We start from the raw sequence: 121896 nt of genomic DNA, 5'->3' as shown, positions 1-121896 counted from the left end.
ATGAGTATTTTATAATAACCCGTTTAATTATTGCTTTTGCTTAATCAAATAATAAAAAAATAGTATAGAATATTTTTGCCATTTTCTAACATTCACGTAAAACAATATAGAAGAATATTAAATTTAGAATTTTAGAAATCTCATCTCATTGAAAATTTTGAATAAGGTGGCATGTGTTTAACCATTTTCATTCTATTATATTCTCAGGGCTGAAAATAATTTATAATAAGAATAATTTTGCCTCAATTTTGTAAATTGAGAAGGATTAAAAACTACAAAATCCAATTACAAAAATTGCTGTTGAATATTATTACCTCTATATAAGAAAAAACAATTTAAATTTTAATAGTAAGAGTTTATTTGATAGAATTCTCTTATGTTCTTGTCAACTGTTCTTTTTACAAAAAAGACTCTTTGAAAAGTATAAGTGACTTTCAAAGTTTACATCAAATTTGGGATAACTACTCAACGAGGTTTCTCACATCATTTTATGTCATACAGTATCTGATGGTTTGTACATTGTAAGGTACGATTACACAATATTAACATTTGGGAGCTTTATCTTAGGATCAACCTAAGACCTACTGTTGCTACTAGGGCGTTACAGAAGTTCCTTAGTCCATATTCACTCTAATTCATTCATAATTACTCACAGTGATAGTCACAATACTCTGCATTTTTCTTTTTTTTTTATAATATCATGTTGTTCTAGGAACGTGAAATTCGAAGTTCTTGTTTCAAAATCAGGCCCTGGCACTACAATGGACATTTCTACTTTTAGTATTGGTACCTGGATAATCCAATGTAGCTTGGCCCATTGCTATATTAGCACTCGAGCATTTCTAGGACATATTTTTTTTATGAAATGCATATTATCTTAAAATCCGTTGCTGAAGTGCAACAAAAGTCTGCATCGTAGAAAGTAAATGTTCAAAATACTTGTTTATCTATTAGAAAAAAAAATTCGGAGATGTACAATATATGTTTAAGACACAGTGAATTTGTGGGAAAATGGTCTGCTTAGCGCTATTTGAAAAGGATCCTTCGGAAGGCGCGTCGGAAGTCTTTGTTAAAGATGGTGTAGATGACTGGGTTGAAAGCTGAATTCATATAACCGAGCCAGAAGGCGATGGCAAAGGCCGTATCAGGTATCTTGCACCTATCGCAGGTTGGAATCAGGATGTAGAGGAAGAAGAAGGGTAACCAGCACGCGATAAAGCAACCCATTATAAGTCCGAGAATCAGAGTGGCTCGCTTTTCCTTCTTTCGTGCTAGACGACGCTTCTCCTTCTCGGGATCGCGCTTCTTTTCACCCTTGGTGATGACTGGTTCTAGCTCTGTGGCATTTTGGACGGCACTAACATCCGTCCGGAGTGGATATCGTCGCCCAAAGATGGGATGGAAGATGCGGAACTTGGATGGTTTAACGGAAGAGCATCGACTGGCTACACCAGAGTCAGAACTTGATGGATCAAACTCGCTGACCATGTCACTGTCAACGCCAACGGAAAAAGCGCGGCAGCGCATCGGAGCTGTAGATTGTAGGGCAATGGCACTCATACCATTGGTTGTATGTCGTAAAACAGGAAGTACTTGAAGGTGAATGGTGGAAGGCTCTTTAAGCGTATTCGTGTCACCTAATTGATTCTCAGCGTCAGCATTGCTCGTCTCCTTGTTGGATGATTCCGAGGCGAGGTCGCATGTAACCACGGGTATTTGGTTGGTGGATGATTCAGTAGTGGGCTGATGAGATTCGATTGTGGCAATTAGATGTGGGGAAGAACATTCAGGCACTGTTGGCATTGGACGTGAGTTATAGGTGACTGAAGATATAAAGTTGGTCGTCTGCGTAAGAAGATATTTCAATTAAATGCTAATCTGAAAATTCCTCAACTCATATTGAATATACTTGTTCATCAGAATTTCGAGACGGCTTCTTGATTCCACGTCGCGCTCGCCTCTTGGCCGCATAGTAGATCCTGATGTACACGAACACCATTATACAGCTGGGGATGTAGAAGGAGCCAAGAGCTGAATACAGGACATAGCCAACATCTTGACTCAGCTGAAATGTATCAAAGTGAAAAGAGGGAGAAAATATTAATATTTTAATTTATTAACTTTTTTTTTCATTCTTGTCTCAACATTCATGCTTTAATTTCATGGGAGTTCTGCACTAAAGTCTCTCAATGCTTCCTAGGTGATACATATAATATTTGCAAAATATTGTAAAATGCTCAACGGGTATTCCCCTTTCTGTGAGGATGAAAAGCACAGGAATTATATGAGCCAGAATGCAACAATATTAGAATTCGTTTGAATATTCATGAAGTGGCTGTTTTGCAAAACCGCACACAGAAAAGCTGAATTAACTTATATGCATAGAATAAATTGTTTTGATTCCCCATAAATAAAATCTTCAATGCATTTTTATTCATTTGCGGAAGTCAAAAAAATAAATAAAATGAAATTTTGGATTTAATCCCAATTATAAATAAAATAGACCAAATCCAGGCTTATCGTCAAAATAAAAAATAGGAGTAGTAGTATATCGCATGTAATTTGTAGGATTTTTTTAAATACAAAACCTATAAATTATTATCACTGCTAAAATTTTTTTTCCACAAGAGCAGGGGTGAAATGATAACTCTTCGTAGAATTATCGGTACTATCGAATCGATAGTACCGATAATACTGTATCTGTTAGATTTAGCGAATGATGCATTTTAAAACATTATTAAGCCATTTACTGTACCATTATTCTTAAAAGAATGTGACTGTTGATAAATATTTAATTTAGCTACAAAAGTGCAATCATTTAAATTCATCAGAATTGACAACGAAAAAATCTTCCACCCACTGAGGACAACTTAACATATCTTCGCGTTTCAAACGATTTCTGAGAACTGATGTCATCCTGTTTCTCTGTTGGTTCGTTCGTTCATCTGTCTGCCTTTACCACACCTAGAGCTCAAATGGTTCGAGATAAAGACTTGGGGTCTTTGGGAGGTTACAGACTTTTGGGGACCTCCCATAATTCGACCTTTGGGCCATGAACATGCCCCCACAGTTCCCACTCCCCGGTCTTTCTCTTCCCTTCCAAAACCATATGTTTTGGGATTGCTCGAAAATGCAATGTGCGATTTTTCCATTTTTGGATTGTTTTAGTAGTTTTAGTGGTTGCCTAGGTAAGCATTTCATCCACATACGAAATACCGTTAAATTATTCCTAATAAGGATTTTGCAAAGTCAAATGTTAAAAAGGGCTTCAAAGAGAGAGCGTATTTCTCAACTTAATGGTACCATGTCTGGGTTCGTTGGAAATGTCTTGGATTTCCTGAACCGGTTTTAAACGGTTTATGAACCGGTAATGAGCCAATTCATAACTAATAACTAAAATTTTAATACCAAATTCAATTATATTACTCCTAAGGTATATATATTGGAAAATATTTTGGGTAATTTGTAAATCAGTTCAAATCAGTCGTAAGCCGATAAATGAGCCGGTTATGATCGAAAAAATTTTGTTCGAAAATCGATTTTATTACTATTTAAACCATTTTGGAGGTCTTTGACTGATATAACAATCGATTTAAATGGATTGTAAACCAATAAGCGGTAAATGATGTGAAAGTGCTTTTGAAGTATAGCATCTAAGTCACAAGGTTAAGCACTTCGTAAAGTCTGGGATGCTTTGTCACCCCTTTTTTAACATAATTTTTGTAATATAAACTTCAAGGAAATGTGTAATAAGAAATTGTGTAATATAAATTTTGAGTAATGGTAAACTGAGTAATACGACAGCACAGTGTAGTCTGGGCTCTTACTTAAATAAAAAAATATGCAATAGCACAGATGAGATTTGTTGATATTGTCTGGAAGATTAATAGCAAAATATTCACATCACAAAAAAAATTCAACAAAAAAAATAACACAAAAGATTAAATAATAAAAAATACACAACTAACACTTTTTAACATTTATATATCTGTATCTAATATCTCTCTAATAATCTATATATAATATCTATCCGACGAAGTTCTATGTAGTTATAGTTCTTTCAATATTCGCCATAGAATTTGTTTCATTGAAAATTAAATTATTTCGAATTTTTGCCAAAGCTTTATACCCTTGATGTTGATCTTCTTTAGTGAATCAATAAAAGACATTTTACAATATGAAAATTAGTATTTCGACTGCTTACACTACACTCTACCACGTTAACCCTTTAAGAATGAGAGAGTCAAAAATTGGAGGTCAGAAAAAATCACTTTTTCTGAATTCTAGGAGCAAAACATAACTTTAGAAGGCCGTAGGAAGAAAATTTGAGACACCCGTCACCGGTATCCTAATCGTCCTGAAAGGCTTAATGTTTATCTAAGACTTTTTCATCAATTTTAAATTGTTTTTTTTTTATCCCAAAAAAGGAGGTCAAAAATGAGGTTTTTCCAATTTTGCAAAAAATTGGCCCAAGCTTTTTCGATGATTTTTGGATATGTTTTAGAGCTAGTCCAGCAGCACATTTCGCCCAAACATACCTATGACCGGAAAATTCGCCATTTTGAATAATTGAAGGTTTTGTAGGGCTCATTTTTCAACCGATTTGGTTTAATTTGGATTTTTTGGAAAGGTATTGAAAAAAATTACCGCAAATGGGACTGTGGATGCTGACGTCCAACACAGGGTAAATGTTGGTTGGATGAAGTGGCGGTCAGCTAGTGGAGTCCTGTGTGATAGGAAGATGCCAAAATCGCTCAAGGGGCTAGTTTATAAAACTGTGGTGCGTCCGGCCATGCTTTACGGTGCTGAATGGCGTGGATCCCAAAAGGTTCACGACAACCGCCTGCATGTAGCAGAAATGCGAATGCTAAGGTGGTCTCTGGGATTGACTCTCAAAGACAGAGTCAAGAATGATGCCATCAGAGACAGTCTCGGAGTTCAGCACATCGCGGAAAAAGCAAGAGAAAGGCGACTGAGGTGGTATGGCCACATCATGCGTCGTGACGACCACGATATGATCCGGCGCACCATTAACATGGAAGAGAAGAAACGAGGGCCAGGAAGGCCTCCGACGACGTGGATTTCTACAATCCGAGATGACATGAGGCGTAGTGGCCTCGTAATTGCTGCGACGCAGGAGCGCGCCACTTGGCGTCTTCGAAGTAGGAGGGCCGACCCCCGGTAAGGGGAAATAACGGCAGTTAAGTAAGTAACTTAAGTAGGAAAGGTATTGAAATTTCGAACCCGGCTGCATCGATTTTCATCGGTAATGAACCGGTTAAGTACCGATTTTTGAATAATTTTACATCCCCAATAATTAATATTTCCTAAAAAATTGTTTTTTCAGTTTTTCTCAAAATTGGCCCAAGCTTTTTCAGTAATTTTTGAATATGTTTTAGGGCTGGTCCAGGCGAACATTTCGCCCAAACATGCCTATGACCGGAAAATACGCCATTTTGAATTATAGAAAGGTCAAAGGTCAACCACTTGGAAGGCTCATTTTTCAACCGCTCTGGATAAATTAGGATTTTTGGAAAGGTATTGCAATTTCGAACCCGGCTGCATCGATCTTCATCGGTAATGAACCGGTTAAGTATCGATTTTTTGATTTTCAAATGCTTTTGTGATATATGAATTAATTTGATCTGTAGTAGATCAGTGATACTAAAAGATTACGCAGAAAAACTAATTCACGATGAGCTCTATCTCGTAAGTTCGAGCATTTCGCAAAGCTGGGACGCTTTGCCATCTCTTTTTTTTTTTATTTTACATAATCCTTCCTCAAATCCCTTGAAACTTTGCAACTTTAATAAGGTTCATGAAGGCTATCTATAACAAAAATTTCAAGCTGCAGTCTCTTTCATTTTAGAAAATAGTGTGTATTGAAATTTTCGTTTTGACAAATTTGCCTCAGTCTCCCCTATATCAATTACATTTTGCAATGTTTTTTGTTATACTGCAATATAAACATAGTTTTATTTATAATTCATTTTTATGCCAGGGACACCTTCTAGAACGATCAAGAACCCATCAATTCCTTTGGACTTTAACGCGATGTGAGTGGTTGATTTTTCGAACCACTCAACTTTACTTAAATATTGAAGTTCAGTGACCGGAAACTTGAGTGCCAAGACGTCCATTCACCGAATTATTCCTCACCAACGAATTCAATTTTTGCCAGACAAACACCCACAAGTTCGTTGATGAACTCCCCATCACATGTGCTAGGAATGTTGGTAGAGACAATCCGATATCTGGAGGGAAATGTGTGTTAAGATACTGGTCCTCAAAGAAGAAACCTGTCAATTAGACCTTCTCTACTACTTGATCTTTTCATGCTCTCAATGTGCAAGTCAACCCTGACCTATGCACTTGAAACATAATTTATCGTCACTGCGCCTGAGAGAGAGAGAGAGAGAGAAAGTCAGGTGAAAGCGCTTGTTCCTTGTCAAACTAAAAATATCTCTTATTCTCTCTTTGACGTCTTTTCTGCAGAAATTGGGGGAATTCTCTCGATTTCAGTTGATTAAATTAGAGATTAAAGAACATCCTGAAAAGAGATTTTTGGGAGGGTGAAATGTGGGGTTTTTGGAGTGAAATGTGGAAAAATCGATGGTCTCGCAGAAGAGCAAAGTGCGATGATTCATCACCCGAGGGAATAATGGAATAATGTTACAACATTCCCATCTTGCTCCACACTAAACTAATGGGGCGTCAGGGTGCACTTGAGACTCCACCAAGAGTTCCACAATAAAGGGGAGAAGTGAATACCATGTTTTCTCGAACTTCAACTTGCGTCCTATATATTTTTTTAAAATTAATTATCTCAGCGTTCTCACCTTTCCCACCCCTGTGTGCCCTTCCCTTTATTACATCACGTGAGAACACGAGATTTTCATGAATTGGAAATGTAATCCATCCAATTTTTCAATTTCTTATCCATTGGATTCTATTGGCTCATATTGACAATTTTCCCCGTACACACATTTAATTATCCACAACTGAGAGTCCCATTGCGTCAGTGCCTTTATATCCAATATCTCCCGTAGGCTGTGGGTTGACGAGGGCCCCGCTTCTCAATAACTCAATCCTCGCCTTGTGACGAAATCAACATCGAAATATTGAGGTAAAGTGGTTTTCTAAAATACATAAAGTCATTTATTATTACTTAGATTGGCGACTGTGGATTTTGCTGGAGACTCTGAAAAAAGAATGTTGATGTTGTATGCTTCAGAGCCGCACGAGTTTCCCAAAGCCAAATAGCGAAATCTCGAGAAAAAGATTTTTTTCTCCAGTGTATCTGGCTGGAACAATAATCTTTTTATCGTCAACCCATTCCAAAGAACTTCAATTCCTGCTTCTACCTTGCGTGGAGAATGTTAGAGAAAAAAAACGTGACACCACAATAAAATATGAATATATTACTGACGGAGCTGTTAAATTATTATCAACGACGCTTTACCCTTTTCATTATATGTATATATATAATGAATTTTTATAGAGTCGACTCCCCGTAAAGGTGAATAGCAATCTTTTGAATAAATTTCCCTGACTTTCCTTTCTCACCATGGAAGTCAAGCGAAAAGTGATATTGAACAACATAGAATCACGCGTGACGCTATTGATATAATGTATAATGTTCAAATTATGTTGAAATAATTATAGACGGAATATAGTCCTCCTTTTAGGTCTGAAAGGAATTTTTACCGATTTATCGGTTTATAACCGATTCAAGTCTATTCCTTCTTAACTTTACAATTTAGTACATTAAATTACGTACAATTGACATAATAAAATATCAAATAAATAATAATCATCGATAACACTGTGCGACACGTTGTGGGTGTCTTTGACGAGAGTGCCAAAACTTGCTAGAGGGTCATTTAAGGACCTCAAATTTGCAATCCGTTTGTACGGGTCACGTCTAGATTTTTTAAAATATGCATATTTAGTTTTTTGACGTTTTATAAAATTCAAAAATTCATATCTCCGGTTCTAATTATCCGGTGGTAGTCACATAAAGCTAAAATGATGCGTAATTTCATCATCTATATCTCTTGAGAACACATCAAGAACTTACGATGAAAATAAAGTATATTTTTTTAAGATTATTTGAAAAATTGCACCCAAAATTGTGCATTTTTCTGTGTTTTTTCCATCTTCTAATAATTCTCCCACTTAGATAGAACATTTTATATGCCAACTACTATACCTAAAAATGTGTGAATTTAATATTCTTTCATATCTTTTTAGTTTGAATTTTCTATCTTAATTTGTTTATTCACAATAATTTATTAAAAATAAAGTACATTAAAATCTCTTATTATATATATGTAATTATAATAGTATCTTTGTCTAACCTACTGAAGAGCATTCTCTTTTGCACTCTTACTTACACATTTCATATAAAAAGAAGTGAAATGAAAGAAAAGAGACGTATATAGAAATAGAGAGAGAAAAATAGCTGTTATGAGTGCCAAAAAACTATTCTTCTCTCTTTGTTTCTATATACGTCTCTTTTTTCCATTTCGCCTCTTTTTATATGAAATGTGTAAGTGAGAGTGCAAAAGAGAATGCTCTTTAGTAGGTTAGACAAAAATACCAAATAATTATATATAATAAGAGATTTTATTTTTATAATAATGCATTTTATTTTCAATAAATTATTGTGAATAAACGAATTAGGATAGAAAATTTAAACCAAAAGAAAATGAAAGAATATTAAATTCTCTAACTTTTAGGCATAGTTATTTGACATATAAAATGCTCTATTAAAGTGGGAAAATTACTAGAAGATGGAAAAAACACAGAAAAATGCACCATTTTAGGTGCCATTTTTCAAAAAATCTTTAAAAAATATACTGCATTTTCATCGTAGATGCTTGATATGTTCACAAGAGTTATAGAGGATGAAATTACGCGTCAGTTTAGCTTTATGTGACTACCACCGGATAATTAGAACCGGAGATATGAATTTTTGAATTTTATAAAACATCAAAAAACTAAATATGCATATTTAAAAAAATCTAGACGTGACCCGGACAAACGGATTGCAGATTTGAGGTCCTTAAATGATCCTCTAACAAGTTTTGGCACTCTCGTAAAAGACACCCACAAAAATGTAAATTTTGTCGCACCGTGTAATTTACGACTGCACTGTTTAAGTGAATTATTGGAACTTATTCAAACTTGTACAGGAATTAAAGACCTTTCAATTGAGACTATACTTGTTTCAATCGGTTGAGAACTACCTCTGTTAGAATTATTTATCGGTTGACCTTGAAAAACACTTTCAAGATGTGTTCTGTCTAGATGAAATGTTGTGGTCTAAATCAGTAATGGCCTCTACACACTAGAGAAACCTATATCTGCATTGAAAAAAGTTGCTTACATTTTTGTAGAAAATGCAGACAAATATGGACATAATTTTTTTCTAGTATGTGGATGCCTTTGACCCACTCGTCCAAAAATTAAAGGTCACAAAAATAACTTTTTATGATTTTTCTGAAGAAAATATAACTTTAGATGGCCGCAGGGCATTTGAGACTCCGGCGACCTAATCGCCTTAAAGGGTTAATCCTTGTTATTTTGGCTAAACTGTAATATTATTTTTGGCCTCTGTCATGTTTTCAACTATTTCTATTTTTAAATAATTTTAAAGGTCTCTCGAAAAACTTTTCATCGGAGTGTCTATTCCATTATTCCTTTTACTAGTTTCTAGCAATTCGAGAAAGTTTACTTCCCAATCGATTGGGAAAAAATACGGATTCGTTTAAAACTCTTTGAACTCATCAAAAGTCTGAATTGAATTCAACCGATACGGGGGATTATCCAAGTTGGGAAAACCGACACATTTTTTGCCAGAATCTATACAATCCAACTTTAAATATTCTAACAGAACAGGAAATGGAATTAATTACAGAATCTTTAAAATCAAATGGGATTACACAATACAATTATCGTTAAATCAGAGAAAGCAGTAGATGTCTATACGGCCATTCAGTTACAAACAGCTGAGTGGCAATCCATGGGAATCCATTTAGGTTTATACGGAAAAGTTTTAAATTCTCTATGTTTAAGAATAAATAATATCATAAATTAATAGAATAATAGTAATAAAAATTACAAAATAAATTAAAACAAAGGAAATTTCTTATATATCTCACCCAATTTGAGCAAGTATGAGTTCATCTGAAAATATTTGAAATTTCTTATTTTAACTCAGAACCATTTGTTAATTAATTACTCGTTATGAAAAAATCTAATAACTCTTCTTTTAAAAATACATAATTTTTGTTCTATTTTAGTTAGGCATTACTTAAAAAAAATTAAATAGGTTAAAATAACTATAAGACAATAAAGATTACGATTGAAAAAATATACTGTAGCTAAACCTCATGAACATAAAGTTTAAAGTATTAAGTTAAACATTGCGAAATTTACTAAAGAGTGATGTAGCAAATAAGTCAGAAGTTCTCAAGTATTCTAGATCTTGTCACCACTTCATTTCACAGAATTCTTAAACTTATGTGTTCCAGTACCTCGTACATATTTGTAAGAAGATAAGGTTTAAGTAAAATTCCGAAGAATTCTAGATCTAAGAGATATACAGATTGATAAACAGTCTGATGTAAATTTTGTCAAGGTCGTCAAGGTTTATGATTCAAAAAATTATACTAAAATATAATTGGGTTTTGTATATGATGAAAAACAAACTTTAGAATGTATAAAATCTCACTGAGAAGCTTTTCAACTCAACTTGGTGACGAGTAAGTCTGATTCAAGATTCGGTGTTATAAGAGGTTGATGGAAGTAAGAAAGTATGGAAAATCGCATGAAGTGGTTGAGGAATAACTTCTATAGACCCATGATAAACGTGTACAAAATAGCTGAATTTCAATGAAGGAGTAAATGAAATTTAATGATTGATGGCAAATTGAACATGAGATATTGAGTTGCCAGGTGCCATGAAATTGGTCAATGATGAAGTTTTCTCTTTGGGGGTGCGTTGCCTTAGATTTTCTTGCTTTTCTTCCCCAATTCTTTATACTTCTTGGAGCTTTCAATGGTGAAAGTGAGGACACAACGAGCAAGGGAAAAGTGGATTGATCCCAAACTCTAAATTCACTCTTTTGACGTAAACACGGTTGGGAGAAAAAATGAAAGAGGGACACTATAGAAAAGGTGTCTGTAAAATTGTGTAGTCGTAAAAAAGAAGGGTAAAAAGATGTCATCGTTCCTACACGTGGGTTTTGAAATATAGCTGTAAAAATTGAAAACAAATAATAAGCTCTTTACGAAAATTTTATTGCCTTTTTATTGAACAGAGTACCAAGCACTTTGTGTGCCTTTTACTTCCTCAGAAACTCAATTGCCATGAAGACTCAAAATCTGCAGATTTATTTATTATACTCAATTGAGAGACAAAGGCTTTTGCAAAATTAAAGTAATTTAATGATTTTGTCTTTTTTTTGGGTTTTTCGAACTCAAAATGTGAGAAATAAAAATAAAAGGGACAGATAATCCTAACCGGCTTATGTAGGTGAGATTCTTAACGTGACCTAACTCGGAGTGCATGCAAATTCGATTTAGAGCTGAAAGTGTGAGTCGCCATTCAGTTATCTTGAATCAAATTCGTGAAATTATACAAATTTTGTATTTAAACCAAAATATCAAGGATTGGGATGAACTGGCACAAAAGTGATATATAGGTGAAATGTAGACCAGAATGTACTCTATAATTTTCCTATAGAACATGATCTCATCGATTACTCAGAAGCCAAGATAAGCGAGGTTTTTTGTTTCTTAACTTGTTTTTTTCATCCAGAGTACCCCATGTAGTCATTTGTTGAACTTCAACTATATCAAAGAATTGTTGTATTTTGCGGGACTCACCATTTAAACCCCTATTTTAAGTGTCTTGGTGGAGTAGAGGCAGTCAAATTGGCATCTGAGTGATTTCAAAGCGTTATTATGGGAAAAATCAATTTTTTCACAATTAAACGGCAAAATCGGAGTGATAGCGTAATCTGAAAGGAAAATGATGTATGGACGAAATATAGAGACAAATGTGCTCTACAATTATGTTGAAGTAATCATCAAAATCGGTTCAGCGACAGTCGAGATAATTGAGGTTATGTGATATTGAAATTGGTTTTTCGACTTTGGCGCCCCTGGTGTTGGTCCCACGAAGTTCAAATGTTTTAGGAAGTTGTAGCATTTGCTGAGATCTTTCGTTTAAGCCCTCATTCATCAAAATCGGTCACATAGAACCGGAGATATGATTTTTTGAATTTCGTGAACTTTGACCCCTCATATCTCCGGTTCTATTGAAACCACAGCGCACATACGCACCATTTTGGAAACGTCCTAGACTGGACTATAACATACTAAAATTTCATTAACTTGCACAATGCCGTTTTTGAGAAAAGTGACTTTGAGTTTCGATGAATTTTGACGCTATCACAGCGCCACCTGTGGTGACTTTTTGAACTTTCATCTGAAAGTGCTCATTGAGACGAAACCAAAAACGTAAAATTTAGGTCGCTATGTTAGTTAGAACCGGAGATAGAGGCCGGTCAATGTTCGAACTTTGACCCCTTATAGCTCGGGTCAGGGGTTATGGATCGACTTAAGGTTTTTTTTGTTTGATAGGTATAATCAACGGCTACAACATACTAAAATTTCAGCCCGATGCACAATGGAATTTTTGAGTTATTTAACTTATAAGATTTAAAAATTTTCTTTTTAATAATAGCGCCCCTAGCGGTGGTTTTATGAACTTGCGATGTTAGAAAGGGAAGTGGCATTTCACGAGAGCTTTCCAAAAAGCCCTCACTTTTTAAATTCTGACAATTAGGACCGGAGTTATGGCCATTTTAAGAAATTTTTTTTGGACCCTTATAGCTCGGGTCAGGGGGTCGGGGGACCTTAAGTTTGGTATTGATGGAAAGCTCTAAGGCCCAGCTATAACATACTAAAATTTGAGCCCGCTCGATGCCATAGGGGCGGAGCTATTGAGAAAACAAAAAAGGGGGGTCTTCAAAATGGCGGAAGGAGGGGTGGGGGGTGGGGGGTCAATGCACCAAGTTGCAATTTTCACCCGATATATAACCTTTGCCGAAAACCGCAAGTCGATATCTTTTTTAGTTTAGGAGCTATTAAGCTCCAAAGAGCGGCCGGCCGGGAACGTAAATTAGCCACATATATATTCGTGATCAGGAAGTGCTGAAACACATTTTGGCCAAGTTTGAGCTCGATCGGACGACATGAAATTTTGTTAGGATTATAGTAGGTGAGATTGTTTAGAATCTCACCTAATTGTATTTACTTTTAGAACATCTCAGATTGGTAACATTACCTTTACGTATATCGCGATTCTTCCTATCGTTCCCTTGGTTTTTTCTAAAGGGCTTATTTTTCATGCAATTTACTTAAATTTGGATTGTTTTGCAAGATCTTGAAATTTCTAACCCGACTACATTGGACTTAATCGGTCATAAGTCGGTAAATACCCGTAGTTGTCTTATCTTTTTATGCTTTTAAAAAATATTTTTTTATTTGGTTTAAAGCTTGCGACATGGCTAGAGGCCAAACAGTAAGAGATATCGATTTCTAGTCTTCGAGGACCCCCTCCCAAAGCTAATATTACCTAACACAGACTTTTTCCCCTTTTTATCCCCACCCTTTCCTTCCCCAGCAAAACCATGTTTCTTGTTTATTTCGAAAACAGATCCTTGAAGTTTTTTTTTCATTGTGAGAATTTTACGATTTCTTTTTTTTTCATTTTCAAATAATGTACTGAAGCTAATTAATGTGAATACTTAGACACCTTAGATGCCTATGTTGTTCGAAAACAAATTAGATATCGTATTTTCGAATATCAAAGTTTAACTAGTTTGGAGGGCCTATTTTTCAATCGATTTGCTTCAATTTGGTTTTTGTTGAAAAATATTGAAATATCCAAATCAGATAAATCGTACTAAATGGGCAATGAATCAGTAATATACCCGTAAATGCTAAATAATTTTAAAATATGCTGTTCTTAAGCAATTTCTTATTTCGGAATAATTTTTTAAATTCATGAATAAATTTTCGCGTGAGTTCGAACACTCCGCCAAGCTTATATGCTTTACCATCTAATTTCTTATATATTTGCACTAATAAGTAAAAATGAAAATAATTTATATTTAGCGAGCGTTAAGACGTGATTTTGATAACGACTGCCCGCGGCAATAGATATTTTTTCTTTTTATTCTTTTTCCAATCATTTGTTACATAAAACAAGTTCGAAAATATGTATTTTGTGTCCTCAGTGTTTCTAGTAGGGGGAAGTGGGGCAGCTCAAAATCAAGTTTTTTTCTCTTATTTTAAAATGGAATTGATCCTCGCGTATGTATTTTAGCTTAACAATTGGTTTGTAAATCTAGGTCACATCATTGTATGGTCCAACTCCATTTTAAAATAGAGGAAAAATCCCTATTTTAAAGCTGCCCACTTCCCCATACAAATGGGTTAAATTACTCGCAACATAAAATCAGAAACCAAAAACTTAGAAGCAGAAAGAATTTCTAAATTTAAAACTTAAAGATACTATTTATTTATTACCACTTCATCTCTAAAAATTGTTGTGCTTCGGAAAACACATGATAGACCGTAAGAAGTCGATTTTGCACAAATGAGAATATCGTTCATCTAATAAGAAATTGTTTGGTTACATTTCGCAGCGGTCCGTAAATATTGATCAGATACATCAGATATGTAAACTGTTTATCAATATATAATCTAAATTTAATTTTAAATTTCCATTTATTATCGAACATTTCAATTTAAAATATCTTAGCCTGAAAATTAATTTTAAATAAAATCAGAGGTCACAGAAAATCTTCCACTCAATATCGCTCGATTCTTGGTTACTGGATGGAAAATTCTCTCAAGTCATGGCATGTAATTTATACTTAAGACAGGTAAAAGCTATATTCTCACCACGTATACCCATTTTGACACCTTTAGAGAAATATATGAAGTTTTGGGGTTTTCCAAATAAGAAAAACTCTTTGTCTCTTATACAGCAATATTTCACAATTTTCGGATGACACTCATCAATTATAATACTCATTGTGGATTGTTATTGTAATTCATTATTCATGAAATGTAATTTATTATTTGTCTGTAATGACTAGAGTGACAAAATAATTAAAATTCTCATCGTGAAAAATATTACTGTAATCCTTTGACTTGTCATTCTTCACTTCATTAAATTCTACTATGAAACTTTTGTTCCCCAATTTGCTGTTTCTGTTAATCTTCTTACATAAGCGCATAAACGTTACAGTTGACGAACTAATTTTAGATATTATATATACATACATACATACATACATACATGTATATATATATATATATATATATATATATATATATATATATATATATATATATATACATATATATATATACAAGAAAAACTCAAAGACACAATTTTTTGTGTAAATAAATCTTCAAGCTTCATAAAGTTTTAAATTATTTATATGTAAAACCTACAAGATTTACATAAAATTTATCATGTCAAAACTCGTACAATTTTCATATTATTCAAGAATGATTTGTTTGAGTTTCTAAATACTTTAAATATCATACATATTAGCACTCGCTAATGTAAATAAATGTTAACCAAATTTAGTATAAAAGAATAAATTCTAAAATTTAGAGAAAGTGTAAATTGTCCGAAAATAATTAATTGATTCCGACTAATTGGTGTAAACATAAATTTAAATGATACATCCCTGATTCAATGTGCATTTTCAGTTAGACTGAATACTTTTTATGCTATTTCAATTCCATTTCAAATTCTATGTGACTACCAAAGAGGAACATTTCGCGGTAGCATTCTGTAAACAGTGGATGATGGGTGCAGACAAACATACCATCATGTGAATGAGAAACACATGGGGGTTAATTTCACTCAGGCCACAGATTCAATTGAAATTGGAAATGCTGTCCAGCCTCTATCGAAATATTCCTTGTTGATTCATGCCAATGCTTTCCACTGGAACAATATGGCTCTAATCGAGCCTGTAGTGTTTATGGTAAACAAAAGTGGCTCCGACAATTGAAATATAATTACAGTGAAGAGTTAGTACATCCAGAATGTATTTTGCTTGTTGCTTCTCATCTTTGCTGAATGACACCATTGTTTAACAGCATCACTGCAAAGGAAAATTGCATAGCAAACAACCCAAAATTGCTCCCACATTACTCCGAAGATGGGAGACCAAACTATACAAACACTAACATTTAACAATTAGACTCTGCTCAAGAGATGCTTCTTTGATAATACACAAAACCATTAATTGGCATCGATCAACAAAATATTAAACATTCAATATGCTACACAATTGTTCTGTCTTAAATGCGCATATGTTCTTCCAAGCCAAAATTACGCACAAACTGCTTTATGAGTATTTAGTATCCTATTTGTTTGAAATCTTCTTAAACTAACTCAAATACACAATCATGTGTAAGAGAACCAGTAAACGATAAAATATGCTAAATAAGTTTATGTGGAATTTAAAAGAAATTTTTCATATCGTATTTATCCGAGGGGCACATAAATCCAGTCCCTAAAATGTCATAAGTCGTACTGTTAAGAAAAATCTATGGATTTCGAGGAATTTTGTGAAGTGCGATCATGAATTTGTGAGATATTTTTTGCTACATTGTTTTGTATGATAAAAATATAAAGGGGTGATAAAGCATACCATTCCTATATCTTGCGAAATGCTCGAACTCGTCATTTAGTGTTAACCAGTTTATATCCGATTTTAATTAAGTCATAAATCACTCAAAAGATCACCTAAACCATCTGAGGATTAATACAATTAATTTTCGAACAAAAATTACTTATCGGTTCATAACCGATTAGGTTATTTATAACTTGTCAAAAATTTCAATACCTTTCCAACGAGTCGAATAAGTCGATTTGTTTTTAATCAAAGGCACTTAATCAAAAATTAATTTTCCAAATTTCGATGGAAAAATTGGCCTTTGACCTTTTATAATTCAAAAGGACTAATTTTCTGGTCATAGATATATTTTTGCGAAATGTTCATCTGGACTACCTCTTAACCATATTCGAAAATCGTTAAAAAAGCTTGGGCCAATTTAAGAATGACAAAACAAACATGGTTTTAGAGGAATTGGAGGGTGAATAAGGGAAAGAGAAAAAAAGACCGTCGAAGATAATGTCCACTTAACAAACTTATAAGTTCAAGTAAAAATATAATTTCATGAATCGGTACTTAACCAATTCATTACCGATGAAGACTGGTGTAGCCGGAATCGAAATTTAAATACCTTTCCAAAAAATCCAATTTTAACCAAGTCGCTTAAAAAATGAGAGCCCTCCAATGTGATAGGCCTTTGATCTTCAATAATTCAAAATGGCTAATTTCCGAGAATAGGTATTTTTGGACGAAATGTTCGCCTGGACCTGGACTACCTCTAAAACATGTCCGAAAATTATTGAAAAAGTTTGGCCAATTTTGAAAAAAAAAACTAAAAAAAAACATGGTTTTGGAGGGGAAGAAAAAAAAGCGTATGGAGATATTTATTGCACAGAGGACAGTTTGTCCTATTTGATTATTTATATAAATTTAATTGAATTGAATTTGAATTGAATTGAATATTGTTTTTTATTGAGAGTCATCGAAGACCGGAAGTTGATGGTTTTTACCATTTAAGCTCTAGGGCGGTGACAAGTTGAAAAAAGTTGATTATAACTGCTTTATCTTTGAGTTCGAGCAGTAAAAAGCGTCGATTCCTATTTTAGCTTCTTTTCGTCCTTAAATGGTTGAAGTAGTTTACATCACTGACTGCAAAAACCATATCCCGGAAATATGATGAAATATTGCCAATTTTCTTCAATGATCTTCCGTTCACAGCAATTTCAGTTCATCGGTTGGGCCATTCAATTTCTACAGCAAATTCCTGCTCAATGAATCCAAAATGATGATGATAAGGATGCCGAAGAATGAAGAAATCTAACAAATATTCTCTTTTCAATATTGAAAGAACTCCATTGTGCATTGTTCTCAATCAATCCACATATCTATTGAAAAATGTTCCCTCTCATCTTCTAGAACGAGCAACAATTGCAGTTTTCTACTTAAAAAGTAATTTCCCCAGAAATTCCCAATTTGAGGAATATATCCCATGAGAATGTATGAGCTTCGAGTTAATCTACAGAATAGATATTCTAATTGAGAGGGTATCTAGCTCGGGGAATCTTCATGGGGATCTGGAGCCAAAGGGGTTCTATTTCCCAGTACAACTATTTTAGATAAAATTTACATAACCGTCCCCTTCTATCGGGTATCATGAGGACTTTCACCAGCAGAGGTCGATTGAGGGCGGAAAAACTGGAAAAATTAAATCACATAAAATCAAAATGACATTCATACATTCTGAGGGCAATAACGCATAAAATGTGAACCATGGAGGGGTTTCTTTCTTGGTAATGTGCATTGCATATGGATAAAGGGTACAGGAATGGGTATGAAGGATAGTGAAAAGAAATTGAATTTCGATTTTGTATCCACAACGGAATTTTCACAATAAGGAGAAACCAAATGGCATGAGATGATTTTGAGACGATGTTGCTTCTGGCGAAACAATTCCAACCAGAATCGTTCATAATGTGCATGTGAGTGAACCCGAATGGTTGTGAATATTTTCTTGGGTTTGGGTTAGGTATGTCGGGTATTTTATGTACAAAAGGCCATGACCCTATAGAGCACCAAACGTGAAATCATTTCATCTTTTTTGCAATGTGTTCACTTAACCCAAGCTTCCATATACCAGCAGATGGAATCCATAGGCTTTAAGAGAGGCGATGGAAATGTGACTAATCTTTTCGTGATACAAGGACTTCTTGAAGGATTATCTGTTAGGATTTTCATGCTTATTCTCTTGCAATTAGCTTATGGATTATTTTAACAAACACTGCGGATGTTTAAATGCTTTCAGTAAAATATCCATAGAATCCATAGAATATTGTCGCACATTAAAAAGAAAAATTTTTATTGCCGGAAAATTTATAGAATACAGACTAGAGAATTTTGTACTTCAATATTTATTTAGCACTATTCGATATTTTCTATACATGTATTTAAAAATTGAAAATAAGTTATTTTAGATTATTAAGCTGCGATTTTTTCATTAGAAACCTGATTTTTAAGTAAACTTACATGTAATAACAACCGTATCTTATGAAAAGATCTTGTTGTATTTTCAACTTTGGAAGATTTTCAATCAATGTGGTAATGTACACTTTACTTCACTTTGTATAAGTATACTTAAGTTTCGACCTTGAAGAATAATCAGAAGTAGTTATTTAAAGCAATTGTTATTATATATAGACAAAAATCTCATTAATTGCAATCAAAAATAACGAAAAGTATTTTTTGCGATTATTTTCTTTATGAAGTTAATTCTCAAGTCTATATCAGTACTCGAAAAAATACCCTTTATTCCTAAACTCAAAGGAAACAATGTACACATTTCACTTTTTCTCAACTTCTCATCATCTTGGATTCCACATGATAAGAGATATTAACATCTGTGATCAGAAAAATTGACATGTTTATAATGCAAAGTAGGTCAACTACTTAGGTGGGCGTAAACTCGACTGCACCAGTCCTAATTGATAGTGAATCGGTAAAGTATTTAGGGTAAGTGTTCCAAATTTCGGCATAGTTGGATATAAGCATCGAAGTCCTAAGTTTGAAATGCAATATTTTTAATTCATATTGATATTTTTTGTTACTTCCTTTTCGTGAAGGTTGTGTGGAACCTTGAAAACTAGTTTATCATCTTTATTTTCTTTAAATCACGCCCTAAAATATTGAAAAATTAATAATAATATGGACATTGCTTTAGGTAGTATTCCGGCCACTTTGAGTGAAATACCGGCCACCTTTTTTCTGACTATACCTTTTGTGACGCAACGGATAGAAAATTTCAAAACGTCAAACGGAACGAGTTTAATATTTAGTTTAATACGTTTATATGACCCACAAGCCCTGAGATCTTTCGTGTAATTTGTCCTGAAGACCTGAAGAGTAGCATCTCAAATTTACACGCAGATTCCCGTAGTAATTTTCCCTTCCTGAACTCTTCCAAAGCCTTTTCCACATCATCTTTTTCATAGAAGCGATGGTTTTTTTTTACTCTGGACATTGTGGAACGCAGAAATTGAAAAAACAAAAACACAAAATGAAAATTAGGAAAGCAAAAGATGTTGCCTGAATAGGCTACACTACCTCACCGGAGAGACGCTCACAAAGTATATACTTTTTTACTCGAAATACAGGATCCAGCTGGGAAATGTCACCCGAAATTTAAAGATTTATTCAGTATTAACATAAACAGAAACAATCTTTAATGAAATCTAATCAATTTTCATGAAAAACACCGAAGGAAAACCTTTTGCACTTCACCACAAATCGTAAGACTGCTAGAAACACAATCGATCTGTCACATTTTTTGTAAGACTCTTTCCACACTGAGTTTTTATAACGCAATTTAAATTCAAATTATACCTAAAATTTAACGGTCTTTGTGTTAATACATCCTAAAATTAATAAATATTTAAAAGCAAAATGAATTCATTAACTATTCGAAGATAACATACATAATTTTAATTAATTAATTTGCATGGCCGAAATTACACTCAAAGTGGCCGAAATTAGAAGCTGGGCGTAATTTGACACACTGCCCCTATAATAGGTTTAATTTCAATATACTGGTTTTTGTAGATTTTTGGTCTTCTGACCAGCTTACACGCTAATCTGTAAAAGATATCGACTTCCGATCTTCGATGATCCCTCTTAAAGTAAGGTTATATAGAAACTCAAATCAAAATGAAATTCCTTACTCAATCTCCCTGAAATACATCAATGTCCTGTTTAATATTTTATCTACACATCCCGTCAAATCATTGCTCTACCTGCCGATTTTACTCTGAGGTTTTTTGAATTTTAACGGTATATTCTAGTACATTCAGAGAAAATCTGCAGATTCTCGGCAGAATTTCTCCCTAGAAAATCTGCATAACCTCCATTACTTCACAAAAATATTGTTGATTTATGAAGAAACTGTAGAAGTTATAAAGAAAATTGTATGCTCTGCTTAACAAGCATTACCGAGTACACATTTTAGATAAGTAAAAAAACTGCGAGCAAAAATACTAATTTCTTAAAAATCGCCAATCGAATGATACAAAAACACGAAATTTTGGTCGACACTCTGTTTAAAGTTTTCACTTCACTTTTCTCTACTTGTAACACGGCGTCGCAGAATTCTTTATTTTATATAAACACCGTGATATCACTAAGAATAACTCTATAGAATTTTGCAAACTTCAGTGAAAAATTTTTCCATCTCTTCTGACACATCTTGTCTGGAAAGTCTGGAATGTAAAAAAATCTACAGAATATCTACAGAAATTCGTCTAGAGATTCGTCAGAAAATCTGCCGAAATATTCTGACGAATTTTGTCCCAAGCCCAAATAAAATTCGTAAGAATATCTACAGAATTTATCTGCAGATATTCTGTAGAGGTGTAGATTTTCTCTACAGAAATCTTAAAGATATCTGCAGATATTATTTGACGGGATCCGTGTAACTATGACCGGTTAAATCACCATCTTGCATTTTTTAAACCCTAAAGTGATCCACTTTGGAGGTTTTATTTTAACTAATTTAAGTAAATTTACGTTTGTTTGGAAGGTCTTCAAATTCGAAATCCGACTGAATTAGTCTCTCAATTTGCAGCAATTGTCCACATATTAAATTTTTCACAACAAATATGTATTACGACTATGTTAAAGTTAATGGTAAGTGACTCTCAAAATACCCTCTTCTTGATTAATTTTTAGTTTTGAGATAGTTTTATGATAATTTAAGGTAAAGTGCCCTATGTCGCCCACTTAAGGTTGAGTTTTATGAAAAACTTATGTAAAAGGACATCTAATTTTATTTTTTAGATCGGATTTTTACCCTAAGTTGTAGTATAGATCGCTGTCTATTTAGTTGTTAACTTCATTTGGAGATAAAATAATTTTATTTTTATAATACTAGCAAGCCGAATTGAGGAACATGGCTTTAAAATCTTTAAAATGTCACACCTTCACTTGTAAGACAAATAATTTATATTTTAATCAATAATGAAAACGAAATTCTTGCACAATCAGTTAGATAAAATCGTCAACTTGCGCTTACACTCAAAATTTTACATCTAATGCAATCTGTAAAGGTAAAATAAATCAAATAACTCCTTGTGAAAAAATGTCGAGCATATTATATTAACAATATCTGAATATGCTGGAAAATGGCTAATATACTGATTAAGGTGAATTTGCATACTCCGACTTTTAATGATTGTTTTATTGTTTTGTTTAATTTCATTTATATTCTCAGTAATTTGTGTTATTTATATAATACTTGACCTAATACTGATAAAAAAAACTCGCTTAATATTATTGCAAAATTATGTAAATTTAATAAATAACTCCACCGGCCGACTTGAAGAACCCTTAGTGGCCGACTTGTGCTTGTGGAACGGCCGACTAGAGGGTACTTTACCTTATTTACTAATTTAAATCGATATTAAAATGATATGTTTCTAAAAAATTTGCGAAACGAACATTTAGGGTGAAAGGAACGTCTATTGACACTTTAAGAACTTGTGTCAGCACCTACTAACACACTACTCTGTACCATTTGGGATACGAAATTTGAACATCTCTGTTTATAGTAAAAGGAATATTACTGAAAAAACGTTATATTACTTATATTTTACTAGATACATTAAATAATTTTCAACATTTTGGCAAAAGTGTCAATAGGGGTTCCCTGTCGAACAGACGTTCCTCCGACCTTACGTAGAACTGTTTCTTGTGACTTCAAGCACCTTGAAAAGCGTGGGACGCTTATACCCGAACCTGTATATCTAAAGCTTATACGATGTAAGTATAAGTTCAATCATAGATAATTGACTGACTCACAACATTACAGTAGTTGTGATTAAGCAAAAATCATAACTAATATTTTATTATATATTGTATTGCATGGAATTTTAACTTACACTTTTCTTTTTTTCACTTTCCTTTCGTCATTTGAACCAAATGTTAAATATTCCATAAAGGTGTCCTTTTCACCCTCGAAAGACTACAGACATGACATTGAACCTGACTACACCTTATGTGCTTTATTTATGAGATAATGAAATTGATCTTATAATCATAAAGAGATTTCCTTACAAAATAACAATGGGCGGAAAATCCGAAAAGAAGAGACAAATTACCGAGAAAAAAGGGAGACAAAGAAAGAGCAATGCTATATATTATGTTATAGAACTGCGTGTTCCTGTGCGATTATCATTAAAGTTTCCATGTAATACAGATTGTAATTATGGCAAATTATGTTATTTAATTTATGATGAAGGACCCTAAACGACCACCACACATATGCTGCTCGTTTTCCCACCCTATCCTTTTAATAACAATCTCGCAGATTTGAACCGGATACAGCTGGAGAATATATGGCAAATACCATTAATAGGCAATTGCTGGAGATTATGTTGCCCTATAATTCAATTCCTTCTTGAGGAAAAGTGGTTCATTATCCCTATTCGACCATCGCCCGTAGAATCGCATTAAAAATACTTTATACCTTCTACGTTTTCCTGATATTTAATATGATATATGTCATATAGGAAAGAAGTACTGTGAATGTGAACAACCATGGAGAGAAAGACAACTTTCACTATGCACGAGAATTATGCACGCATCTAAAATAAACCTTCCAAATAGGAACTTGTATATAAAGTTTCTCATTAACTTCTGTGAGACCTTCATTTTTAATTTTCCCACTTCTTGTTGCGCCCTAATTAATGTGGGTATTCATTAAATTACACTGACCCTCACAGAATTTATTCATAGTGACTCACAAGGGGATCCTTTAGGATTATATTTATATATGATACATATTAAAGTGCCTGGGATTTTAGTTATAACATATGAAGCTTTTGATCCTCACCAGATTGCCAGTATAACAATTGCATAAAGCTCTTAGTTCAGAAAAGTTTCAGGAAAGTTATATACAGTATGTATAGTTTATTTAAATAGAAATGTATTTTGAATTCTCCTGCGCGGATTAATATGTATATGAAAGGTTTATAAATTCTGAACGTTATAATGCAAAATACAAAGAGGTGATGACACCGAACTTCGACATCTTATGAGGAATTATTGCTTCAAAATTGCCTTTAATCTTTTAAAATACAAAACTTTGACACTTTATTTAGAATTTAGACAATATTGTTATATGAAAATACATTGCCAAAGAGGCTATATGTATGTATACCCTCATAGAAGAAAGAGAAAAGAAAACAAAGTGGATATATCTACTTACAGAAGTTTAGGATCCTGTTATGAAGCCGTCAAATTCGATTAGGAAATCTCTGTGGATTTTATTGCTCATAAAAGTTCATAACAGAACGGAAAAGCAATGCGATACTTTTATTTCAAATCATGTTTTCCAAAGCAGAGTTTGCCAAAGTATCAATATCAATTTGAATATCATGGCAAAAGATATTGAGAATATGTTGAAGAGTAGGTTTACCATTGAATTTTTTAATTTATATTTGGCATCTTACACACACAACTTAACTCTCGGCTTGTGAAGTTTATTTTATTTTATTTTGTAAAAGAAAAACTACAAAGGAATAAAAATTTCTGGAAAGCTCGAATTCAATGAGAAGATACGTGGTGCAGGAAAATTAAAATCGATTTTGAATAATATTCCTGTTTCGATTTTTAACCACTACTAATAACATATGTTGGACAAATTTTGAAATTGTGAAGTGTTGAATTTTTAATCGTGTATTTCTGTTTGTCTGCTTTTTGATTTGTCTGTTACTGGACCTATGGGTTATACCGTAAGAGACTTCTAATTTTGGTCATCTCCAAAAGCAGATTGTGAACGGAAAAATAGACCTTTCTTGACTTTTTCTCTTTAATTCTTCACGACGTTTCGAGGATGGATGTCCTCTTCATCAGGTCTACAAAACATTTTAACAATTTTTAGAATTTGGTAATTTTTTTACATTTCATCTTTTTCATTCTTACTTCGAATGTGGAGGAAAAATCACGTACAGGTGGGAAATTTTGCTGCTGCAATGCACTTGAACTTTTTTACAAATCTTCACTTTGAAGTTCACCATCCAATGGACTGACACCGAATTACTCATCCTCTGAGATCAGCTCTCATCACAGCTCTGGAACTCATCATCTATTGTGGTGTTGGTGTGCTGTTGTCTCGTTTTAACTCGTTGCAAAAGAGAAGTGTAAATTGTGTTGATCCCTTCAGTGTCGCTTCTCTTGTTGACAGTATGCGATCGTTTTATTTGGATATGAAGCATCTCTAAGTATTCTAGTTTTTTGTTGTGTTCGCATCTGTCCACGATTTCGACCGAGTCAAACAAAAACTGGTGTTTCATTTTTCGTGCGAAATAATATACCGCGCGACTTAGCCTTGCGGATTATAGAAGAATATTGGGATGCAAACAGAATCACCACAACCATAGATAAAAGGCTGTTTCTTGAAGTCCTAAAATTTTGCCTGGAGACAAGCTTCTTCACATACGGTGACCAGCACTTCTCACAGATCGATGGTATGCCGATGGGAGGACCACTGTCACCAATAATAGCAGATATTGTCATGGATTACACAATAGGCAAAATTCTCGAGAAAGTTCCCGCAAGAATCGTCTGTCTGACCAAATATGTAGACGACATTTTCTGTTTGGTGCCGCACGACAAGGTCACGGACATTCTCTCACACTTCAATGGATACCATCCCAAACTGCAATTCACGGTTGAAATGGAAAAAGAAGGAGGACTCCCTTATCTGGACACCTATGTCATAAGAAAACCCTCAAGCCTTGCAACAATGTGGTATAAAAAACCAATTGCATCAGACAGAATGCTTAACTTTCATTCTCAACATCCTCTGAGGCAAAAAGTGGGCACAGCAATTGGATTTATGAAGAGAATCGATAAGCTCACCACAACAAACAGGGAAAACATGAAAGAGATTGCCATCTCAAAACTAAGAGTCAATGGATTTCCGCCAAAACTTATCAATGCCCTATGGAACAAGCACATTGGACAACCAGCATCAGCAACTCACAACATATCCCACAGCTCACCCACCAATACAGAAGTCATCTATAAATCGATCACATACATTCCAAAACTCAGTGATACGATCAAAAGAATATTGTGCGCCGAAACACAAACTATAAAAATTGCATTCAAGTGCGCCCATACAAATTCGGAATTATACACGAATTTGAAAACAAAGATTGACCCATTATTGGAAAGCGGAGTGGTATATTCCATCCCGTGCGAGTGCGAAAGAGTATATGTAGGTAAAACCATGCAGAGACTGAAGGACAGAATGAATCAACACAAGAGGAGCATCACCCAATACGATCCTAACCAAGAGGAAAAGAGTGACGCTACAGCCCTGGTGACTCATGCACGAAAAATGAAACACCAGTTTTTGTTTGACTCGGTCGAAATCGTGGACAGATGCGAACACAACAAAAAACTAGAATACTTAGAGATGCTTCATATCCAAATAAAACGATCGCATACTGTCAACAAGAGAAGCGACACTGAAGGGATCAACACAATTTACACTTCTCTTTTGCAACGAGTTAAAACGAGACAACAGCACACCAACACCACAATAGATGATGAGTTCCAGAGCTGTGATGAGAGCTGATCTCAGAGGATGAGTAATTCGGTGTCAGTCCATTGGATGGTGAACTTCAAAGTGAAGATTTGTAAAAAAGTTCAAGTGCATTGCAGCAGCAAAATTTCCCACCTGTACGTGATTTTTCCTCCACATTCGAAGTAAGAATGAAAAAGATGAAATGTAAAAAAATTACCAAATTCTAAAAATTGTTAAAATGTTTTGTAGACCTGATGAAGAGGACATCCATCCTCGAAACGTCGTGAAGAATTAAAGAGAAAAAGTCAAGAAAGGTCTATTTTTCCGTTCACAATCTGCTACAACCTATTAGACCGAAAATTCCTCCAAAATCTCCAAAAGGTTCAAAAGTAACATTATCTAAAGAGGTTTCTACCTTGCCTATCCCACAACTATTCTTGCATCACATCCATGCAAAATTTGTTTTTATTGTATTGAAAACGGATTCAAAGATTTCTTTAAATTTTCGACTATAACCGAGGTTTTGGAAATTCGTGCTGGTAGCACGTCTGGTAGTGGTGACCCAACAAGGATTCTCTTGTTAAGGATGTGTATCCTTCACAGGGCTAACCCTAGGGACAAGGCACATTGTGTACTCAATCAATCTTTAGGGATTCAAAATAACGGCAAGGTCTTTAGCCGCGGAACAGATATTCGTCTTACACGATATATATTTGGATATGTGTCAAACCAAACTGAAAAATTTGCTGAGTTAAATTATTGAAGTATTTGTAAGTTATTTATGTTTCTTGAATAAATGAAAGCTTTCCGGCTTAGCATTCAATCTGGCTTCAAAGATTACATGTATTAGGTGAGATTCTTAATAATCTCACCTACTATAATCCTAAGAAAATTTCATGTCGTCCGATCGAGCTCAAACTTGGCCAAAATGTGTTTCAGCACTTCCTGATCACGAATATATTTATATGTGGCTAATTTACGTTCCCGGTCGGCCGGCCGGCCGCTCTTTGGAGCTTAATACAGTAGACTCTCGCAAATTCGGCTCTTTTAAGATCGGGCTACTTTTTAATTCGGGCAGCGGTTACATTTGAAAAAAGTTTGTTGTCATTTTTCAAGTTTGATTATGATTATCAAATGAATCAAATATGCTCAAATTTAGCATGGTTTGTCTTAGTTTTGATGTGATTTTGCATTATTGAGGGATTTTCATGCAATTTACGCAGTGTGTAAAACTCAATATCTGTATGCACATGAATAAAAAATCGTTGCATTTCAAAAAATTTGTCGCCCGAATTTCTGTCTAATTCGGCTGACATTTCGGTCCCATATGCCCGAATTTGAGAGAGTCTACTGAAGCTCCTAAACTAAAAAAGATATCGACTTGCAGTTTTCGGCAAAGGTTATATATCGGCTGAAAATTGCAACTTGGTGCATTGACCCCCCAACCCCACCCCTCCTTCCGCCATTTTGAATACCCCCATTTTTTTTGTTTTCTTAATGGCTCCGCCGCTATGGCATCGATCGGGCTCAAATTTTAGTATGTTGTAGCTGGGCCTTAGGGCTTTCGATCAATACCAAACTTAAGGTCCCCCGACCCCCCTGATCCGAGCTATAAGGGTCCAAAAAACAATTCTTAAAATGGCCATAAGTTCGAATATTGACCGGCCTCTATCTCCGGTTCTAATTAACATATTGACCTAAATTTTGGCTTTCTGGTTTTGTCTCGATGAACACTTTCAGATGGAATTACAAAAAGTCACCACAGGTGGCGCTGCGATAGCGTCAAAATTCATCGAAATTCAAACTCATTTTCTCAAAAATTCATTTGTGCAAGTTAAGTATTGTAGTCCAGTCTAGGACGTTTCCAAAATGGTGCGTAAGTGCGCTGTGGTTTCAATAGATCCGGAGATATGAGGGGTCAAAGTTCACAAAATTCAAAAAATCATATCTCCGGTTCTATTTGACCGATTTTGATGAGTGAGGGCTTAAACGAAAGATCTCACCAAATGCTACAACTTTCTAGAACATTTGAACTTCGTGGGACCAACACCAGGGGCGCTACAGTCGAAAAACCAATTTAAATATCACATAACCTCAATTATCCCGACACGTGCTTAACAGATTTTGATAATTACTTCGACATAATTGTAGAGGACATTTGTCTCTATATTTCGTCCATACATCATTTTTCGATCAGATAATGCGATCTGTCCGATTTTGCCGTTTAAGTGTGAAAAAAATAATTTTTCCCATAATAAAGCTTTAAAATCACTCAGATGCCAATTTGACTGCCTCTACTCACCAGGGCACTTAAAATAGGGTTTTAAATGGAAAGTCTTACAAAATACAACAATTCTTTGATATAGTTGAAGTTCACCAAATGAACACTTGGGGCGATCTGGTCGAAAAAACGAGTTGAGAAACAAGAAACCGCGCTTATATCGGCTTCTGAGTAATCGATGAGATCATGTTCTATGCAAAAATTATAGAGGACTTTCTCGTCTACATTTCACCCATATATCACTTTTCTGTCAGTTCATCCAAATCCTTGATATTTTGGTTTTAATACAAAATTTGTATAATTTCACGAATTTGATTCAAGATAACTGAATGGCGCCCCCAACTTCAGCTCTAAATCGAATTTGCATACATTCCGAGTTAGCTCATGTTAAGAATCTCACCTACATAAGCCGGTTAGGATTATCTGTCCTTTTCCTAAAAAGTTAAAACAACTCTATGGTAGAGTTGAATTAACTCTACGAACATCGATGTAAGGGCGTTTCAACTAGGAAAAAATTTTTTTGGCACTATTCTCACGGTGCTGTATTTGATGAGACAAGAAAGTTTTTCTTCTACGACCATATGATCAGACGCTGTTTAGAGGTGGCTGAACGACCCTCTCTGTAGAACAAATTTCTGATTTTACCGGATTTTACACTACAGAGAGGGTCGTTCAGCCACCTCTAAACAGCGTCTGATCATATGGTCGTAGAAGAAAAAAATTCTTCTTGTTTCATCATGTAGAGCACCCTCAGAATAGTGCCAAAAAAAATTTTTCCTAGTTGAAACGCCCTAATATACAACTTTAGATGACCGTAGGAAAAATTTCATTTTTGGGTCACCAGTGACCCAATCGTCCTTAAAGGTTTAAGTAAACACTATCTCCAGAAGATTTTTTTTAAATTTTCATACCTACCTCCGTCTACCCCTTCAAAATCATGTATTTACTGCTCGAATTCTTAAAAATTATGTCACGCTGTTTGTTCCTTTATCTTTTGCATTATTGCTTGTTTTTCAATGTCAAAGGTTAAAAAGGCTCTAGAGAGCGTATTTCTCAACCGAATGGTATCAAATTTGGGCTCGTTGGAAAGGTCTTGGATTATTTTTTAACTGATCTGATTCCAAACGGTTATGAATCGGTAATAAGCCGATTTATAACAGATAACTTATTATTCCCCATATATCAATTCTATTACTTTCAAAACTATTTTGGGGGATCTTTTGAGTGATATATGAATCCGTTCAAATCGGTCAAGAACCTGTAAACGGTAAATGATGCGAAAACACTTTTAAAGTACAGCATTTATGTCACGAGTTCGAGCAGTTCGCAAAGTCTGTGACACTTTGTTACCCCTTTAAGTACACGTCTCAATCAATCAATGTTTTAAATTAAAGTAGTTAATTTCTATTCTTGTTTGTTTTTTTGATTTGCTAGAAGTTCTCCAAAAATTATTGCCAAAACTATTTACAAAACATTCACATTTTTATATAAACCAGATCCTTTTACTATATTTATGTGTTTCATATCCGCAGAAATGTATCCATATCATTTTCCTGGTATATCCTTCATTCCTTTCATCAGTCTGAAATTTAATTCATTCTCTTTGAGGGATGCTTTCATAATTTTCTCTCTTGGCATTTTCATGTCCCACCAAGTGATAATATTCAAAGGGGACGATGATTAAAGATAAAAGATGCAAATAGTGGTTAACATAATTGTGTGCCACTGGGAGAAAATTATCTCTTGTTTGAAATACTTTATTCTACAATTCTAATAATTTGACTCTTCCTATTTGTGGGGAGGAATAGTACTTTTTTATGCGGTGTTGAAAATTCCTTCCCAGTTCTATTAAGAAAAAAATGTTGTGTATGCGTTCTTACGGAAACATTTGGGGGAGGATGAGAGATAAGCGAATAAAAATTCTTTGACATACTCTCACTTTGGAGCTTTTGAGGGTGGTTTTGATGGTGAAGAAGGGTGTTTGAGTAAGAAAAAAAAAGAGATTTGGATGGAGGAGAAAATGTGCCAGTGTTACATAAATTGTTGAAGCTTGAGAAGGAGGGTGGGAATGGTTTTGAATTGAACCTACGAAATGTGGAATTTATATAATAAAAAGGTAAAATTCTCATTTAGAAGGGGTGGTGGTGGCTAATACGAATTCTCAACAAATAAAAATTTATTTCATCATTCTACTCATTTCCCTTAACATTTCATCTTCTCCCTGGTAAGCTGAATGTGAGAGGTGAATATTTAATAGGTTCGCCTTTGGATTTAGGGTCTGCTATACAGCGAGGCGGAGATTTTTGTGGAAATTAAGATAGAGTGGTAGGAAAAAGCAAAAAAAAAAAGTTGAAAAACAAATTAATTTTACTCTTTCTTCCACCACTCCAATGTTAAAATTTTAGCTCAATTGAAATTCGTTCAAGTCAAATTTATAGATGTTGAAGACTTTTTTCTCGTGGGTTTTCCTCACTTCTGGGTTTCTTTATTTTTTTTTTGCACCCAATATTTACATGATGGAAAAGTACTTCTTTTATTGCCTCAATAAATTGTTATATGACTTTGAGCAGTAAATTGCGTCATGGAAAAGTTTCTTGTATCACTTTAAGCTTGGGAATTTGCAAAAGATGATGCAAATTTCTCTCCCTACCGATTCTTAAGACAGCTTTCCTGTCCCCATCCATCCCAAAAATTCATCGACCCCGGAGTCTGAGAAGGGCAAATCCTCCCCACAAACAAATTGAACATTAAGCTTGTGCAACGCTTCATTTCAAATCAAAATGAACAATCCCTCCAACGTCGGAGACGGTGAGCTTTTTGATGAGGGTTGCGCAAAGCATGTCAGAAACCCCCAATGTACGAAATAAAGTTTCAGTGGAAATTTGCGGTTCCCCATCAAATAGCATTAGATATCACTATTTGATGTTAGTTAAACATCAAAGATTCCATAAGCTGTGCGTGGAAGAAACAGTGAGTTCAAGTGAATTGTGACGTGGTTTTGGGAATGACAACCACAAAACGCAGAAATCACAATGTACACCCTTAAATTGTTACCACACGGTTAGGTCACATGCGGTTTCTCCAATTTCATCCGCCACTCTGCAAATTTCACCTGTCTGCGTCACACACACTGTTATTCGAATTTGAAGAAGAAAATAATGGTTTACATTATTTACATCTCACATTGCCCTCTTGACTTACCATTACAGGGTCAAAGTCAATAATTTGAGAATACCGCAATATAATCCCATTTCACAGTTCGATGTATTTGTTACAAAAACAATTTAGATTAAGTGTAGGAAAACAGACAAAGCACAAAAGGGGGTATGTTCAGAGATTGAAATGGTTTTACAATCTATGAAATCCAAGACAATATTAACAATAAACAAGGATAAAAAGAGTCTGCTTATGAAGTTCTAATTATAGGATAGATTTATTGCCTTAGAGAGAGGATTACAATTCTGAATCACTTCCAAACGATTATGAACCGGTATTATTTTTAGCACAAAAATATTGCTAAATGAAATATTACTTATGTGGTTGCTTGAAGTGAAGTTCAACGTTGTCAGATCGGACGTAAAATTAGTAGGAGCTCAATTTGAATTTCATTATAAATTTTGATCAAATAAGACTAACTTTTCTGGTCCTCTGACTAGAGAAATGATCAAAAATAAATCATAAAATAGCAACAGCTTCCGTTCTAGTTGTCTTACATACATCATCAATTTATCTAATTCAAGGTCTTATCTCTTCAGAACTCCAAAACAAATGTGCAACAACTGCTAGGAGCAATAAAATCGAAAAATCCATTTTCTTAGATTTTTTCAAATATTTCGATTTTCATTAGACCATTTAATTTAATTTAATTTCATATGCTCTAGCAGAAATTTAAACCTTTTTAACAAAAAAATCCTATGTATAAACCTAAATCGGTGTATCGTAAGTAAAAAAGTACACAATTGTACTGCTCCACAATTCATTGAAAAACCGATCTGCAGATCTTCTGTAGATTGTGTCAATATGCCGCATTTAACTTTAATTTAAATTCCAAGTTAAAACCACTTATTCACCCTCTGCGGTAGATGTGATTTTTTCATTGCAAATCCAGTTTAAGTGCACATATATAAAGCTCCACTAAGCTTTTGGTAATTAAGCTTCTTTACAGTTAACCACTGAGCGCTTGCAACTCGAAATACGTGCAAATTTAATTAAGAGAAATTTGAGGGTAACCATCAGAGGAAATCCGCAAAAGTTCCATGATAATTTCCGAGATTTTCCCAATGACTAGAAGCGAAACATTTTAACTAAAAATTATTTCCTGTATTTCGATTTATTGTGAACAGTTTGACGAATTTTTAAGTTGTACTCGCAGTACCATTTTTCGAATCCGCTCAATAATCTCTTAAACAGATCAAAAATAATACTATTACTATATGAAAAGTAATTCGAGAGATAAAATGCAAGCCTGGGGTGATATAATAACTTATTTTCGATAGTATCGACTGGCGATTCTGAAAAATTTAAACAATAGTTGCACTTTTTGTATAGCTTATATAGATATCTACAATGCATGACAAGTCGAGATTTACTTAATCTAACAAGTTTTATCGATACAATCGATTCGATAGTATCGAAAAGTTATCATTCTACCCCTGGTTTAAAACGGATTCCGAACAATTTTTGAAAAATTTTAGATAACTAAAAGTTTTGTGATAAGAAATTATTATTGTAGCAGAACTATGACGCCTAGAAGGTTAGACTAAGAACCCCATCCTTACGAAGACTCTTCCAAGCCAATGATTATCAATCAATATTCAATTAGGGTGGTGGCTCTGAGGAGTGCTGTAATGGTTAACTTTTAACCACACTATATTGCTAGTCTCCACTGCTAGATGGACTGCTGAGTGTAAGAAAGACTATCCCGCAGACAATAACAGACACAAACCTAGATAGGTTCATGATAGTTGAGATTACATTCAGACAACCTCAGTGCATTCGAGATTCATATTAAAATTTAATTTAATTTAGCTGATATTTTTTAATATAAAGAGTTACAGTAGACTCTCGCAAATTCGGCTCTTTTAAAATCGGGCTACTTTTTAATTCGGGCAGCGGTTACATTTGAAAAAAGTTTGTTCTCATTTTACTGCTCGAACTCAAAGAGAGAGCAGTTATATAATCGACTTTTTTTCAACTTTGCACTGTTCTGGAGCTTAAACGGTAAGAGATATCGACTTCCGGTCTTCGGTGACCTTTCCTCAAATGACATTATCTCGTGCCCAACCTCTTTATTTTTAGTAACGGTAATAGCTCTGTTTTAAAAATTAATGATAAAAATTGTTTCTCGCATTTTTTTAGTCTTTTGACCTATATAAAATTCAAACGGCAAGAGATATCGACTTCCGGTCTTCGGTGACCTTTCCTAAAATGACATTATCTCGTACCCAACCTCTTTATTTTTCCCCCCTCCCCTTTCATACGTTCCCTATCCCTCAAAAATAGGTCAAAAATGAGGTTTTTCCAATTTTGCAAAAAATTGGCCCAAGCTTTTTCAATGATTTTTGGATATGTCTTACGGTGTTATCACACTAGAAAATTTCACATTGAAAAGTTGCTCATTAAAACTACTAGAACCACTCGAAATCGCTGATTTAGTCAGGACACATTGCTAGAATAGCTCAATGTCACGATGGCACACGGGTTGTCAGATGAGTGTTTTTGTTTTTGAAGCATTTCAGTCGTTTGAGTGAAAATGTGTGATTTTAGTGACGAAGGGGAAGTTATCCTCCTGTACACTGCTTTTGTGTCGTGCAAAAGGACCCGCCAAGCGAAAAGAAGGAGGGTGTGGGCGAGAGATTGGCTTTTAACGCGACCTTCACATGGTTTCGTTGAAAATCTTTATGACAACATCGCAAGTGGAGATTTTTTTAGAGACAATGATTTTTTCCGGATGACTTCGGAGGAATTTGAAGAGCATCTTCAAATCGTAGGGCCTTATCTACAAAAGAAGGCGATTTGTGACTCAATTTGTCGCAAACGGATTGAAAACCATCAGATCGGTTGCCTCTATTTTTGTATTCTCGACATATTTGTAGTCCCAAATGACGGATTCTTGATGTATAGCCTCAATCAATTCCGCCACCATCTCATTTGACCACGAAATCCTAGAAGTTTATGAACGAATATAAAATGTAGATCGAACACATTTTTGTTTAGCTTTTTCTTACTTATCCTCTTCACCGATCTTTTTCAATGCCTTTTGTCCTTTCTCCATCTTGTGCGCGATAAATAGTAGGTATTAGCAGTACTTTTTATTACAATTTAATCACGAATAAATTGGTGAGAAAATTGTGGCGCAGAAACTACCCGAATGACTGCAATAAAGTAGTACCAGATGCAAATGTAATGAGCAAATTTTGCTCATTATTTGCTCATTAGTTATCAATCGTATTTATGCTATTTTAATCTATTTAAACCAATTTTTGTTACTCGAGTCTACTTTTTTATCACTAAATGAATCGATTTCTAAAAGTTCTTGAAGAAAATTGCACAATAGGGCATATATCAGCAACAATTGATGTGAATCACATGAAAATTTTCATGTGAAATTCTCTAGTGTGATACCACGTAGAGCTAGTCCTGGCGAACATTTCGTCCAAACATATTTATGACCAGAAAATTCGCCATTTTGAATTATTGAAGGTCAAAGTTCAATCACTTTGGAGGATCCGTTTTTCAACCGATTTGGTTAAATTTGGATTTTTTGGAAAGATATTGAAATTTTGAAACCGACTGCATCGGTCATAATTGGTAATGAACCGGTTAAGTACCGATTTTTGAATAATTTTACATCCCATATTATTAACATTCCCGAAAAACAAAGTTTTTCCAATTTTACAAAAAATTGGCCAAAACTTCTTCAATGATTTTCGGATATGTTTTAGAGCTAGTCCAGGTGAACATTTCGCCCAAACATACCTATGACCGGAAAATTCGCCATTTTGAATTATTGAATGTCAAAAATCAACTACTTTGTAGGGCCCATTGGTTAACCGATTATATAACCAATTTGGTTAAATTTGAGTTTTTTGGAAAGATATTGTAATTTCGAACCCGTCTGCATCGGTCTTCATCGGTAAAGAATCGGTTAATAACAGATTTGGTTAAATTTGGATTTTTTGGAAAGGTATTGTAATTTCGAACCCGGCTGCATCGGTCTTTACCGGTTAAGTACCGATTTTTGAATAATTTTACATCCCCAATAATTAAAATTCCCTAAAAATAATGCTTTTCCGGTTTTTCTCAAAATTGGCCCAAGCTTTTTCAAAGATTTTTGTATATGTTTTAGAGCTGGTCCAGGCGAATATTTCCCCCAAACATACCTATGACCGGAAAATTCGCCATTTGGAATTATTGAAGGTCAAAGGCCAACCACTTTGGAAGGCTCATTTTTCTTTTTGCTTAAATTTTGATTTTTTAGAAAAGTATTGCAAATTAGAACCCGGTTGCATCTATCTTCATCGGTAATGAATGGATTAAGAACCGATTTTTTGATTTTCAAATGCTCTTGTGATTTATGAATCAATTTAATCTCTAGTAGATCAGTGATTCCAAAAGATTATGCAAAAAGCTAATTCACAGTGAACTCTATCTCGTGAGTTCGAGCATTCTGCAAAGCTGGGACGCTTTGCCATCTCTTTTTAATTCGGCTGACATTTCGGTCCCATATGCCCGAATTTGAGAGAGTCTACTGTATTTAGTCATTTTTTAACGTTTGTTTTGCGGATATTTTTTTCTCTACATGATATAATGTCTTTAAAAGTCAGTACATGATTTAATTTTACACATATTCTTACACATAATTTCTTCCAAGATTGTTTAAACAGAATATCAGATTTTCTAAGCATATCCCTCTTTTTGTCTTATACTTGTATTCAATCCATTTATTATATTAAACATTTGAAGACATTTAATTTATTTTTATTTTATCTTTAATATTTCAAAGTCAAATAATTGTTCTCAAATTCAAGTATATTTGGAGTATATTATTTTCCTTTCAGAATATTTTACAGTTTTATTCTATGCTTTCAACTAAATTTAAGAGCCATGAAATGCAGTAGGGATTTGCATACAATTAAGATTATTCAGCTCCATTGTTTAGTACTTGTTGTTTGGTTTTCATAAAATCCTTGGAGGATTGTAAAGTTGTGTTTCTTTCGAGAGATCTATAATATTAAGCTCATAGAAGAAACTATATACTCTAGAGTAGAGTAAAATTGGTTAGAGATTATAGATATTTTGAGATGGAGATGGAAAATTTATGGTAACAATGTCCCCCTTGTAGAGATTGGTACAACCTTTCTCATGGGAAAATCCTCCCGTTTGTCCTTTCAAGTATCCCTAAAAGTAACGCCTTCCACATGTTCGTAGTTGATACCCATGGTAAATTGTGGAAGACTTGGGTTCATTGTGGAGAAAGAGAACTCTCAATTTATACAATTACACTTGTAAGTGGTACTTAAAGTTCATTTTCTGCACTGTGTGGCTGATTAGGGATGGGGAATGTGTGGAGAGAGAGCTTTCGAAGCTCAGGGACTTTCTAGCGAAATTATCTTGAAGTGTAATTTATATAATTGCTTACGTGTCACCTATGTAACTATATGACCTCTGTGGCCACCGTCAAACATTTTCAATTGTTCCGCCCCTTGGGAAAAACTATACACCATGGGGCGGATAGGATGAGAATTTTGTGGCCATTGTTAGACATGGTGTGAATAACACTCGACTTTTGGGCAGTTAAATGTGCCTATCACTCCCCATAAATCTATAACGCTCTTGTAAGATACAATACCCTGACTCTGGGTAACTCTCAGTGGGAGTTCTCAAAAAATCACACACGCACAATATTTCTCCATCATCCCCATTAGATCAATTTATTTTATTGCCTGACTCGCTACAAAAGTACAGTAAGAACTCACCTGACATTGGGGCAGGTTTCGACCTTCCGGACGTTTTGCCTTCCAGCCAAGAAGAGGCGGGATGCAGATAACACCTGACATGATCCACACGGAGGCGATCATCACAGCCGCCCGGGCTGGGGTGCGGGTTTTAAGGTACTCAACAGCCTTCGTTATACTCCAGTACCTTCAAATTACAAAAACTTACATGAGGAAAAACAATTGCTGTCTCATGCGGTGCTACCTATATTTTATTTAAATATAAATCATTTGAAATAGCTAGAGTCAAAATAAACAAATTGACGAAAAAGAAAATAATTATTTGAATGAATTCGTTAAATTTTAGGGTTTCATGGTTTTGATAAAGCAATCCTACTAGAACAGAGTTCCATATAAGGGAAAGTGGCTTGCCTTTGAATGCGGCAGCCTTCGAATGCTTCAATTTTTCTCTTATATCCCAAAGCTAAAATTCCATTTTGTTAATCGAAGTTAATAGAAAATAGTTAATAGTATTAACTATAGTTTACAAAATAGAATTTTCGCATTGAGAAATAAGAGAAAAATTACAACATACAAAGGCTGTCGTATTCAAAAGCAGACCACTTTTCCCTACTAGTCGTCTACACACTAGAGAAATTTATGTCCAAATTTAGCTCTCATGACATGCCACTTTCCTTTCTAACATCGGAAGTTCGTATAACGAGATAATTCGTATAAGGAGATTTTTAATTTTTTTTGTTTTCTCACCCCCCCAGCCCTCCTTCCGCCATTTTGAATACTCCCCTTTTTTCTCAATAGCTCTGCCCCTATGGCATCGATCGGGCTCACAATTTAGTATGTTATAGCTGGGCCTTAGAGCTTTCGATCAATACCAACCTTAAGGTCCCCCGACCCCCATGACCCGAGCTAAAAGGGTCCAAAAAAAATTTCTGAACATGCCCATAACTCTGATTCTAATTGTCAGAATTTAAAAAGTGAGAGCGTTTTGGAAAGCTCTCGTAAAATGCCACTTTCCTTTCTAACATCGGAAGTTCGTAGAATCACCGCCACAGGAGATTTTTAAATTTTCTAAGTTAAATAATTTAAAAGCTGCATCGTGCTTTGGGCTAAAATTTTAGTATGTTTTAGCCGCACATTGTATCTATCAAACAAAAAAAAAACTTAAGTCGCTCTAAAACCCATGACCTGCGCTATAAGGGGTCATAGTTCGAAAATTGACCGGCCTCTATCTCCGGTTCTAATTAACATTTTGATTTGCATTTTTTTATTTGTGCGTCTCAATTAAGGCTTTCAGATGACAAAACTTCAGGTTCAAAACTTCCCCACAGGTGGCGCTGCAATATCGTAAAAATTCAAACTCATTTTCCTCAAAAACGGTATTGCGAAATTTTTGTCAAATTTTAGAGTCTTGTAGTCTAGGCTAACTAGGCTTGTGGTTATAATAAAACCGGAGATGTGAGGAGTCAAAGTTCACGAAATTCAAAAATCATATCTCCAGTGCTATTTGACAGATTTGAACAAGTTAAAGCGAAAATTAATGGACTTGCAAAGCGCTACAATTTTCTAGCATATTTGAACTTCGCAGAACCACCGCTAAGGGCGCCACAGTAGGGAAACCAGTTTTCGTAACACATAACCTCAATTATCTTGACATGTGCTTAACCGATTTCGATGATTACTTCGGCATAATTGTACAGGACATTTATATCCTTTATATCTATATTTCGTCCAAACACCATTTTTTGCTCAGACAATACCATCTGTCGGATTTTGTCGCTTTAGTGTGATAAAATTAATTTTTTCCATAATAATGTTTTGAAACTACTCAGTTGTGAATTTGACTGCTTCTACTAGACCAAGAAACTTAAAATAGGGTTTTAAATACAACAATTCTTTGATACAGTTGAAGTTCATCAAATGGACACTTGGGGTGCTTTGGTCGAAAAAAATGATTCAGAAACAAACAACGTTGATTATCTCGCCTTCTGATTAATCGATGATATCAAGTTCTACGGCAAAATTATAGAGGAGATTCTGATCTACATTTCACCCATATATCACTTTTCTGTCACTCCATCTGAATCCTTGATATTTTGGTTTAAACTGTTTAAATACAAAATTTATTTAATTTCACGAATTTGATTCAAGATAACTGAATGGCGTTCCCCAAATTCAGTATAAATAGAATTAGCATGCATTCCGAGTTAGCTCACGTTAAGAATCTCACCTACAATAAGCTGATCTATGCTTATCAGTAGCTTTGAAACTTTAGACTCATGCTTTCGGGATCTCAGTGTAAGAAAACGACCATATCGTACATGAAATTGATTTCAAGTTTACAAATTTAATTAGTCTGAATCATCTGAACCATTTTAATAAATCGATAAACTTGAATTTGAACTTAAGAAACAGTTTAATTTTCAGTTTGTTACCACTTCTCAAAAAGTTAAATTCAATTAAAATGTTTGTTTATGGGAAAAGAACAATATTCGTACAGAATGAAATATCGTCAACTAACAGTGAAAATATTAACACTGCAACTAAATTAAATAAAATTTGTGAACTATCTTCGAACATTTAATGAATTTGGTTTTCTTTTACATGATTACCTTTTTCAGAACATCATTAACAGTTTGGAATATCCGTTGATTAGGTGAGATTCTTAACAATCTCACCTACTATAATCCTAACAAAATTTCATGTCCTCCGATCGACCTCAAACTTGGCCAAAATGTGTTTCAGCACTTCCTGATCACGAATATATGGGGGGCTAAGTTACGTTCCCGGCCGGCCGGCCGGCCGGCCGCTCTTTGGAGCTTAATAGCTCCTAAACTAAAAAAGATATCGACTTGAGGTTTTCGGCAAAGGTTATATATCGCATGAAAATTGCAACTTGGTGCATTGACCCCCCACCCCCCACCCCTCCTTCCGCCATTTTGAAGACCTCCATTTTTTTGTTTTCTTAATGACTACGCCGCTATGGCATCGATCGGGCTCAAATTTTGGTATGTTATAGCCGGGCCTTAGAGCTCTCGATCAATACCAAACTTAAGGTCCCCTGACCCCCCTGACCCGAGCTATAAGGGTTCAAAATTTTTTTTTTAAAATGGCTATAACTCCGGTTCTAATTGTCAGAATTTAAAAAGTAAGGGCTTTTTGGAAAGCTCTCATAAAATGCCACTTCCCCTTCTAACATCACAACTTCATAAAACCACCACTAGGGGCTCTATTTTTAAAAAGAAGATTTTTTTTAATTTTCTAAGTTAAATAACTCAGAAATTCCTTTATGAATCGGGCTGAAATTTTAGTATGTTGTAGCCGCTGATTATACCTATCAAACAAAAAAATACTTAAGTCGATCCATAACCTCTAACCCGAGCTATAAGGAGTCAAAGTTCGAATATTGACCGGCCTCTATCTCCGGTTCTAATTAAGATATCGACCATAATTTTGACTTTTTGGTTTCGTCTCGACTTTTCAATCAAATTCAGGATCTTGCATGGGAGCGCCTTGGGATCGAACTCGAACATCTTCCTGAAGTGGCGGAGGACCGACAGGCGTGGGCTGTTAACCTTGGTGTCATGGGCCCGCGACCCCAATAGGGATAAGCGGTTGAAAATGAATGAAAAATGAATGAATGAATGGTTTCGTCTCGATGAGCACTTTCAGATGGAAGTCCAAAAAGTCACCACAGGTGGCGCTGCGATAGCGTCAAAATTCATCAAAATTCAAACTCTTTTTTCTCAAAAATTCCTTTGTGGAAGTTAATGAAATTTTAGAGTTTTGTAGTCCGGTCTAGGACGTTTCCAAAATGGTGCAAATGTGCGCTGTGGTTAAAACAGAACTGGAGATATGGTTCTGTTTTACTGTTCTATGTGACCGATTTTGATGGATATGGGCTTAAACGAAAGATCTCACCAAATGCTACAACTTTCTAGAACACTTGAACTTCGTGGGACCAACACCAGGGGCGCCACAGTCGAAAAACCAATTTCAATATCACATAACCTCAATTATCTCGACTATCGCTGAGCCGATTTTGATGATTACTTCGACATAATTGTAAAGGACATTTGTGTCTACATTTCGTCCATACATCATTTCTCGATCAGATAATGCAATCTGCCCGATTTTGCCGTTTAAGTGTGAAAAATTTGATTTTTCCCATAATAACGCTTTGAAATCACTCAGATGCCAATTTGACTGCCTCTACTTCACCAAGACACTTAAAATAGGTTTTTAAATGAAAAGTCTCACAAAATACAACAATTCTTTGAAATAGTTGAAGTTCATCAAATGAACACTTGGGGCGCTCTGGTCGAAAAAACGAGTTCAGAAACAAAAAACCGTGCTTATCTCGGTTTCTGATTAATCGATGAGATCATGTTCTACGGCAAAATTATAGAGGACTTTGTGGTCTATGTTTCACCCATCTATCACTTTTCTGCCAGTCCATCCAAATCCTTTATATTTTGGTTTTAATACAAAATTTGTAAAATTTCACGAATTTGATTCAATATAACTGAATGGCGTCCCCCAACTTCAGCTCTAAATCGAATTTGCATACATTCCGAGTTAGCTCACATTAAGAATCTCACCTACATAAGCCGGTTAGGATTATCTGTCCCTTTTCAGTATAATTAGAATTAAAATGTTTTTTTTTTTGTCAGGGAAAATTTGGCGTTGGAAGATTATATTAACCAAAATAAAAGCAATCGACCAGGTGCCCCAAATCAAAAAGATAATTCTTCAATTAGTACATCTATTCATATATCTTTGCAGGAACTTCATTTAGAGCATCTTGTATGAATCTGCGGATTCTTGGAATTTACAAAATAGTCTTAGAAGATGAGTTATGTAAGACCTCAAAAGAGTAGAGGATCCAATTATTCCATTGACTACAATTTTTTTTCTAATTTTGTTCAATAAATTCTTTGGTATGATCTTTCTTTTTAGGGCAAAACTTTGCGGCACTTTAAGTTCAATATGCCATAATTTATTATCAAAGTCTTTAATATTAAATGTATTAGAGCAGTTTGCTTCAATTGACACAGTACAAACCCAATTCAAGCTCTGACATAATTTATCACACAATTACAATTAATTTTCTATTCTATAATAAAAGGGTTCATAACACAAACTAATATTTGTTGGATTAAAAATTCAATCACTGTACTGGGTTTCATACAAAGCCACTTTATTTATGAGAGTCCTTTCACCAAATGACCAAATAATAATAAATCCAATAGAAATATAATTAACATGGGTAAAATGTATAGTAATTTTGATTTCAATGGGATCCCCATCCTAATCAATATTGTGGTACCTCGTCTGTGAACTTTGGCGAATTATTTTATGACTAAGCGAGGAAATTGGATAAATTCCAAACTCCTAATTTTCGAAATATCAGCATCTCATTAACTACAAACTTTATCCGGCTTGTGTTATCATAAAGTTTGCGGAAATTGTAAAACAAAAAGCATACCTGTCCAGGGATATGAGGCATAAGTTCATGATGCTGGCGGTACAGAGGAGGACATCCATTGCTGAATGGATGTCACACCACCAGGCACCGAAGATCCAGTACCCCATTAGTTCATTGGCCAGCGAGAAAGGCATGATTACTAGTCCAAGGAAGAAGTCTGCCACCGCTAAGGAAGCAATGAACCAGTTTTGGATACCTTTGAGGGATTTCTCAGTGGCAATGGCTATTATGACCAGCATGTTGCCCACCACAATAATCACCATGAGAATTGTAACCACAATGGAGGCAATGACGATGTGAGTTAGACTGTACTTATTGGGAAAGACAGCCTGGTAGACTGTGGTATTTTGGCTGATGTTGGAACTGGTGGTGGAGAGGGCCGCAAACAGGATTGTCGATGACGATGAATTGCTGACCATTGACAGGAAATCATCCGCCACGGTCAGATTCACCATCTGATGGAGCTGTGTCTCCATTATCACCTTTATACACCACACTACACACTTCAAGAACGTCGATGAAAAATGTACTCGTGTCTGATTGATTGCACCTACGACTGTCCACACATACGCCAATATGTGCTGGACATTGGCTCAAAAGCCCACATTTTCTATCGTTTCGCATTACATTCCTCCGCACTGGAATCATGTATTGTCCACACATTGTTTACAATCATCATAAATGCTCGTTCTTTTTGTTATCGTTCAACCACTGCCAGATTTTTGTTTTGCCACTCCCTTAGGACAACGCTTGATCGCTCAGGCTTGCCACCTCACACACGAATTACCTGGAAATACACAATAAAAAAATAAGCTCAGGAGATAGAAAAATACTATAAAAGCACCAATTTCAATGGTATTGAAAATGATAAAGGTATTTTTTTGCCAGTGTCGATTCATTACAAAACGAAATTAATTGGAAATGTTATTGTATTATTTCTATATGTAATTTTGGGTAGATTTGAAATATTTTATGAGACGCTTTCAACACACTCGGTACAAACCCCCCAAAAAAAAATAAAATTGCGAGAGCAAAATATTTGTGGAGCAATATTGAACAATATTTGTTAAAGAATGTGCCTCTACGATGTGCCTGAATATGACCTTATGTATGTACCTATTTTTTCCATATTTAAAATTGGATCATCCTAAATTGTGTATAATTTTGGAAAATTTTATCTTTTTAATACATTATGTTTATATGTATGCATATATAAACAATTCCAAATAGTTCTAAAACTTTTATGGCCAATTTGTTATAAAATTTAAGTGAATACTTAAATTTACGCACAGTGTAATAACTCCGGCAAAATAATTGATACAAAAAAATACATCCAATTAAGGTAAAAATAGACTTTTTCAAAAGCAAAATTGGATTTAGTAAAAATAAAAATCACAAATAATATAATGCTGCCACAATATCCCATAGAACAACTAGGTTTTTTTGACATACATTATTATTCTTTTCTTATAACAAGTATATGGTTGTCAGGTACCATTCCCCGTGGGTTCTGGTGCACGGAAGCTTTCTGGATGGATGGAATTCAACCACCTCCAGCACCAGAAAAATTAGTTAGGTCAGTTGGTCAGTTAACTTAGAGATTTAGACTCGAGACACTTGCATCATAGTACTCTCGCCCATATGATCCAATGAGTACCATTATTTGATTTTATACTGATATAGAAAAATTAAGTTTGAGTTGTTTGAATGCGAAAAGTAATTATTGTAGGGGAAAGTGGCTTGCCTTTGAATGTGGAAGCCTTTGAATACGTCAATTTTTCACTTATTTCCCAAAGCTAAAATTCCATTTTGTTAATTGAAGTTAATAAAAAATAGTTAATAGTATTAACTATTGTTCACAAAATATAACTTTTTCCTTTGAAAAATAAGAAAAAAATTGAAACATTCAAAGGCTACCGCATTCAAAGGCAGACCACTTTCCCCTACTGAAAATTTAGGTCTTAATCTTTTAAAATTGCATTTTAATCCAATTTATTTATAATTTTTATTCTCTTTTCAATAAAATTATACTTATCCTCTGAGGTGCCACTGTAACATTATAATTTAATTTTATTACAGCTTCCAGCTATTGCTGATCTGTATTCGTTTGAATTTTTAATTTGATTCCATGAGTAAGAACATATGTTGTAAATATTTATAGAATTTGTCTTAAATATATATATTTTTTAAATTATATATTTATATAATATTTTGGTAATTGCTTTTATTAGTTATAAATGATTATAAAAATATTGAGTTGTCTTTTTTGTTTCTTCTTAGATATTCCAGACAATTTTACAAGAATAATATAGTTTTCAGAATTTGTTAATAATTTTTAAATCAATTCCATATGCAAAATTTAACAAATGTAGTTCTTTTCACATCAAAAATCGACATCAATTAAGAAAATTTGAAAATAATTTTATTTTATTTTAGGCCCCTGGTACCGATGATGAGAATTTAACAGAGTTTTCCCAATGAGATCCACTGCAATAAGTCGGCGGCAGCCATATTACAGGTTCATTTTAGATGAAATATTTGAATTAAAATCAAATTAAAATTGATTTGTTGACTCTTTAACTCGCATTCAAAGTTTCTCGACAACATTCTTACTAAACAAAAGTAATTGTGTATATACCATTACTGTCTATCAAAGAGCCATAATTAACTCAGAAGATTATTCAAATATTTTGTGAAATTTTTCAACATCAATCACCAAAAATGCCGAAAAACAACTGCGGGCTTTCATCAGTTCCATTTTGCTTGAAATTCCGGATATTTATGTTTATTTCACCAAATTTAAGAACACTTTTTTTGCCTGGGTAAAACCCCCCGCAATTCACGCAAGAGGCAAATTTATTGATCAACAAACTGTACACTAATAAAAACGTCATCAATTTCCATATCATCCGTACCGTAAAAAAAAACATCTCATTTCGTACAGGATTTTTTTTCGGCTAAATATCCAGGCTCTCATGTGGCAATTAAGTGCTATTCACATACACTAAAATAAAAAATTTCAATTACCATTCATTATCCCAATTATCTGTAAATTTTATCAGTAATTTTCATGGGAAGGGGAACAACACTGGCAAATTGGAAAATTGCCAAATAATGGAACTAATAACTATTTTGGAAAAATTACATTGATTGGATGGGTACACAGAGAAAAATTTTGAGTTAAGTAAGAGTTTCTAAAATTAATCCTATTAAGAGTAAGTAAAAAATACCCTGTTTTGACTTATTTTTAGAAAGTTTTTTCTAATACTCCTACATTTACCTCAAATAGGGTAAAATGTAGAAATATGCAGTCCTAATTATTAGTACAGTTGAGATTGAAGTTAGAATATTTCAGGGTTGAATTTGGGTCTGGTCGTCTTTTACCTCTTTATTAGTAACAATTACTCATTTTAACCTTCTGCTAGGATTAAAAATAGTGCAAGAGGGTTAATTTAAGTATATTTAATGGATTAAATTTAGAAATATCAGTGGGTTGATTATAGAATAATTCGGAGTTAAATCTAGAATGTTCCATCTAGAATATCAAGAGATTGATTTAAGTAACATTTATGATTAAACGGTGAATTTTAGGTACTTTTCGGGGTTGATTTTAGAAACTTTTAGGATTGATTATAATTTTATCAGGCCAGGTTTAATTTTAGTAACAGGAGGGTTAATTTTAGTAACTCGTAGGAATGATTTCAGAACACATTGACGGTAAATTTTTAGTAACCTTTGGGGTTAATTTTAGAAACTTTCAGGATTAATTTTAGTAACATTCAGGATTGATTTTAGAATATCGAGGGAGGGGATCAATTTTAGTAACCTTTGGGGTTAATTTTAGTAACTTTCAGGATTAATTTTAGAATATCAAGGGGATCAATTTTAGTTACCTGTGGGTTAATTTTAGTAACTTTCAGAATTAATTTTAGAATATCATGGGGATCAATTTTAGTAACCTTTGGGGTTAATTTTAGAAACTTTCAGGATTAATTTTAGTAACATTCAGGATTGATTTTAGAATATCGAGGGAGGGGATCAATTTTAGTAACCTTTGGGGTTAATCTTAGTAACTTTCAGGATTAATTTTGGTAACATTCAGGATTGATTTTAGAATATCGAGGGGATCAATTTTAGTAACCTGTGGGGTTAATCTTAGTAACTTTCAGGATTAATTTTAGTAGTATTCAGATTTAATTTTAGAATATCATGGGGATCAATTTTAGTAACCTTTGGGGTTAATTTTAGAAACTTTCAGGATTAATTTTAGTAACATTCAGGATTGATTTTAGAATATCGAGGGAGGGGATCAATTTTAGTAACCTTTGGGGTTAATCTTAGTAACTTTTAGGATTAATTTTAGTAACATCCAGGATTGATTTTAGAATATCGAGGGAATCAATTTTAGTAACCTGCGGGTTAATTTTAGTAACTTTTGGGATTAATTTTAGTAGCATTCAGGATTGATTTTAGAATATCGAGGGGATCAATTTTAGTACCCTGCGGGTTAATTTCAGTATCTTTCTGGATTAATTATAGTGACTTTTAGGATTGATTTTAGAATATCGAGGGGATCAATTTTAGTAACCTGGGGGATAAATTTTAGTAAACGGAGGGGGCTTAGTTTTAGGAAGTTTGAAGTCTATAGTGCACAATTTATCGACCGTTGATTTCAAAACACTGATCTTTAGTTGAGTTATATTTTTTAGTACGCGTCATGGAATGTTGTCTTAATTATTTTAATATTTTTGACAAAGTTTATTTATTAGTTGTGGTGATAAATTGTGATCCATAATGAAGAGAGCGAGGACAATGGCAAAGAAAGTGGAAGCCGAGCAATTTCAATACTGAAAGTCGTTGATAATTAAAAGAATAACATGGACTATATTGCGACCCAAGTGTCAAATTTGGAACCAAATATGGACTATAGCGAGACTCTACTGTAAGTGTTTTCACTGTTTAAACTATTTTTTCAGTGAAATTGAAACGCAATTTTGATAAATGATCAGTGATCAGGTCCAGTGAAATTTGCTTGATTTTTCAGTGAAATAAGCAAATTTACAAAAGAAAACAGTTCAGTGCATTTTGGAATGTCAAAAATCTTTACATTATTTCCTGTTTTTCTTAAAATTCTCAAGGTTTTGGCAATCTGAGTGATCTTGAAGAACTTGTAGGGCTGCGTATAGAAATCCTTGTGAAGACCCAGTAGATGTGCTTCACTCCGGGAAAAGAAAATTGCTGTGATGTCAAATCAACGGTCTTATTAATATAACTGATACTCTAAAATAAACCGCCACAATATAATTAACCCTGTAACGGGTAAGACCGCCTCCAGGAGGTCTTCACAAAAATCACATTTAAAGCTACAATAAAGGTTTTATTTATTTAAAAGTGCTATAGAGACCACGGTAATAGTCTTATAAACATCTCTTGAAAGTTTGAACTCATTTTGACTCTTCGTTTTGTTGCTATTCCCAGTTTTGTGTGACATGTCAGAGAAAAAGCAACAAAAAATATTTGTGCAAAAAAACTTACTTCCAATTTCAAGAAAAATACCGATTTAATGTTATCTGACTAAAATAAACTTATTTTTTACTGAAAGATATGTCATTCTACTTTGTATATTTTATTTTAAAAAAATTGAAAAAAGTAAAAATGTGAAATTTAGAAGCAAAAAGAGTATCAAAAAATGTTTATATTTTCTCACCTAGCGCCTAAACTAAAAAAGATAATGAAGAATGGATAGTTTTTTCGACTTTATTGGATCATAATTATCATAGAAAATATTGTTTTAGAACTTTTTTTTCGCATAGTAAAGAAAACAACGTTAGAGGGTTAAATCTAAATGTAAACCCAGATAACAAAAAAAATCTTAGTCGTCGCTATAACAATAATAATTTTATTCTAAATAACCCTTTTGAAACTAAAATTGCCCACCCCATTATTCTAAAATCAATCTTCAAACTTCCTAAACTTAAGCCCCCTCCGTTTACTAAAATTTATCCCCCAGGTTACTAAAATTGATCCCCTCGATATTCTAAAATCAATCCTGAATGTTACTAAAATTAATCCTGAAAGTTTCTAAAATTAACCCCAAAGGTTACTAAAATTGATCCCCTCGATATTCTAAAATCAATCCTGAATGTTACTGAAATTAATCCTGAAAGTTTCTAAAATTAACCCCAAAGGTTACTAAAATTGATCCCCTCGATATTCTAAAATCAATCCTGAATGTTACTAAAATTAATCCTGAAAATTACTAAGATTAACCCCAAAGGTTACTAAAATTGATCCCCTCGATATTCTAAAATCAATCCTGAATGTTACTGAAATTAATCCTGAAAGTTTCTAAAATTAACCCCAAAGGTTACTAAAATTGATCCCCTCGATATTCTAAAATCAATCCTGAATGTTACTAAAATTAATCCTGAAAATTACTAAGATTAACCCCAAAGGTTACTAAAATTGATCCCCTCGATATTCTAAAATCAATCCTGAATGTTACTGAAATTAATCCTGAAAGTTTCTAAAATTAACCCCAAAGGTTACTAAAATTGATCCCCTCGATATTCTAAAATCAATCCTGAATGTTACTAAAATTAATCCTGAAAATTACTAAGATTAACCCCAAAGGTTACTAAAATTGATCCCCTCGATATTCTAAAATCAATCCTGAATGTTACTGAAATTAATCCTGAAAGTTTCTAAAATTAACCCCAAAGGTTACTAAAATTGATCCCCTCGATATTCTAAAATCAATCCTGATGTTACTAAAATTAATCCTGAAAGTTAAAAGCGAGACTCTCTCTCTCTCTCTCCTTTTTATGTTTTTGGCTGTCAGACTCAATCAGGTCCATATAGCCAATAAGCGAGACTCTACTTTAGCACTTTTTCTGCTGACAGCGGCAAAATTCACCACACTGAAGATTTTCTAAAAATTGGAGTGGTAAACTGTCAATTTCCGCGCGTATTTTACACGTATATCTGGTATGTAGAAAACTAAATAATTCAAATAAAACTTATAAGTGAAGGGAAAACAAGTATTTATGATACATTCTAAAACACTCAGATTGGGTTCCAAAATACACTCGGCTCTTCGTTATCCGGCACTTCGTTATCCGGGTTACAGCTGCCAAACGCTGGCGGTTGATGTATTCAAAACGATTTTTTACGAAGCATGCATTTTGTCCAGAGTGAATTAATGTGTTATTTTCATTATATCAAAGTTTTTGACACACAATCGTGCTACAAAACGAAACAAAAGCGCATTGCAAAGAAAATTCTGTTGTTTTTCGACAGAAAACAAATTCCTGCAGCAGGAAATATAAAAAACGTTGACCAGATTCAAAAAACCAAAATGTCATTTTGTCCCCACGTCAGCCGGATAACGAAGAGTCGAGTGTACACAGTTGTCCTAAATGTATCACAATACCCTATAACCATCCCAACAAATGGAAACTCCAACGTAAATAAGCCCAAGTAAAACATATTTTTAGACAAGAGAAAATTAAAAGATTCTTTTATTTTGAAAAAGGAAATCGGAATAGAATTTTGGTCAAGGGGTAGATAACTGTGCCGCTTATGGTTCATTCGAGTGCCGATATTTTGTATAAAAATTTGCCGATTTCGCTCGGATTTGTCGATCTCGTGCCGGTATGGAGATTCGGCAGAAGTCCCGCAGAAATTCAGCGACACGGATTTATACGAACCACACAGTTTAAACAAACAAACGTTATAATTCATAAGAGCGAACTGACGTTTAAATCTGCCGAGTCTTCGCTTAAATCGCGAGAATCTGCCGATTTTTGCTACGTAACATGCCGATCTGTCGATTTCTGTCCAAATTGTGCCTATCTGTCAATAATTAGCTCCAGATTGGGCAATTTTGCCGATCGCCGCTCACGGTTCACTTCGAGAGCCACTTATTCACCTCTTGATTTTGAGTTTCTTGTGAATTGCCTACATCAAAAAGCATCGTAGAATTACAATAGTTGTGATTATGAAAGAATTACACTTAAATAGAGTTGCCTGATTTATATGCTCAAACATGGGCACATAGGATTTGGTAGGATGGGCATGGGTAGGATTTACAAATTTTCCACCCACCCACAAAACCAGCTTCATCCGAGCCAAGATTTTTCCACAAATATAATCTATGATGAATCCTCTATGTGCCTATAATAGTAGATTTTCCGAAAAGTGAGATTAATTGTGAAAAATTGTATAAAAGGGACAGATAATTCTAACCGGCTTATGTATAGGTGAGATTCTTAACGTGAGTTAACTCGGAATGTTTACAAATTTGATTTAGAGCTGTAGTTGGGGACGCCATTCAGTGATCTTGAATCAAATTCGTGAAATTCTACAAATTTTGTATTAAATCAAAATATCAAGGATTTGGATGAACTGACAGAAAAGTGATATATGGGTGAAATGTAGACCAGAATGTTCTCTATAATTTTCCCATAGAACTTGATCTCATCGATTACTCAGAAGCCGAGATAATCAAAGTTGTTTGTCTCTGAACTCGTTTTATCGACCACAGCGCCCCAAGTGTTCATTTGATGAACTTCAACTATATGAAAACTTGTTGTATTTTGTGATACTTTCCATTTAAAACCCTATTTGCAGTGTCTTGGTCGAGTAGAAGCAGTCAAATTGGCATCTGAGTGATTTTAAAGCGTTATTACGGAAAACATCCATTTTTTCACACTAAAACGAAAAAATCGGAAAGATGGCATTGTCTGATCAAAAAATAATGTCTGCACAAAGTATAGATATAAATGTTCTCTACAACTCTGCCGAAGTAATCGTCAGGATTAGTTAAGCAAGTGCAGAGATAATTGAGGTTATGGATATTGAAATTAGTTTTTTGACTGTGGCGCCTCTGGTGTTGGTTTCACGAAGTTCAAATGTTCTAGAAAGCTGTAGCATTTTGTTAGATCTTTCATTTGCGCCCTCACCCGTCAAAATCGGTCAAATAAAACCGGAGATATGATTTTTTTGAATTTCGTGAACTTTGACCCCTCATATCTCCGGTTCTATTGAAACCACAGCGAACCCACGCTGCTTTTTGTAAACTTCATAGCCTAGACTAAAACACCCTAAAATTTCATTAACTTGCACAATGCCGTTTTTGAGAAAAATGAGTTTGAATTTTGATGAATTTTGACGCTATCGCAGCGCCACCTGTGATGATTTTTTGAACTTCCATCTGAAAGTGCTCATTGAGGCGAACACACATACCAAAATTTTTGACAATAGGTTAATTAGAATCGGAGATATAGGCCGGTCAATTTTCGAACTTTGACCCCTTATAGCTGGGGTCAGGGGTTATGGATCGACTTAAGTATTTTTTGTTTGAAAGGTATGATCTGCGGCTACAACATACTAAAATTTCAGATCGATGCACAAAGTAATTTTTGAGTTATTTAATTTAGAAAATTGAAAATTTTTCTTATCAATATTAGCGCCCCTATCGGTGGTTTTATGAACTTGCGATGTTAGAAGGGGAAGTAGCATTTCACGAGAGCTTTCCAAAACGCCCTTACTTTTTAAATTCTGACAATTAGAACCGGAGTTATGGCCATTTGAAGAATTTTTTTTTGGACCCTTATAGTTCGGGTCAGGGGGATCAGGGGATCTTAAGTTTGGTATTGATCGAATGCCCTAAGGCCCGGCTATAACATACTAAAATTTGAGCCCGATCGATGCCATAGCGGCGGAGGTATTGAGAAAACAAAAAAAGGAGTCTTCAAAATGGCGGAAGGAGGGGTGGGGGGTGGGGGTCTATGCACCACGTTGCAATTTTCAGCCGATATGTAACCTTTGGCGAAATCCGCAAGTCGATATCTTTTTTAGTTTAGGAGCTATTAAGCTCCAAAGAGCGTCCGGCCGACCGGCCGGGAACGTAACTTAGCCACCCATATATTCGTTATCAGGAAGTGGCGAAACATATTTTGGCCAAGTTTGAGCGCGATCGGACGACATGAAATTTTGTTAGGATTATAGTAGGTGAGATTGTTAAGAATCTCACCTAATATTAAACTCTTTACGTATCAGATGAAGATAAAATTTCTGAAATTTAATTTACAGTCGAGTTCCTTACATTTGAACGGACGACGGTTAAATTCAAAGTGCAAAATTTGAGGTTATGTGAAGAAACCTTTGCGTGGAGTCTGAATTAGAACCGTTTTTCTCTAGTGTTTCCTCAATATTATCGTATTACATTAACTTCCGCAACGAATTGCATTTATTTCACAATAAATTACATTTATATACACTCTAAATTTATTTTTCTTAATATGGAAAATGAACTATACATGAATTCTGTTACGTAATTGAAAATATTGTTCAAATTTGAGGAGTGGGAAATGTCATGTACAAATGTTCAAATTTGAGGAACTTTATTGTAATTTAAAATGTAAAATACGCGCGAAAATTGTAAGTGTCATATTTCACTTTTTACAAAATCTTCAGTGTGGTCAGTTTTGCAGATGTCAATAGAAAGAGTGCCGAGTTTTTTTTTCGATTTGAGCTACCTGTTCAGTGAATTTGAAAGATTTTTATAATGAGAGTGAAGTTTGGACGAAGATATAAGTAATCGAAGGTAAGTAATCAGGTCTTAAGCGTGAGAAACATCCATGACAAACTTTCCACACGCTTGATCTGCGTATTTCGCAATTGGAATTTGACCCCTCTCAAAGCCCACCACGCGTCATAAGACGCGACAAAAAAATGTTTAGGTACTGTTTGAATTAGGATTTACTGCATTTCTTTGCATTTATCTTCAGAAAACTAAGTGCCCTAAAAGAATTAAAAAAATAAATAAAAGCTGAATTATCATAGTTAATGTGAGTTTGCTGACACTACCCGTGAGGAACTATTGGACTTTGTTGCGTGCAACATTTTCTCCGGGCGTAATCGGTGGTATTTTCCTGTCGAGGAGACAAGATAGCAGAATGCAGCAGGAATGAGAGGGACAAAAGAGGGAGCTGATGGGAAGAAATAGGCAACTCAGCCTCTTCCACCACGGACCTTCCAGGAGAGAACATCTCCGCCCGTGATCTGCTCCACCATCAGCCACCACCAGCATGAGCCACACAATGTCCCACGCTCCCCTGTGCCATCCGATGACGACACTCCATCGACGCCGGTTGAGTGAGTGGGACTTAAGGAGAGGTTGCGGCTACGCTGGACGTCCAGGAGCTCTTGAGCATTGGAGTACTTTTGTCGCCTCGACAGAAAAACATCACCGATAGACTCACTCAGAGAAAATGTTTCATACGCAACAGCTTTAGTGGAGGGTTAATAAGTGTTTTTATGTGGCTCACTGATATCGGAAAATCCATCTCAATTCACACGGAAAAAATGAAACCTCTCCCTCATGGTCTTATATGTTTTTAAATTTTACCCATGTTAAAATGACATTACTCTTTTTTTTTCGTTCGAAAAAAAATCCTGGCCGGAGATACATGGCGCCAAAGATGGACTCTCACGCTTTATTCATCAATTGCGATTTTTGCCAAATATTTTAAAATGCTCTATCTCGAGAACGGGTTCGGTTTTCTTCTTACTCTTTTTTCTAAAATAGCTTCTAATTCTTAGCTTCTATTCTAAGCTCAATCGGATCTTTTTCAATCAGTCGAAAAATTTTGTTGACAATTTTCACGTTTAATTATGAAGCTAATTTGCTCAGATTCACTGTAGTTCTTCCTATTAGGTGAGATTCTTAACAATCTCACCTACTATAATCCTAACAAGATTTCATGTCGTCCGATCGACCTCAAACTTGGCCAAAATGTGTTTCAGCACTTCCTGATCACGAATATATATGTGGCTAATTTACGTTCCCGGCCGGCCGCTCTTTGGAGCTTAATAGCTCCTAAACTAAAAAAGATATCGACTTGCGGTTTTCAGCAAAGGTTATACATCGGGTGAAAATTGCAACTTGGTGCATAGACCCCCCACCCCCCACCCCTCCTTCCGCCATTTTGAATACCCCCCTTTTTTGTTTTCTCAATAGCTCAGCCCCTATGACATCGATCGGGCTCCAATTTTAGTATATTATAGCTGGGCCTTAGGGCTTTCCATCAATACCAAACTTAAGGTCCCCCGACCCCCCTAACCCGAGCTCTAAGGGTCCAAAAAAAAATTCTTCAAATGGCCATAACTCCAGTTCTAATTGTCAGATTTTAAAAAGTGAGGGCTTTTTGGAAAGCTCTCGTGAAATGCCACTTCCCCTTCTAACGTCACAAGTTCATAAAACCACCGCTAGGGTCGCTATTTTTTAAAAGGAGATTTTTCAATTTTCTAAATTAAATAACTCAAAAATTCCATTGTGCATCGGGCTGAAATTTTAGTATGTTATAGCCCTTGATTATACCTATCAAACAAAAAAATACTTAAGTCGATCCATAACACCTGACCCGAGCTATAAGGGGTCAAAGTTCGAACATTGACCGGCCTGTATCTCCGGTTCTAACTAACATAGCGACCTAAATTTTACTTTTTTGGTTTCGTCTCGATGAGCACTTTCAGATGGAGTTCCAAAAATTCACCACAGGTGGCACTGCGATAGCGTCAAAATTCATCGAAATTCAAAGTCACTTTTCTCAAAAACGGCATTGTGCAAGTTAATGAAATTTTAGTATGTTGTAGTCCAGTTTAGGACGTTTCCAAAATGGTGCAAATGCGCGCTGTGGTTTCAATTGAACCGGAGATATGAGGGGTCAAAGTTCACGAAATTCAAAAAATCATATCTCTGGTTTTATTTGACCGATTTTGACGGGTGAGGGCGCAAATGAAAGATCTAACAAAATGCTACAGCTTTCTAGAACATTTGAACTTCGTGAAACCAACACCAGAGGCGCCAGTCAAAAAACTAATTTCAATATCCATAACCTCAATTATCTCTGCACTTGCTTAACTAATCCTGACGATTACTTCGGCAGAGTTGTAGAGAACATTTATATCTATACTTTGTGCAGATATTATTTTTTGATCAGACAATGCCATCTTTCCGATTTTGTCGTTTTAATGTGAAAAAATGGATGTTTTCCGTAATAACGCTTTGAAACCACTCAGATGGCAATTTGACTGCTTCTACTCGACCAAGACACTGCAAATAGGGTTTTAAATGGAAAGTCTCACAAAATACAAGTTTTCATATAGTTGAAGTTCATCAAATGAACACTTGGGGCGCTGTGGTCGATAAAACGAGTTCAGAGACAAACAACTTTGATTATCTCGGCTTCTGAGTAATCGATGAGATCAAGTTCTATGGGAAAATTATAGAGAACATTCTGGTCTACATTTCACCCATATATCACTTTTCTGTCAGTTCATCCAAATCCTTGATATTTTGATTTAATACAAAATTTGTAGAATTTCACGAATTTGATTCAAGATCACTGAATGGCGTCCCCAACTACAGCTCTAAATCAAATTTGTAAACATTCCGAGTTAACTCACGTTAAGAATCTCATCTACATAAGTCGGTTAGGATTATCTGTCCCTTTTTATCTAAATTGGAAATGAGTTTTTTTGCACAAATATTTTTTGTTGCTTTTTCTCGAACCTGTCACACAAAACTGGGAATAGCAACCAAACGAAGAGTCAAAATGAGTTCAAACTTTCAAGAGATGTTTATAAGACTATTACCAAGGACACTATAGCACTTTTAAAGAATTAAAACCTTTATTGTCGCTGTTAATGTGATTTTTGTGAAGACCACCTGGAGGCGGTCTTACCCGTTAGAGGGTTAATGTTACTGACCAACAGCAAAAAATGAAAATTTTTGAGAATGGGGATTTTAAGATAAAAATAATTTTAATTTTTTTTCAAAAAAAATAAAAAGACCGTTACAAAAAACTTGAGCAGATAATGCAAAATCGAGTGTATCGTCTTGAAGAGAATAAAATTACTTTTCAATTAGAAAAAAGAGTAAGAAGAAATCTGAACCCGTTCTCGAGATAGTGCATTTTAAAATATTTGGCAAAAATCGCAATTGATGAATAAAGCGTGAGGCTCCATCTTTGGCGCCATGTATCTCCGGCCAGGAATTTTTTTCGGACGAAAAAAATAGGGTATATTATTTAATCGTGTATTATAACATATCGTCGGTTCCGAAGAAGACTATTGTAAGTCTAAAATGTAAACTCTTCAGGAGAGAGGTTTAAAGTTTGACAGCTAAAATTTATTTTTATTAATTTAATAATAATGCATATAATAATAATGCATATATTTAAATCACAAAAGTAGGGTCACCCCTCTTACAATTGTGATTAAAGAACATATAGAAAGTAATGCAAAATATAATTCAGAATAAAGAAAAAAGAAAAGAATCTTAATAAGAAAAAGAAACAAAAGGAAAAAAAGATGAGTAGATAAATTTCACTGGAATTAATATATTTTTAGCTTTTGAAACTATTGTATCACACTTACGCATTGAATATCTTCTGGTTAACGCTACTCTTAAGTTATTTACAGTAAAATTGTGGGCTAAAAACTCGATAATCGGGCAGGCTGATTTTCAGTTTTTTTCTTGTAACTTTGCCAGAAATATCTTGATCAATATAGAATTTTGTGGGGATGTAGACCTAAGGTTTCTGCATCCAATGATACCATCTTTTTATACTACTGTAAGTAGACTTACAATAGTCTTCTTCGGAACCGACGATATGTAAAATTCAAAAACATCTAAGACCATGAACACGCGATTTGCAATTTCCTCGGTCGTCTTGAGATGGATCGGCCCAATTGAGTAATTCAGTAGATTTTTTTGTAATGAAGAAGTTTCAGCCAGGCTATATATTTTGAATTTTGTAAATAAACTATTTTTCTGTTTGACTTCGAGCTGAATAGTTAATAATAATAATCATAATAATAATGCTGGCACAACATTCCATGAAGGAACTAGGCCTTCCCAAAAGGGGATTTCTAGACATGCATTATTATTTTTTCCTTATACGGAATAAGGTTGTCAGTCCCATGCCCGTGGAATCAAGTACAGTGAAGCTCACTGGATGCAATCCGAACACCTTTAACGCCAGAAAAATTCCTGGTGACCTAAAGGAGATTCGAACCCGGGACACTTGCATCATAGAGCGAGTGCTCTACCACTTGACCCATTGAGTGCCCCAAGAGTTATATTTTAAATTATTTAATATTTTTCAATCTACCTCCTAATCCTGATATATGTTTGCATGAATTAGATTTCCAGAAACTGTATCCTCATACAGCTGCCACTTCCTTTATTGAAAAAAAAAAGGAAAATTACCACGGAAAAATTTCTGGAAAATTACAAAGACGATTTGAAAGATTCAAAATGTCTAAAGCTTTTGGAGAAAGTTAAAGCGGAGGACTTACCTGAAGGTAAGTTCATTTTCCCCTCCCCCCCCTAAAACCATGTTTTTTTTGGGATTGCACGAAGACACGCTGTGTGATTTTCTTTCCATTTTTGGATTTGTCTTAAGAGATTATTCAGGAGGACATTTCGGCTTGTACGAAAATATCGTTTAATCATTTCTAATAACGGTTTTTCAAAGTCAAATGATAAAAAGGCTCCAGGAAGCGTATTTTCGTCCGAATGGTATCATGTTTAAGTTCGTTGGAAAGATCGTGAAGTTTTCGTTTTCAATAAAACTGAAGCAGTTTTAATTGCTTTTGAATCGAAAATGAACCGGTTTGTAATGGATAACCATTTTTTATCCAAAATTCAATGTTATTACTGCTGAGGTGTATTTTGAACAAGTTTTGAGAGATTTATAAACTTGTTCAAATCTGTTGTGAACCGGTATGCAATCGATATGTGATATATGAAAAATTAATGTGAATATAAACTAGGACTGAGGCAAAAGTCATTAATTTAACTTTTTCCAAAGAAGTTCGGATCTTTCCAAAGATTTTGTGAACACGTAGAGCTCATTTGACAAAGAATAGTCAGATTTATGTTCATATATTATATTTACTGTAGGGGAGACTTGGGTAAAAAGTAACAAAACGGATATTTCATTCTTTACAAGCTATCTGAATGCCCTAGAAATTTCTAATTATGGCAATTTTTTAGGAAATTTACCGCTCTACAACTTTGTTAAAGTCATTTTCCTCTATTTTGTAAGAAAATACATTTATCGAGCCGTTTTCTAAAAGGTAATTTTGTGACCATTCTCAAAAATGCTGGGGCAAATAGTATTAGGCTAAAGCTGACAACGGCTTCGTATTCAAGGGATACAAATCATTTAGAAAATATTTACCAGTTGCATCAATTTTGGAAAATAGGTAGGTAAAAATTGATATCTTCTGTAAGGAAAACAGGGCTAAAAATTTGAATATAAAGTAACTTACGACATTAACGACATAACTTACTTAAGTAACTGACGATATTTAAGAAGGTATATCGAGGCTATATATGGAAAAAATTTTAAGCCGGTATCTTTTTTATCTTGGAAGATATTGAATTTTGACATTTTCGATTTGTGACTTTTTGCCCCAGTGTCCCTATTTTTTTTTAAATCTTTGCCTCTATTTTTTAGTATATTTAGTATATTTAACCATTCTTTGAATTAGTTTATCAATATTTTCAATCTTATATCTTCATTTCCTTAATCTTATATCTATATTTATCTCAAATCAATCTCTTAAATTAATATTCATTTTAATGTAACTTTCAGATATCCGAGATTTTTCCATTTTTCAAATACTGCATGGAATTTTAAAGCCGGATATTGGGAAGGTAAATGGTAGAATGGTCAAGCATACTATTAAGGACAGTCAGGAAGGACTTATGCTGGAAACCAGGGACATGTCTGAGTTAAAGAAAAAACTTGACAAGAGATATGAGGCAGCGGCTGCGAATAAAAATTCTGTCCAGCCTTTCATCATCATTGAAAATAAATCAATGAAAAAGGCCTCAATATATCATGACGGAAAGTTTGTAACTTTCTTGCAAAATTCTTTTTTGACATCAAAGACGAAAAAACTAATGCACAAGTCAAATCATTGTGTAAAAAATTAAATGCCTAACAAATAAAGTTCCCAAGAAAAAACGACTAGAACTTACTTGACTTACTCTAATGCTTAAGAGTCACTGCAGGGTAGCATGACAAAAACTTCATATACTGCGACAATAAAGGTTTTATTTATTTAAAAGTGCTATAGTGCCCTCGGTAATAGTCTTACTAACATCTTCTGAAGGTTTGAATTTATTTTGACTCTTCGTTGAGTTGCTACCCCAATTTTGTGTGACAGGTCAGAGGAAAAGTAGGATTTTTTTTTGGAAAAAAAAATTTCTAGTTTCAAGAAAATCACTCACTTAAAGTAATCTGACTAAAGTAAAATTATTTTTTACTCAAAGGTATGTCGTTCTACTTTGTAAATTTTAATGAAAAACTTGAAAAGAAAATTAAAATGTTAATTTGGGAAGTGAAAAGGGTTTCAATTTTTTTTTGTATTTTCGCACCTGGCGCATAAATTAACCCTTTAAGGACGATTGGGTCACCCGTGACCCATAGAAAAAATAAGTTATCCTGACTACCTAAAGTAATTTCTTTCTAATGTTTGTGGGTAATCGCAAAGTAGAAGGTTAAAGGAATCTAGGATGTTTTTTTGCAAATCTCTAACTATTTGCTATATAGTAAATATTTAAGCTCAGAATTGACGAATTTTCAAATGACCGCCCTGATAAATGATTTTTACTATTTTTTTTTATATTTCCAATTTTTTTAAGCAAACCTCTTTCGGGAATAGAAAGTACAATAAACATACATAAAGTTTCTCAATAGAATAAAAATTTTCATTCATTGATATTGTCAAAAAAAATATTTAAAATTTTGGGCTATTTTTGTTCCTATCGCTCGTAGGTGCAAAAAATACACAGAATCAGACTCTGTTGGACTTTCCAAAGTTAGATGTAAGACGTTTCACAAATTTTGTTAATCAGTTTAATTTTTATTGTTGTTTTTTGGTCCGCAAAAAGTATCTCGTCCTAAAAGGGTTAAAAGAGGTAATGAAGAATGGATGGTGTTTTTTTGAATTTATTGGATCATAATTATCCTAGAAAAAAATATCTTACTACTTTTTTTGCATATTTAAAAATTGGACGTAATAAGGTTAATTTACTCTTTCGTTATAATTTTGATTAACTGTTAGGTTTTGCAATATTTTGTTTATTTTTTGATCTTTTATTTTTTAAATTCTCAAAGTTACTAAAATTAACCCGGAAGTTTACTAGAATTGATTCTCTCGATATTCTTAAATCAATTTTGAAATTAATTAAATAATAACAAGTTATATTAAATAAATTAATATAAATAAATTAAACCATAACAATAAATTTAATAATGTAAATTATGAAAAAATAATTAAATAAATAAATAAATAAAAATTAATTGAATTAATAAATTAAATAAACAGTAAATGAAAATAATATATAATAATAAATTAAAATTAATTCCGAAAGGTACTAAAATGGACTCCCAGGTTACTAAAATTTACAAATGACATCTTCGATGTTACTAAAATTGATCCCCTTGATATTCTATAATCAATCCTGAATGTTACTAAAATTAATCCTAAAAAGTTACTAAAATTGACCCCACAGGTTACTAAAATTGATCCCCTCGATATTCTGAAATCAATCCTGAATGTTACTAAAATTAATCCTGAAAATTACTAAGATTAACCCTAAAGGTTACTAAAATTGATCCCCTCGATATTCTAAAATCAATCCTGAATGTTACTAAAATTAATCCTGAAAGTTACTAAGATTAACCCCAAAGGTTACCAAAATTGATCCCCTCGATATTCTAAAATCAATCCTGAATGTTACTAATATTAATCCTGAAAGTTACTATGATTAACCCCAAAGGTTACTAAAATTGATCCCCTCGATATTCTAAAATCAATCCTGAATGTTACTAAAATTGATCCTGAAAGTTACTAAGATTAACCCCAAAGGTTACTAAAATTGATCCCCTCGATATTCTAAAATCAATCCTGAATGTTACTAAAATTAATCCTGAAAGTTACTAAGATTAACCCCAAAGGTTACTAAAATTGATCCCCTCGATATTCTAAAATCAATCCTGAATGTTACTAAAATTAATCCTGAAAGTTACTAAAATTGACCCCACAAGTTACTAAAATTAATCCCCTCGATATTCTAAAATCAATCCTGAATGTTACTAAAATTAATCCTGAAAGTTACTAAAATTGACCCCACAGTTTACTAAAATTGATCCCCTCGATATTCTAAAATCAATCCTGAATGTTACTAAAATTAATCCTGAAAGTTACTAAGATTAACCCCAAAGGTTACTAAAATTGATCCCCTCGATATTCTAAAATCAATCCTGAATGTTACTAAAATTAATCCAGAAAGTTACTAAGATTAACCCTAAAGGTTACTAAAATTGATCCCCTCGATATTCTAAAATCAATCCTGAATGTTACTAAAATTAATCCTGAAAGTTACTAAGATTAACCCCAAAGGTTACTAAAATTGATTCCCTCGATATTCTAAAATCAATCCTGAATGTTACTAAAATTAATCCTGAAAGTTACTAAGATTAACCCCAAAGGTTACTAAAATTGATCCCCTCGATATTCTAAAATCAATCCTGAATGTTACTAAAATTAATCCAGAAAGTTACTAAAATTAACCCCAAAGGTTACTAAAATTGATCCCCTCAATATTCTAAAATCAATCCTGAATGTTACTAAAATTAATCCTGAAAATTACTAAGATTAACCCCAAAGGTTACTAAAATTGATCCCCTCGATATTCTAAAATCAATCCTGAATGTCACTAAAATTAATCCTGAAATTTACTAATATTAACCCCCTGGATTACTAAAATGTACCCTTTGGATATTCTGAAAGCAATCATGATAGTTACTAATATTAATCCTACAGTTACTAAAATTAATCCTCTTGATATTCTAGAAATAATCCTATTTTAAACTATTATTAATCCGTAATATTCTAAAATTATATAAAGATTTTTAGAAATTTTTGACCCACCAATTACTTAAATTAATCCTACAAACTTTTAGTAATTTACCCTAAAATTAAGAAATCAAATTACTTGGAGCAAAATTTACCCTGATTTTAGTATGATTTTAGTAAAAATTTCTTAATTTTAGTCACTTATTTTTCTCTGTGTACATTTTAATAATTCTAAAAGCTCTTTAATCGATCAAATGACCCAAAAAGGTAAGTCAAGGTGTTCTGAAGAAGATTTCCAGGAAGACTTTAGGCCTTTAAGGCAAATTCTTCACCACTGTATTTTCTATTTTCTGATACAATTTGTTTTATTTATTTACATAATGACTAAAAATGGCACAGGAGGGAAAATTGTTTGGTATACGAAAATCTCAATATCAAACGTAAATATTGACAAAGTCTGACTTGAGGAAGTATTTATAATTTTTTTTCTGATGTAAAATTTTGCCTCTTTCAGCATCATAAGTCAGGACTTTTTTTTTCTCTCACATATAAGCTTCCATGGCTGAAGGTTGATTTTTGCGCTATAAATTTTAATTTTAATACACCCTAAATTGGTGAAACTCTCTCCACATTGTTTCTGCACAGAGAAAGTCACTTTATCTCGAACACCCACTCATGTAAAAGTGGAAAAGGCTGTGACGGCAAAAAAGAAGACTTGGGTGCAAATTAGTCTTTCGCTGCACGTATAATTACAACGTAGGATGCAAGTGAGAAGTCGACGAAGGTAGACCGTATAAAAAAGAGACCCGAAGAACGAGGTAAATAGTCGTAAATCGCAAGTGGAACGCCTTCTTTCTATAATTGCAACCATTTTATTGCTCTAACTCAATGAGAAAGCAATTGTGTAATCCATCGATTTCATACTATCCTTTTGTTTCTTATTTAAGAGGACAAGATAAAATAATATAAGATTTTGCCAGGGGTCAGTTTTCCATTTCGGATTACCGATGAATCCAGGCCACAATTGGGCCCCTTATGCTTCCCCACTCCTATTCTATCTTATCCCCCGATACGGATAGTCGCTCCATATCACAGCTCTGTGGGCAACCAGTGCCGCTACTATATCACAGCATCCCTTCTAGGTGTGTGTTTGGGAGCAGTGACAGTGAATATTTGTATCGACTGAAGTACCACTTTTATGTCGAATCTCGTTCTCGTACCAGTCTCTATTGTTTTTAGGCGGTTCACTTTTTTGCCAATATGCTGCACCATTGACATAACTATTCATTCATTCACTGAACGAATTCAAAGCCGATATGACATGAGAAATCTTTTTCTGCTGCTGCTCAGCTTTGAACCCGAGACCTCACAGTCATTGAGCCACTACTCTTTCCATTGACCTATTTGAGGCTCTTAAGAGGACAAAGCAATATCGAAAATTAGGGATTACGGAAAAACTTGCTCCATTTCCGATATTTTTGAACCTTGTACTATCAACTTGAACTTCATTTTTTTTTTGAAAATCTTAGGGTTCAATAAAATAACATTACTGTGATGTCAAGAATCTTCTTCAAATGGCCATGTTATATTTTATTGCTCGAATTTGGCAGATAAACAGAATAAATTAATCCCTAATGCCCCTTGAGAGGTCATATTTTAATGGTTTTGAAAATCTGAAGTTTCGAATTATCTGAGAATCTTTACAATATCAGCTTTCGTAGTCCGACGTGAAGTCTGACCTCGTCAGATAGGGCCTAAATTTTGGAATTACATATATTGACACTCATAGATCACGAATATCATATGCGCCAAAAATCGATTTCCGTGGACGTCCCGTCAGTTGTATAATAACTTCTAAAGAGAGAACAGAGAGAGACGTCAACAAGCGATTTTTCAAAAAGACCCCCCAGACCTCCGTGACCACAGCTATAAGGGGTAAAAAAATTCATTTCCAAATGGGCATATCTCCGGTTCCAACTGACAGAATTTGAAAAAAATTATTGTTTTAGAGAGCTCTCATGTAATACTCCAACTATTTTGATACCCCATTTTTGTTCGATGGCGCCTATTCGTGCGGTGGTTGGTGAGTGGTGGAGGGAAAATTAGAGGCATGTTAACGATCCTAGGGTTGACTTATGGGGATCCCACTTATGTCCCAAGTCGATATCTCTTACTGTTTGGCCTCTAGAGTTGGCTACAGCCGGACAAACAGCGTGACGACATTTCTCAGAAATGGTCAGAAACGCGTAGAATTATTCTGAAACGTAGTCCGCGTCGAGTGGAAGGTGGACATTTTGGGGAGTGAAAAAATCAAGGGATTAAAACGGGGAGTGCGAGAAATAAAAAATTATAATCCTTCATGTTTCAAACTTGATTAAAACTGTTTCACACTAAGTAAACTTGAGGTGAGAACTATCCCTTCAATCTCTAAAAGTGCATTAAGATGAAAGCCATAGAACCTGTTACATTTTCAACTCAATTTTCAACGGTACAGTAAATATTTCACAAACAATTTGTATCTTTTGTTGGAACAAAATTGGCCGAGGACTTGAAAGTTGGATTCAGGAGCCTGGTTATTTTGGCCCGACAAAGATTGCTCACTGTTAAGGATAGATTTGTTTACCTATTCACCGCTCAGGACCAATTGATTTTCTGCTGAGAGCGCACCATCGAGAGGCAAATTACCTGTCTGCCTAATGTCTGATGCACTTCGAAAGGTATGTTCATTACTACGCTTTAAAGATGCACTGCAAATGCTTCACCCCCCAATCAGAGGGCTAATAACCCTAGAGAAAAGGCACATAGTGCTTTCAATCAGTCTTTTGGGATTCATAATAACAGCAGAGACTCTAGCCACCGAACTGATTCGCTTTACATATCTGATTAAGAAACAATTTTAGGATTTTCACAGGGGTTTTCTAAATAGTTTATGGACTCTAAATTCACTCTTATCAAACATCCAGATCCGAAAAAATTCAAAACTTTGAATAGTCAAACTCGCTTACAGATTTTCAAAATATTTCAATTTTAAATTCAAAATGTTTATGTTTACACTGTATACTATTTTTCTGTCTTGATAGTGCTTATGATATGTTAAAAATGTAGATTATGATAAAATTGTCAGACATCTGATTAAATTTGCTTGACAGTCTTGCTCCCTGCTCTCTGTTATTGACTGACCTAGCCTCAATGAAATGTAGAATTAATTGGCCCTGAATAGATTGGCCCTGAAGATTAGAATCAACCCTAAAACGACCATTGACATTGGGAAAGATCAAAAATGAGATGAAAATAATTTCAATTTAATGATACTGCCAGAGATTCTTTCATCAGAAATTCATAAAAATTTAAATATTTGTTTTAGAAAGAAAAAAATAGAAAAGACCTTGAATTACGGATCAGTGTAAACCGTTTTCAATTACTTTTGAATTTGAATATTATTCACAAAAACATGTGGTGCAAAAGGCACTCAAAATGGAAAATTCAATATTATGCCTTGTGTCTTATAGTTCCTAGTATAAACATTTAGTTCTCGTGCTTAAACATTACGCGAAGTCTTTTGCATTTCACAACCACTTTGACACTCACATTGTTATAACTTGTAGTGCAATTTATAGTTGTTTAATTTACTTTCAGTGCTCAATTTACTTCCATTTTTCACTAGAGAAGGAGTAGAATATGCCTCGTGGCGGTATATCAAATGAAATTCACTCGTTTATCATAAAAATTCATGCTGTTCTCCCGTGCAAAATTCCATTTAGCAGTGTTTCTTTATATAATGGTCCCAAGGTATAGCAAAAGAGGAAAAAAAAACTTCTGCGTGCTGCTAATCGATTTTGCAAATTGCATCTTCTGGTATGGAATTATGAAGAGTTAAATGTTCTCAGGGGTGATGTTCCCAAGCAAACACCTTGGGGTTTATCACCTTAAGACCTTTCCCGCGCATTCAGCTGCACTTCTGAGATATTTTTAGAAGAAAAGCTCTACAGTGATGCTTCCTGAGACGAGAAAATACAGCTTATATTCGTAAGAAGAGTAATATCGTTGAATTAATGCAAGTTCTTAACGATTAAATAAGCAAAGAGTTCAAAATCATAAAAAATAATCCAAATTTTCTTGTTTCTAAATTGAATTTTAAAAGCTCGAACAAACTTCTCTGGGCTATCTTGAAATCTATGCTAGAAAGCCCAAAATAATAGCAATTATAAAACAATTTTTAAAGATACAGCAGAAATATTCATTAGGCCTGTGTGTACTAAACAAATTTCTCTCTTCTGCAGGGCTTTCCCTTGTGAAACATTTGGAAACTTTTGTCTGTTGGTATGGAATGCTTCTGCACAACTCTTAAGAAAATTATTCAAAATATACCCAACATCAAAGTGGTGTTAACTTAAGCAAAAGATTTGGTGAATGAAATTTGCATGATGTAAAAAATTCCTACAAAACTTCTAAAGCAATTTCTATACGAGGAGCCCCTTAATACTATACCTTTCGAAATATTGTACATTGTATGTTAGAAGCAACACAGCTTTTAATTCTCCAAAAAAGAAAAACGAAAGAAAAAAAGAAATTGATTTTTTTCAGAAGCAAAATAACTGAAGTGGCTCTCGTCATATCAATATTAATAATCATTAAATGGCTATACCATTTTTTCCAATTTCTTAATAAAACAAACTTCCATTTCTGAATCTTCACAAAGTCCTTGTGCTTTATTTCGACATTCTATAGTCACACAAAGACGGACTTAAGACTTTAAAAGCACAAGTCAAAGACAGAAACAACGCTTTATAAGTAATCTTCTCAGAGAAACACGAGATCAAATATGAAGTTATTCATTCCAGATGTACAAAGCGGACCAACGCGCAACTGATTCCCTTGTTCATTCCCCGAACACCTCAATATACTTCTCTATGGAGACTCTAAGGAACTTTGAACTTTCCAGTGATATCACGTGTAGAGATGAAAGGCAAATCCAAGTGCATTTTTATTAAGATGGAGCACATATAAAAAGTTTAAATCATTGATGTTCTACGATAAAAAGCTTTTTCCTCTCAATTTTTCAGTCGTCAATTTACCTTTCAACTTTACTCGAATATAGGGGAGATCGAAGTTTCTGATGTTCGTTAGAGGGAAATGGGGCAGTCTTGAACTTAGGTTTTTCCTCCTATTTTTAAATGGAATTGAGCCTTATCCTGATGTAATTTATCTTCGTATGCTCAGCTAAATTTATAATAAGTTCCACTCATCTCAAAATTGGAGAATAACCCCAATTTCAAAGCTGCCCCAATTCATAGGTGCCCCACTTCCCCCTACTACCTCTACCTACACAAAAGATAAAGAGACTACATTATTGAGATGCTTCTGTATTAAATAAAAGCAAGGCGTAAACAGTACGCACAGTGAAGCAGTAAGTGATATAAAGTTTCATAGTTATTATTAGGTTAGATTCTTAACAATCTCACCTACTATAATCCTAACAAAATCTCATGTCCTCCGATCGGCCCCAAACCTTGCCAAAATGTGTTTCGCGACTTGCTGATCCCTCATATATGAGTGGCTAAGTTACGTTCCCGGCTGCCCGGCCGGACGCTATCTGGAGCTTAATATAGCTTCCAAACTAAGAAAATAAATCGACTTGCGGTTTTCGTCAAAGGTTATATATCGGATAAAAATTGCAACTTGGCGCATTGACCCCTCACCCCCCACCCCTCCTTCCGCCATTTTGAATACCCCAATTTTTTTGTTTTCTCAATAGCTCCGCCCCTATGGCATCGATCGGGCTCAAATTTTGGTATGTTATAGCTGGGCCTTTGGGGCTTTCGATCAATACCAAACTTAAGGTCCCCCGACCCCTTGACCTGAGCTATAATGGCCCAAAAAAATTCTTAAATTGGTCATAACTCCGGTTCTAATTGCCAGAATTTAAAAAGTGGGGGCTTTTTGGAAAGCTCTCGTGAAATGACACTTCCTCTTCTAACATCGCAAGTTCATAAAACTACCGCTAGGGGCGCTATTTTTAAAAAGAAGGTTTTTCAATTTTTTAAGTTAAATAACTCAAAAATTCCATAGTGCATCAGACTGAAATTTTAGTATGTTATAACCGCTAATTATACCTATCAAACAAGCAAATACTTAAGTTGATCGATAACCCCTGATCCGAGCTATAAGGGGTCAAAGTGCGAAAATTGACCGGCCTCTAACTCCGGTTTTAAAAAGAAATGTATAAATTTAACGAATTTGATTCAAGATAATTGAATGGCGTCACCCAACTTCAGCTCTAAATCGAATTTGCATACATTCCGAGATAACTCATGTTAAGAATCTCACATAAGCCGGTTAGGATTATTTGTCCCTTTTATTTTTTATAAGCTACCCGAGCATCTCCAAAATTTCTAATTAGCATAGTTTTATAGGAAATTTACCGCTCTACAACTGGCTGATACTATTTGCTGGGGCAAATAGTATCAGTTACAAGATATTATCACATTTTGATTCGCTTTATTACGGGATTCCGTAAATTTAAGTAAAATACCTAGATTACATATTTTTATAGGAAATATATTCATCTACACCTTTGTGAAACACCGTTTTCTCTATCTGAGCGAGAAAAGCGCATTTTAAGCTATTTTAGAAAAAAAAACACACAAAAGACTGCAAATCGTTTGATCAATGCAAACAACAAGCGGCGAAAGATAGCATTGACGTTTCTTTTTACCGTGGAACATCAGAAATTGTTTCGGTTTTTGTTACTTTTTGCTCCATAGCTTTTGTTACTTTTTACCCCAAGTGGTCGTTTTTAATAAAAGGATTTCTGGAGAAAAGAACTTTTGTGAAATTCTAAAATAGATAGCGGATTCGTATTCAAAGAATATCCAGATAATTTGGGAAATATTCATCGGTGCATCAAATTTAGTATAAATATCTAATAATTGATATCTTCTGCACCGAAAATATTTGAAAAATAGGGCTAAAAATTTCGATATTTTTTATTTTCTAAATTCCTTGTTCAAATTCTAAGAAATTTACTACATTGAAGAAGACCTATGGAGGCTATCTATGGAAAAAATTTTAAGCCGCTATCTTATTTATCTTGGAAGATATTGAATTTTAAAATTTTCGATTTGTGACTTTTTGCCCCAGTCTCCCCTATGCAATAAAATCAATAGCCAAGATAATAACAGTAAATCTGATGGCATACGGAAACAATTTACGATTTTTATATAAAAATCTAGCCAGAAAAAAAGTGTCTCGATTTCCTTGCACTCCCCAAGCCCCCATAAAACAAATTTGTGGGAGGAAAAAAGTCATGCTCATATGTTGACAAAAGCAAGGAATATATGAAAGTTTAATGGTGTTTTATGGAGAGGATGTAGGAGTTCGAAGGAAAAAAAGTTGGTTAGCAAGTCGCTTATTTGTCTTGTGACACCAAATGTGGAGAAAGCAAAGGGATTATTATTACTTTTAAAGTAGGGGTCTCGGGTATTGTTTCCATTTAATTATAAATTAGATACATCTCAGCCATGGAAAAGATCGCACAAGGAGATGTCTTTTCAAAAGACGACCAATTTGATTGTGATAGTCTCATATAAATTCAATTAATTCACCATGGGGTACAGAGGTATAACACAAACAAGGCGCACACGAGGCCCTAAAAGGCACACCCAAGTCATACGCATTCCCATATAACTTTTTGGCACGGGAGTGAATGACAAAGTGTGAGAACAACCCCTTAATCCTCTGTGCCGTCATCAAGTGAACACGGAACGGGTATTCCAAATTGAATCGAGACGAGACAATTACCTGTCAACACAAATTTTATTACACATTTTCCTCTATGCTCCCCACTGTGTCATACACACTCTCGTATGTTTTCCCAGCCCGGTACAATGGAAATGATATAAAGATGCCGTTTGTGGCTTCTGCTCCCAAACCTTTGCGGAATTCTCTCCACATCGCTGACGTAAGTCTGTGCTCAGCAGGTGAAGTTCAGGCATTTGGTTATACTCTGGCAACACACGGGCACCAGGACCTTTTTGGCTTCTCACGAAAAAGTGATTCGAGGGGCTCACCACTGGGAAGAAGCACTTATATTGTAGTTTGCCGTAAACGAATGTCAATATTTGATTTATAAGGTGAAAGATGACAAAAGTCAAGAGCTAGATTTCCCCAAATGTACTGAGAGAAATCCATATCCTAAACCAGTTGTAGGATAGTTTGAAAAATTTAATACAAAACACTCATTTTTATGCTAAAAACAAGCTTTTATCATAAATAAAACACCATAAATCCGTAACCATATACCTTAGACACACTTAGGACTTAAGCAGAAATACGACTTAATTAATGATGTCACATTGTTTGTCCGTCTCATCCGTGCCCATTTAAGCCAAACGGTTCGAAATAACGATAAGGTGTTCGGGCGATCCCCCTTTGTGTCAACTAAAGAACCAGAGTCACTTATTTTAAGACGTTCTGTATACGAATCGTGATATTTGCTTTTCATTTTACTGTTCGAACTCCACAGAAGAGCAGTATGTATCGCTCTTTGGAAATTAACTCAGTTTTCAAGATTTTGAGATTTTAGATCAGTAAATATTTACACAGAATTAAATCTTTCACTCTGTTTCCTAAAAAATGGCATGAGTTGACCTCATGTAATTTCCAAGGAACGGTAGAATCACCCTTCTACCTCTCCTCTACCTTCTTATCTGTGGTCGTATTTTCGTAGAATTTTGGAAATGTGAAGTTTCAAGTTTTTTGACATCACGCTGATTATCCGCGCGTTCGGCCATCCAATCACCTGCAATTCAATCACGCTAAAATCCCAAATGGGCCAAAATCCTAAAAGCCAAAATCCCGGATTCTTAAAAGTTCCATAGATACTCCCACGGTTGCACCCGCACTTGATGGAGGCAAAGGGATATTTTCTGTGTCTTGGTAAATTATTCTACACATTATCCTCTATATAATTATAACATGCACTTTCTTAATTTCGACCGTTGAGGTTCAAAGTCATGATCACTGAGGCTGTCGGGTTCCCCATGTACTAAATTTCGGACTCCGAAAGTATGTTTTGTGCTATATTGAGTATCTGTGTGTGTGTTCTTTCCCACCGTCACAGGGAGAGAGGTAATTGTACTGACCCTGGTGGGGGCAGTCGGGGACAGAGCTTGATAGTGAGTGGATGTTTTAAGTTTTTTCCTCCCGTCAGGAGGGCGAAGGTGAAATGTCAGTGGGGTGCTGAGGAGGCTCCTTGTGGTCCAGGAGGACTTTGTCTTGCTGATGGCGCCCACCGTCTGTCTCCCACGGAGGGAGGGAGACGTTTCTTTACCGGTTCAGCGGGCAACGAAGTCCAGAAGACCCGAGAAGAAAATCCATCTACCGGTCGGAGGGGTTTTATAATGGGAGGTTCCGGCTCGCCTCCGGACATCTTCACCGAAAGATCTCCGGGTTATAGACTTGAATGTTGCGTCAGTGGAGAGAATGCAGATCAGCGGAGTTATCATTCTCCCATCTTCCGGCTCCTTAGATCTCAAGGCTCATGCAGAAGAGAGACCCTACGCTTATGCCATCGGATATCATCGAGGATTCAGGATCAACAAAACCTTGAGTATCATTTACCCCATTACTTGTCAACTCCTTTTATATATTGTAACTTTGAATTAAAGTATTAACATTTATATGGGCCATAGATCGATAGTTTTCCCTAAGTGATATTTAATTTGGATCGGAAGGTTTTAATGGGGTCTAATGTAATAAAGAACAAAGTGAACATAGGATCTGAGTATTGTCATTCTTTCGGTCCTTTCGGTGGTGCATTGGAGATAATCGGGTGGATGGGACTGTGAAGGAAAGGAGTGAGTTAAAGATTCTGCCCATCATTTCTAGAGCCGATTAGGAGAATTCAGCATCGGTGAAACGGGATAAATAAGCAATTTTTTTATAAACCTAAAACACACTTTACATAATTTCATCCCTTTCAGGATTTTGAACATTCGGGATTTTGGCCTTTAGGATTTTAGCTCTCGGAATTTTGACCGAGACCCGTTTTAGAGATTACCCATGCGAACATTTCGTCCTTACCGTCAAATCGGTTGTACACCGGTAATAAACCAGTTATGAACAGGTAAGTAATTTTTTGTCCGAAAATCAATTTTATTACACTTTAAACTTTTTGGCCAAGTGATTTATGAATCATCTTAAATCGATTGAAAACCAATTAATGGTAAATGATTTTTAAGGTACAGCATCTAAATTCGAGCACTTCGCAAAACATTGAATTGGAACGCTTTGCCACCCCTCTTAAATATGTTATTTGGATTAGGTGGATATTTTATTTAACACAAAATCATTGTCTTAAATTCAGATAAATCTTGGATTTCTGAATATCATAATTTTAAACACAACCTTGCTTGGCATAATTTTGCATGATTTTTTTTAGTATTTAAAAACTTTAAAACTTTAGTACTTCGATTTAAGAATTTTTATATTAAATATGAAGGTAATAAATGAATAAATGGAAAACGATATGACTGAAATTTGATACAAATATTTAGCCCCTCGAGGCTAGATCTTTCTTAAGAAGCTAAAAATAAGTAGAAAACTTATTTCATTTTGTTGGTTTTTAATGTGGGCAGTTAGAAATTGATTATTTTTGTGAAATTCTAGTTATACGTAAATTCTTAAAATGGAAATGGGAAAAAATATAAACACGTCCATGAAACAGGAAAACACTTCTTCGCAATATTTTGCCAAAATATGAACACATCTGGATGAAAATCAATAAGTGACTCTCAATAAATGGCTTATTATACAAGATTTCACTATTTCAAGTTCGACTTGAATACTACATACTATACATACCGACTACATACTAAAGAAGTTTATATCCGTATTTGACATCATTAAAAAAATTTTTTAGAGATTTTCCTGTGCAAGTGTAAGCATACTTTAATATTCCAAATATTGACGAAAAATTTCAATAGTGTATAGAGGTCATAAGCGTTAAATAAATTTTTGCAAAGATTGTAATGGTACTCAAATAACAATGGTACTAGTAATTTGAAATTCATCCAAATGTGTTCGTCGAACTGAATTTTGTGGAAGAATGCTTGGCTATTGCTATCAAAATTTATGTGTTCCATTAGTAGGAAAACACTGAAAAATGAAATTGGGATGAAAGGAGGCATAAATTCTGTACCTTACTTAACTGTGATATAAAATATTGAATGTTCGTAACAATACACTCAAAAAAATCCACATTAAAATAAATTTAAAGTTGATGTTTTTAAATAAAATTAATGATTAAAGGGAAAGAAATGCAGTTGACCTCAGAAATTTCATTACAATTGAAATTATTCAAAAGTCCTAAAACATTTGGAGATAAGATGGAGTAATTTGGAATAATATTTAATTTGGAACTTTGAGATTTCCTAACAGTTTAATATGACAAAAGGTAAAACAACGAAGTACTTTCGAATGTAAATTCTTGTATTTTTTCGTGGTTTTATTTTTCTCTTTCATCATCTGAAAGAGTGAAGAAATTTGAAAATTCCAAAATGGACATGAATTCGAATTATCCAATCTTACCCTAATTCTTTAATAACACAATAAAGAGAATGCGACATAATATTTAGTGAGTCTTACCCTGGTGGCCCGTAGGCTTCTAAAACTACGAAATCCAATTATACCATCTTGTTAATCCAATCATGAAAACGAAATCCTAAAAAAAACAAGTAAGGGGAAATGGGGCACCTTTGAATTAAGCAGCTTTAAAATTGATCGTATTTTTAAATGAATCTGAATTTTATGCCCTAGACAAACTTACGTATTAAGCTGAGAGACGGTTTAACGTAATTATAATCAAAATATAATGATCAGATTATATTTCCATCAGATTCTGACTAAGTCGTCTCACGGCTTAGTTAGTGGGAAACTGATGGGAATTTAGTCAAATCAATGTTTTGATTACGTTAAGCCGTCTCTGGGTTTGTCCAGCATATACATAATATTATTGGGTATAACTGAAGGTAACAACTTTTGTTTCTGTGTGACATCCTGCTGGTAATGATCTTCCTAGCCAACAAAAATTGACAGATCTCTGAGAAAAGCTGCGAAAACACAATTTAGTCGAGTGAGTGTTGAAATTGTCTAAAAATGACCTTTGTAAAAACAAGAAAATAAAAGAAAATGTTGCGAAATAAATTTTGATGCCCTTTCAGCCACTGAAGAAGATCCATACTGGGACCGAAAGCTCTGGGTAAGACAAAAAAAAGTGTTTTCCTCTTAAGGTGACAACTTTTCCCACAGGCGAACACCGGATACACTCCCTATATCAACTTTTGTTCCAATCCCGAAGGTTATTGGTTTCAAAAAAGAATTTATAGGACACAAGAAAGATTTTACAAGATCAACTCATGTTCCCATTTCTTCTTTTAAAACCAAGCTCGGCTTGAGTCTCGACCACTCTCTATGTATAATCCAAATCACACACCGACACGTACAAACTGGGGACTAGTTCCGCTTCTGGGAAAAAGTGGGACCAGAGCCCCTACGCTTTTGCCCATACCCTTCTATTTCGATATATTCGTTTAACAACTATATTGTTTGAATTATGAAATTATAATGAAATTTAACGTAAATATAAAAATGAGCGAATAAATGAAAGACACTTCAAGGATTTCCCAGACTTTTAAATTTGATGATGTCCAAGAAGCTAATAATTGTACATGAATTTAATCTTTGTCCAGTGAAATAACCATATCAATTTTTAGATGGAAATTAGTTCACTGAGAGAAATGTTAATTTTACCCTACAGTATTGATCCAAAATCGGTGTAAATATTACCATTTTTAGGTGTATTAGGGGTTAAAAGTACCCTTTTTCATGTTAATTTTACTCTTAATAAGGTGTAAAATTAACATTAAAAAATATTGATATATTTTTACACCTAAAAAGTGTTAAATTTCTGAGGAAAAATGTTAATCGCACCCTCTTTTTTTCTCAGTGCTCGATCACACATGCAGACAAGTAATTTCCACTGCGCAAAGCATATAGGTTACAAAACTATAGGGGAAAGTAGTACTCTCCCTTCGAACGTTCATGCCTTCGTATAATATGAATTTTCTTTAATTTTTTGTAAGAGACTTACACAAAATTATCACTTAATTATCATTAATTAATAATAAGCTAACTAGTATTTAATAAAAATGTGTAAGTCTCTTAGAAAAAATAAAAGAAAATTCAGATTATTCGAAGCCATGAACGTTCGAAGGGAGAGTACTTTCTCCTACAGAGTTGGTTAACCCTTTAAAGACGAGTGGGACACCGGTGTCCCAAATAGGAAATACAAATTTTTTGGTTAAAGTAAGAAATTTTGTTCTCCAAATAGTCAGAAAAAATGGTTTTTGTTTTTAGTAAACCTGTGTCCCACTCGTCCATAAAGTGTTAACACATGTCGTTAAATTTGTAGTCAATTAACTTGTTGAGAATTCAAGTACGATATAAAAAGAGTTCGGAAGTTTTATTTATTTATCTTCGGGCAGAGGCTGTGTATTTTTATTACGTTATATCACGGTGAAAATTTTCTAGATATTTAGATCTTTGCACTGGCCGGGACTTCGAACTCTCAATGTGAGTCAAGTTGGGGATCTATCCACTCAAGCTCAAGAGCCAACGGTCTTGCCACTGAGGTTCCCGTCGGAAGTTGTCAAAGGGAAACAAAAATTGATCACTTTAGGTAGTATGTCAACCAACTTGGTGACCAAAGTGTTGGTCGGAAGAAGGCTTGGCGCCAGGACTAACCAACCTTTTGGCTTTTTTCCATTATGAGTTGTCTCCTTTGTATCACCAAATTGTCTCTTTATTAGCTTTTAAAGAATAACGAAATCCACGCCGTCGGTTATGTACAAAGGTTGCCCGTATTGTTACGAAGTACGATATTTTTTGACTTGCTAATTTTTAAATAAATTTTTATTTTCAAACAAAGAGCGGTGTCAATGAATGCTTGTGAAGACTAATCAAAATATCTGCAATGTGATTTGCCACATCTACAATATAAATCCATGTACCTTTTGCAGAATACTTTCTCAGCCCTTTATAGAATTTGTGTGTATTTTTCCCAGTGTATCTTTTGCCAACAACAGGAAAATCCATCTTTGATCCACCCCTCCGGGGCACATGTGAATACACCCAAGTCGTCAAGTGTTGAGTGGTGTGGGTCGGAAAAAAGAAGTCCGAGTGAATAGATGAAACATAAATATTGGATTTATGCCAAAATACGCGCATTCTCCACTTTAGAGACTCTAATTTCCTCCTTTTCCCAAGCACCGACAGCTCCACCAATATGACCCATAAATCCCCAACGGTTGCACTGTCCTTCAGTGCAAAAAGTCAAGTTCAAATGCGAAAAGACCCATAAGGTTCAGTCACATGAATGACAGTAATCCAAAGGAACTAATTATCCGCTTGTGGATAAATAATTATCCGGTTTTGGGTTTTTGGTGGCACAATAAGAATAGGTAAATGGGGAAGTTGGATATTTCCGCATTCAATTGTTCACCAGTCGTGTAATCAATATTCCATGTAGCAACTTATATATATATAGATTATATGCAAATTCCCTCTATTGATTCTCGACACTTTTGGCTGAGGCTTTCCAAAAGTCGCAGAATCAATTTAATCGGTGATCTGTTGGTGAACAGCTCACGTCTAATTTGCTTAATTTCACTGAAGCAAAAGTTGTCTGTTTTGTTAACTTTTCACGCGTCAAACGAAGGGAAAATATGATGGGCAATTTTTGGGGGGAGTGTTCCACCTCCCATCTCCACTCTGACTCAATAACCTGGCCAGAAATATCTAAATTTTTATCAAGTAAATTATTCAATCACTACCGCATGAAATTCTCAAGAACAAAAAAATACAAAAGCATAGAGAAGACTTCTCTGTACTTACGCATGATGCTCATATTCAGGGGGACCACCAGCTCACGTGAAACGACATTTACGTGGATTAAAAGAAAAGCACATTGTATCTCATATATGCCTGAGATCACGTCTTTCCAGTCCCGTCACCTCGCGATTTTCCTCCGTTTGAAGCACTGGATTTGAGAAACCGGGGGGAAGGGTTGTGATCGTGGTCTGTATGCAAACTCGCCTGTGACACATTCGAAACGTAACTAAATGGTGAAAACGCTCGAAGGAAAAGTCGCGTGAGAAAAGTGAGCACAAGACTTTTCTCTGTATTGGTGGATGGAAAATTGTTCTCTCTTCTACCAGCCCAGAACCCCAGAGTCATTTCCAATCCAACGTGTTCAACTACACAAGCAACGTGCACTTGAATCTCTCTCTAGCTCTCCCACCAAATCCATCCGAGAGAGTAATATGCATATATATATTTTTACTGAACAATATTTGGGAAAATACCTACTGGCCTATATATGTTTGTACTACGGCATGAGATGGTACAATTTGCCGATACATGCGCACAAAATCCACCCCCCAAAGTCACAATATATTCTCCCTCTCTGTTATGTAGTCTGTTCTCTCTTGGCGGAAAAGCTCCCCTCGAACTTTACCACCCATCAAACAGTCGAGAGGGTGATAAAAGTGACGTCGGAAGAATGTCGTATAGGACCAAAACATCACTGAGAAAAAATATATATGTATGTCGAAAGATTTTGCGAATTGAGCAAATTAAGTTAGCAAGAAAACCCGCAGCAGTGACTACGAATTCATTAATATCGTCATTTCAGCCTCAATTTTGCCAATAAAGATGAAGATAAATAAAGATTTGGTAATCCACAGTGAATATTTCAAAATAAAAGTGTCAATTTATTCCGGATATAAAGCCAATGAAGAGCATATTGTAACTTATTGGAGTATGAGATTTGTTCCAATCAAATTTCTAAAACTTCTATATATTTTATTTTAGTACCGAAACTTCAAATCCGTGAATTGGTTTCCAAAATCTCAATTTCGGAAATTTCGTTCTTCATGTATTTTGTCCACAAATTTTGATTACATTCCATTAAATCTTTGAAAATAATTAGGAAGGGTTGGGGCGGTTTCAGAAAGCGAAATTACCGAAGACGTTAGTCGATCATTTATAGTTCAGATCAGGGCAAAGAATAAAGAGTAATTGCAACCTATAATCGGAAATTACCTGTCTTTTTTACATATTTTAAATTTCATTAAAACTGCAAATGGAAAATGAAAAAAATAACACATTTTTCTCTCTAACGCTTCTTAAACCAAAGACTAAAATTATTCTTTTGTGAAAAGTCTTAAATTTCTGAACTAGTTTGTATAAGCTAATCTACAATCGGTTGTTCAATTCTAATTTAAAAAATATTATAAATAACTTTGACAAAATAATAGTTTCAAAATGGCTGATTAACTACTTGAAATTGATTACAAACCCGTTTTTTGCCAGAAAATTGGGGCAGAATGTGAAAAGTTGCAATTAATTCATCAACAACATAGTATTTTCGTTTCTAAAAGAAACCGATCTTTAACATAAGACATAGTCTAATTTTACTGTAAAAAAATTAGAATTAAATTAGATTAATGGTAAAGCACGTCTTCCCTTAGAAATATGCGATAAGATATCGGATATCTCTGTAACCCCAAACCGATGTAACTCCACTTTCCCCTAATTGCTTTTCTTTTGCTTTTTACACATTTCAGACATTTTAGACCCAGCACTGGGACAAGTTTTAACAACCTTCATAAAAAAATCGTTTAAGCTTGTCTTATGAAAGCTACTGTTCCTGATTTGAATCTCAACAAATTTCTGATGACATAAATGAATATCGAATATAATTATCGAATCACAATAAATGAATATCGTCATGATGAAAATATTTTGCTTCAATCAAGAAAAATATTTCCTTGATACGAAAAATTTTATAAGTTTTTAACAGAATTTTTATTGATGTTTATTTCTTTTTAATTTTATTACCTTTTTCTATCATTCTAAATATAATCACGAAGACCTTTCATTTCCTTTAGCAATGGCAAGTTTTAGGTGAGTTTATGAGATATGAATTGTCCCCGTGGATTTCATTTCTAAATTTTTAATTTCCTAATTAATAATTTATACAAAGTATTTATGACAACGGTTGCACAGCATTCCATAATGAAATTCCGAATCCATAAAACATAATCTTAAAGAGAAAAATTACTGATGGGGCATATCTTTTTCTTGCTTAGAAAATTTATTTGATGGTATGAAATTTTTTTTGCGTATGGAACAACTGTTTTTAACACTAAAATACAGTTTTAAATTTCTGATTCCCATATAAACAAATTTAATTATAAACTTCAATTTTCACATTTCTTAGGACCGGGTATTGTGTTTGTAAAGTCGATATCGTATATGAAAAGCAGCAAATGTTTTTTTTTTTTTTTTGAAATAAAAAAAAAATCTTGGAGATAATAAATTATCGCTTGATGCAGTGCCTAGAGGCAGCTTGACTTGGATGTATTGCTTCCCGAATATGACAAAAACATCCTAAATGTCACCATCATTGAAACTGTTTATGTATGTTTAAAGGATACCAATCTCCCATCGATCACAAAATGTGTCAGTTTCTTTATTGTCATGAATTGCTTTGACTAGATGCTTTCTATCCTAAAAATTTTCTATCCCAGACGACATTCAAATTTATTGCGAATATTTCCCAAAAAGTATAATTTATGCAACAAGTTTTCAATAGCTTTGAAATTTTACCTCTCTTTTTTCTTGTTGTACTTTGGGTTGTTTGTGTGCCAGAATGGTATCCTTAATCCTCAATATTTATACCCTAAGAAAATTTCTACCCTTCGTCAATGTCCAGAAGATATTCTTCTTCTCCTTGAAAATTCAATTTTAGAGGTGCTATGAATGGAAAATTCTGGTTTGTTCCGATTGCAGCTAAAAGTTAGGCGATTGCTCTTTCAAATAGTTTGAACTATTGATTTTTGGTTCTATTATCATTTTGTCGTCGAATTAATGACGTGAATCGCATAAGTAGCTCAATATGAGACTTTTTTTTATGCAAATGCTCTCATTCAACGCATATGGTATCATATATAGCCGAAGGGAGCAAAGAGTAGATATATGTAATATGGGAATAGTAGAAGCACCAGAAGAGATGTTTAAATGGTAATTTCCATCTCTGACCCACTTTGCACTATTGTATGTCGCATTTTTCATACCCGGACTGCGAAGAATTTCAAGCAATTGTTCGCAATTTTTTGTGAACCACCCTCATAATTGATTCACCAGCTTCCATGTCTCACACAAGAAGCTCTTGGCAAAAGACAATGGCTTTGAAAGTATTAGGTAAAATTTTCAATAATCACACCTCACGATATTTCTTAGACTTGGATTAGACTCAAACTTTAACAAATTTAGTCGATTCTCACTGAGTACTGATTGCGATAATAGCAATATGGATTTAGAAATTTCCGACAGGCTTATTACCCTATTTGCAGAAATTCGTAAAAATTATAGCTAAGGGTGTTTATTATCAAAAAGAAAATTTTCCAATTTTCTAACAATAAGTTGAATAAACCAAGCTATTGTAAGCATAAATTGGACTGAAATAAAAGCTGAACTTTATTGGTCCCAGTCAAAATCCTGAAAGCCAAAATCCCGAATCCTTTAAAAGTGTCATAGCTACTCTCTCGATTGCATCGGCGCTTGCTAGAGGCAAGGGGAAATTTTCTGTGTCTTGGGAAATTATTCTACACATTATCCTCCATTATAATCCATTTTAGGATCTGAACATTCGGAATTTTGGCCCTATTGGGATTTTGGCTGCCTCCGGAACCTATCCAAAAAAACTTCAGATCCTCGATTCCTCCTAACTCGAGATATGAAATCTCAAAGTTGAAAAGTTGACTGACCTGTATCTCAAATTCTTATAACATTCATTTATTCATTTTCAATTGATTGTCCCAATCGAAATTGCGGGCCCAGGGCATCCAGATTAGTACCCTACGCCTATCGATCGTCTGCCATTTCAGGCAGATGCTAACGGTCGATCACAAGGTACTCCAAGGCAAGATCGTGAATTAAATTCACCCACCTTGTTCTAGGTCTGCACCGAGGTTCTGGTTACATCACAATCACTTGTATAACTTTTCTGGGGAATCTTTTCTAATTAACACTTTGACCTAAAGTCACTAAAGCCAGCTTTTATATCGTATAAATGCAATTCCACTTAACTGATTTCGATCATTTCTACGAAAATTATAGAGATTATTTATGTTTATTTATAGCTCATATCATTTTGTGTTCAGATTGGGGTAAGATGGGATAATTTTTAATGATCTCCATTTTAGAATGTTGAGATTTTCTCACTGCTTCAGATGGTCAAAGAGAAAAGGAAAGTCACGAAGCAGTGCAAGACTTTACATTCGAGAATACTCCTTCGTTGTTTTTTCCTTTTCCCATATAAAACTGTTTGGAAATCTCAAAGATCCAAATTAGACATGATTCCAAATTACCCCATCTTACCCTACTTTAGAACAAAAAAAAATATCCCTGCTAGGAATACTTAGACCTTTTTTTACCAGAAGCTAGAATCCATATTATCCTTGGAATCACTCGAAATATTCTGATAGAATCTCAAACGGAATTAATTGCAAAATTATTAATATCAAATAGAATAAACACAGATTAATATTATTTAAAAAAAATAACGTGTTGAATCATGAAAGGAATTGCACATTTAAAATACTTTGGAATCACATGGCTATTCCACGTTAATACCGATTCAAATTTTCGACATTGGTTACCCCATTTATTAGATAGAACCTAATTTACCCAAATTTCCAACTTTAAAATCCTTATATTCCAACTTTAATAGTATTTTTTATTATCCAAAATATAATTTTTAATAGCATCTTGAATCTTAAACTTCTAAGCAATACATTCTAAAAAATATATATAATTACTTGTAAAATCTATTATAAGATTTTGAGAAAAAAATGTAATTATATGAACTTGTAAAACAATCCAATTTTTTCGCGGTATAACTTGCATTGAATACATATTTATTGTTTGATTAGAAATTATATTTCATGCAAAATTTATGTAAATCGCAATGCAATAATAGATTCCGGGTGTTGTGTTTGTGTTCGCATGATTCCTTCCGGTATTTTGGTAATGTGTATCAACTCCTAATAAATCGATTGTCATGGTTTCTTCCACAGATTGCAGAGGATATTCAGTCGAATGTTTCGTGTATGGCTAATCTTATTATTGTAGTTCTGTTATATTATATAATATCATAAAAACATTAATCCTTGTTCTAAAAAGTCGACAGGGCATTGTACTAGTCAATTCACAACACAATTCTACTCATATTGAGAAGATTTTTTTACGTACTCCCAAAATGGGGAATTAAAATACTTAAAAAAAACTCAAGGAAATAAAGAATAGGGAAATGCATCTTGAAAAATCATTTTTTTTCTCGTGGTTTTTCTGAGTCGTCCCATATTAAAATCTCATTTGCCACAATTTGTTCTGGATTTAGCACTCGTTTTCGAATTTTTCCTACCACAGCGCCGATGGAATTTGCAGCATCTTCCGTGATGTGGCAGCTCAAGAGGCATCTCCTCGAGGCGTGCCTTAAAAAATAATGTGAGTGGCATGAGACGTGTTTAAATTCTAATGCCCAAAATCAACCCTGTCCATTTCTCCTCGCGAAACGTGACTCATCATCCAGAAAAAATTCAAAAATGCGACAAAATAAAAGGTGGCGTAAGTTTGAAATTCTTGCTTGAGCCTGATCTTAATAAATTTTAAGCAGTCTACTAAACTTGAAAAAATATGACTATAAGCCACTATCTTATACCGCAAACATCCTGCTTTTCTCTATTATAACATTAGATAGTCACAACGACTCAAAATGTACAAAGTACATGACATTTTACATTAGAAATATCCAACAAAAGAGCGTAGTAACAATCCACATTAAAAAAAACTGCTCTCTCTTGGAGTTCGAACAGTTAAAAAAATGTTAATTTTTTGCTCGAAATTAATAGAGAGAGCATTATTCTAGATACAATTTCCAGATTATTCAAAAATTCTCACTTTCACTTCTGGACACACATCAAACCTTTTCTAAAAGAACAAGTTCTTGTTATTCGTCCGTCCATTCGTCTAGGGGAAAGTGCCCATTCTTTCAACGGTCCCAAGCTTTATAATGACTCAATTTTTTCTAAGTTTTTCAATAAATATGACTCATCGCACCCATATTTTAAAAAGTAGGGGAAAGTGTCCTGTTTTTAAAATATATTCCAGAGTCACATTTATTCAGAAATATAGGAAAAATTTAGTCATTATAAAGCTTGGAACCGTGCAAAGCATGGGCACTTTCCCCTACTCTGAACAGAATTAAAGAACAAATGGTTAGGGATAGCGACTTGTCACCATCAGAACCCCCAACAAAAGCTGACGAGCCGACCTTTACATAATTAAAATTACGTTGTTTTTTCCCTAACCCTTTCCCTTTCCATCCAAGGCAATGATTGTAAACTTTATTTCGAAAACGTGTCGCGTTGCCCTTTTTAATTTTTTTGAAAGGTTAAGCCAGATTAAATTCATTATTTATGAGTTTTCAAAATGCTCTTATAAAATTTAATAGTAATACCTAAAGTATTTTCTTAATTAAATAAATAAGTCACTAATAAAGAAAGATTATTATAATGAAAAGCTAGAGGAAAATTTAGAATTATACCTATTTTGTACCGTTTAGAGAGTAAGAAACTTGAAAATCTATTCTAATAGAAAAGGCAAAATAATGAAAAAGGTCATACTAGTTACATTTTATTACAGAGGGAGGTAAGGAGAAAAAGAAAAAAGACGTCTAGAGATAACGTTTTTGTATTGGGGGTCATCGAAGGCCGGAAATTAATATCTCTTCTAGCAGTAAAATAAATGTACTTTAGTCAGATTACTTTAAATCTGGATATTTCTTGAACTTGAAAATAAATATAATGTTCTTAATTTCATGCTTTCTAGGTTTAAACCGATTCCCTAAAAAAGCTATACAAGCCATTATGGGGAGTCGTCGACATTCGGGCAGACCTAGAACAAGGTGGCTGAGTCAAATTCAGAATCTTGCCTGGGAACGCCTTGGGATTGATCGTGAACACCTTCCTAGAGTAGCTGAGAATCGACAGGCGTGGGCTGCTAAACCAGATGACTTAAGCCCGAGACCCCATTAGAGATAAGCGGTTGAAAATGATGATGATAGGCTTAAACAATTTTACACAATCTGCGATTCTACTCTTAATAATATAAAGGAAATTAGAACTGCCGTACTCAAATCGAAGATCGAAGGGTCTACAATTTAACCCACTATTAGGAAAATGTCCATTAAGAAATTTTTACTATGAAACTAAATAGCCCCTCAGCTTTCGTGTTTTGAACTAAAAATACCGAAATTTCACTATCAAACGCAGAAGTAAATATTTATCCAAGCGGGAAACGAACTTGTTGAATTTTCTCATGAAAAGGTGCGAGGGAAAATGTTATGGCATTCAGTAAGTAGATTTATAATTGGAAAATGTATGGGGAAATATGCATTTTATTAACAAACAGAAAATTGCTATGGCGCCAAAACCCATGGCAATTGATTCTATAGGTATTGTTAATTTTGATGGGTGGTTTAGTGGGCACAAAAAAAATAGCGGATAATTAACCTCGGTGTCGTGCTGCAAATATGCAAATTAAATCCAACAACGTTTCCACCCAAAATGCAAATTGCAGCGGGATTTAAAATTTCAACAAAGTTTCACAAAGTGGCATAGGTACTTGTTGATTATTATAGAGTTTTAGTACTTGAAATTACAGATATATGTATATAGTGGCACCGGAAGTTAACGTAAATACCTATTTTCATAACAACAACACTCTCTTTCTCATTTTGTTGAAAACTTAAACTCTGAAAGTGCACAAATAGTAATTGTGCGGCTGAAAGTTGAGCAAAAACTTTTGAAAATTTTCCTACAATTTCCATTGGGAAAAGAACCATAGTACTTAAAGTGAAAGGTAAGATGTTTACTTCACGATTTCGTGCTCATATATCGTTGAAGCAAACACCAAAATTCACCCTTAGAAGGTGTCACAATAAAATACTTTGAAGGCTAAAGGCGAAAATTAATCTTGAAAATTTATAACAGTCAACCCGGAGTGTCAATAAATTGAAATTTATTGCACTCTGCACAATACTCGTTTTCCCGACTCTTTTCTCCCGGGGTCAACACACTGTGGAAAGCATTGGGTGGTATGAGAAGAATATTTCCAATGGAAGGGGGTTAAGAACTAATAATAGAAAGCACGATAGTTTGCAACTACAAGTTACCAAAATAGACATTACACAATTTTTAGTTGGAAAGAAAATCCATCATAAACAGTGCATTTTGGTGTTTAGTCAGAACCAAATAATTAGCATATAATTAAATATTTATAGCACTTCAAGTTCTTGAAAATCCGTCGCTCATTCATATTCATGATGTTTTAGCAAACACGCATATTTCAAAGTGCTTTAATTTTTGTATACAATGTTGGTTATTTTTTGCATACTTCAAACAAATCAGCTAAATATACACAAACAAAAATTAGCAAAAACAGATATGTACAATTAGATAAAGACTGAAATTAATTAACAAATTAATCTTTACTAAGATTTCAACAAAATAGTCAAGCTTTTTCTTCAAATGAAAAATTTGGAAATTTGAGATTGCAAAACGACGGAGTTTTGCGAATTGTTCGACATGACAGTGCTCTACGTGAATTAGATTTAAACTGGTTTATAAATTTTCAAAAAACACCCAAATATCAATATATGTTTTTAGTTATATTGAGATTTTTTTACCATATCCTTTTTAGAAAGAATTTGCAAAGCCCATCGCAGACCGCCCAGAAGCCCTATCACGCAATATGGATGCTTCATTCGTGCTCTCGATTTTTCCGTTCTACAATGGGGGTCATTTTACTACGTTTTACATTAGGGTAAGGGCTCATAATTTAGACCAGTCTACTTATAATCATCGATGTTCCAAGTTTGAAGTGCGATATTTTCAATACTAATTGACTTTTTTTGTTACTCTCTTTTCAGAAGGATTGTTTAGAAACTTGGCAAGCTATTTATCATCTCATTTTTACTAAAATTAGTTTTAATACGATTAAAAATGAATTGATATGTAGAGGTGAATTTGACTCTTATTTTGGACAACTTGGTTATTAATTTGGACAGCTAATCCGCCTCAAGAGGATGCCCATTGTTCTTCATTTCATGAACCAATCTTACCAAGTCCTCTTCCTGCTCATGTAAGGGAAAGGTAGAATGTCACATGAAGCCCAGAAACTTTCCATATCATTCATTAAAGTGAGTTGACTTCGATACTCCAAGTACGTGCGGATTCGCTCATTCACTAGCCTTTTCGGGAGCCTTTCAAGGCATTTCTCGCTACATCTCTTTCGTAAAGATGATGCTTCTTTGTTTCTCCAGGCATTTGTCCAACCTAGTCATCACAAAAGCTAAGAGTTCACGAAATTTCGTGAGACAAACACCTGTCCAAAATAAGGAGTATCACCTTACTGGTAAATGTCTTAAAAAATTTCCCTTTTTTCACACGAAAAATCTAATTTACAAGGCAAATCTCACTTCAGATCAAATCAACAAGTCACTACTTATATGAATCAACACAATATTCAATGAATTTTCAATAATATCACTCAAAAAAAAAAGCGAAAAAATATTGTTAGTGCATCACCACAGCTAAATAACACTGAAGTAAACACGAAGTTCTGTCATATTTCTCGTAAGCAATTGCTCACACTGAATTTTCAACAAAGCAATTTCAACTCAAATCATATTCAAAATTTAACGTATTTAGTGTTAAAATCTTCCAAAAAGAACAAATATTTAGATAAAATTCATTATTCATCAAATATTGGAATAAAAATCCATCATTTTAATCAATTTAGTTTTAGTGTCCAATTTTATCCTCAAAGTGTCCAAAATAAGAAACTGGACAAAATTATAAGCCTTTCCCCTATATGAAATGTGAAAATGTCCCCTTTCTAGACTTTCAGTTTTTCCACTGGTCTTAGAACTGCGAGAGTCGAATCAAGGATCACATCGCCAAAGAGTTTACTTACCAAGTGGATAAGTACGGCCCACGAGTTCTCGAGAATCCGCATTTAGCTAAACTTCTTTACAATATCAACTTCTATAGTTCAAGATAACATATACTTTCGAGCGGCATGATTGTTTAATGGTTTCTTCAACGGTTTTGTTCAGTTCACATGGTTCATACTCATTACAATTTGTCGAATGTGACGAGACTCAATTCTTCTATATACCATCTATATTTGAGAACTATTGCAAGTAAAAATTGCCACTTTTCAGCAAATTTGTACCAAATCCTTATCAGATAGCGTGGTACTACTTTTGTAAGTACCGTACGTCCCGTCCGTTTTCTTAATGAATTGACAAATAAATTTTTTTTTAACAACTCATTCTCTTCGTAATGACTTTTTTTTAATACTTCCAGTGGGGATCTCAGTTGCGCAATAGACAAGACCATTGTCTTTTGGGCGGTGAGATCTCTGACTCGACTCTTACAGTTGTGAGTTCTAGTCCTTACCGGTGCCAAGAATTTAATGTCTTGAAAAAGATATTTTCACAGCGATAAATCATAATAAAATACCCCGCTTTTGCCCATAAAACTCCAGGAACACGGAAAAAGCATTCACTATACGGAGAAGACGCTCCTGGGCGATCTACGATCAATAGATTCTTCTAACATGCGCACATTGTAATAATTAAAATTGAAAAACAAATAGTGTCTCGATACGATTAATAATAAATATTTGCTATCTTATGGTCTATATCAATCATAAGTTCCAGTTATTTAGTACATAAAATTTTCCTACTCTTGCTTGTTCTGATTAAAAAAAAACAGAGATTCAACAAATATAAGGTAAAGTGCCCTCAAGTCGACCGGTTCCTCAATTCGACCGGTAGAGTTATATATTCAATTTATTTACATTTGCACTAATATTTGGCGTATCAACATTAATAAGTCAATTATTCCATAAATAAATACGAATCAGTGACAATTTTATAGAAATTCACCATCAAATATTCAAATATTGACCACCGGCTGAGTCGAGGAACAGGTCAACTCGGGGGCACTTTACCTTATTTAAGTATATATCACAAATTTAGGCAAATAATGTTAAAATACTTTTGTAGTACATCAATTAAGTACAGCAATTGTAGTACAGCAATTTAGAGAACCTCCACAAAATCGACTTTTAGAAAATGATTAGAAAATCACATTTCTTTCGAGATAGAGGAAAATAGTCTTCTGGAATGTTGTAGAGCAGTAAATTTCCTATAAGAACATAATTATTATAAAACGTTTAAATTTCTCTCAGAGCTCGTGAAAGAATTAAATATGCGTTTTTACAAGTTTTTCCCCAGTCTCCCCTATAGCCTATTTTTTGAATACTTACTAGAATTCATAGTGGAACTCAATCTAAATACATCGATAAATTCATCAGAATGTCACGTTACATATATTTAAGACTTATTTCTCACTTTAATTAGTTTAAATTTTACACACGGCAATATCTTTAATTTATAATAAAATTAATGTTCAACTCTAGTAAATATTTATATTCTTTTTATTTGTAAACCGACACCCCCCTGACTTACAGGTTGAGTCCTAATTGTGGCATTTCAGTGTATACTGAAAAAGATACCATGGGAAGATTTACAAGCAAAAAAGTCCCGTCCAATGTAAAATTTTCAAATAATGTAAATGATATCAAAAGGAAAGGTACATGTTGGTGTGTGGTAGAAGTTTTGGAGAGGCAAAAAAGCGGGAAAATCCTCCACAGTGGCTTCTTCAAAAAAAAAACTTCAAATAAAATACAATTTTTATTACCTGGTGAAAAACAAACAGAGAGACATATAGATATTCGCGAGGGAAAATACCCAAGAAATTTTTCTTCACTTTTTCAACACTTTTTGTTTTGTTTCCGACTTTTGCTGTTGTAAAACTCCACACACTCGACAGAACACGAAAGTTTTTCTGTGAAAGTCGGATGTAAATTAGACTTCTTTCACCCTCAAGCATAATGGATGCCATTGTAACGAAAGAATTTAAAAACTTGAAATTTTTACTTCACTTTAGTCTTTAGAGAAGAGCCTCAATGGATGGGTGAATTCTTTTCCGACAATCACTTTTAGTAGAATAGATGGGGAACGCTCCGTAGGATTTAGATCCTTGCAATTGTTGAAAGCTGCCGCATGAATAAAGGTAAGAAAAGGTAAATAATTTTTTTCTCCCCACCAAAACTCTATATACATCTTCTATACACAACTTTTTTGTGACTCTTTTTATTTTTTGAGCAAATTAGTAGAAAAAAGGGTCTTCTTATGGGTATTACTTTCTTTCACATAAAATGAGACCCTTTTTCCAATCCTTTCCACATTACATTATACCATATGGGTTGAAGCGGTTGAAGCCATCTACGTAAAGCATACAACAAGGTAAACGCATTATTGAAGGTTTTTTTTTTGTGAATAAAAATCCTCTACTGCATCATTCATCTTTTATGCAGAATGTGGTCCAGTGAATTTTAATGGAAGTTATACGAAGCTACTGTCGCAATGATTTGAATTTCTAAAATTTCTTTTTCCCATGCTTGTTTAAATATTTTATAATTCGCTACATTAATCGTTTGTAGCAAAAATAGTAGAGGAAGACTTCAAAACTTCACGCGCTCATCAGCAATATTTTGGCATTAAATTCCTTAATTAATCTGACAAATCTAACCTATGATGACAATATAATTTGACAGCTCATCCTTAAGCCATACTTTTCTTTAAAAAAAATTGGACCGCTGCGAAATTGATAACGTGAATCACGTACAAAGGTATAAACTTGGCTGAACCTTCGAACAAATCACTACTGAATTTTCATTCGTAAGAGATTTTTTTTCCATATTGGGAGAATCTATTCAGTTTGTGTAATCAGAAAAAAAAAATCAAAAAAATTTTGTGCATAATTTTGATTGCAAAGTATCAAAGACGGTTTAACAGTAATTCTAATCAAAATAATGATTAGACTACAGTAACATCAGGTTCTCACTAAGGCGCTATAAAGCTTAAGCTGTAAGTCTGTCTAGGGCATTACCCTAACTCATAATTAATTTATAATAATTTTATAATTTTATATATAATTATATATAATAAAAATAAATTATAATAATAATAAAAAAGGCCTTTAAGGGGCTATTCCATAAAAAAATATTAAAAAAAGAATAGTTCGGTATTTAAATTTCATTCTACTTCTTGGTTACGCACTATATTTGCATAATGAGAGTCTCATTCATAATGTTATTTCGTTATGGACTGAAATTATTTTAAAAAACTGAAAAAACATGATTTTGGAGATAATGGAGAGGAAAAGGGAAAAAAGACAATCCGAAGTAATAGGTCCACTTATAGGGGGGTCATTGAAGACCGGAAGCCGGGAACATATTTAACGCCAAGTAAAAAACACCGAAAAAAATTATTCAAAATTCATAGGTGTGTTTGGACGAAATGTTCGCCTGAACTACCACCAAAACATATCTAAAAATAGTTGGGCCAATTTTGAGAAAAACTGAAAAAGCATGGTCTTTATGAGATAGAGGGGGATAGGGGAAATAGGAAAATAGACCGTCCACGATAACGTTCACATATGGGAGGGGGGGGTCATCGAAGATTGAAGGTCAATATCTCTTACCATTTGACCTCTAACTCGGGAACTTAAGGACAAGTAAAAAAATAATTTCCGAAATAAATATGCAAAAAATGGTACTTGACCGATTCATTACCGATGAAGACCGATGTCGAAATTTCAATACTTTTACAAAAAATCTAAATTTAACCAAATCGATTTAAAAAATGGGCCCTCCAAATTGGTTGACCTTTGACTTTCAACAATTCAAAATGGCGAATTTTCCAGTCATAGGTATGTTTCGACTAAATCTTCGCCTGGACTAACTCTAAAACATATCCGAAAATCATTGAAAACCCTTTCGGAAATTTTGCAAAAAAACCGAAAAACCCTGGTTTTATAGAGGATGAAATGGAGTGGAGGGAAAAAAACGTCTGGAGATATTGTTTTTTTATTGGGGGTCAACGAAGACCGGAAGTTGATATCTTTGACCGTTTAAACTCTAAGATGGGGACAAGTTGGGAAAAAGCAGATTATATAACTGCACTCTTTTTGAGTTCGATGAGCAGTAAAATGGAGAAACTTTTGTAGGAACGTTTTAATATCGTATCTCTGAAAAGTTTGTTGAAGATACAAAGAAAGAGGAGAGAAAAGCTAACCTAATTCACATAAGCCCGCAATCTAGAGGTGAGCAGTTGAAAATTATTAAATTAAATGGTACTACAACTTCAGGTGTACACAATGATGATTCCCAGGATCACCTTGGTGCAAATGGATATAATCCATTCTTTAACATACCTCTACAAACAACAGACAGTAGATATGCAAAACCACTTCAAAACGCGATGAGTCAATAAACTCCAATATTTAATCTATATTTTATTTGTGCATGGAAATCTAATAAGGGAAATGACAATTGCACCGGGTAGAGATAAGATCAAAACGGGAGGTCTGTGTAAAATATACCCCTAATTCAACAAGGTTCTACACAGGAGGGAATGTGTTGCGAATTTTAATCACCTCCGTAAAGCATGATAAGAGATATATACTATCAGGCACGCAATCGAGGGGCGATAAGATAGCATAAACACGCGCGATAAGGAGCTTATGAATGCGATTAGAGAGAATTTATTCAAATTGTTTCCAGCGATAATCATTGATAATGTTCTAGAGCATTCTACTTTCCATTCCAAGGGAAACACTTCAATATTTTTCCCTTTGAATTCAATTTCTGTTGGAGAGAATTTAGAAAGAATTTTCCTAAAAAGTTCCTCTCTAAAGCGTGCAGCACAAGCTTTGGAAAAGACGGTAAGATGTCCGTATGAAATGTTTTTCTTTGATGAATACACGAAAAGAAAATACATGAATAATAGGAAAAATTTAATTAATTCATAATACACGATGAAAAGTACATCCATTGAGATTTAACTATTCAGAAACATTACAATGGTACTTTATGCAATTTTACTTTACCAACACCGAACGGTTTTTTCCGCCTTTCTTGTTTGAAAAGTAAAAAAAAAAAACGAAACATTATTTTATTATTTAAAGCTTTTCTTACAAGTAGAATTATGTTACACTTGCAGTTTATTATCAATTGTTATAAAAAGAATTTTCAGATTTCAGCGTTAATTTTTTTTATTATCCTTGTAAGTCCGCCAAAAGCATTACACATTCCATTTTAAATTACGCAATAAAATGCATCTTCTGGGGAACCATAAAATGGCATGACAAACCCTCAGGAAAATTATAATATAATGCAGAAACGCAGCAATTTGGTCATTATACATTCATAGAATAGCGAGTTGTAGCAAAATGAGAAATTGCTTTTAAAAATATCAACTTGTTAACCGCCAATCTATTGATGAATTTTCATATTTGCACGCAAAAGCGATATTGCACAGTCATGGCACCAATTTATTCCCACAATATTATGCAAAAGTATTTTGCCGGCTTTCCTTCCATGAATATTGTCAGTTGGAAAAGGAGTAGAAGTTTCCTCACCACAAAATTTTGTCTTACGATATTGGAAATATTTGGAACACATTTCGCCACAATTTCTTTTTCTTGAATGACTTTTTTTTGTTTCTACTGTTTTTCTAACTAAAAGAAATTGAAAACACTTTCAGAAAAGTGCTTGTTCGCGACATCAGTTGTGTGATAAAAAAAAGTCAAATATGAAGCGCTGCTCACGAAGTTTTTTCTATCTTTATCCTTCTGTATCGGTAGCTTCCATCAGCGTTAACTGATGCTAATGTCCTTTAAAGAATTTTATTGAAGTAGAGTTATAAAATTTTAAATATTCCTTACATCCAAATATTCAAGATGAAGATATTGTAAGTACCTAAGCATTGGAAAAAATAAAAAATCAAATTTAACCTTTTGCAAAGGATAGATCAAATTAACATGTTCTATTATGCTGAATGTGCATTCAGAGTTCGGAATTTGATCCATCCTTTGCAAAAGGATCAAATTTCAAGTGCCAAGTAATTAAAAATGAAAAATTTTCATTACTCTGAAAGATTTTTTTGAAAAATTTATTTATTTTTCCAGACGACGACGGCGCTTAATATAAATGAGTTACAAAGCGTCCCATAATTTCCGAAATCCTCGAACATGTGACTTAAATCATATAGCTCGAAAATACTTTCACATCATTTACGTTTACCGCTTCACGACAAATTTGAAACGATTCATAAATCCCCAAAAATAACCAGATTATAATGAAATTGCTTTTTTGTGACAAAAACCACTTATCGGTTTATAACCAGTTTATTATTATCAATGAATAGCTAATTATTATTATTATTAATCGTACCAATGTGTTGTATTATAAGGTAATCATTTTTATAATGTCAATTCTCGTATTGGAAGAATCTGCGAAGTCATTGTAAACCGCCCAGGAGTCCCTTCCCATGGTATGGATTGTAGATACTTCTTCCATATTCCCGGAGTTGATGGGCAAAGGCGGTGCAACACATTACGTTATTAACATGTGAAATTTGTCTAAATAAGACATTCAAATCTTTGCACCAGGCGGGACTAGAACTCACAATAACTGTGAGTCAAGCCGGGGATAGATCCGCCCACGGGCCAACGATCTTGCCTATTGCGCCACTGAGATCCCCCATAGCCAGTTGGAACCAGTTCATACTTCTTAGCAATTCCAAGATCTTTCAACGAGCCCAAAACATTACCCCATCCGGTTGAAAAACACATACAGTGCTGTCTCTCTATATATGCACGCTCTCTATATGCACAGCTTTTGTGTCGGTTGCATTCAAAATCAATTTGTTTACATTTTGATAAAGTAATAAAGACAATTATTTTCTTGGTAACTAATTTTTCTTGTTTTTAATTTTCTTAATTTTATTTTTTCTGTCTCATATTATATTTAAAATAACACGGGACATTCTAGAACAATAAAAAAATGATAATTTATTAAAAGAAAGAAAAAAACCGTTGGGAATTTCAAAAAAAGTTGTGCATATTCAGAGAGAGGACTGTCAAAAAAAGTACCCAAACTGTGCATATAGCGAGACAGCACTGTACATAAAACCTTTGACCTTGAAAAACCGTTTTTAGGGATAATTTAAAGGTATTTTAGAGGACTAAATGTCGGCCCAGATAACCTCTAAAACATATCTAAAAATGAAAAAATCGTATGGTGCATTTTCGAGCAATCCCAAAGAAAACTTGGTTTTGGAGAAAACTGGGATAGTATGGGTAGGCAATTGGAGAACATATTAATGGCCCTTAGATCGACTTATGGTGGGTCCCCGAAGATTACAAGTCCTTATCTCTAACCGTTTAGCTGGCGGCAGACGGACGGACAAACAGATACACGTACAAGCAGCGTGACGTCATTTTTCATAAATCGCTTGAAACGCGTAGTTATGTTGAGAAAAGTGATTCCCGAGCGGAAAAAAGTGGAAACTTGGGGGGGGGACGAAAATTTCTTTGATTATTATATATACTGCTCTTTCTGTGGAGTTTGGGAAGATAATGCAGATGTATTATGTAGTTGCAGCTCTTCCGGTGTTCGCCAGAGAATTCGATTCTTTTCAAAAAAAAGACTTCAATTTTTACCATTAAAATTGTGGTAAAAATTCGAAGTCTTTCTTTTTAAACAGAAACGAATTCTCTGGCGAACACCGGAAGAGCTGCAACTACATAGAACTGGCCAGATACACATTGGAAAGAGATGTATTATGGGCCCAAAAATTAAATTTTGTAAATGTACAAAACTTTGAGGACCAATGGGTCATCAAACTATAAGAAAATAATATCCTATTCACACTTCATAAGTCAAAAATTAAATTTGGTTTCATGACCTCTACACACTACAGAAATTTAACAATTAATATTCAACGGGAAATCTCTGTAAAAGGTCCATAAAGAACAAGAACAAAATCTAATTAATTACATGATAACGAAACATCTGCAAAATTGGACATTACTTTCGTAAGCAGGATGCTTATCCCTTAAGTAAAAAAAAAATTAACATTACACTATGAAAAATTGCTCTTTTGTGATTTATTTTGCTTTAAAAGCTTTGAAAGAATCGATTCAATTTGAACATTTTCGGGTAAAGTCCCTGAAATTTTGATTGGATGAGAGTAATCTTCGTCAATACATCTAAGAGATTTCTTCAAATAAATTCCCCAAATCTGTTGAGAAAATTCTCAAAGGTTATAGGTATTTATGTAGGGGAAAAAACTGGTGATACTGATGGAAAAGTGGGAGGGAAATTTGTGTATATTGAAAAGGAATTTCTCAGAAAGAGAAATAGAATGTTTCAATTGTTGATGGAGTGAATTTGCCAATAGTCACCATATCAATTTACCTTAAAACATTATCCACGAATTTAAATGATCTCACTTTATACACAATTTAACTTAATCCATTCCATTCACCGTCACATTGTTCTTTGCTGAAGTTCTTACTACAATACATTTTCAAGTTCTGGTGCAAAATTTTAAGGTAAACAGTTCATTTGTATGGAGAAGTGTTTCTGATGGTAGTCTTAAGACCTACCGACGCGTTTTCTTTACTTTTTCCACTATTTGGCTGGACTTTAATTAAGAAAGTCACACTAATGGGTATTTACCTTGAAACTTTACTCATTCAATTAACATTAAACCACGAGTTTTATGGGAATATCTCTTGCTACTGTGCCTTACGGCTTTAGAGCACCAGAAGAGACTGAACTTAGAAGCTCCACAGAATACTCCACCGAAGCTCTCCTGGGCTGAGGATATCGCCCAATATGGACGATAAAAATGGTGGAATGACTCAATGGTGGTATGTCCTATATATCACACAATTGTTAGTAAATACAGCATGTATATTATTAGATATTGAGTGGCTTGAATAGTGGTAATGGCATTATTTACGGAGTGCACGGCACAAACTGAAGACTGGTTTGATTTACAGCAAAGTGTTCTGCCCACAACATGGTGTTTGCACATGAAATCTGTCTCACACTGTTTCTGCTGGCTGACCTGAAAACCGAAAAGTATTAAGTGTAAATTTATATGACGGAACATACGTGAATAGAAAATGTATGAGAATATGTTGTAGATTTACAGTGAGACCAACAATCAATTTGCATAAACTGACAGTTTGTAGTTGGGTGGTGTACAACCACCTACCATCCATGTGATCCACGCATTATCATATTAATAATAACACCGTGATTTTGCTATCGGAACAACTTATCATTATTAATTTTCTAACTCATGCAATTTGAGCCTCATATGGCGTTGAAATTTATATATTGCGACTCTACATTCAATATTTCACATATTTCAATGCACCACCCCTCTCGTTCATCCCCATCTTCTATGGGTGAGAGAACACAACTATTCTATGCTATAAACTTCTTGAGAATATGTGAGAGTTCTTAAAGAAGAGGTTCATGAAATATTTTATAAAAGTACTCTCAAAGACACTGTCAAATAAATTTTACACAACTTCCTGCAGTATTTCTCTAACAAAGAAGAAGGCAATTGATTTTACTCGATTTTACAGTTCTTCCGTTTGCCAATTGTTATAAACAATCTCGTCGATTGCATCACCGAGTATTGTATAAACGTTTTAGTAATTTTTCTTAAAATTAATGACACATGTTGAAAACAGCTCATCGAAGAAGAGGTTTTTAAGGACATTTTTGTGATTTATTGGCACTATTCTCTGACTTTTTCCTGTTTGAACTCTACAAAATAGTGTATAACAACCATTGGTTATATACATTCTATTTAAGATAAAAATAGAACTAGGGGAAATGCTTGTAAAACGGAGTGCATATAAGCACCATTCCACAATGTCCTAAGTTTGAAGTGCAATATCTTTTCAATACAAATTCAAATTTCTTGTTACTCCCTTTTCAGAAGTGTTGTTTGGAATCTTCACAAGCAATTTAGTCTTTGTTTTTTTCTAAAATTATCTTGATACTTTAAAATTGAATAGGCATAAATTTGACTGTAATATTGGACACTTTGATGGTAATTTTGGACATCTAACCTCCCTCAATACGATGCCTATTGATGTTCATTTCAAGAATTAACTTACCAAGTTTCCCTTTCTGTTTAAAAGAAGAAACCGTAGGATTTTAAAAAGAGCCCGGGAACTTTTCATATAATTCTTTAAAGTCAGTTGACTTCAGTATTTCAGTATTACCCTGCTTCTCCGGGATACTCTTAAGGCTTTTTGCTCTGTATCTCGTTCCTGAAGCATATAAACAACCTAGTCATCATAAAAATTAAAAATTTACAAAATTTCAAGAAAAAAAAACATGTCCAAAATAACAAGAATCACCTCATTCACTGTTGCACCTAGAGAGCGTGTTTCATATCCGAATGGTATCATATTTGAGTTCGTAGGAAAGATCTTGGAATTTCTGGTTCCAATAGGTTCTGAAGAAGCGATTCATAACCGATAACTAATTTTTATTTAAAATTCAATCATGTTGGCAGAAGCGTGCTAAGGAAGGCCGAGCTTAGTCTATCGGCTAAATTATCAGTTTTTAAACTTATGTTGTGTTGTGTTGTGATTTATAAATCGATTCAAATCAGTTATGAACAGGTTATGAACCAATAAGTAATTTTTGTCCGAAAATCAATTTTATTACTCTCAAAACTATTTAATGGGATCTTTTGAGTAATTTATGAAACAGATAAAATCGGTTGAGAAGCCATAAACGGTAAATGATACAAAGATATTTTTAAGAAAGGCAGAGTTAGAGCACTCCATAAAGCCTCGGACGCTTTGTTTATCCCAAATTCGATTATATTACTCCTAAGTTATGTTGAGAAATGTTTTGAGTGATTTCATTAATCGGTTAAAATTGGTTGGGAACAGATAAAAATTATACCAAAGTACTTTTGAGGTATACCATCCACATCACGAGTTCGAGGACTTCGCAAAGCCTAGGACGCCTAGGACGTGTTGTCACCCTCTTTTTTTCACAAATAAAAAATCTCTTAGCAGGTGAGTATGCCTAATTGGCCGAAGAATTTAAATAAAAAATTAAAATATGATCTGTTGCAGTTTCGTACAAAAATCTAGAATTATTTATATAATTTCCGGACACAATTTGGCTATGTAAAATGAGATAGTGGTTAACTTAGTCAATACTATAAATGAGCAAAATTTCAATATAGTTAGGATACGTTATGTTTTGATAAATTGCATTCTCAAACTCAATTTTTTATCCTGCAAAGATAACTTTACAAGAAGATTCCTAAATAAATTGTGTGAAACATGATAGCTGATTTAGCTCTTTAAAACTTAGAACAGAATAAAATATCTGCTCATCCAATTATGATGACAAAGTTTTATAGCGTTTGTTTCTTTTTTTTCTGATCTTATTCTTAACTTTAGAACTGTTTTTCGCAAAACACTTTGAGTTTTCAAAAAACATTAGAGTTTTTCTTGTATTTTAAAAGTTCTTCCTCTGGATGGAAAATGAAATATCGCATAATGCAATTGTAAGCAATGAACTGGGATGGTCTTAAACAGAAAGGAAGCATTAAATAGAATGTCAGTGAAAAATGCTGTCTTAAGAGCATGTCTAGGGGAAGTATGATATTGAAGAGAAAAATGCGGAAACTTTCTCTAATAATTTAAAATGGTTCAAGAAAATAAATTTAGCTGAAAAAGTTGTTCTACCATGCCGTCGACCCTGTGCCTGGAAATTTCACTCTCAACCATCACACTTTATTAGTTTTCTAGCATGTGCCTCTTTTTCTCCTAGATGTACGCGAAGTTTATGGTATGAATTGAATTATCTGAGAGTGTGGAAGGTGACAAACTGCATTTGCCAGTGTGAAATGTGTAAATTCACTGTCTCAAGACACTTAATTTAACTTTTGTTACATGAAGAAAATGGCTTTGATACTTTCACATGCGAGAGATAAATTCGGCAAATTGAGAAAAGTTGCTTCTCATACCATTTTCTTCTCAAAGTACCACCAAGATTGGAACCCCCATGATGGTGAGGAAAAGGGAGCAAATTGGATAACTTATATTTAACACTTTAGGACGCAAAGTTGCCTTCTTGAGTGAGTGAGAAAGAAAAAGCACTTCATTGAATTATTACATGTGAATGACGGTGAATGAGTAAAAGATTGTCTTACGTTACTTCAAACTAAGGATTTTATATCCATAAATTCAAGCTGAGCATTTTTCCACGCCAGTGAAACAATAATTTTACATCGTCATGATGTGGTTTGAGGAGAAATAGTACATGTATTTGAAATTCCATATTAATATTTGCACAAAATTTAATTGTGACGTACCAAAAATATATTTACTCAACACGAAATAATTGAATAAATTCTAGTTGTTCAGCATGACACAACGATAAGTTGAGATGATGAAGGTTAAAGCAATTTTGTAGCAGACCCTATGTAAATTTTCTAAGTATGTTGACTTTTCAGAAGTTTGGCACAAGAATTTGTTGCGATTGTTGAAAAACATTCATTCAAAATGAGACTTAAAAGATTTTAAGAACAAAGGATTTGAAAGTCTTCATAAAATTCTCAAACCTAAGAGTTTTTCCGATCTAATAAGTTACATAAAATAAAAAAATTAATGTTAAAATGATAAGATATTTTAATTGATCGTAACCCATTCCTTACCATGGTATAATACATCATACGCAATGGTGATTTTTATTTATTCTTGAGTAATTGATATTCTAATTGCTGTCGGGAATGGATTTTTAGTTACTTTGGTGCTTCAGTTACATGGAAAATTAGCACTACAGAGATTATAAATACATTTTGTTGTCCTTTTCTCACTTCGCGGAAAGTCATGCAAAATGTTTGTCCAAAATTTTCGGACGGAAAATTTGACATCCTGTCGAATTTGTTAAAATTAACCTCCAGCATCTTTTCTGATTTGAATTCTGGTTGCCAATTTGTTTTCTTGGATAGTTACTCTATTTGAATGAATTTTGTAATGAATTAATGTACAGAAATAAAATTCAGTGATCGTTGAGTCGCGTGTTTGACAACAGCTCCCCGCACTCCCATAATAGGTAAAAATTTCTTCCTTAGGAAAAAAATCATCTATTAATCTTTTCAAAATATGAACATTCTATCTCAAGTATTTCAAGTAAATTGACTGAATGGGTTAATGCCGATTTATGAGAGGGGTCCTCAAATAATTTCAGATTGACTTTATAAGAATTAGTTCTACGACAAAAATTACATTCCTAGTACATCTTTCTCTTTACAATTTTAATTCAGTAATTAATCCCTCCAAAACGTCTTTTACTAAGTTTTCTTTCTTCTTCTTTTTAGTTCTTACGTTTTATCTAATTGAATCAAACCATTCTAGAATATTAAACTTTTTTAATTTTGATTAAAAACGATGACAAAGATGACAAATAGGTAAGCGTTTCAAGTTTTTCTCTATTTATGTTTATCAGTTCATAACCGATCTGAACTAGTTTACGAATTAGAAATTGCTTTAATAATGAAAGTTTGATACGTCGAACATGAACCTCATTAAAATTTCTTATTGCTTCATTACCAATCCGTGACACATTGGAAATAATTTCAACTTTTCCAGATTAATTAAGGGGTTACTCAAATTTGGAATACCGACACATTTTTTCGTTCGAATTTATAGAATCCACGGAATCACTCGTAAGATTCTAATAGAATCTGAAATGATATTCCTTCAAGAATCACTGGAATCAAAGCCAAAGGGAATTACATATTCATTCTTAATCAATATTCCGCGATGGATAATGATATGATAAGCCATAGTACATTACAGATTTCTATGGATTTTTTTTTAAATTATCCAATTCCACATTTTGAACTATAAAACAATTGTGAAATGTCTCATTCGAAAAGAAATACGATATCTCCCGTGGCGGATACAAGGTAAAAGACCCAGTCAGAAAATACGAATATTGCGAAAATCGAGTGGAAATTCTGATAAAAAAGTTTTTTTTTACATGTTTAAAATCAAAGATTTAATTAAGGCTGTTCCTTGAAGAAAATGGCGAAAAATTTTGATCAACTATGAACCGATAATGTTGTTTCTAGAGTTTCAATAACTTTCTTTCAAAAATTCAATTCTAACCCCATTTTGATTATTTTGAGGCCTGACGTGGAAAGCTTTCTAGCTAGATATTTCCTAAACCTGTTCCATAGCGACATTGTAGGTAGATCTTCCTATTGTTCAAGAATTATCTTGATAGACATCGGGGATTGACAGAATCACAGAATGGAATAATTAAGAATCACAGAATACCGAATTGAATTTATTAAGAGAATCACACATTTGGAGTCATTAGAATCACATTTGAATCCCATGGAATAAACGGAATATGGACACAAATTTTCGATTTTGAGTAACCCCTTGAGATTAATCAGGTTTTCAACGAACGCAAACTTGACTTCATCGGTTGAGAAAATCGCTCTCTAGAGAATTTTTAAACTTAAACCTTGTAAAACCTTTACTTGAAATGATTCTACTATATTTTCAATTTTATTTCTACTTTATTAGGGATTATCTCTACAATTCGAACAATAAATATTATTACATAATACTGTAAGTATTATACCATATCAAGAAAAATGTTTGTTTTCTAATAACATATCGCCAATTAATCATAACGAAATAGGATATAATCTGCATGATCAACTCAATTACTTTGAAAAGTCAACTTTCCAGATACAGTAGACTCTCTCTCAATCGGGCATTTGGGGCAAAATGTCATCCGGTTTATCGATAGATTTGGGCGTCAAAGCCTTTGTAAATTCCACAAAAAGCGCTCAATTATAAAGAATCACGAAAAAATAGGAAGAACAAAAGCCAATTTGAGCGAATTTGCTTCATAATTAAACGTGAAAATTGTCAACAAAATTTTTCACCAGATTGAAAAAGATCCGATTTAGTGAGAGTTTACTGTATTCCAGATTTGAAAGAATTTTTTTAACGCGAGAAACACTTGCCGTAATTTTCCAAAGATGATACACTCATAAATTTTAGTTGTATTGGTTTATTTGATTACAACCTGAAATTTGATAATCTTTCACCAAACCTTCAATAACATTGCATTTTGTTTAACTTTAAAGAATTTACCAACATCTTATAGCAAATTCACTGCGAAATATTATTATACAGACTTTCGTGGTGTAAATAAAAATCCTCTGAATGAGAAATACTAGTTTAATTTTACACATCCAGAATTATATTTTTAGTTTGAAAATTTAGGATAATGCTATGTCATAATTTGCTGATATCTCACTTAAATTTATGGTATATTTGGCAAAGTGTTACCGCATAAAGTTATATGTTCCCAGATACTTATCCCAAAAACTAACTTATGAATTACTCATGCTCTCTCCATGCAATTCATTGCGAATACTATGGATATAAATTGTTAATTTACAGTTGCATAATCTCAAACTAAGACATTATGTATATACGACATATTTTATGTAATACATTACAAAGTGTAGATTATAGGGTTTGTTAAAATTATTCCTTAATAATTAATACATCCTTGATCAATCAATTTATCTTAAAGTGTGTATAGGGGGAGGTAGGGCTATTTTGAGCTATGGAGCTACATTGAAATACGATTTTTTTCGCATGGGCTAATGTAATTTAGATGGACAAAACAATTTTGGATATAAATCAAATTAGGTAGGGTTCAATTTCCCTTAGAAGAATGCGAAGAAATCACATATCAATGGAGCACCACTGCTCAAAGTAGCCCCACCTCTATTACGAGTATATAGCTATTACACAATTCTGAACAATGCAAATTAGAATCAGAAAATTGGTCTGGTTCTACAATTTTTCTTTATTCTGTCGATCATTCGATCCGGAGTGAAATCTTTGTCAGGAACTTGGTGGGGAAAAGTTCACAAAGCGAAAATTATTTCTATGATTTATTTTTTTAAATTTAAAACTAAGTTGATGAGGTACGGTCCAATATGGTATATAACAAGTGGTGAACGGAAAAGACCTGTCTTGTCTCTTGCAATTTTTATTTTAAACGACGTTTCGGGAATCTATGTCCCCTTCATCAGGTATAAAATAATGGGGAAGAAACACGTAAGCTTTAAGTTAGTACACTGCTTACACTGGGATCTATGGACAAGACAGGGTCGGGAACTCATCTCCATGCAATAGATAGACACAGAAAGCCATAGATCCCAGTGTAAGCAGTGTACGAACTTAAACCTTACGTGTTTCTTCCCCATTATTTTATACCTAATGAAGGGGACATAGATTCCCGAAACGTCGTTCAAAATAAAAATTGCAAGAGACAAGACAGGTCTTTTCCGTTCACCACTTGTTTAAAACTAACTAAGTTTAGTTAGTTTGTCTTGGGTTATTGGCTATATTTAAATATACATTACATTTCCCATATATTAGTTTATTATCCCAAAATTTCATATTTTCAAAGGTCAGGTCTGGTGCCAATACGTATCGATATATCTGTATTAGAAAATAATCATTTTTACAATGTTATATCCCGTGTTGGAAGAATCTGCTAAGCCGGTCTAGGCCGCACAAGAGAGCTATCTTCAAGCTAAGATTATAGATGCTGATGAGTATAAGATATTTAAGATTTGCAACCCCTTTAACTTTGAGAATAATTAACTTTCAGGTATAATATTCACAGAAAAGGTAGAGAGTGTCAAGGGGTACCAGAAAAGCGAAAAAACGAATGTCAAGACTTATTCGACTTATATTCTGACAAGTCGAATACCCTCTTTGGTGTCGATTTCAAAAGTCAAACACCATTGCAGAAACAAATGTTTCTGCAATGGGCTTTGACTTCTATTGTATGCAACATAGTAAAAAGAGAAAAAAAATTATAATTTGAATGCATTAACTTAAAAAATTCTAGCACCAGATAAGTAGGCACTCGCTCAATTGGCTGTTTTTCAATCGGGCACAAAATTTTGTTGAAAATTTTCACATTCAATTTTAAAGCAAATTTGTTCAAATATCGCTGTAGTTCCCCTTGTTTTATCGCGATTCTTTATATTTGAGCACTTTTTGTGGAATGTACAATGATTTTGAAGCCCAAATCTCTCGATAATTTAGATGACATTTTGCCCCATATGCCCGATTGAGCGAGAGTCTACTGTAGAAGTAACAGTCCCGTTAAAAGTTCTTTATACAGTACGAAAACCGAAAAAAATTAAACCCCTAAAAATTTTAAACATCGTCAAAAATATGTAAAACTTAAGATTTAAACAACTTTTGTTAAGAACCTGAAATAATTTTTAACAAGTGAAATAGTAACTAAAACAATTAATAACTTAAAATATTGCAGATAATACTCAAATGCGTTGACTCTATTGGAGTCGTACTGTATATATTTATATTTTTACATTTTGCTATAAACAACAAATGAAGCTAAAGAAAAATTCTTGTAGTTATTCCCCAAACACTCCCGGTTCAATATTAATTCCTTCCTAAATTAATTGTGCGTGAGAAATGCGAACAGAAGAAGCGAGATAATAGATTAACTTGAGCTTTACGTGACACTTTGGGATCCCTTTCACATCGTGCTTTCCCTCAATTTCCCGTAAATATTTGAGAAATGTGTCCAATTTTCGTGCAACATTGCGGTCAATTTGCGCCAAATGGACAAAATGGCTATCATTTCACGGATGGAATTTGGCATTATTCCCACAGAGCTCCATTCCCATTATTTTCCACTTCTCTATTCCATGAATGAATTGACCACCTGAACAACAGGTGACTCCATACAATCCCTTGCCACCAACATCAGAATTTATATATGGTACTCCAGGCCCCCTAGTCAGACCATCTAAATCAATTGATGGAGGTAAAAGAAAATCCTGAGTCAATTAACTCACACCATTTGTTCCATACAGTTGTAGTGCAAATGAAATGTTTACCATTAAAATATGCTCATTGAACCTCACGAGAATTTCCACAAATAAATTGACTCTATAAATGCTCTTCAGTTACATATATGTATGTATTTATGAGAGTGTAGTGTTGTTTGTGATAATAATATTTGATGAAAAATAATAATTTGGATATTCATGAACTGATGCTGCAGTTTTGTTTGTATTTCATTTAGAATTGCACTAAATGGAAAATCTCTGCTTTTTATTCATTAACTAACCAAAATACATTCACTCATTTACCACACTGCAAATTAAAAACTGCACCGTTGTACCACATATATTTCCACATACTTTTCGGAAAATGCGTTGTCATGAAAACGCATCAAAAGCATGAAAATATCTTGACAGTAATTTATTGTAACGCAATTAGCTTGTGTATTTATGAGGCTCTCTCTGCACCAATTCAACCCCAATGAGTGGGTATTAAAGTGCAATTATTTTTTTTTACATTTCATCGACAAATGCAAACATTTCATAGTTTTTAACAGAGAAACAAATTCATCAAATTTAATGCAATGCTGTTTCCACTATAAAGTATAATTCAAATAGAAGTTTTTATTGTAACTTTTGCTGATATAAATCATTCTTAATATCTTCGCAGATAATTTATTTGTGCTGTTTTTGAGCGTCTGGGAGTCAAATTGAAACACAAATAACAAAATAATTTAATATCAACTAATTATAATTTAATGCACCCATGGTGATAAGAATTATTTATTTAGTAAATAATTTCGAATATCTTCATATGTTCTCATTATTAAAACGTGTCGCAGTTGAGCTTTAAGATAGGAAAGAGATGGGGTGCAATCTTCCACGAGCAGGTCAAATAGCTCAACTATAAAATGGGATACCAAATTTCTGAGATAACTCAATAAAGTGTTTTTTTTTTTTTAATTGCATAGACATAATATCAGTCATATATCAGGTGAATTACCGATTTATAAGCGCCTCAAAAATAGTACAAATGGGTAATGGTTCCAAGACCTTTGCAGCAAACCCAAACTTAAGCATGAAAGACAATTCTGAAAGAAATGATCCAATGGTATTCAAACATTATCTTCAGATGCATTGACCATTATTATGTTTACAGTCAATTGAAAAAACTCTAGGGGAAACTGGGGCACCACCAAACACGGGGTACCACCAAACACTGCGATTTTTTATTCGGATATTGGATATCATAGGATAAGACCGATAGGAATTTATAGGCACTATAGGGATGCTTGTCCACTGAAGGAATGGTCGAGATAGTCCAAGTAGTTTAGAAATAAAAATTAGTGTTTGGTGGTACCCTGTGTTTGGTGGTGCCCCAGTTTCCCCTATAGTAGATAATTTACTGATCTGCAATAAATGATCTTTACCAATAAACAGTAGTTGTGATTATGAAAAAATCCCATCTAGCACAATGAATTATCCAAGGAAGATGAATTTTCATTGAATCCATTAATAATGGTAACACGAAACTGGGCGAAAATAATGTGATTTACGATGACGGGTCGTGTTGCAATAATTCTTGGGGAGATTTTCCCACTATGTCTGGTCTTAAGAGAGACTTCCTCAGATGCACCAATTACATACAGCTTCTCAAGCAATGGCCTTTTGCTCCTTCTTGTTCCACAATCGATTTCTTGCAAAACCACCGCATCTTGGAGTCATAAAAGCTCCTTCTTCATAATCTATAAATTTCACTAACACGAATCTCCCAGGCATAAAAGATTTTGTGCATGTGCATAAAACCTTTACCGGGAGAATTTTCATGCTTGAACATCCTCTTAGCATAATCTTCTCTATGATACATCCTTAGAAATCACAAGAAGCTTCCTTCCGAATTTTCCTAACTTTTAGCTGAGATTCTTCATAATCTCAGCCTTTGTGGTCCGAGGTGAAATCCGATCCCGTCAGATTGGGCCCAAATTTTGGATCTACACGTTTTGACACTCACGAATATCTTGTGCCCTAAAAATCAATCTTCATGGACGTCCCGTCCCGTTCTGTCCAACTTATAATCACTTCTGGAGAGAGAACGAAGAAGCAATTTTCTGCAAAAGTTAAACATAGACGGGTGGCTAGAAGTAGATTATGTCAGATCTATCACCCCATCATACTTCGGCCATTTTGGAACTCTCCCAAAATTTGTTTTCCCAATAACTCAGCCACTATCGCACAAATCGGTCACAAATTTAATATGTTACAGCGGGGTCTAAGAGCTTTCGATTAAAAAAAAAGTCCTCTTGATTTCCCTAACTCGAGCTAAAAGTGATCAAAAATTGAATTTTAAAATGGCCACATTTGCAATTCTGAATTGTCAGAATTTGATCATGTTTGATAATTTGCAGAGATCTCATAAAATGTTACAATTTCAATGAGCACCCCAACTTCATACGATTTATCTGAAGGTCTTATTAATCGAAAAATAGATAAAGAATGTGTTTGATGTTGATTTCCGTTTGCAATACAATATTTCTTCGGCAAATGTTACTTTAATGAGTAAATGGCACAGTTGAATAAATTCTTCAGATGGAGCGCGTAGAGATATGATACCAGGAGGTAATACGAAAAATAAAACCAGTGATAATCCCAGATAAGCTTATTGCAGCTGAGATTCTTTACAGGAGACCTCTGAGTGCATGCAACTCGGAAGGTGTGAAAATTCGGTTTTGAGGGTAAAGAATCACGTCTAGAAAATAATTCTAGGGGGCAGAAATGGATAAAATTAACTTGACGTGATTCTTTACCTTCAAAACTCAACTGAAAATCGAATTATCACGCCTTCCGAGTTGCAAGCTCCAAGCACTTCGAGGTCCCCTGTAAAGAATCTCAGCTGCCATAACCCTATCTGGGCTTATAACCAGTTTTCATCTTACGTTTTACCTCCTAGCATCATCGTCTCTACGATCTCCGCCTGAAGAATTTACCCGCTTCTGAGATTTACTCATAAAAAATAACATTTCCTGAAGAAAGATATGGTATTGCAAACGGAAATCAACAGGTACAGATATTTGATAAGGTGCCACATGTCAGTGTCAGACTTTTCACTTTTCTTACATTGCATTGTACAATTAAGAATATGCGATATGGAGCATCCTTATTAAAAAAAAAGAGATTGTTGTGACAAATTTAATAAAGTATCTAATTCAATTAATGCGAAAACAAATACCGATTAATTAATTCGATGAGTAAAGTGACCTTTTAAGTCAATTAGAGCAGGGTATATAATTTTCTTTAAATTCCATCCATATCAGATGTGCAGAATGCTCAAACTTGTGACTTTGATGTTATTTCCAAAATATTATTAGCATTTCAAATATTTCGATTAGAAAAAGGTGTAAAATTGAAAATAAAAACATGTCGACAATAAGATTGCTCCCAAAAAAATGTTTGAAAATCAAAAACTAATGGCCTCAATTCTTAGAGCAAGATCAAGAAAATTTGAAGATTTTGGTATTCTGGAAATCAAAAATCAAGTTCAGGATGTTAATCTGTCAAATGTCTTGGAATCTTGAAATCCATGGTCTAAGAATTCAGGCCAATATTTTAAAAAATAAAAAAAGAAATATTTTTTTTTATTTTTACTTAATTGTAGATTACTTTTAAGCAAACTTGGTTTTTATTTATTCAAGTTTTAAATAGTAATATTTCGCAGCTTCTCCTTGATTCCTCTCGTCAAAGTCTTCACAAGATCCTCATCGCGGACTTTGACAATTTAAATTGAAGTCTTCGATGTTCTAGACAGGTTTAACCTTCTATACTTTCGAGTTCTTTTGATAATAGCACAATATCTCTCAAGTTATTATAAATGCACTAAAGCTACAGTCGGGAACCCGTTTAAGGCACTACCTTTAAGTATTCCCAAAAACTCTTTAAAATGTGTTTTTCAATACCATTACAGGTTCTCGCATATTTAGAAGAGGTTTAGAGGATAAAATCATACATCCTTTAGAAATACAACTGAAATTGGGTATTGAGAATGAAAACCGAATATATAACATCTTGATTTTCGTAAAACAAAAAACTTTAAATGTGTATAGGAAATTATTTAATGAGACCGCAATGAATGTACAGTAGAGTCTTCTAAATTCGAACTCTAGGGGGGTATTTTTGACATTTCTGACCTCCCAAATTCGAACGATTTTTTCAAAATCAACGAAATTTATGTGAGATTAAATTGTACTTTTAATCAAATTCCCGTACTTTCTTACAAGTCTTAATGATATCATACTTCCTTTTCATTTTATACGATCATAATGTATGTAAACATTCAGGAAGAAGCACATAAATATGATTTTCATTCATCCAGAATACGATTTTTTTTTAACATAACCCCACAATTGACATTTTGAATCCAAACGTTGTTCGAATTTGAGAGATTCAGATTTAAGAGACTCTACTGTATTTTGGCTTTCAAATCCTTAAAAGGCCCTGTAATAAGTTATATTACTTTTCTTACTTTATCAAAGATACTGACAAAATATTTAATTTTGTTTCACAGTGAAATTAGTCCTCGATGGCATGTAGAAAATGGATCTATGGGAGGGTTGAAGGTGGGAACTTTCAAGATGCAAGAGTGAAAACCAACAAGAAATTGATGATACATTTCTTTGTCTGTGGATTTTCAATATATATAGCATTTATTTCTTCAGAACAAAACCATATATAACTCATATGCCAACATTTGCGATATTCATCAAATTAATGTAACAGTATCAATAACTTTGAGAAATTGTTCTGAAGAAAATTATAACAATTTGCAAGAGTTGCCGTTGCTTACAAGTTTAAATTGCATTTTCACCAATAATTTTAACCGCCATAGAAGCACATTTACCCTAATAGTCAATTAAGTAATAATTTAATTGGAAACTACAATGACTAACAATTCCAATCTTCCAAGATGTTGTGCAAAACACATTTTGAATTTATATCAGCATTAATCTTACAAATTGAAGGAATTTGTATAGGAAATTAAGTGATTTGTGGGTGTTTGTAAATTTAAGACGAAAAAGTAAAATCTTGAAATCTTATTAGTAAAGCGCCGTTGGATGATATTGAGATAATTAATGAAGAAGTAGACAGCTGAACAAAATTCAATTGAAGCCATTATACAAATATTAATTCTCGTAAACACAAAATCATCCTCTAATTCGTTTGTGGTCATTAATCATTGCTGAGAGTCAGGCATTCATATACAGATACAAGGAAGCTTATAATCTGCGACCACCCACTTTTTGGGGTAATGTTTTTTTCTCTCTGTCACTTTCTTTGGCATCGCGAGCTTTTACTGAAGCTTTCAGCAATGGGTTGGGGACTGGAGAATGGAATTCTGAATTTCGACGGTGGATCGTTGATAAGCACAATTTCAAAGAAATTAATTTTCAAAAATGGCATCTTGGCATTTTCATCGTCCCCCCAGCGACAAAGCAGTAATTTAATAATGATTACACATCACAATGATGTTGATGCTGACGGTAATTGAATTTGATAGCAGCAGAGTCACATTTTGAGCATTTAGCCACTTGGTGGCATTTTCACAACAAGACCAAAACATTATAAAAGGGGTAGATCATGTTAATAGGTTGGAGAAAAATAAATTAATTATGCGGTAAATTCATCGATTAATTATCGTTTGGGGCCAATATAGTCATATTAAAAATTTTAATACCTTTCAAATAAATCTAATCTTAACTAAATCCGTGAAAATATTAATCCTCCAAACCGATTTAACTCTGACATAGGAAATTTAAAATTTGGGAACTTTTCGGTCATTGTGAAAAATGTCTTCCGAATCCGCCAATTTCAAATATGATCAGCTTTTAAATGTTGCCAACCTTGTAATATTGCAATATCAAATGCAAAAATTCTGTGTTATTAGAAGTTCATTTCATTGGGAAACTTGGAAAAATTGCAATATTTGAAGGTTGGAATTTTTGAAACGTGACTTTTCTCTTACGACAATTTGACAACTTTTAACGCAATTATTAATTACTAACTTCATTAATCTCGAATTTATACAAATAATGCGAAGACATTTGCGAGATATAGCATTTAAATCACTAAATGATATTGATTTTGGTGAAGATAAACGTAACATAAACATTTAAATTGATTATCCCCCTGAAATAATTCGCTTTTCTCTCTGAAAAATTGTATACATATTTGGGGGCACCCTTGCAGATGGTAGTTCTGAAACTTGAGTGTTTCTTCAAGGGGGAATTCTTTGGTGCTTTTTCGAGTGAGACATACTTGACAGGCCGACAAGTCAACTCCAATTATTGAAACGCACCAATTAGTTGCGTCTGGACGTCTGTAATTTATAGAATTTGCCACAGAACATGACACAAATTGTCTCTTTTCAGGCGCCTCTGCGTTTCTCTGCTACTTTACCCTCAACAGTAAATAATAAACTCAAATCAATTTATGATAGGCGAGATTCCTAGGTTAACAAAATCCGTAAGTTAAAAAATAAATCTTGCATTTGAGAGATATCGAGAAATCTTTTTTTATTGTTTAAATTTAAATTAAAGGAGTAAAAAAATATAATTCAACTAACTCTACCTCGATCCCACTGCTTGTTATATTGACAATCTTACAAATCTTAAGTTTTGTGAAAAATTTTATTTATCCAATTTTAGTTATATGTTTAATTTAAACATTGGCCTAAAACAAAAATTTTCGTCAACAAATAAATCAATTTTGGTAGGTCAAAAAAAAGAATATTTCTCAAATAGAGCATGAATTTAAAATGGGTATATTGATTTTATTCAGTTAAAGAATAAATTTTGACTAATTATTTTATTATAAATTTATGGGCCGGGCACACCTTGTACTTTCGTATTCCAAAATCGGTTAGAGATAGACTTACGCAAACAATTTGAGAAAGAAATGGTTGTGAATTTCGATTTCTTGACATTTTCTTAATCTAAAAGGGTGTGCCAGCCCATAAACAATTTTTTTGTAGAGATTTAAATTTCTTCGTGAGCAAAATATATTTTATATTAAAATAATAATTTGAATTCTAATGCCTCCGGCACACCTTTTAGATTAGGAAAATTTCACGAAGTCGAAATTCGGATCCCTTTCTTTCTCACATGTTTTGAATATGTCTATTTCATTCTCTCGTACTCTTCTTCTTCTCATAAACATCATTCCAAATTCAATTTAGCTCAATCGAATTTGGTATGCGAAAGAATGAGATAGTCATATGCAAAGCATGTGAGAAAGAAAGGGTTTCGAATTTCGATTTCATGAAATTTTCCTGATCTAAAAGGTGTGCCGGAGCCATAACTAAAATTAAATTTCAACTGACCATTTTGAATTTAATAACTGAATAGTTTGATTTTCATCCGGAACATTTTTTTTCATAAGTTAAAGTAAAATCCGTAAAATCTATTGTAGATACTGGGGGCCACAATGTAATTGCTCCAAAGCACTCAGCGAATTCAGATTTGAAATCAATTAATACCAGCAACTAAATTTTAAGCAGTTTTAAGACTAATATGTGCTTCAACGAGAGACGCAAATTAAGAATTAAGAAATTAAATTTACAAATGTCTGTATTTCTTTTTCAAATTAAATGTTTTAGTTCCAATTGATTTTAAATTAATTTTGAATTTACCTAATTATATTTAATTAAAAGGAAAACTTGAACGCATGACAATGATTTTTTCTCCATTTCGGGATCAAGACAAGAGATAAAGTATTGGACAATATTCCGGAAAACAAAAATATAGGTAAAAATAAAAATTGATAAGTAGTGAAAATAATAAGTAATATTTTTTTGCTGGTCAAAATGATGTCTTACAATATGTAAGTTTTTTCCTGACAACTTTGAATTATTTATAGACAAAATATATTAATTTTACAGACCAAAAATGTGTATCCCTTCAAACATTCTGTAAATCTGGGTCGTTTTGGCACCCTATTTCCTTGCTCAGTGTCGCTATCAGGAGAGCTCTAAAAAATGCTACAACAAAGTTTGATGCCTATTGGAAAACATAGAATATTTTAACGATTACTATAGATTAGAATATTAAAAAATGTAACCTATTGCTCCCTCAATCTTATAAGTATACAGTTTTGTACTAATTTTTCAGACTTAATCAATATCTTTCAACAGTAGGGATAGGGATGGAGTAGGGGTTTTCGTGGATAGCTACGAAGATGTTTTGGGTAAGTCGTTCTTTTATATTCGAATTTTCGCCTGTGTCTATTATGCATTGTTGCGTTGAATTTATGTGATTCACTGAATTTCAATTTATCTTCTTCGCATTTGAAATATGTTTCCGAAAGTGTTCATTACTTGCAGGTGTCAGAATTTTTATTTATGGTCCCTAGCATCTCTTCCCCAATGATTTATATTCATTTCGATGCTTGAGGAAAAAAGGACTCCTCGTCCTCGAATGCGGGAAATAGGACAATGCTTGACCAAGGCAAAGTGTTCAATAAATCATCAACATACTCTCGTGAATGTAACACTAGACGGGAGTTATGAGACTATTTCTTGGAGAGTAGGTGAGGAGAAAAAAAGCGCAACTCAAAATTTCCAGCAACAAGTCAAGAGCTAATTTAGGAAAAGCCAAAAGAAAAAAAAAAGAACTTTCACACCTCAAGTTCTGTGGCTTTTCTAGACTTTTTTCGTTACTGGTGTATTGATTTATGTGGCTGGGGATAAAAGAACAAGTTGTGGGTGATAATGGACGGTCTTGTAGCAAGTCTTCACGAGTGGTTCCAAAAGTCGACGGCCTGCAAAATTGTCTTATATAGGCATGTGGCATGACATGATGACTTGGGCCAAAAAAAAAGTTTAACTTTCTCCCTATTTCCGAAAGATTCCTTTTTTCATCGTAGCTCCCCCTTTTTTGCCAGAACATAGTCACTTTGAGAGTATATGCATGAAAATTGTATTAACAAGATATTCAAAAGTTTGTCTGTTTATTGAAAAACTCTGCCCCATGGAACATTCTTTAGCAAAGTCATTCCATTAAAATTTGAGTGTTTGGGGATTTTTTTTGTTTCAAAACTTGCTGAAAGTATTGTGAGTTTTTTTTTTGCTGTTTTCGTCGATTCCAAAATTTTCCAATATTTGTGTATATTTGAAGATATGGCTCACTTCTCCAGCAATAGAAGTATTAAAAGCTCTGTTGGCAATTTCACATGTCGCCAAAAGCAATCATCCATTACCCAAGCTTCGATAGATGAAATTTCTAAACATTTTCTATTTGTCTTTCACTCAAAGAAATTTTCCAACTCACTGAAGCTTTTCACACAATTCTCATGTGAAAATTCTTTTTTTTTCCACTCTCCCTTTTTCTCCATTCTCCCACATGTAACTTGATGAAAAGAGGCATTTTCGTCTTATGATTACACAAAAATACAATGATTTTTTAAAATTAAATTTCATTCATTCTAGAACTCAATGGTTTTCTATTCATGCCTTTTCGGGCACGTTTCATCTACTTTTTCTATGCCAAAATTCTTATGTATATATAGCTTTAGGATTCCAGAATGAGAATTGTTGCTTAAGAAAAAAAAAACGGAAAATATTCCAAAATGATGGTGTTCATCCAAAACGACCCTTTCTATTTTATCCACACGTCGTCGTTAGAAGAATGTTTATTTGACAATTATCGTATCCCATATTTTTTCACCCTCATCCAAAGTACGCATATCTTAGGAAGGATGTACGCCAAAAAGTAATTATTATTCTTGTGGGTTATTGCGTCATTGTGTTCCATTTTATATAATGAAAGATTCCAAGAACATAAATTCATTTTATTTCTCAAATTTGCGCATAAAGTCGTTTATGAATGTTCTTTTGAATCACTTCCAAGAGTGACACGTTTTTTCTCTTCTCCTATTTTTCCTTCAGACTCAGGAAGAATGTTTTTTTAGCAAGTCTAGACAAAGTTTTGAATTTAATCCTGCATGGATTTACCTCAAAATCTTCTAAATTTCACTTCTACCATTCTTTTGGTAGAGATAATTTACAGGATATCTAAGAAAAAATTACAATTTAAGAATTTAACGTACTTTTAATGACTGACATTAGATATTCCAAGGTGTAAAACTTTTATCGTCCATTCTGGGGATTTTGAACAGGAAAATTGAAGAAGATTAAGACATGTTCTTATACATAGTCTTAAAGTTAACCTTTTTGGACGATAAAAAAATCTTGGACAACCAATTTCCCATGAGAAGATGTTTTCATAAAGTCAACAAATAATAATAAAGCAGGTAGATGTATAGGATAACTACAAAAAGAATGCATATTGTATGGTTTCCCAAAAAAAAATTAAATATTTGTATATAGATTGGGAACTATAACAAGAAAAACTTCTGTTTCATCTTCGTGAAGGTTCTTGCGATTTTCTATTTAAACTACAAAATGTCACAAGTACCGAAAAATATCAACGTAAATCACTACATAGTTGTAAAACTAAATCAAAAAACCAGTGATAAGCCCAGATAAGCATATGGTAGCTGAGGCTCTTTACAGTCGACCTCGAAATGCCTGCAACTCGGAGGGATTGCAACTCGGAATGCTTGAAAATTTGATTGTGAGTTGAATTTTGGGGATAAAAAATCGCGTCGAGTAAACTGTTCTCGGCCACCGAAATGCATAAAACTGGCTCGACGCGATTCTTTACCCCCAAAATTCAACTTACAATCGAATTTTCTCAGCTACCAAAAGAATCTCAGCTACCATAAGCTTATCTGGGCTTATCACTGGTCATTTTCTATTTTAAATAGTCTGAGTGGGGAAGATCAACAAAAGAAAAAAAAGTTCATTGAAATCGGTTAATAAACATAAGAAATAGAGTCCGGCTCATATAGATATAGTAAGGGTCGGGGTACAGTGGGTTGGGGTAGAGACGGATGGGACCCATCGTTAGAAAGATCTTGATCTCAGATATAATATAAATTAAAATTTTCTCATAATCGCTTCAGAAACACCAAAAATGCAGTACGGTCATGACATTTTTGGTTATAGCTCGAGTCAGGGAACATCGAGGGAGGAGTGCGACCCACCGATGGAAAAGTCTCGACCTCAGCTACAACATATTAAAATATAAAGAAAAAGCATTGTCTATTTTTCGAAATATTCGAGATCGATTAATCGAAAATCGATTTTTCGATTAATCGAACTTTCGATTTAATCGGATGAAATAGAGATGTCATAAGAGTTGTAGTACTCAATGAGAGCTTTCCATAACACCAACATTTTTCGATTTCCGATAATTAGAACCGGAGATATGGCCATTTAAAAATTAAATTTTTGACCCCCTCTAACTCGGGTCAGGAGGATCGGAAGGGGTTAAGTTTGGCATTGATCGAAAGCTCTTAAACCCAACTATAACATACATAAGAGCGTTCCATGCCATAGGGGCTGAGTAATTGAAAAACAATATTTTGGGGTATTCCAAAATGGCGGAAAGGGGGGTGGGGGGATCTGACATTACCTATTTCTAGCCACCCATCGACATTTAACCTTAGCCGAAAACCGCTTGTCAATATCTCTCTCCGTTCTCTCTCCAGAAGTGGTTATACGACGGACGGACGGACGGACGGGACGTCCACGAAAATCGATTTTGGCGCACATGATTTTCGTAATCTATGAGTGTCAAAACGTGTACATCCAAAATTTGGGCCCGATCTGACGAGGTCGGATTTCACCTGTGATTACAAAAGCTGAGATTGTAAAGATTCTCAGCTAACTTTTTGTGACCTTATCTTGCGCGCTTGCATTACAGAGCTATAGTGCTTTGTTTAAGCAACTGAAAATTTGATTAAGTGTCTCTTACTTTTGCTATTAAATTTGAATGGAATTTTTAAGATATTGCACTGTGTATTTAATTAAAAATTTTCTTTAGAACAAATGATTCAAATAACTGAAGTATGTATAATTTCCAAAAATAGGGGAGGGTAGAATACATTCGCAAATAAAGATTTTAAGGACGAAAATAATTATTTAAGAATTTTTCTATATATTTTATGATAGCCAATACTCAGGGAAAGTAACGGAACATAATTTATTTGAATATGGTTCATATATTCATTTAGCAAATTAGTCCTGAAAAAAAATTCATCTGCGTAACTGCCCCACCCTCCTCAGAATTTTTAAATGAGATATCTACAAGTCCCCAGGAGATCTTCTGCATCGTTATATAGAAGTGGACTGTTTCGAAATATTTCTTGCAAAATAGCTCTTGATTTGAACAAAAATTACAAAAAAGTTCTAAGGTTTTAAAGGCTCTAACTACTCAAAAATGCTCACTCCACCCTACATTTATGAAAATGCTTGTAATAGCATGGGAGAACATATGTATCTTGTATAGAAAATTATATAAAATATATATTATATAAATATAAATACATATGTATATAATATAAGTGGTTAAGGCACTTTATATACTCAAAGATTCTGGTTGAAGTTGAAACATTGTGAATTTTGAGTGTGGAAAACATTCCCTCAAGGCAGATTGTTTGCAATGTCACATTATCTAAAATTATGAAATTGTATATGAATGCTCCAACATAAACCCCACTCAACTCAGTTCCTGTAACATTCATTGAAATTGTATCTGATATCACTTCAATATACCCTACTAACATATTCCAAAGGCACACCAGCTAAGGATGTGACATGGAAATGAAAGGAGCGCTCTTCCACCAACTAGGCAAATCATAATGTATGAGAAAATGTCTTGGTATGTTATCTCGTAATGGATTGAGTGAGGGTATAGTGAACAATTAAATTAATAATACAAAATAATTGAATTTTGTATACCTGCGGGATATGCATCTGTTGAATTTACATCATAAATATTCACAATTTGCGATTCATACAATAGAGAAATTAGTTCCTGTAATTATATTGTTAACAGACAAATGCCAGAAGTGATACCTGCTTTCACACAGAACGCTTATGAAACTATTTAGCAATCAATTTCCATAAACGTCTTACAAATTTCTTACTAAATCTATGTTAATTAATTATCCAGAGGTACAATTCTTTCTCAAACATCCTTTAATTTTTATTGTCCATTACAGACAGTTTCAAGGGCTTTCCGCGCAGCCTTTTCAAAAGCTTTTGAGGAAATGAGATGCTTTTGATTCAGTTTAAAAAGCCGTAACATTTCTAAGTATCACGCAGCTTGATTAATTTCACTCTTCTAGAATTTTAATTTACACCCACTTGAAATTTTCATGAAATCGATGGAGATGATTTCTTGTATTTACCCAATCTCCTCCAGCGATCTGCCTGATGAAAAGCCCCTCGAGAGTAGCACTTGAGAAAAGTTACTTGTGCTGAGAAGTTCGTTTCTCTGGTGCACGTTCCCGATATAAGGGTACCATGTCTTCAAGAAGATGGTCAGACTCAACACAAGTCCAAATTCGCAGAATAGTGTTTACAAACCAGATGATGGAGAAAGAAAAAAAGGCAAATAAGAAGGATTCCCCAAGAGACGAATCCTCTTACAGCACTTTGTTGTTGTATCTGAAAAGCTCCACAATCGATTCCTAGTAAAGCTATTAGGAAATTCTGTTGAAGCGTGAATAAATTGGTCGTAGCAGCTTCTATTGAGGAGATTTCCTCTTTTGCATCTCATAATGTTGAAAATATACTTTTCGATGCTTTTCTTCATCACAAAAATGTAAAACGACACTATCACTGGATATTTCCTCTTTACTTCTCAATTCTATAGCTTTTCTTGCTCAATTGACTTAAACAGAAAATAAAAGCTCAATGAAAGCTTGATTACATCAAGAGACGTTTTTGAAGAAAAAATTATTTATTTCACTAAGTATAACGGCCAAATTTAATTTTTAGAACATTATTGATGAATAATTGACATATACATTTGCCTCTGCATAATACAATTTCCGCTTTTAATGCAACAGAAAAGCACCACCGGATGCTGATTAACTGAATCATATACCTGCAAAAGACTCAATTTTATTCTCCTCTGAAAGAAAGGAATTGTGAAGTAGAAGAGAATTGCTATGTATACTCTTAAACACACATAAATTTGATGTTGTTAAAGAAAAATTGATTTACATTATTTACTTTCTACGATTATTGTGTTAAATAATGTATGTAATAATACAAAAATTATAATTTTGAAAAATATTTCAGTATATTTAAAAAAAAACTCTCAACATATTTTCTTTGTTCCAGAAATATCCATCATATAGAATAGTAGAAAGTGAAACAGTTTCTAGCATCTGAAGTTTTTAAGACATATATTTGTCAAGTACAAACAACATTGATTACGATGCCATATGCATATAATATAATATAGGGTCATATATACATTGAATAAAAATCAGTAGAAAAACAACAATATTACTATTTTATTATTATGCATCTGGTCGCCACGTTCGCAAAAAAACCAGAGTCTTTTAGTCATTTTACCAATTTCATATTATCTTAAATTATTTTAATTATAAATATATTTTATGCAGTCCAATTAATATGGTAATATAAAAAAGGATAGCAAAGCATCGTATACTTTGCAAAATGCCCGAACTCGTTTTTTTGATGATAATATTTTAGAAACATTTTTGAAAATATTTACCCTTTACCGATTCACAACTGATTTAAACCAATCTGTAAATACTGCCCACTATATGGAGCTTAAGCAATAAAATCGATAAAAATAATAAAAAAAAATTATTGGAATATGCAGACCAAGTCGACAAACTGCTAAATACTATATGTACATAATTCTGGGATTTATAATGGTATAAGAGATCATTAAGGGCCAGAAGTCGATATTTCTTACTATTTCTTACTATTTCGCAGAAAGGAGGAGAATGTCTTGTAGGTGGTACTCAACAACGTAATATCCCTATATGGTGGCTACTTTCTTAGGATATATAATACCAATTTTCCATCAAGACCTATAATTAATAAATTTATATTACAGGCCTAAGAAAGCCTTAGGGCCTCGACAGACCTGTGGGTTAGCCGAGAGACGTCTTAGCGTAATTTTATTCGAAATAATGGTTAAACTACATTTCGATCATCTTCCACTATAAGCCGTCTTTTGGCTTATGTCGTAAGTGTGTCAAGGACATTAAACCCTTTTAGGAACAAAGCAGAGATGGAATAATAACCTATTGATACTATCTAATCGATAGTATCGATAAATCTACATCTCTTAGATTAAGTTAGTTTCGACGTTTTACACACTGTTGGGCCATTTATTGTGACATTCTTAATCCTTTAACGACGAGACACTTTTTACGGACTGAAAAT

The 121896-nt window shown here is 33.9% G+C and overlaps 1 protein-coding gene and 1 long non-coding RNA gene across 3 annotated transcripts; one reads left to right on the top strand and one right to left on the bottom strand.

Annotated features, from left to right (window-relative positions):
- Positions 1-334: 334 nt before the first annotated feature.
- LOC129809630 (alpha-2C adrenergic receptor-like) lies at positions 335-97699 on the bottom strand. 2 transcript variants are annotated; one of them, XM_055859592.1, is made up of 5 exons: positions 97058-97699; positions 43526-44312; positions 38062-38227; positions 1910-2065; positions 335-1845 (listed from the first exon to the last, which is right to left on the bottom strand). In XM_055859592.1, the coding sequence occupies exons 2-5, from the start codon at positions 43999-44001 to the stop codon at positions 1027-1029; spliced, it is 1617 nt and encodes a 538-aa protein (XP_055715567.1). In that variant the 5' UTR covers positions 44002-44312; positions 97058-97699; the 3' UTR covers positions 335-1026. The 2 variants fall into 2 exon arrangements, with proteins under 2 accessions (XP_055715567.1, XP_055715566.1); XM_055859591.1 differs by lacking the exon at positions 97058-97699 and adding an exon at positions 78425-78701.
- Positions 53975-60576, top strand: LOC129809631 (uncharacterized). Its single transcript, XR_008752657.1, has 3 exons — positions 53975-54134; positions 58741-58900; positions 60199-60576. It is a non-coding gene; the product is annotated as an uncharacterized LOC129809631 (long non-coding RNA).
- Positions 97700-121896: the final 24197 nt, after the last annotated feature.

This window comes from Phlebotomus papatasi, chromosome 1 (assembly GCF_024763615.1).
Source record: "Phlebotomus papatasi isolate M1 chromosome 1, Ppap_2.1, whole genome shotgun sequence".
In the NCBI taxonomy this organism is placed as follows: domain Eukaryota; kingdom Metazoa; phylum Arthropoda; class Insecta; order Diptera; family Psychodidae; genus Phlebotomus; species Phlebotomus papatasi.
This window is presented reverse-complemented; position numbering and strand designations above follow the sequence as displayed.

Coding starts and splice junctions, on each gene's coding strand:
- LOC129809630 (XM_055859592.1), bottom strand. CDS start 44,001: ATGGAGACACAGCTCCATCAGATGGTGAATCTGACCGTGGCGGATGAT. Junction 38,228..43,525: donor TGCCTCATATCCCTGGACAG/GTATGCTTTTTG, acceptor TGTAATTTGAAG/GTACTGGAGTATAACGAAGG. Junction 2,066..38,061: donor GAAACCTGCCCCAATGTCAG/GTGAGTTCTTAC, acceptor GATACATTTCAG/CTGAGTCAAGATGTTGGCTA.